The sequence below is a fragment of the Phyllostomus hastatus genome, unplaced genomic scaffold (assembly GCF_019186645.2).
Source record: "Phyllostomus hastatus isolate PE091 unplaced genomic scaffold, TTU_PhHast_1.1 phas_scaffold_78, whole genome shotgun sequence".
NCBI classification, from domain to species: domain Eukaryota; kingdom Metazoa; phylum Chordata; class Mammalia; order Chiroptera; family Phyllostomidae; genus Phyllostomus; species Phyllostomus hastatus.
Genome location: NW_025334041.1, coordinates 70,702,678 through 70,846,856, shown reverse-complemented (window position 1 = coordinate 70,846,856; position 144,179 = coordinate 70,702,678). Strand labels below are relative to the sequence as shown.

General features: G+C 39.8%; 2 protein-coding genes across 9 annotated transcripts; one reads left to right on the top strand and one right to left on the bottom strand.

Annotated features, from left to right (window-relative positions):
- Positions 1-51,677: 51,677 nt before the first annotated feature.
- On the bottom strand, positions 51,678-110,908 carry ZC3H6 (zinc finger CCCH-type containing 6). Of its 2 annotated transcripts, none has more exons than XM_045827199.1 (12): positions 110,772-110,908; positions 91,035-91,215; positions 82,347-82,469; positions 75,166-75,442; positions 67,782-67,915; positions 63,528-63,644; positions 62,836-62,947; positions 59,194-59,303; positions 58,560-58,813; positions 57,153-57,661; positions 56,604-56,837; positions 51,678-54,106 (listed from the first exon to the last, which is right to left on the bottom strand). In XM_045827199.1, exons 1-12 carry the CDS (start codon positions 110,801-110,803, stop codon positions 52,638-52,640), a joined length of 3,552 nt encoding a protein of 1,183 aa, XP_045683155.1. In that variant the 5' UTR covers positions 110,804-110,908; the 3' UTR covers positions 51,678-52,637. The 2 variants fall into 2 exon arrangements, with proteins under 2 accessions (XP_045683155.1, XP_045683156.1); XM_045827200.1 differs by having other exon boundaries at positions 75,367-75,442.
- A 19-nt stretch (positions 110,909-110,927) lies between these two features.
- Positions 110,928-140,456, top strand: ZC3H8 (zinc finger CCCH-type containing 8). 7 transcript variants are annotated; one of them, XM_045827206.1, is made up of 11 exons: positions 112,865-112,881; positions 117,814-117,910; positions 119,826-120,022; positions 124,604-124,674; positions 127,228-127,462; positions 128,587-128,720; positions 130,476-130,595; positions 130,979-131,090; positions 132,172-132,281; positions 133,146-133,193; positions 139,862-140,456. In XM_045827206.1, the coding sequence occupies exons 4-10, from the start codon at positions 124,639-124,641 to the stop codon at positions 133,170-133,172; spliced, it is 774 nt and encodes a 257-aa protein (XP_045683162.1). In that variant the 5' UTR covers positions 112,865-112,881; positions 117,814-117,910; positions 119,826-120,022; positions 124,604-124,638; the 3' UTR covers positions 133,173-133,193; positions 139,862-140,456. The 7 variants fall into 7 exon arrangements, with proteins under 7 accessions (XP_045683157.1, XP_045683159.1, XP_045683161.1 ...); XM_045827201.1 differs by lacking the exons at positions 117,814-117,910; positions 119,826-120,022 and adding an exon at positions 110,928-111,246 and having other exon boundaries at positions 112,768-112,881; XM_045827203.1 differs by lacking the exons at positions 119,826-120,022; positions 124,604-124,674 and adding an exon at positions 111,178-111,246 and having other exon boundaries at positions 112,768-112,881.
- The last annotated feature ends 3,723 nt before the right edge of the window (positions 140,457-144,179 follow it).

Below are 144,179 nucleotides of genomic sequence, written 5' to 3'. Positions count from 1 at the left end.
CATGCATACAATGGAATATTATTCAATCTTAAAAAGGAAGAAAATTCTGACCCATGCTACAACGTAGATGAGCCTTGAAGACCTAATGCTAACTGAATTAAGCCAGTCACAAAAAGAAAACCACATTGTATGATTCTATATGAGGTCCCTAAAGCAGTCAACTTCATAGAGACGGAGAGTACATGCTCCGGGTGCAGGGTGGGGAATACCAGGGGAGATGGGGAGTTGTTATTGTTTAATGAGACAGAGTTTCAGTTCAGGAAAATGAAAACTGTTCTGGAGGTGGATGGGTTGTGAATGTGCTTAATGCCACTGAACTGCACATTTAAAAAGGGTGAGATGGTAATGTTTGAGTCGTGTGTGCTTTAACACACACGTGAGAGATGTGGAGCTGGGGACTGTACATGGCATGGCCCGTTCATGTAACGTGAAAAAAAGGAAAGGAGAGAAACTTGCCAAAACATTGACTTAGGAGTTTGAGAATGTAGCGATTTTACACCAATTTCATACTCTTTTGTACATTCTAAGTTTTCTAACTCAAGGTATTTTGTAATCACAAAAAAAGATACACAGTAAATTTGAGAGAAGTTAAAAGTCCTTTTTGTCTGTTTTAATATAAATGCCTTTGCTATATTGTCTGTTCCAGGCATGTAAATTATTTATAAAGAGAATTACCTGTGCTCTTGACCATGGAAATGGTCCAGCCCATCCATCAGGGCAATACTGCAAATAATTCATGTTCTGGCCCCACCGGGTCTCCAGGCAGCTGCTGGGGCAGATCCCGGGAAGGGCCGACAGAGGCACTCAGCGCAGGGCATGCTAAGTGTTTGGCTGGCAGGTTCCAGTGCTTCTCTCTGCCGAGTAAGCTCTCAGCCAAAAAGAACTCACCAGGTCAGCAGACCAGTGTTGGTAGCAAGCCAGGCTTCAGGAAGACCCCACAAGAGAAGGCTAACACAAGTATATGCTTCTTTTTGCTCAAAAATGAAACTAATGATACATATTTAGAAAATGCAAATGAAATGAGGAAGAAAAGAATTACTCATAAGCCTATACCCCAGAGATAACCACAATGAACGTGGGGTGTATATTTGTTCCAGGTATTTCCCCTCTTTCTCTCTCCTTCCCACTCCCTTTTCCCATCCTTTTTTCTTCCCTATCCCTCCCTTAAAATTTTTTATAAAGAACTGTATGTGTGTATTCATATACACATATACCATATGTACACACGGGTATGTATATGTAAGTGGGTCTAATATATATACCCATACACACATGCATGGCCATGGCCATGGCCATATAAAGTTCGTCATACTGGCTGGTGAATAGGACAGGGCCCTTGGGTTGCCACTCCCAGGTGGCACCATCTGCTTCAGGTTCTGGGCAACTGAACAGGGCTTTGGGGTTGCTCTGCACAGTCAGCACGAGCATCACGGCGTCAGCCCTGGGAAAGACGGCGCTAGACACATCCTACCCACTCCACTTCACCGTCTGTCCCTCTGGGACCACCAGGTTAGGGCTTTCTAGCTACCTTTTTTCCTGACTTCTGGTGTAACTGCACTGTGTGATTTTTGAGGTGTGTTTTGTAGCCCAGCATTTAGTCTACATGGTTAAACGTGCCATGTGCTCCCTCATAGACAGGTATGCCGTTAGTGGGTGTAGTGTTCTGTGTATGTCATTTAGATCAAATCCATATGCCCAGATCTTCTGTCCCTATGGATTTTTTCCAGAGAAGTGTGATAAAAAGCTCTCACTGTACTCGCATTTAATTGTCTCTCAAGGTTTTCTAGGCTGTGCCTCATTCTTTCTTTGTCTTTCATGACGCTGGCACTATGATAAGTGCTGGTTGGTTATTTTGTAGAATGTCTGTCAATTTGGGTTTGGCATTGTTTTCATGATTAGGTTAAAGTTATGCATTTGTGGCAAGGATACCACAGAAGTGATGTTGTGTCTCTCATTTATGCATTCTATTGTGGTGTTTATATGATTTCACACTGGTGATTTCAAACTTCATCACTAGGTTAAGGTACTGTCTAATGGATATCTGCACTGTATTTTCCTTTGCAATTGGTATGTTGAAGTGCCTTCTGCAACTGTTATGTTTCCCTTCAAACTCTCATGCATCGGCTCTGTGTACCTTGCCTGCAAAATTGTTACTGTGATATTTGCCTACTGATAATTTATTTCCCTCATTCCCTCCACATTTGTTCCTTGGAATTCTTCTCTACAGAAAGGTTATTCTTCTTCTCCCTTTTACTCATTTATTCAGTTTTATTTTATTCAATTATTTATACATTACAGACTCATAGATATTTATTTCATTTAATGGGTTTTAATGCAATACTGTCAGCATTTATTTTATTCTTCACTTCTTTCCTGCTTTGGTCACAGGGGGGCTCCTTCCATTGGCTCCTGTGTCCTTCAGACACCTCTCCATGTTTTAAAGCACTTCCATGCTTTCCAGGTTCATCTTGTACTTTCCCAGACCAAGCTCTGGAATCAACCTCTCGCCCAGAGAGCCCTGGTTTCTTTATTGAAGAACAGCCTCTAGAAACCAAGAGGTGGGCTCCAGATATGCTCATGACTACAGGGTGCCATTGCCTCGGGCCTCTCAGCAGACAGAGCAAAGAAGACATGTACACATGCTGATCATGGACACACAGCCCTCGGTGCTCACTTCAATGCATCGGAGCACACATTCATGTGTAATGTTCATACACACGTCGTCATACTGGAATCATCCATTTCAGTGCGGCATCTCAGTTTCCTTCTCACCATCCCCTCTCCTTAGCTGTAGCTTCTTTCTCCAGCAGCGGGAATCCTCACTCCCATGATCCACAATAAATCACTTACTGGTTCAACCCCGGCATACACATGAAGTTGCAGACTGCACCTGTAACCACCTGAGGCAGAGGCGGACTAACTAGGGGGAAGTTTGTATGCAGCTCTTAATGTTTGCAGCTTGACCCTGTCCTGAAAAAGTGTTGTTCTCTAAAGTCACTTAGGTTAGTTCTTTTCTTTCCCAAAGTGCTTCCATGTTATTAACTTGTAACTATATGCATCTTCTGAATTCATCTTCTGAACTGTATTCATTGCTGCATCTGAATTACCATAAACTTAGCAGCTTAAAGCAACCCTATTTATTATCTCACATTGTCTGTGGTCAGGTGTAGGGGTAGCTGGGGTAGCTGGGCCTCTGGTTCCCTAGGCTGGGTGACCTGGGCGGCCCAAGTGTCCACTGGGCTGCCCTCTCACCTGAGGCTTGGGAGCCACATGAGCTCCCTGGCTGTGGGTAGAAGTCAACTCCTTGGGGTTGTAGAGCCAAGGCCCTGACATGTGGCTCTCTCTACAGTGTAGCAATTTGTTTCTTCGAGGTCAACAGCTGAGTGTCTCTTCAGGAAGGATCCACATCCTCTGTTAAGGGCTCGCCTGATTTGGTCAGGCCCACCCAAGATAATCTTTTGACTAACACAAGCCAACTGAAGAGGGACCTTAATTACATCTGAAAAAGTCCCTTTTGCCTGTGACATAACATGATCATACAGTGACATCATTCCAGACCGCAGGTCTGACCCACAGGCCAGGAGAGGCCGCTTTCATTTTTTTCACTTTTGTGTCCTGGAAATAACACATACTATCTGACAAATATACCCTTACTTTTTTATACAATATTCCATTGCCCATATTCCATTATGTGTATGAATGCACAACAACTTATTCAACCACTCTCTGGGCACTTAGGTTGTTTCCAGGATTTGAAATTATAAACAAGGCTACAACAAAAACCCTGTGCACATGTATTTTCCAGCTGATGGAGAAGGTGGATTCTTAGTTGAGGGATTTATGGGTTGAAATATACTATGTATTAAATATGTATTAAGTTATTTGTCTTTCGTAGAACATATTGGATTATATTATCCAACACACATGTATTAAGTGATAAAAGCAAAGTGTACAGTGTATAGTTACATTATCAGGTTTGCAAATATTGAAATATACATCACCCTGGCTGGTGTGGCTCAGTGTACAGTCTGGGGTTTGATTCCCAGTCAGGGCACATGTCTGGGTTGCGGGCCAGGCTCCCCAGTAGGGGGCGCACAGGAGACAACCACACATTGACGTTTCCCTCTCTTTCTCCTTCCCTTCCCTTCTGTCTCAAAATAAATAGATACAATCTTAAGAAAAAAGAGAAATATATCAGACGTTAAGGTTATCAGCCCTTTGTGTGTCATCTATATTCCAGATATCTTCTTCCAGTTTACCACCTGTCTTCTGACTTTCAAGTTTTTTTGCCACTTAAATTTTTCAAGTTTTTATGAAGTTAAATTTATCTACCTATTCTTCTATAGTCTTTGGCCTTTGACTCATAGTTACAAAGATCTCTCTACACCAAGATTAAAGAGAAATTCACTCATCTTTTCTTGTATGGTTTTGATTTTACATTTAAATTCCCTAATCCTTTTGGAGTCCATCTTGTGTACGAACTGAGATAGAGAACTCCCTTTATATTTTCCTGGATGGCTACTCAACTGTCCCAACATCATTTATTATAAAGTCTATCTTTACCCAAGTAATTCGAGATGCCACCTTTATCATTTTATGTGAGGTGATTTTAAAATACTGAATACAGTACATTCTGTATGCAAAATTGTAGTGCCTCTAGATAAAATTGTCTCCTTCTAGAGAGATTTTAGTTTTATTTTGGTGGGCAGTAAAACTAGGGAGAAGTCATTCTCCTCCAATCAAAGCCTTGAGATGATTCAAGACCAGTTTCAGTCTTTCTAAGGAAATGCCTCTTTCTAGTTTGTTCTTACTCCTAATGTGTAGCTTTTGGGGTCTCTACTGAAATCCTGGGGTGACCACCAGGTTCCCTCCATGTTGGCAAGACACAGACCCTGATTCTTGTTTTCTCAGCACCATGAGATGGCTAAGGTCATGGTGGGTGTAGCAGCCACTTTTCACCAAGTGGCTCTTGTTTTTACACCTCTTTTCACACCTCTTGGCTATGTTACTGAGGATTAAGTCCTGCTGCCTTGTTGTTCTTTAGAACCATAAAATATCTGGAATTTCTGTAGTATTTTATCTATCCTTTATGTGTTGTTGACAGAAAGCTTGGTCTGATACCTTCACAGCTTGAAGCAGAAATTTGAAAATGCTTACTACTATGACTCAAATTAGTAATTTCAAAGATCAAGCCAACAGTATCATTCAAGCCATAGGTTAAAAAGCAGAAAGATATAGAAATCATATATGAAAAAATAGTAGACATGGAAGACAGATTTAATTTGCAAATAATGGGAATTCTAGAAGGAGAAAAATGAAGACATTGAGGAGAGGCAATAATTAAACAAATACTAGAAGAAAATTCCTCTGAGACAATTAATGACCAAATCTATATGTAAAAACTGTTTCCTGGGTTCTAGGTGAGACTGTGGAGGAAAGATATCTATCTATCTATCTATCTATCTATCTATCTACCTATCTATCTATAAAACATATGTTGGTAAATTCTTATTGCTTTCAAACACACAAACAAAAAAACTACTTATAAAGGAAGCTCAGTTAGCCTGGTATCAGATAGACTGGCCTCAGAGCTTGTACCTGTGACTCTGGGAGCCAGAAGATGCTGGAATCAAATCTGTGGGCTGTAAGAGGACAGGCCTGTCACGAAGAGTGTGCCATTCAGCTCTGGATGGCATGACTCAGTGGATTGAGTGCTGGCCTGCAAACCAGAAGGTCACTGGTTCGATTCCCAGTCAGGGCACATACCTGGATTGCAGGCCAGGTCCCCATTTGGGGGCCCATGAGAGGCAACTGATCCGTGTAGCTCTCATACATCAATATTCCTCTCCCTCTCTTCCCCCTCTTCCCCTCTCTCTAAAAATAAAATCTTAAAAAAAAAAGAACATGCCATCCAGTCAACTTATCGTTCAGCAGACCAAATGCAGATGTGCAAGGACTTAGTGACTATCTCCCTATGAACCCCAACTCAAGAAGCCAAGAAAAATATTGATAAACAACTCTAACCCACAAATGGAAACCAGAGACCTCAAGAGAAGGGAAGATGAAGAAGAAGAGAACTTTGGAAAAGACAATATGTATGCTTGAAAGAGAAGATGCTAGGCTGAGGGAAACTCTAATTGTTGTTTCAAATTAAAAACATTAAACCAACTTGGAGAAATCTCAAAGTAGCGATGGGAGTAAGGAAAGAAAGAAAGACCAAAAAACATCCCAAAACTCTCAAGGAAGAGAGAGTGGAGAGTGAGGAGTTCAGCCAGCTGTCAGAGGACTATCTCTCCGTGTGAAGAACCTTGTGCTCAGGGTCATGCTGGGACACGGCCTTACATTGCCTGCACACTAGATGATACAATTTCACTCACACAGCCCTGATGCTTGAAAGCTGTTTCTCTCCTCCTTTTTGTTTTTAAATCCTCACCTGAGGATACATTTATTGATTTGAGAGAGAGAGAGAGAGACAAGGATGTCAGAGAGAAACATCAGTTGGCTGCTTCCTGCACACACCCTGACCAGGGATCGAAACCACAACCTTTTGGTGTACGGGACAACACTCCAACCGGCTGAGCTACCGGCCAGGATTCTTTCGCCTCCTTTTAATGCTGAGAAGTGAGAAAACCCAAGAAGTGAGGCTGTGTGGGCAAGGGCCCTACTCTGCTAATGAACAGCCGTCAGGGTGAGGGGTGTTGTATTTATGGGCTGGGCAGACTGATTGCCAGCTGCTGCTGTTGAGCAAATGTCCCACAAGGGGGTCCAAGTGGAATAAGGGGAGGAGACAGCTGTCACACATTCTTCCCTCTCTGCCCTTGCCCCCTGGTGTGTGCAGCATTTTGCCATGCTGGGCTGTTTGGCTGGTGTGACCCTGTGCATGGGGAACTCAGGGAACATTTCACATGAGGGTATCTGGAATGTTTGGGGCAGGAATGGGGGGAGCCTTGAAATCGGCTGCCACTCCTAAGGGACCACAAGCTGAGAGGAGCTTCTCAGTGACCATTTCAAGTTGGCAGTTCTGTGTCCTCCCAGCCTACAGTTCCAAAGGCACAGCCCCTCAGCCTTATTCGTAAGGAATCCCATATAAGGCTGTGGCTGGGTGGCTCAGTTGGTTGGAGGGTTGTCGGGTGCACCAAAATATTGTGGGTTCCATCCTGGTCCAGGAGGCAACTGATTGATGTTTCACTCACATCAGTGTTCCTATGTCTGTCTGTTTCTCTCTCCCTTCCCCTCTCTCTAAAAGCAATAAACATATTCTCGGGTGAGGATTTAAAAAAAAAAAAAGAAGAAGAACCATTATAAGGACAAGGACAGAGGGAGTGAGATTTCTCCTGTTTTGTTTTGTGTGGTGAGGGATTATTTTGAAAGAGGAGTGTCTGCAATCGCATGAACAGAACAGTTGCTGTGGACATCTGTGTTCACGGATGGCCTTTTGTTACATAAACCCCTCCTTGATAACATGGATTAAAATGAGATTCTACATATTTTTTCCTTTCAGAAAGAGGCATACTGTGTTTTGTATTAATTATACGTGTTCAGTGCAAAGAGAATGAGGGCAATTCAAGACGGAATAAAGTATGTTTTAAAACAGTGAGCTAGAGCCCCAGTTTAATGTACTCGTCTAGCCAAACGGTTCTCTGTGTAGATCTGCACGTGGCTGAGAACTAGAGATCTTGCCATCCGTGCTAGTCTGTAATTTGGTATCATTTATTCAACACTACATCTTGGAGAGGCTTCTGTCACAATAAAATACACCCATGTCACCTTTTAAAATTAATTTATTTTTAATTATAGTTGACATGCAAATTATATTAGTTTCAAGTGTACAACATAGTGATTACACATTTACATACCTTGTGATGTGATCACCACGATAAGCTTTGTAACCATCTGTCACCGTACAAAGTTATTACAATAATATTGACTCTATTCCCTGTGCTCTACCTATATCCCCATGACTTATTTTAGGGTGAAGGGGATTAAGATCTATGTCACTATTTTAATGGCTTCATGGCGCTCTGTAACTTCTAGGTATCATAATTCCCTGATGGGTGTGTTTCTTTGCTGTAACATTGCATGTTGGTAAATGCTGAGTGACAGCATGTCTGCAGGCTGGCGGGAGACTCAGAGGAGGAGTGGCTCCAGGAGGAAATGGGGCCTGCTGCCGACTCTCTCATCACATCTGGGAAGAACATCATGCTGGTAGCTCAGAAGCTCCATCTTCAGCCAGAATGCCAGAACCACCGGGAGGAGCTAGTGACCACAGCTCAGCAGATCCTGCTGGACACCATGAAGGTGAGGCTGATGTCAGCTGGCTGGCTGGTTGGTCTGGGTAGACAGTGCATTGCTAGGAGGCCTGGACAGGGCACGGCATTCTCACAGTGCACACCCTCCCAAGAGAGAATCCTGTCCAAGTTTCTGCCAAGATCACAGGCACAGAGTTTATTGCCAATTTAATAAACTGGCTAGGAGTGGAAGTTGCTGCAGGGAGTTGGGTTGACACACTGAGCTAGGGTCTATGATCTTGAACTCATGTGAAGCCCCTCTACCCCCACACTTGTCCACCAACCCCTAATAAAAAGGCATCACTGAGGAGCAATGGGGAGATGCTACAGAAACCTCTGCAGCTCTCAGCCTGTTTGGCAAACCTGGCTCCAGAATGAAAGTTCTGTTCGTTGGCCTACAGCTGGGTGGAACTCGGGGCCAGGACAGCCTCCCAGCCTCCAAATGCCCCCCACTCTCCATTCTGATGACAGTCCACCATCTGTTCTTTGCACAACTCTTCTTTGTTGGGACATGCTCCCTGTTCGAATGCATATGCCATCAGTATTGTCAAATATTAGTGATGCCCATCATTAAAACTTTAGTAGTGTGGGCTACTGTGGGGTGTGTTTGTAATTTAACAGAACCTCATTAAAGTAAGATGGAAATGAGGAGATGAGAGAGGCTGAGCCAGAGGGCTTGGGCACCTACTGGCAGGAGGAGGAGAGGAGAGAGAGGAGGGAAGGCAGGCTCTCAGAATGGCAGGTACCAGCTCAGTGGAAATGGACAGATAGAGTGAGGCAGGAGCAGTCAGGCTAGGAAAGATTCTCAGGGGTGCTTCCTGGACAGCCCCCTCCGGACCCCAACATCATCATCTAAACACTAAGTCCCTCCTACACACTCTTTTCTTGGTTATGTGTTGGTTACCATGGTGACCATTGATGGCCTCCTCTAACCTGGAGATAGGTACTCAAACCCAGACTGCACCCCACATGAGGTGTAGCTCGAATTTAGAAGGCCTTGCATTTTCAGTTACATCAAATGTTTTCTTTAAACGTCACTCCTAATGACTTTTTTTTAAAAAAATGTCACTCTGAGGTGACTTGTTTTTGGAGGGCAGGGAGGGGATGAAATTCAGTTCTGTTTAGTTTGGGGATGTTTTGGACGTGTATTTGTAAAACGGTGTGGGGTGGGCGAGGCTCTCTGTCACTCCAGAAAGGTGCAAACCTTTTCAAGCTCGCTACCTCCCCCACTGTCCCAACAGGTGCTGCTCCTGGAGGAAGCAGCGGCCGCAAGGACCATGGCTCGGGCGGCCGGCCGGTGCCTGACCTGTCTGGACGCGCTGGAGGCGGCAGGCTCGGGCACGCCCCGAGGCCCCTGGATTGACCTGGCCCGCGCGCTTCTGAGCCTGGGCCATGTGGGCGCGTGCTGGCAGGGTGGTCGATTACTGCAAGGCCGAGTCCCCGCCCTGCTCGCTGCTGTCCGCGCCCACCCCCTGGGCCCACCAGCGGCCGCTACCCGGCGCCGTCTGTTCGCTCTGGCCCGAGAGATTCTGGGCGAGCTGCTGGAGCGGCTGGAGCCCGGCGTCCCGGCGACACCGGCCTGCGCACCTGGTGCTCTCCTCCGGAACTTGCGGCAGCTGCGCACCCTGCTGGCCGCGCCCGGGCCTGAGCGCCTGCAGGGCGGGCTGGACTCGCTTCTGGCCGCAGTGCTCTGGCCCTGCATGAGCCTGGCCGCCGGCGCCGAGGCGCCGGAGAGGCAGCGCCTGGTGACTCCCTGCCGCCTCCTGCTGCAGCTGCGGGGCATGGGGCCGGAGGAGGAGCGCGTGATGCTTTGGGCCGCCACCGAGGCTCTCTCTCAAGGGGTGCGTGCCGGGCTGCTGCGCCAGATTCTGAGCACGTTCACCGACACGCAGAGTCCTCTGCAAAGGCTGGTCCAAGTCGCCTTGGCGACAGCACCAGTTACAAGTAGCTCCTGGTGCGCCAGCGAGGACGTGTCCGAGAGCATCCAGCTTCTTTTTGCTGCTTTCCATAAGCAGGCCCAGCAGATGCTCCGGGTGGGCCACTTGGTCTTGGTTTGCTCTCCCCGACAACAAACTGGCAAAGACTTGCAGGCCACCATGGTAGGCCTCTCGGGACTTGTGGTCACAGTGCAGCAGATTTTCTCACAAGGCCCACAAGGGTCTGGCCTGAACCGGAGCCCCTTGGTCCTGCACGCCTTGCTCCAGGGCTGGGCCAGGGTCTCTGAACGCCTGCTGGCATGTTTTGATGATGTTCTCAGTATTCCTGAGTTCCTGAGTGTATCCATTCAGGAAATGACCAAGCACTTGGACTTCTACACCTGGGCTTTGAGGAGTGGAGATTCCCGAGAGTTTCCCAGACTTGTGGCATACTTACAAGGCCGGGCCTCACACATTGTGCAGGTGATGAACAGGTACGTGGACCAACATCGAGACCCCATCTTCCGGAACGGCCTGAGAGTCTTGATCCAGCAGGTGGAGCAATCCTCTCTGGTCCTGGGTGCAGCTGCTGAGCGCTGTTCAAAGGGGCACAACTCTCAGGACACAGATGCATTTCTAGCTGTGGCAAAACACCTCATCTGTGCAGCTCAAAGCCTCGAAGAGGGGCTGGATGGAACTAACCACCCTGATATCCTCAGCCCTCTTCGAGACCAAGTCCAAAGGTTTGCCATGGTGAAGAGACAGCCTTGTGTTCTCCCCAGCCTCCAGGACTCTCCAGCTCCAGAACTGACACATGAGCGGGGGCCTGGGTTGGGGAAAAATGACCCAGGCACCTCCTATCCACTCAGGGACCATCTTTCCGGTCCCTGGATTCCCGACACCTGCACACAGAGTGGGGGCCCTCCACTCCTCACCCTCAGCAAACCCAGCCCTGCTGGAGAGAGCCGTAGCCACCAGGTGGTGTCCTCAGCTAGTGTCAACCCTCAGGAGCCCGGTGTAGCTATGGATGAAGCTCGAGAGTTCCTGGCTGGGGAGGGACCACTGGGGTCAGAGAGAATGAATGGACTCCAAGAAATCCCAACACTGGTACCTTCTGTTGCCGACCTAGCAGGAAAGACAACACACTGCCCAGCTGCTGGAACCAACCGGCTCCTAAAATTGTCTCTCCAGCTGTCCCAGAGAGCCAGTGACAACAGGCAGGGGCTGGTAGCTATGGCTGGTGACTGGTACCATCTGTGTCAACAGCTATTTTGTCATAGCTCAGCCGCTGATCTTCCAGGGAGCACAGCAGTATTCATGGAGCTTCAGCAGAATTTAGTTTTGATGGCCCAACTAACAGCCGAAACTGGGCCCGTGGATTTGGGTAAGAAGGACCCTGACTCAGCTAGGCATCCAGAAGCACTTTTACACATGCAGGGCAGACTGGAAGAGGTGGAAAGCCATGCTAAACAGCTGTTGGACACAGTTTTGGCCTCTGATGGTCTCCAAGCCCCTATTTCATGGGAGGAGAGCTTTGAGGACAGATGCCTTCTGTGGTCAGTGGCTGTCCAGGACCTGCTCCAGTGCATGGAGAGGCTAAACAGAAGACAAGGATGGTTCCTGGTGCCCCTGCGACAGGCTGTGAAGAACCAGCGGGGGCTGCAGGAAGGCTTGGCCCAGGTGGCAGATGTTTCTCAGAGGCTACAGGAGGCTGCCCGGCTGTCTAGGCTACTGTGTGGGGATGAGCAGGTAAAGGGCGAGGTCTCCTTTCTGTGCAGGGAAGTTCATGTGCTCACGGACGCTCTGCTGGATGTGGTGCAGATCCTGGCCTCCTCCCCCAGACCATCTCCCAGCCTGTCTACACGCTTTGAACTTCTCTGCTTGGAGCTCACTCTTAGAGCCAAGGCCCTGACTGGCCACCTTAGCAGCATCAATGCAGGCTATGGACAGGCCCTCCAAGATGCTCTTTGCCCAAGGCTGTGCGTCTTCGAAGACCCCCAGACCCCAGACCACAGGCCCCGCAGGCCGGAAAGCTCCCTGGAAAGAATGGTGTCTGGTGTCCAAACTGTGCAGGAGATTGTGGCAAGAGACCAGGAGTCTGGGCCCTGTCGGGAAGACCTTCTTGTGGCTCTGGAAGACATTCTTGTCCTTACCAAGGAAGTGGCCCAGAGGGTCTCTGTGCTCCAAGAGCACCCAGAGGATGTGGGAGTGCACATCCTGGAATGGCTTCAGTGGGAGTGGGCGGCCAAGGCCCACCATGCCGTGTTCCAGCTCCAGGCCTGGAACGGTGGTCACTCAGAGGCCTGGAGACTCCTGGCAAGGTTCTTGAAACCCAGTGATGAACTAGACCCTGCCCAGTCCTGGCCCCACCATGGGGAGGTTGTCTCAGGAGCTGCTGCAGCCGGCAGTGTGGATTCTCAGGGTGCTGCCCCAAGCAACACCCCAGGGAGCTCAGCAGGGACCTGCACGGCTGGTCCAGCCATCGCCAAGACTATTGCGGAAGATCTGGACATGGTAGGATAGTCAGCACGTTTCTCCTCCCCTCTTCAGCCCACTTTCTAGTAACCAAAACCCACTGCCAGAAAAGGTTGTCCCGGTGCCCGCCTGTATAACTCACATCTGGCAGGCAGCACAGGCAGCCTTTGAGAGCCCAGGGTCGGGAAGCAGATTGCCTGGGCTGCAGCTGCCTCTGCCATTTCCCAGCTCTGAGACCACAGAGAAGCTTTTCAGGTATTTTGACTTCAAGACTGTAGTCTAGAAAGTGGAAGCATTGATACCTTCCTGGCAGAGGGTCCATGAAAGCATCCATGTAAAATATGTGCACTTGCCTGACACATAGTAAGTTTCTTGTGCCTAGTGGCCATAATTACTGACCTTCATGAAGTTTTCCCAGTTGTCCCAGGTGGAGTGAGTCCCCTTGCTGCGACTGATAGCTGTCCCGTGGCTCTGGCTCCTTAGGCCACCTTTACCACCTGCTCCTGTCAAGGTTCTTTTGTTTGCAAGTGGCAGGGATCCAGGCTGATTTGGTGTAGGCAAAAAGAAGGGCTTGTGGGGACAGTGCTGGCACAGTCCTTCCTTCCTAGGGCAACAGACAGGATAGCTGGGCATTGCACATCCCAGACACTGGGTTGCCTTACTCAGACTGCGATCAAAGGCAGTGGGAGACGAAGCGGGTGGGCGGTGCTCTGGAAGCCCCCTAGCAGACTGCTCAGCCAGCACTTTATGCACAACCTGCTCCATCCCCTCTGTGACCTTGTGTTTGGCTGCCCAGACCCTCCCGACCCAACCCTGGGTCCTCTCCGGAGATAAAGCTGACCAGATCATGTGCTTCTCCATTCCACTGCTCTTTACTTCCCTCTTCTCATTAAAACATCATTACCTGAGAGGAGACAGTGTTCTCAAAGTGGCTGGGAGGGGGGCAGGCAGTTACCTTTTCCCTGCGGCCGAGTCCCCTCTGCTCAGGCTCCAGCCGTCTTGTAGGCTCTCCTTGCTCCACAGCCCCTGGGCCCATCAGCTCAGCTGCCCTGTGGGCTCCTCCTTTTCTGTTTCTCCACAGGGTCTTTCTGACACATACTCAATGCCACTGACTTCATTGACTGACACATTCTGTGTCTATCAGTTCACCTAACACATTCCCCTTCTCACCAAAACGTGCAGACAAGCGCACATCCCACCATTGCCAACCGCCCAGCACAGCTGCACCAGGAAGGAGACCACAGCAAGCTCATTCAGCCCCACCCCCTCCCCTTCTGTGAAGGGCACCCTCTCTCCTGCTGCAGGCTGCAGTGCCTGGGTGGAGAACAGGCCCACACTTCAAGCTTTCTGTTCCCGCAGGCAGTCCTCGTCCTCCACACAGAGCTCCAGGCTGAAAACAGCAGGACAAGGGCTCTGCCTCAGGGCCTGTCTTGTGAGGGCACAAAGGGAAGGGAGAATCACCACACATGGGGTGTCTGCCCCACTCTCTCACTAACTGGGGCTCCTGGGGTGCAGAGACACTCCTCCGTACAGCCCCCAAAACTGTGAGCACTTGTCAGAACGTGCTGGGGGGCATGCGGTTTGGCAAGGGGTTTGTGTGCATCTTCTGGGCACTTGTAAGTCACAACCTGGACGTTGTGCATTTCCAGCAAATAGTCAAAGCGGTTACAGTGCTTCCAACACTGTCCTAGGCCTCTTCATCACAGAAGAGCCTGGAGACTTTTCTAACTTTGTAAGCATAAGGCCCCTGACAGTTCAGTGAGACAAAAGTTGAAAAGAATATTTCCTACTTTCCTAACCCTTAGCTCAAAGGCCATCAAATCATCAGTTTGTCACTTGCTCCCTGTGTTCAGTCTCTGTAGTTCAGTCGTAGTCCCAGATGAGCTTCGTCCCTTTTCTTGTTCTCACCTCCGCAGGCCCATTGGGGATCCTGCTGGCCCTGTGTCATTTTGTCCCTCTCCAGAAAGGCTTCCACCGCACCTCCTAGCATTCAGGGGGCATCTTACCTGTCTGGAACAAGGCCAGTGAACAGGCTTCAGATTTAATTGAAGAAACCAACTGAAAAAAAAAAAACCCTCCCCCAAAAAACAATAGCAAAGCCAGGCGTGCACTGTGTACTGTGTTCTCATGTGCACTGACTTAGAAAGACTGCACTGTCAGCGGTGACATTCAGGGACGCCGTTGTACCTGTCTTTAGATCCTTCATGCCAAGCACAGTGTCTGGGCATTGCTGATGCACAGTAAGTGATTCTGAATGCTTGCTAGGAAGTGAAAGACAGCCAGGAAGTGCAGAAGAGATTCAGGTTTGGGGCGCAGTGATCGTGGAAGGCGTGGAGCAGGTGTTCAGGTGGAGGAACTCAGACCGCAGCTGTGCCACCCCTGTGGACATCCTGCCCCACCTCCACTCGCCTACCTGCTGGTTGCTCTTCTGACTCCTGGACAACTCCTGACCTGTCAGGATTCTTCCCACACGCCTGCTTGTTCCTGGGCCGGCTTGAGGACAAACACCCTCAATGTGAAGCCCACCCCCAGGGCAGGTCATCTAGACTGCAGCCTCTGCGGTCTCCTGGCCCCTGACTCATATATATCTCCTCACCTGCTACGTGGCAACTGCTCACTTAAACACCCACCTGAGCTCTGCAGCTATAGGGTATGGATCATCCCACCACTCCTCGGGCGGCTGGTCTTCTGATCGCACAGTAGCTGCAGCACCTTCCCACGAGATGGGAGCATGACAAACACTGGACGCAGCCCACCACCGGTGGCAGGGGCGGAAGGACACAGGCCACACGCAGGTGTGCCCACAGCCCTGGAGTGGCTACCCTGTGACTTCCATTCGTTTCTGGGATCAAGTAGAATCATGAACTTAAAACTCCTAATTTAGATGGAATTTACTATCAAGTTTGCGACCTCATGCCTTTCCAACAGCCGAGTCATATCCCTTCTGAGGCGTCAGTATGCTGTCACAGGGCTGGGGGAGACAACGGGCAGGCTCTCGGGTTGCTCCCCTCCTGCCCTCCTGCCCACTGAACCAGTGACAGGCCCTGCCCTGAGGAGCATGAGATCTGGCAGAGCCACTCCTGATCTTTGTCACTAAATTTGCCATTAAATGCAGAACAGCTGTGTGGATGTGGGTCTGGAAGAGATTCCAGGGAGGCCCCCCTCAGGGCCAGCTGGGAGTGTCCCTCCTGCTCTGCTGCTCTGAGTGTCAGGGGCTGCCCTGTTCCTCACTAGGAAATAGTGGGGGTGGGGGGGGGGTGGCGCATTACTCATAGCAGAGCTCTGAAGTTCTTCCATGTAACAAATGATGTGCAAATATTTGGGTTCCCAAAGTTGGAGTGTTCAGGGATTCCTGAATTTCTCCAAGAAGCCATAGATTCTAAACCTTTCTCCCAGGTAAGGCCCGGAAGTTCACTGAGGGAAAGAGCCTGTGATGCTTTAACTATACTGGGCTCTGAATACACAGTTTATGCAAATTATGGATGCATGGCCCTGAGTGACAGGGACTCCCTATTTCCTTTTCTAACTGTTTTTGGAGAAGGTGCTAAGGGCAGCTGGCACGTGGGGAATCGGGAAGCTCTCTTGGTTGCCTCTCTTCTTTAAAACATGACAAAGGTGCCATTAACTCCCCACTGGTAGTTGGGGTTCCAAACGTCAGGCATCTCACTGGCACTGTCTTCTCCCTACAGCGGCCGCCCTGCAGCACCCCTGGCGGCCTGGCCTGGCCGTGTGCTCAGCAGGGCCAGCCTCTCCAGGAGGACTGTGGCACAGACGGTGGGAACAGAATCACCCAGATGGCCCAGGACATGGCCAAGGAGGTGCTTCTGATGGCGCAGAGTTTGAGGAGGAGAGGACACCTCTTGGTACTTGGCCCCCTGGGGCTGTGGTGGTGGGTGGAGGACGGGGCACCGTGGGTGAAATCGGGGTCCAGCTGCCGCCTTCCAGACCCAGGCACCTCCTGGGACACACTTGGCTGCTCAGCCCCTGGCATTTTTACCTGCTCTTCTTTCTCTGGTGTATCATAAATGTCACTTCACTTCTCCCTCCCCCTACTCTTTTGGACTCAGTTACTACAGTGTTGTCTTATTCTACAAAGGAAGATCATTTGTCAGAAGCTGAACTTTAGTAAAATCTAGGATTCATTTTTATCCTGGAAGGATGAACTAAGAGGCCCTTTACATCCTTTAAAATCCCTCCAAGTAGAGGTAACAGGGCGACAGCCCTCTGCAGGACAGCCAGGTGGCCAGCACAGCTTGTGGGGGAGAGGCTGCTTTTCTCTGGTGGGGGTGGCAGCTTCCATCCTGCGTGACCCTTCCACATTCTCTCTGGCCCTTGTATTCATTCAATTTAGTGAAGGGTTATTTAGCATCAACACACCAACACTGAAAAAAATAAAAGTTCATGTACAGAGTAGGGGCAGAAGGAATAGCTAAAATGGCACCGAAACCATTTAGAAAACTTCCATGGAGGTCTGCCAGGTGCAGATGGCGCCACAGCCCATGGCCAGGCTGCCTGGGGCCCCGCTTCTCATTCTGGGTGGACAAGGGGTCCAAGTGAGAAGGCCGGCTGTCGGGGTGCCCCCCGACCGGTGACTGCCAAGCCAAACCCAGCAGCCCCAATACACCCACCACTCAGGCCACCACCAGCCAGTTTTTCACTGGAACAGTGACCCCAAGGTCATTAGGTCAGACCTGGCAGTGGTTCCCTCTTTTTGCTGACTCCCATTCTCTTTCCAAACACCCTTGATATCCTAATGCATCTAGGACTTGGGCGCTGGCCAAGGGGCCAGGAATACGCAAACCTTGCACCCTGTGGACTCCCCTGGGAAATGGCACCTAAAAAAAACAACAACAAAGGGTGATTTTAATAGTGAGGCTTGTGCCTGGTAAGATGAGTGACATGAAGAAATCTCCCCCAAACTTCAAATTCCCATCTGCCTACCAACCAGATTTTAAGCACCGAAGTGCCCGGCGCCCCTGAGTAAAACATGAGCATCTGAGATGGTGGTTAGGGAGCAGCAGGCTGCACGGGGGTGAGGAGCCCAGGAGTCCCGACCTGGGCTGGGAGATTCTGGGACACTCACCCGCAGTACCAGCCGTGTATGGCTCCTCAGCCCTGAGGCTGGGGTGCAGCTGGAGGAAGGCAGGAAGGTCAGGAGGGGTGTCCCTTGGAAAGGCTGAAAGTCAAGTGTCTCCTGTCTTGGCGGATCTACCCCAAACTACTTGCTCTCTTGTGGTCTGAGTTTTCTCTGGCACCTTTGAGAGTTGGGTTATGAATTCCAGAATATTACAGCTTGACCTCTTCAGTTGAACCCTTCTTCACACTGGAGCCTTCCCACAACATCATGATTTGTTTGTTCAACAAATATTGTTGAAGGTGAGACTACTTCATGATGCAAGGAGGAGAGGGAGCCCAAAGCGGTTCCTAATCAGAGCCAGGCATCATAGAAAGAAAGGGACCAGCAAAATTCAGTTCTGTCCAATAAGTTAGTGCCCATTCCTCACAGCATTTAGGGGGTCCCTCTACTGGGCAGGAGCAATAACAAGTCCAACTTCCTTTTAAATGTTTGCTGATCGCTTCCAACTCCACCTATTCCTACCTCTTCCCATGTCACCCCACATCTGGACAAGCCACTCAGAAAGCCCAGGACTGCCTCCTTGGTTGACTTGGGAAGTTCTGGGCACATGGACCCTGGCTGACATGTGGAAACCCTTCTTCAGGCTTCTCCCCAACCACAGTGAAAGCCAGGCCATTCATTCTTCTTTTCTGCTGCCCACACCTGATTGGGAGCCTGCTCTGCTGTTCCCCAGGAAACCTCATTCTGTGAGTAATTAACCTGTTCATACCACCTTGGTCCATGGGTGGCATCATCTGTGTGGACACCTGAAACAACTTTTAGACACTGTCCTGTCTTTGCTAGAGGGCGGTGACAGTGCACTTGTGGCCTTTCCTGAGTCTCCTCTTCCAAGCCATGTCCACATTCCTGTGAGCTACTGAAAGGTCACTTACCTGTTCACCCCAGACAAGCAGATGAGAGTAGTGCATCTTCTCTCAATACTCACCATTATAGTTAAGGTTTTATTTGGATAAAAGATTCTGTGGCTTAAAAAGGGAAAGATATGAATGGAAAACTCCTGATCTGGTCCAAGTCTCTTTAAATGAAGAAAAATATGCCCTACAAAGATTAAAATTTCAAATCAGCTACTTACTAGGTGGCTTCTGCCACCAGCCCGTTAACAACTATCAGCCCCCTTCTGGGAAGCTCCACAGGTGACTGTCCTCATATGCACCTTTGCTCCAGCCAAGACCCCCTTCAACCAGCCGTTTAATATGCCTGGTCCTTCTTAGGGCCTCATTTCTGCCCTGGGCCTGCTGAAAACTAACCCTGAGCCCAGTGCATGCCCCAGCTCCTTCCATAAAAGGCTATCATGACCAGGGGGCTGACTGCCTTGCCCTCAGCATCCCCCACAGACAGATGGGCCCCAACCACCTGCTGGTTTTCAGGACAATAAGCTTCTCACTAACCCAGGAGTGGCCTCTCTTGATGCTTCTGGAGAAGGTTCAGGACCAAGTTAAACTGTGTTCATTCTGGTGCCGAAGTAAGTTGTGCCGGGCACATTTTGGATGCTTTAGAATTCACCGCTGATTTCTTAGGGAAAACTGACGGCATTGCTTACCTACTTCTTGTTCTGTTATTTCTTTTGATACAGAGCAAAGAGCAGCTCATTGCCTCTGCTAGGAAAGTTGCGACTTCTGGACACAACTTCACCAGGCTTATCCGCATCATCGCTAAGAACTGCATAGACCACAGGTGTTCCCAGGAGCTTCTGTGTGTCATGGAACAGATCCAAACCATGAGCAACCAGCTCCGCATCATCTCCAGGTAGAAACGCCGTGGCGGGGATGGCTGCGGGGCACGGCTATGCTTGCGGTCTCTGGGCCCAGAGGGAGCGCTGGGAGCGCTGGGAGCGCAGTGGGGAGGAAATTCCTGTTTTGTACACTCCTTTTAATGTTTTATCCTCCAAGAGCTTACATTAATTTTGGAATTTCAAATGTTGAAAATATACAGAATTAATACAGAGGACCAAAAATACACTTAAGCCACTGTCACCTCTCATTTTATCACAAATATATTGGATAATATACATAGGAAAGACAAAAAAGACCTAACATGGAAAATTTGCTCTTGAGTAGGTACAAACAAAAGTGACTATAAAGAATTTTTAGAAATTAAATACGCCAGCACTGACATTTCCCACCTCCCTTTGCGACATCACACATGTATGCCAGTGTTCACACGCCATCACAAACAAAAGTGACCGATCTCTGCATTATAATCATACTTAAATTTTTTAAAAATATATTTTATTGATTATGCTATTGCAGTTGTCCCAATTTTTCCCCCTTTGTCCCCCCTCCACTCGGTACCCCATTCCCTCCAGCAATCCCCCCTTAGTTCCTCCCCATGTGATGTGCATGTAAATTCTGTGGCTGGTCAATATCCTATACTGTTCTAAACATCCCCATCTATTTTATACCTGCCAATTTGTAGTTCTTAATCCCTTCACCTTTTCCCCCATTCGCCCCCTTCCTCCTCCCAGCTGATAACCCTCTCTCCATTTCTGTGATTCTGTTCCTGTTCTGCTTGTTTACTTAGTTTGTTTTTTAGATTCGGTTGTTGATAGTTGTGCATTTGTTGCCATTTCAGTGTTCATAGTTTTGATCTTCTTTTTCTTATGTAGTTCCCTTTAACATTTCATATAATAATGGTATGGTAAGGATGAATTCCTTTAGCTTTACCTTATCTGGGAAGCACTTTATCTGCCCTTCAATTCCAAGTGATAGCTTTGCTAGATAGAGTAATCTAGGTTGTAGGTCCTTGTTTTTCATCACTTTGAATACTGTTTGCCAATCCCTTCTTGCCTGCAAGGTTTCTTTTGAGAAATCAGCTGCCAGTCTTAAGGGAACTCCTTTGTAGGTAACTCTCTGTTTTTCTCTTGCTGCTTTTAGGATTCTCTTTTTATTTTTAACCTCTGGCATTTTAATTATGATGTGCCTTGGTGTGGTCCTCTTTGGGTCCAACTTGTTTGGGACTCTGTACTTCTTGGACCTGTATGTCTATTTCCTTCACCAAAATAGAGAAGTTTTCTTTAATTATTTTTTCAAATAAGTTTTTAATTTCTGCCCTTCCCCTCTTCCTGCTGGAGTCCCTATGATTTGGATGTTGGTACATTTGGAGCTGTCCCAGAGGCTCCATATTCTTTTCTGTTTGTTTGTTTGTTTTTAATTCTTTTTTTCTTCTTGCTGTTCTGACTGAATATTTTTTTCTTTCTTATGTTTCAAATGATTGATTTGAATCTTGGCTTCATTCACACCACTGTTGGTTCCTTGTGGATTTTTCTTGATTTTACTTAATGCAACCTTCACTTCTGCCTGGGTCTTTTTTATGCTGTTACTATACCCAGTGATTTCTTTTTTTTAAATCTGAACTATCTTAGCATTTCTTTCTTTTTTTAATTGTTGTTCTATTATAATTATCCCAATTTTCCGTCATTGCTGTCCCCTACCCAACCTACCCCGAGCTCCCACAGTCAATCCCTACCTGGTTGTCCATGTTCATGGATCATTTATACCTGTTCGTTGATTAGACCCTTCCCCTTTTTTTCCCCCTCTTTATCCTCCTCCCCTCTGGTCACTGTCCATCCATTCCTTGTTTCCATGCCTCTGGTTCTATTTTGTTCATTTGTTTATTTCATTCATTAGGTTCCCCTTATAGGTGAGATCATATGATATTTGTATTTCACCACCTGACTTATTTCACTTAGCATAACACTCCCCAGTTCCATCCATGCTTTTGCAAAGAGTAGGAGCTCCCTCTTTCTTTCTGCTGCATAGTATTCCATTGTGTAAATGTACCACAGTTTTTTGATTGACTCATTTACTGATGGGCACTTAGGCTGTTTCCAGCACTTGGTTATTGTAAATAATGCTGCTATGAACATAGGGATGCATAGGTTCTTTTGAATTGTCATTTCAGAATTCTTAGGTTGTGATCCCAGTGGTAGGATTGCTGGTTCAAAAGGCAGTTGCCTTTTTAGTTTTTTGAAGAAATTTCATACTGTTTTCCATAGTGGCTGCAGCAGTCTGCATTCCCACTAACAGTGCACTACGGTTCCCTTTTCTCCACATCTGTGCCAGCATTTGTTGTTTGTTGATTTGTTAATGATGGCCATTCTGACTGGTGTGAGGAGGTGTCTCATTGTGATTTTAATTTGCATCCCTCTGATGACTAGTGTTGCTAAGCATCCTTTCATATGCCTGAGCCCTCTGTATATCCTCCTTGGAGAATGTCTGTACAGGTTCTTTGCCCATTTTTTCATTGGATTGTTTGTCTTTTGGTGTTGAGTTGTATGAGTTCTTTATATATTTTGGAGATCAAACCTTTGTGTGAGGTATCATTGGCAAATATGTTTTCCCATATGGTTGGTGCCCTTTTCATTTTGATGACATTTTCTTTAGCCATGCAGAAGATTTTTTAATTTGATGTAGTCCCATTTGTTTAGTCTTTCCTTTATTTCCCTTGCCCTAGAGGATATATCAGCAAAAATGTTGTTGCATGAGATATCTGAAATTTTACTCCTGTGTTTTCCTCTAGGACTTTTACCATGTCATGACTTATGTTTAAGTCTTTCATCCATTTTGAGTTTATTCTGGTATATGGTGTAAGTTGGTGGTCTAGTTTCATTTCTTTGCATGTACTATTCTAGTTCTCCCAACACCATTTATTGAAGAGGCTATTTTTACTCCATTTTATGCTCCTGTCCCCTTTGTCAAATATTAATTCACCATAGAGACATGGGTTTATTTCTGGTCTCTCTATTCTGTTCCACTGATCTATGTGTCTGTTCTTATGCCTGCATCAGATTGTCTTGATTACAGTGCCCTTGTAATACAGTTTGATGTCAGGTATTGCTATCAGGCCTCCTACTTTGCTCTTCTGTCTCAAGATTGCTGAGGCAATTTGGGGTCATTTTTGGTTCCATATACATTTTTGGAATATTTGTTCTAAATCTGTGAGGTATGTCATTGGTATTTTAATAGGGATTGTATTGAATCTATAGATTGCTTTGACATTTTAATAATGTTAGTTCTTCCAATCTATGAACACCATATATGCTTCCATTTATTCATATCTTCCTTAATTTCTTTCTTCAGTGTTCTGTAGTTTTCTGAGTACAGATGTTTTACCTCCTTGGTTAAATTTATTCCTAGATAGTTTATTTTTCTTGTTGCTATAGTAAATGGGATTTTTTTCCCTAGTTTCTGTTTCTGATATTTCATTGTTGGTGTACAAAAATGCCTTCAATTTCTGAATATTGACTTTGTACCCTGCTATTGAGCCAAATTCACTTGAGAAGTTTTTTGGTGGAACCTATAGGATTCTCTATGTACACTATCATGTCATCTGCAAGTAATTATGGTTTAATTTCCTCTTTTCCAATTTAGATGCCTTTTATTTCTTTTTCTTGTCTGATCACTGTGGCTAGGACTTCCCATAGTATGTTGAATAAAAGTGGTGAACATGGACACACTTGTCTTGTTCCAATCTTAGGGGGAAAATTTTTAGTTTTTGCCTGTTGGGTATGATGTTGGCTGTAGGTTTCTTGTATATGTATATGGCCTTTATTATATTGAGGTATGCTCCCTTTATCCCCACTTTGCTGAGGGTTTTTATCATAAATGGGTGCTATACTTTATCAAATGCTTTTTCAGTATTATTTATATAATCATATGGTTTTTGTCTTTCATTTTATTTATGTGGTATATTACATTTATTGATTTGTGACTATTATACTATACCTGCATCCCTTGGATGAATCCCATTTGATCATGGTGTATGATCTTTTTAATGTATTGTTGGATGTGGTTTGCCAATATTTTGTTAAGGATTTTAGCATCTGTGTTCATCAGAATATTAGCCTGTAGTTTTCTTTCTTTGTGTGTCTTTACCTGTTTTTAGAATTAGGGTAATACTTGCCTCATAAAATGAGTGTTGGAGTCTTCCCTGTTCTTGAATTTTTTTGAATAGTTTGAAAAGGATAGGATTAAGCTCTTCTCTAAGTATTTGGTAAAATTCACCTGTGAAGCTGTCCAGTCCAGGGCTTTTGCGTGCCTGGAGTTTTTTGATTACTGCTTCAATTTCACTGATTGTTATTGGCCGTTTCAGGCTTTCTGCTTCTTCTTGATTCAGTTTTGGAAGATTATACGTTTCTAGAAATTTGTCCATTTCACTCAGGTTGTCAAATTTCTTGGCATATAGTTGTTCATAGTGATTTCTTCTTTTTCTTTTTGTTTGTTTTTTTAAAAATATATTTTATTGATTATGCTATTACAGTTGTCCCATTTCCCTCCTCACTCCTCTCCACCTTGCACCCCCACACACATATTTCCCCCCTTTAGTTCATGTCCATGGGTCATACTTATAAGTTCTTTGGCTTCTACATTTCCCTTACTATTCTTACCCTCCCCCTGTCTATTTTCTCCCTACCATCTATGCTACTTATTCTCTGTACCTTTCTCCCTCTCTCCCCCTCCCACTCCCCTGTTGCTAACCCTCCATGTGATCTCCATTTCTGTGGTTCTGTTCCTGTTCTAGATGTTTGCTTAGTTTGTTTTTGTTTTTGTTTTAAGTGTGGTTGTTAATAATTGTGTGTTTGCTGTCATTTTACTGTACATGTTTTTTGTCTTCTTTTTCTTAGATAAGTCCCATTAGCATTTCATATAATAAGGGCCTGGTGATGATGAACTCCTTTAACCTGACTTTATCTGGGAAGTACTTTATCTGCCCTTCCATTCTAAATGAAAGCTTTGTTGGATAGAGCAATCTTAGATGTAGGTCCTTGTCTTTCATGACTTGGAATACTTCTTTCCAGCCCCTTCTTGCCTGCAAGGTCTCTTTTGAAAAATCAGCTGATAGTCTTATGGGAACTCCTTTGTAGGTAACTGTCTTCTTTTCTCTTGCTGCTTCTAAGATTCTCTCCTTATTTTTAATCTTGGGTAATGTAATTATGATGTGCCTTGATCTGTTCCTCCTTGGGTTCAACTTCTTTGGGACTCTCTGAGCTTCCTGGAAGTCTATTTCCTTTGCCAGATTGGGGAAGTTTTCCTTTATTATTTGTTCAAATAAGTTTTCAATTTCTTGCTCTTCCTCTTTTCCTTCTGGTACCCCTATAATTTGGATGTTGGCATGTTTAAAGATGTCCTGGAGGTTCCTAACCCTCTCCTCATTGTTTTGAATTCTTGTTACTTCATTCTTTTCTGGTTGGATGTTTCTTTTTTCCTTCTGACCCACTCCATTGATTTGAGTCCCAGTTTCCTTCCCATCACTATTGGTTCCCTCTACATTTTCCTTTATTTCACTTAGTGTGGCCTTCATTTTTTCATCTAATTTGCAACCAAATTCAACGAATTCTGTGAGTATCCTGATTACCAGTGTTTTGAACTGTGCATCTGATAGGTTGGCTATCTCTTCATCATTTAGTTGTATTTTTTCTGGAGCTTTGATCTGTTCTTTTGTTTGGGCCATTTTTTTTTGTCTTGACGCACCTGTTATGTAGGAGGGGTGGAGCCTTAGGTGTTCACGTGTGCGGGGCAACCCACGTGGCTGGGTTGTGATGCTGTACGTGGGACAGGTGTCACAGAGGGAACAGTGGCACTTGCTTGGCTCTCTGCCAGATTTCAGTCACTTTTCCTCCTTCTCCCAAGCAAATTGGGCCCTTCTGGTGCTGATTCCCATGTGGGTTCATTTGTGTATGTTCTAGGACCCTGTGGGTCTCTCTGACAAACTCTCCTATGAGGCTGGGAGTTTCTCCAGCTGCCTCAAGCCCCACAGGTGTTTTCAATTTGTGTTTTGAGGCTATATTTCCCTGTGCTGGGATCCTGAGTTGCGTGGTCTGTCTCACTCCCCAGTTTCACCTGGTTTATCTACACTCAAATGTGGGATCTCCTTCTGCCTTGTGCACCGTGCTGTGCTCCACAATCCGTCGCCTTGCTAGGTCTGCCAGCTGTCACCCATTGCACCTGGGGTCTGCCAGCCACTGCTTTGCTGAAAGTCCTCTCCACCCTGGTTGCCCGATTCTGCCCCCCCTACCAGTCTGGATGAATGTGTCTTCTTTAACTCCTTGGTTGTTGGACTTCCATACAGTTCAGTTTTTCATCGGTACTGGCTGTTTTTGTTTTTAAATTGTTGTTGTCCTTCTTTTGGTTGTGTGAGGAGGCACAGTGTGTCTACCTATGCCTCCATCTTGGCCGGAAGTCCTCATGGTAATTTCTTATAATCTTTTGTATTTTTGTGGTATTAGTTGTAATTTCTGATTTCTGATCTCTTTCATTTCTGAGTTTGTTTAGTTTGGTCATCTCTCTTTTTTTCTTGATGAGTCTTGTTAAAGGCTTGTCTGTTTTGTTTATCTTTTCAAAGAGCCAGCTCCTGGATTTATTGATCCTTTGAATTGTTCTTTTACTCTCTAGGTCATTTAATTCTGCTCTGATTTTGATTATTTCCTTCCTTCTATTCACCCTGGCCTTTGTTTGTTGTTGTTCCTCTAGTTCTTATAGATGTTGGGTTAGGTTGTTTGTTTGAAATGTTTCCACTTTTTTAAGGTAGGCCTGTATAGCTATGAACTTCCCTCTCAGGACTGCCTTCACTGTGTCCCATAGGTTTGGGGCTGTTGTGTGTTCATTTTCATTTGTTTCCAGAAACTTTTTGATTTCTTCCTTGATTTCATTGTTAACCCATTCATTAGTTAATAGCATGTTATTCAGTCTCCATGAATTTGAATGTTTTTGAATTTTTTTTCTTGAAGTTGGTTTCTAGTTTCAAGCCTCTATATTTGGAGAAGATGCTTGATATGATTTCAATTTTCTTGAATTTGTCAAGGCTTGGTTTGTGTCCTACCATGTGGTCTATGTTTGAAAATGTTCCATGTGCATTTGAAAAGAATGTATATTTTGTTTCTTTGGGGTGAAAGAAAGTCCATTTGATCTAGAGTATTGTTCAATGCCACAATCTCCTTGTTGAATCATTGCTTAGAAAATCTATCCATTGTTGACAATAGGGAGTTAAAATCTCCTACTATGAGTGTGTCACTGTTGATATCTTTCTTTCAGTCCTCCAAGATTTTCCTTATATATTTGGGTGCGTATATGTTTGCAAGGGTTATACCTTCTTGATGAATTATTCCCTTAAGTAGTATGAAGTGTCCTTCATTGTCTCTTTTTATGGCCTTTGCCTTGAAATCTATTTTGTCTGATGTAAGTATTGCTACCCCAGCTTTTTTTTTCATGTTTATTTGCTTGGAATATTTTTGTCCATCCCTTCACTTTCAGTCTGTGTACATCTTTTGTTCTGAGGTGGATCTTTTGTAGGCAGCATATATGCAGGTTCTGTTTTCTTATCCATTCAGCTACCTTATGTCTTTTGATTGGAGCATTTGATCCATTTACATTTAAGGTTATTTTTAATAGGTACTTATTCATTGCTATTTTTTCCCTTTGCACCTGTTTTCCTCTGTCTCTCACTCTTTTTCTTCATCTTCTTAAAGCAGTCTCATTAGAATGTCTTGTGATGCTGGTTTGGTGGAGGTGTATTCTTTTAGCTTTCTTTTGTATGAGAAACTCCTTATTTCATCTTCCATTTTAATTGAGAGCCTTGCTGGGTATAGTACTCTTGGTTGCAGGCCTTTGCTTTTCATTACTTGGAATATTTCTTGCACATTCTCTTCTGGCTTATCTTTCTGTTGAATAATCAGCTGTAGCCTTATCAGAGTTCCCTTGTATGTTACTAGCTGTTTTTCTCTTGCTGCCTTTAAGATGGTCTCTTTGTCTTTAAAGTTAGCCATTTTAACTATGATGTGTCTTGGAGTGAGCCTCTTTGGTTCATCTTGATTGGGACCCCTTTGTGCTTCCTGGAGTTGCATGACTTTTTCTCTCATCAAGTTAGGGAAGTTTTCTGGCATAACTTTTTCCAACAGGTTTTGTATTCCTTTCTCCTCTTCTTCTCCTTCTGGTATCCCTATGATACAGATATTATTATGCTCCATGTTTTTCTGCTGCTCCCCTAAACCCTCTTCATTCTTTGAGTCTTTTTTTGTTTTGTTGCCCTGTTGAGAATTTTCTTTCTACCTTGTCCTCAAGCTCACTAATTCGATCATCCACTTCATCTAGCCTGAATTTAATTATTTCTACTGTGTTCTTCATTTTAGATGTGGTATTCTTAATTTACTCCTGGCTCTTATTGATAGTTTCTATGTCCTTTATCATGCTAGTGTAGTTTGCAGTAAGTTCCTTGTAGCTTCCCTGGAGTTCATTATAGTTCTCACTGAGCTCAGTGAGCATCCTTGTAACCATTTTTTTTTATAAAGCAAGCTTTTTAAAAAAAGACTTTGTTTGTTTGTTTGTGTTTTAGAGAAAGGGAGGAGAAAGAGAGGGAGAGAAACATCAGTGTGTGGTTGCCTCTCATGCACCCCAAAATGGGGACCTAGCCTGCAACCAGGCATGTGCCATGACTGGGAATCAAACCAGTGACCCTTTGGCTCACAGGCTGGTGCTCAATCCACTGAGCCACACAGCCAGGGCTAGCCATTATTTTGAACTCAATGTCTGTTAGAATTTGTTTGACTCAATTTCATTTAGCACTCTTTCTGAGGATTCCTCCTTTCCTGTCAATTGAGGGTTTTTTTTTCCTTTGTCTCCCCATTTTAGGTGACTCTTCTTGTTTGTTTCTGCTTCTTAAATTAATGTGCTTTGACTCCCTGTCTTTATGGTATGACCTTCTGTGGTAGGAGATCTGTGGGACTCAGTGGTGCAGTTTCCTTGATCTCCTGAACTTGATGCTCTTGGTATGCCTTTTATGCCATTTATGTGTGCTCTCTGGTTGGAATTAGGTTTTGGTTGTTTTGGGTTGTTCTTTTGTGGGTTCTTCCCTCTGGATGGCTGACTGAGAGTCATCCCACTTACCACATCTTGTATGATATTGTACAGGTGCTTCTAGAACAAAACCAAACAGCCCTGGAAACAAAACCACACCCGCAAAATTAACCCCCACCCATAATCACACTATCAACAGCAAATGAGGCAGTATTAATAAAAGTATAAAGAGATTAAGACTATTATAAGAAAGAAAAAATGAATTTGAGATGATTAACTGAAATAAAAATGATTTTGAGATGGTAGAGGGAGGAGCAATAATAAAATTAGGGAATAGAGACAGGCAAAAAGAGAAATAAAAATTTACATCATAAAAAAGGGAAGGAAGTAGGCAGAATGGAGTAAGAGAAGGAAAGCATATAGTATTAGGTTAAACAGATTAAAATAAAAAGTAGTGAGAGAGAGAGAAAGGAACCAGATTGGAGGAAAAGATCCACCACAGCACTAACAACAATAATGAGCAAAGATTAATAAAAATGTGAGGTGAATAAGAGGGAAATAAGAAAGAAAGAGAAGCTTGAGATGTCTAGAGGAAAGAGAAGTGATTTTTGAGGTGATAAAGGGAGAAGGAATACTAAGAATGAGGGATGAAAACCAGGCTAAGATGAAAAAAAATAAAATTTAAAATGAAAAAAAGAAAGGGCAGGAGGAAGGCAAAATGGAGGAGGAGAGGGGAATGGTAAAATTTGAGATTTGAAATAAAGAAATAGTGAAGATCTAGGAATAAGATTGGCAAAATGCAACAACAACCATCATATTCACCAACAAGCAAAGACTGATAAATGTGCAGGGAGAATGAGGCTATTTTAAGAATGGCAGAAAGAATGTGAGATGACTAATGACAAGAAAAATGGTTTTGTGAGGCTGGATGGGGGAGAAAGAGTGAGTGTGTGGAATGGAAACAGTGATAGCAAGAGAGAAAATAAAATTTAAAAAGTAAGAGGAAAAAAGAAGGTAAAATGGAGTAAGAAGGGAGAAGCAAAATATGAGATTTGAAATAAACTATAATATAAAAACTAGTGACTTAATGTGCACAAATTTGAAGGACAAGGAATGAATGTTAAAGAGCTATGCAGAAGAGAAAATAACGCAAATCATGAAGAAGACCACAGTGGAATTTGTCTCAGTGTTTTCTCTTTCTGGATCTACCCTAGGTAGTGTCAGATGGTATCCCAGTCTGCCCCTAGGCAGCCTGTTCGAGATTACCAGGGATCTACAGTTAATGGCTAACTCCTTCCATTGTTAATCTACTCACTCTGTAATCAGCAGTCAAGATTAAGCACCAGGGGTGGGGCAGAGTAATTCTGCAAGTGGGGCTGTTGCTTCCCCTCAGGCTGATGCCCCATGGAGAAGAGTACTCTGCCTGAGCAAGAAGTCTCCTGCAGTATGGGAATGACTCAGCACAGGGATCCTGACAGCTGCTCCCTCACTTCTCTCCCCAAAGCCTCCATTCCCAGACTCTCTTCCAGCATCTCTAGTCCACTCTGCCCCCCACCCTTTGCCAGAGCCCAGGTAAGTGGCTGCAAATGCAATTGTGTGTGTTGGCCCTTTAAAAGGCTCTCTGTTGACTCTGTCTCTCTCTGTTAGACAGAAACCCTGTTGCTTTTTGCAGATGGATGTTATCTGGGTTCCTTTCCTGGCTTTGGTGCTGTAGGCTGGGGAGCCCAGTTTGTGGTTTAGACCCCACACTTCTCAGGGGGAACACCCTGGCTGCTGAACTTCAGCTGCCTCCCGTGGGAGCCCAGCCAGCCCCCTTGCATCTTCACACTCCATACTGGTCACATTGTGGTGAAGTGGTTTCTTTTGTCTGGCCATACTTATAAGGCTTCTCTCCAGCTATTGTTCAGTTGGTTATTCTGGATGATTTCTCTGCAATTTAGCTGTAATTCCAGATTGGTCCTGGGAGGAGGTTAGTGTAGGTAGCTTCTACTTACTCCTCTGACATTTTGGATCACACGGCCCCAAAGGTTTCTTTCAGCATCCTTATAACCAGTGTTTTGAACTCTGCATCTCATAGGTTGTTTATCACCATTTCATTTTGTTCTTTTCCTGGAGTTTTGTTCTGTTCTTTCCTTTGGGCCATATTTGTTAGTCTCCTCAATTTAGCAGCTTCTTTGTGTTTGTTTCTATGTATTAGGTAAAGCTGCTTTGACTCCCAGTCTTAGTACTGTGGCCTATTGCAGGAAAGGCACCTACAAATTGTATAGGGTGGAGCCTTAAGTAATCACCAGGGTGGAGCAACCCATCTCACCACTTTATGGCTCTCTGTGGGTGAGGAATCCAAGAGGGGACAAGGCTGCTGCCTGGCCTCTAGAGATTGACTGACAGGGAGCTGTCTCTTTGGAACTTACCCTCTTGCCAGTCACTTCACTTTCTCCTCTTCTCCCCATATGCCACTTTTGCCCTGGTGCTGAATCCCACAGGGGGAGAGTCTACATGCAGCCTAAGTCTGTTGCAGGCCTTTTAAGAGAAGTCTGTTGAGAATCCCACAGTTTCTTCCACCACCCCAACCCCCAGTGGTGTTTGCAACCAGAAGCTATAGGGACTTATCTCTCTGGTGCTGGTACCCTGGGCTGGGTGGTCTGGTCTGGGGCTGGGATCGCTCACTCCTGAGGTACCCTTCCTGATTTTTATCCAGCACACGTGGGTATGGGACCAGCCATTCCACTGCCTCTCTGCGCCTCCACATACCTGTGTGCCCCACCGTGTCTCTGCCCCTCCTACCCACCTGTGATGAATGTGGCTTCTTTAAATCCTTGGCTGTCAGACTGCCATATGGATACATTTTTTGACAAATCTGGGTGAAATTTGTTTTGTAGTCTAGTCGTAATTTTTGCTGTAGTTGTGCATGGAGGCAAAATGTGTTTACCTACACCTCCATCTTGGCCAGAAGTCTCTATAATCATGTTTAAATTTTGACCATTAGTTTTCTATTTATTTTTATACTAACCATATCTAACAAAAAAAGCCAGTTACCTCTAAAAATACATATATAAAACAAACAAGTGAGCAAAAGAGAACCAGAGACATGGAAATAAAGAACAAATGGATAGTAACCAGAGGGGAGGGGGAGGGGGATAACGGAAAAGAAGGGGAAGAGTCAAGTTAAGGAACATGTATGAAGGGCTCATGGACAAAGACAGCAGGGGGTGGGGACTAGGGTAGACTGTGGGACATGGTGGGTGGGTAGGGCAAGGGAGAGTAATGGGGAAAAATGGGGACAACTGTAATTGAAAAACAATAAAAATGTTGGCCCTGGCTGGTGTGGCTCAGTGGATTGAGTGCCAGCCTGAGAATCAAAGGGTCGCTGGTTCCATTTCCAGTCAGGCCACACACCTGGGTTGCAGGCTGGGTCCCCAGTAGGGGGTGCACAGGGGGCAACCACACATTGTTGTTTCTCTCCCTCTCTACCTCCCTTCCACTCTGGAAAAATAAATTAATAAAATCTTTTTAAAAAAGAAAAGAAAAAGAAAAACAATTTAAAAAATTATAATTAAAGCACACAAAAAAATAAATACAAATACATTAATTGAAAAAAGGAAGCATTTTCTGTGTCACCTGCCCAAGAAAAACTATGGCAGCACAGAGCTTATGTTCAGATGAATTCATTTAATGTGCCCAGACTGTGGAGTTGAGCAGTTTTTGCTGTCTCCTTCCCTCATCTCAGCTTTCATGTTGATGATATAAAACATTGTAATATAAATATGGACCGGTTTCATTTCAACCTGAGTGTGTTAATACCAGCAGTGTGCATTTATCACTAACAAACTTCTGTTAGTAATATTCTGATATTGCGGAAAAGCTGATAGATAAAACTGTTATCAATTATCATAAGGCATAAAAATAACATCACCAAGATCAGGTACATAAATTCTTTTTAAACCCAAAATAAAACCTGGTTATTGTTATCTAGGACAGTGATTTTCAACTGGTGTGCCACAGGAACTTTTCAAACATTCAGTCAGGGGCACTGGCCTCTTCTCCCTGAGATGGTCAAATAAACAAATGCCAACAGCCAACATAACAATAGGCATCCAGTGTGAATGAATAAAAATTATACCTATTTTTTGTCAGATAGGCAAAAAATAATACATTTTTGGTATGCTGCAGAATTTTAGTAATTAGTTTATGTGTGCCATGAGAGGAAAAAGGTTGAAAATCACTGATCTAGGAAATATTTCAGGCATGTGACCATCTCAAGATTAGCTACTCAAATTTCTCCACTTCAACTATAGGAACTGCAATTAATTTTAGCATTTCAAATACAGGTATTGTTGTAAGGGCACACAGGGTTTGTTTAAATCCCATATGGTAAAACACACAAAATGTGGAACTGACTCTATAAAGGAGGACGACCCTTCACAGGTCACTAGAAAGAGGATGCTGCCAGGGCCAGGCAGAGCCACACAGGGTCAGTTAAAAGCAGGAGTGAGCGGAAACAGGCAAGAGGCTTACTGTGGTTTTCGTGGGAAGGAATAGGCAAGGCAGGATGAGCAGGCCAAATGGGTTTAGGATTGGCAAATTTGAGTAATTTCAGTGGCTCTGCAAAACAGAGGCTGTCCCTCACTGTCTGGTATCTGGCCTAGTGTGGTGAGGGCAGGTAACAGTGGCCCGGAGTGAAAGAGCTCCACAGGGAGGTGGTGGGGTGTGGGGTTTGAGTCGGTTACTCTGCATATGGAAGGTGCACTTGTAGCTGAATCATTTACTCCAGGATTTGGCTACCCTTGGGAGGGGCAGTCTTTCCAAGGTCAGCAAAGTCCTAGGGTGTCAGTACATCAGACACAGAAGATAAAAGGGCGTGATTCATACAGATGTATTTGTCAAGCTCTCAAAAGATCTGAAAGCCCTGAGATTTTACCTGAGTTCATTACTTAGGTTTCACAGCATCTTCATTTTCATTGGTAAAAAACAACTTGTCTCACTGAATCTAGTTACATTGAGTTTTTTAAAAAATATCACTGAGGTATGTAATTCAATCAGGAAGTACCAGCCTGATCTTTGATTAGAACTTTTAAGTCCTGAACGCAATTCTATACAAAATGTCTTGTTCCCTTTCCTCATATATGGATGTTGGTATTTCTTCTGTACTGCTCTTCAGTTATTTTCATTAAAAACACTTCTTGTTAGTTTACAGATACAATATGAACTGGACCCTTTTAGTATCCAAACGCACGTTTTTATTTTAAAATGTCAAATTACACCATTAGAACAGTCTTTCTTTGAGTAGTCCCCACAAAGGCACATGTTGTAAACACTCTGGTATCTGGTTATTTGAGATTGCACCTCTTATCCAGTGTAATGTCAGCAGTTTTCCTCCTGCAAACCCCAGTGTAAAGGCCTCCCTGGCAAGAAGCAAGTCCTCCGAGGAGCTCCTGCTGGGAAATGCACAGCAGCTCCTGCATGCCGTCTCCAAGACCGTGAGGGCCGCGGAGGCTGCCAGTCTTAGGGTAAGTGCTGATCCCAAGCACAGGCGCTGGGCAGAGAGCTCACATGTGCGGTGCTGTGACTCGCCACCGCCTGACAAAAACATGATAAGCTTCACACATTCATGAGGAAACTATACCTGCCTCTTAGTTGTTAAATTCAACCTGATTCCGTCCCCAAACCTGCCGCCTGGCTCCGTGTGTTTCAGTTTGGCTGATTCCCATCCACCTACCTTCAGCTTCACTGATTCTTCCTGCAGTTGCTGATGAGCCTGTAAAAGCGTTCATCTTTTACCATGTTTTTTCTTATTTTTAGCATTTTCATTCAACTATTTCTAATAGTCTTTGTCTACTAAAAATTCCCCATCTGTTCATGCATTTTGTCTATGTTTCCCACTAAAGCCATTGATATATTAACCATGGTCATTTTTAACTTCCTATCTGATAGTTTCAACAAGTAGCTCATATCTGAATCTGGGTTGTTTGATTCCTTATCTCTTGACAGTGAATAGTTTTTCCTTTTTTTCTTTTTTGCGGGTCTTATAACTTTCCATTGAAAACGACTTTATGTGTAGACTGGTAGCGATGAACTGAATAGGATGTATGCCTGAAAATGGGCACCTGTCCTATGCCTTTGTGCGGGGGTGAGTCAGCACAGTCAGGGTATGAGCTGAGTGTGGCCTTTATTGTTATACTCATCCTTGATGCACCACCAGCTCCAAACTTTCTAGCATTACTTTTGTGTGTAGTTGGGGTTTGGGTTTTTACAAACATTCCCACTCCACTCTTAGACTGAGGCTGGCCTTGTGCGTGTGCACCTCAGAGCTGCTCTTCTCCAGGTTGTGCCTCTCCCATAGTTCATCACTGGTGACTCAATGGCTGGAGAGAAGGTGGTGGTGTTCATTGTCCACATTCAGCCTCAACTGTAGGCAGGCCCAGGGTCCCAGGTCCAGGGGTTGGGACTTTCTCAGTGATCCTTCTCCTTCCCCAGAAATAGGAGACTTTTACTGGTATGAACTCAGAATGGTTTTCTGCTCCTTCCCCAGGGGTACAGGCCTGTGTTCTATCCCCTTCTCCAGTCACAGTGGTCTTGACCTATGCCCTAGGAGTGACAGAACTGGCTACCCTTCCTTCAGTGACTTTGGGCTTTTGTTCCATAAGCAATGTGAGCGGAGCTTCATGCCTCTGTCACAGTGGTGGCTGCCCTCCTCCCCACTGCAAGGGCATTCCCAACTTCCTGCTCTGTCCAGACCATTCTCATGATGCCAGGGGAGGTCCTGGAGGAAGCCCGAGATCAGGTGTGGATTGTCCTTGGGTTGTGGCTCTAAGGAGTCCTATACTCACACTAGTGTCCACTTGGCCACTAGCAATTTGTTAAGAATTTTAGCTGAAGTCATCCTATCAGATTTTCTGGTAGTCTATCTTTTCCCTATACTCTGTCCTAAAGAAACCAGCGCTGCATCCCTGTCTGTACTTGGAAGTGGCTATCTTCTCTTAGATTTCAGGATAGTTAAATGCTTTTCAACCTCAGCTCTCTAATGCATTCAAGAAAAGTTATGATTTGGTGAGTCATTTGACTTCCCTGTTGTTAGGGTGAGAGTGGTACTCTTTCCAGCTTTCTACATCCTAAGTAGAAGCTGGAAATGGAAACTATTGGAATGCCTAAAAGAACACCTGTCCAGGGCCTCACCACACGCTTACACGCATATTATTCTACCTGCGAGACGGATCCCTGCCCCTTTGGGCTCCTTCGACCCTTTAGGCCCAAACTTAAATTTCACCTCCTTAGAAGGATGAAATACCCTCTCTATATCTAAACTAAATCACATCCAGTTCTCGCTGTTTTAGTGCCTTGTACAATTGTGTTAAGTGCCTTTTAGGACTTACCATAATTTATAGGTACATATTCATCTGGTTTTCACCTTGCATTTATATATTTGTCTGGCTCTTTTATTAGGATGTAAACTCTATGCAGTCAGACCTGCACTAGTGGGCTAGGCCATGGAGGTGCTAAGTACATAGAGGGAGAATCTTCATTTCAAGACTCATCCAGTGAAAAGTACTTGAAAAATGTGCATATTTTAGCTACAAGTTCCAGAGTTTCTTGACAATAAAGAAGGTTGACAGAAAAAGCTCAGACAGAGCTGGCCACGACAGAACAGGGTCACTCCCTCCAGCATGGCCTCCACTCCCAGCCTCCTGCTGACCCTGCAGTGCCAGCTGAGGCTGGGCCAGTCTCCACATCCCAATCTCTAGGCCACCTGTGTGCAGGTGAGCCTGGCAGTGAAGCCAAGTGTACACTTGTGTCCTGGCTCTGCTCAGGCTGCTGGCCAGATCCATGGGAAATTTGCCTAAAGCAAAATGAATAAGGCATAATCCAAAAGGAGGCAGAATTTGGGGTAAAGAGTTTTTAAATACTAGCTCATTTTCAGGACATTCTGTTGTGATGAATGTAAGATCCTTTGTGCTGTTATGCTTCTCCTTTAAAAATGAGTGGGTGCCAAAACACTCCAAACACTATTCCTTCACCTCTGCTAAATTAGGGCTGGAACATCAAAGAACCAGCCCCAACCTCTCTCACTAAGAGCTCCAATCAGTGGACACTGGGAAAGTGTGCACAGTGTTTCCCAGGATTTAACTATCTTTCTCCTTTCTCTCCTTCAGGGTTTGAGACAACTGTCCTCAGATCCAGAGGAACTGGAAGTTGCCGCCTTGTGCATGCAGTGGAGAAGGAAACTGGTACATCACAGACTTCGGGAAACCTCAAACCTGGACTGTGACGAGCTTGGCCTGCGGAAAACAGGCACAAAAACGCCCCCGCCCCTCGCAGCCCTGGTTCAAGAAGCATTATGAAAGCTGAGAAACATTCCCCAAGTCCAACTCTGTGTTTATGTGGGCACTGGCCTTGAGAGTCTGGTCACCAAACCAGCCTGTGGGGACACAAGGTGACACAGTGGAGTGCTGTGTCACCTTAGAAAATTAATTTTCTGTCTATCTTGCACCATGTTAGCTCAGCTTCATTCATATCATTCTCTTCCTTTCTATGTATCAAAGGCCTTTTGAGCCATGTATTGCCAAGTTTTTGGTGTCTGCCTTCCTGGAAATGGATGGCCAACACTGCCTCCTGGAATGTCTAACAAGGTATCTTCTCAATAAACTCTGGGCTCTGTGTGAGAATGGCACACCCTTTGGGACATCTGGAGGACTGTCTCTGAGCCAGTGTTCCAATGAAATATTAGCTGAGGCCTCAGAGTAAACACTACTTAGTCTGCTATAGTGAGCTCTGGGTACCATACACCCCAGATGCTGGATGGAAAGCAGGCTGCTCTTCAGCAAGAGTCTACAGGGCTGCAGAGTTTAGCCCACACACCTCGGATGTGGAAAGGAGTGGTTTGTATACCTTTATGGCATTGGGGTAGGGGTAGGGAATCCTGTAGCTATGTGTTGATCCTGGGGTTGATATCCATTATTCTCATCATTGACCACTGTACCTGCAGGCCTCTCATGTTGTGTCTATATCTGGCATCACTGTGACCCCTGTTTTTTTATTAGATGGAAAGTGTTTCCATGGAGCATCAACCAACCTCCCTCACTGACTTTGCTTCTCAGTTAATGGCTCAAGATAGTTGGGCAGGGTTGGGGGTGCTTCCCTGACTTCTGCTGTGTGGTCACCTCATTTTGTCAGAGAGCACCCATGCCACACAGGAACTGAGAGTGCCCAGGAGCATCAGGACACTGAGAAAATATACTCATTAAGCTTGGCTGCCACAGGACAGCGGTGAGGCTCCGTACTAGCCTCCTGGCTCTCATTACCCACGGCCCCCAAGGAAACAATCTGGACACACATCTGATCACACCACTCTCCTCCTTTTATTCAGGGTGCTCAGGGATGAGAAAAAGTCTTCTTTCCTTGACTCCATCCTTCACCCTAGTCCTCTTCTGCTTGGCCCCCTTTTAAGTAAAACTCTGGTCATTAGGTTTAAACTCTGGTCAAACTCTGATACATTGGAGGGAGAATAAAGAAAGTTAGACAATCATTTCAAACGAGGTTATGGTACTGCTGCAAAGACCCATTTTTGAACATCAAAGTTGAATATTACCTTCATTCTCTCTGTGTCCCTTGTAACAAACTGTAATAGTCTCCTTCTCTCCTCTGCACTGTCCCAGTTGGATGGATGTTGCAACCCATGCAATATTTTGCAAGCTCAGAAAGACAAAAGACAAATTTCATTCATAATCCTGAACATACCATACCTTTTAATGACTATTTCTGATACTACTTCACGGACAGAGATAAATCTCAGGGAGTAGAGAGGCTTCACTCATGTTTGGGAAAAGTGCTTCTAAGGATAATTAAGGATGCATAGGGACCCTCGGGAGACCTGGGCTGTGGCGTGCCCATACGTTCAGAGGAAACGCTGGTCAGCTTCAGTTATGGCTGATTCATCCTGTACTGGAATTTTGCTTTGCTTTATAGGCACACTTTGGTCTTTTCACTTTCTTGGGTGCTGTCCAAATGACAGTGGTGCCCATATTTCACTGTTCCAATGCCAACTGCAGCAGCGGACTGACTCATTGTTTTGAAGAGCCCAGAGAAAGAGCAATCAGTATTTTTTCTTACTCAGTAGGTGTTCAGTGTATTCACTGTCAGGAAAAGGTAAGTGTAAGTGTGTGAGCCTTTCCAAAGCTTTTCTAAGTTGAAACTAATTTATTCAGGCAATAAATATTTAACTGAACATTTTATTGATAGTGAAAAAAAGTAGCCTGCATAGATATATCACTGTGAGTATTTAATAATATATACCATTGGGCTATATTTATTTAATTCTGGCCAGTCCCCTACTTAAGCTTAAAGTAAAATTGTAACCCTTATTTGACCTTGATTACCAGACAAAGAGGGGGACTTAAGATCACCTTCTTTTAAGTCCCTTTCAAGGTTTTTTTTAAAAAACATGATTTTAATTCTTCTCCAGATAAAATTTAAAAAAATGTTTTTGTGCCTGGAAATATCAAGTCTTGAGTGGAGAGGAAGTTTGCTGTATGTGACGATCTTTGGAAAGCCGATGTGAACCTGTGAAGTCACCCAAAATGGATCCTAATAAGCCTCATAAGGGAAGGTGTTGTATCCCATTCTCAAGTAGTGCTCTGGCCAAGGATTTATTTACCACCCACTTCAACAAAACACAGAATGAGATTTTCTTTTTTTGTTTTTTTTAAATATATTTTATTGATTATGCTATTACAGTTGTCCCATCTCCCCCCACCCTGCACACCACCTCCCACCCACATTCCTCCCTGCCTTCTTAGTTCATGTTCATGGTCATATATGTAAGTTCTTTGGCTTCTACACTTCCTATACCTCCCCCTGTCTATTTTGTTCCTACCACTTATGCTTCTTATTCCCTGTACCTTTTCCCCCATTCTTCCCCCATCCTGTCCCTCCTGATAACCCTCTACGTGATCTCCATTTCTGTGATTCTGTTCCTGTTCTAGTTGTTTGCTTAGTCTGTTTTTCTTTTTAGGTTTGGTTGTTGGTAGTTGTGAGTTTGTTATTTTACTGTTCATATTTTTGATCTTCTTTTTCTTAGATAAGTCCCTTTAACATTTCATATAATAAGGGCTTGGTGATGAGGAACTCCTTTAACTTGACCTTATCTGGGAAGCACTTTATCTGCCCTTCCATTCTAAATGATAGCTTTGCTGGATAGAGTAATCTTGGGTGTAGGTCCTTGCCTTTCATGACTTGGAATACTTCTTTCCAGCTCCTTCTTGCCCATAAAATTTCTTTTGAGAAATCAGCTGATAGTCTTATGGTAACTCCTTTGTAGGTAACTGTCTCCTTTTCTTTTGCTGCTTTTAAGATTCTCTCCTTATCTTTAACCTTGGGTAATGTAATTATAATGTGCCTTGATGTGTGCTTCTTTGGGTCCAACTTCTTTGGGGCTCTCTGATTTTCCTGGGCTTCCTGGAAGTCTATTTTTGCCAGATTGGGGAAGTTCTCCTTTGTTATTTTTTCAATTAAGTTTTCCATTTCTTGCTCTTCCTCTTCTCCTTCTGGCACACCTATGATTCAGATGTTGGAATGTTTCAAGGTGTCTTGGAGGATCCTAAGCCTCTCCTCATTTTTTTGAATTCTCATTTCTTCATTCTGTTCTGGTTGAATGTTTCTTTCTTCCTTCTGCTCCAAATTGTTGATCTGAGTCTTGGTTTCCTTCCTGTCACTGTTGATTCCCTGTACATTTTCCTTTATTTCATTTTTCATAGCCTTCACTTATTCCTCTATTTTACGACCATATTGAATCAATTTTGTGACCATCCTGATTACCAGTGTTTTGAACTGTGCATCTGATAGGTTGGCTATCTCTTCATTGCTTAGTTGTATTTTTTCTGGAGCTTTGATCTGTTCATTTGGGACATTTTTTTTTTTGTCTTGGCGCACCTATTACATAGTAAGGGCCAGAACCTTAGGTATTCACCAGGGCAGGGCAACCCATGTTGCTGTGTTGTCATGCTGTGCAGGGGGTGGGGGAGGGTTCTAAGAAGGAACAATGCCAGTTGTTTAGCTTTCCAATGGTTTTCAGTCACTTCTGCTGCTACCCAAGAACAAATTGGGCCCTTCTGGTGCTGATTTCAGGGTGGGTGGTTTTTTGAATGTTCTAGGACCCTGTGAGTCTCTCCAATGAACCTCCTGTGAGGCTGGGGTTTTTTCCTGCCACCTCAACCCCCACAGATTTTTTCAGCCAAAAGTTTTGAGGCTTTATTTCCCCATGCTGGAAACCTGGGTTGTGTGGTCTGTCTCGCTCCCCAGTTTTTCCTCCCAGTTTATCCACACACAAATGTGGGACTGCCCATTCTGCCAGCCCTTGCCTTGCCCTGAGTCCTCTCTGCTCGGTTGCCCATCTCCACCCCTTCTATCAGTCTGGATGAATGTTTCTTCTCACACTCTTTGGTTGTCAGACTTCCATATAGCTCAATTTTCTGGCAGTTCTGGTTGTTTTTTGTTTTCAAATTTTTTGTTGTCTTTCTTTTGGTTGTGCAAGGAGGCACAGTATATGTACCCATGCCTCCATCTTGGTCAGAAGTCACAGAATGAGATTCTAAAGCTCCAGAAGACAGTGGAGAGACTACCAAAAATGATCTTTCATTCCCAGCTCTCATTTTGTGAAACCTGAGAAAACTATTCCTTGGGAAGTTAGATCAGCAAAATGAAACCAAGTTTGAACTAAGTAACTATAAATATAAACACCTGTAAAAGGTACTTGCGGACAATGGAATGAGTTCTTAAGAATTGAGAGTTGGGCATCAGTAATCTAAGTGGCTGAGCCCTTCTTGATCTGGGTACTGGAAAGCAGTATGTTTCAGACCAGGCAGGTGTATTTAAATACTGGCACTGCCAGCTATGTGACCTTAAACAAGCAATCCTCTCTACACTGTTTGCTCATCTTTGAAAAGGGAATGAGGGCCTGCCTCCCTGGACCATAATGTGTGCCCTGAGTGTACTTGCTATGGGGTTGTGAGATGATATGTGTAAATCCCCAGCACACTGCCATCAATTTAGATATATGGAGGTTTTACTGTAATTATTGTAAATGTTGTTCAGAAGACATGCCATTGCAGAGGATGAAGTCAGGGACAAAACCATCTCCAGTGTGAGGGTATTGGAGAGGGGCACGGTTAGCTTTGAATGATTAAGAAACATTATGTCCACCATACTTTTCTTTTGTTCCTTATAGTTTCTAATATGTGTCCTGTGATCATGTGATATTCACAACAAAGGAATGTAACTTCAGTTGCTTTGCAGTAAGTTATTGAAAAAGCAGTCCATCTTATCCATCTCTGTAACTCAGTACCCAATAGCACATGCTAAGTGCTCAAACACCATTTCTGAAGTAAGTGATGAGTCCTTGTTTTGTCAATGAGGAAGCGATGCTCAGTGACATTCTGACTGGTCCACTGCTACATCATACAGATGAGACTGCTAGCTCCCAGGGAAGAAGTATCCACAATCAGAGCTGTTTAACAGTTAAATCCATTGACTTCCAGTCAAGATGGTGGCTTAGGTAAACACAGCTTACCTCCTCGTACAACCACATCAAAATTACAACTAAAATATAAGATAACCATCACTCATAACCATCACAAATCAAGTTGAATGGAAGTCTGACAACTATGGAATTAAAGAAACCACATCCATCCAGACTGGGGATGGGGTGGGCACAAAACAGGCTGGTCCCACATCCACATGTGGTGGATAAAAATCTGGCAGGGATATCTCAGGAGCAAGGAGTCCCTGTCCCACACCAGGCCCTCCAGCCCAGGGTTTCAGTGCCAGGAAGATAAGTCTCCATAACTTCTGGCTACAAAAACCAGCAAGGATTGAGTCAGTAGAAGAAAATTCTGGAGCCCCAAGCAGTTCCTCTTAACAAACCCACACACGAACTTATTCAGACTCACTCCCTCTAACCTCTAGCACCAGTAGCATTGAAATGCACCAGTGGCATTCAGGAGAAACTAAAGTAGCACCAAGGTGAAAAGTGGGGAACATAAAGGCAGGCAGAGACCATTGTCCCTTTTCTGAACCCTCCTCACACAGAGCCACAGAGCCAACAGGCTGGCGCCATATCTAAGACTCCATCAGCCTGGCTAACACTGTTTACCTCACTCTGGATATCCCCAGAGGCTCCATCCCACCCAACTTGTCTTACAGGTCCACCCAAGCCTCTTTTCCATATGAATGACTCAGCTTATGCTTCACAACTTCCTAAATCCACTCAAATAAGCAACTGCCAGCCTCAGTGAGGCCCCAGCCCCTGTACCTCTTGCTAAGTGGCCCCAGGCCTGGCACTAGCAGTAACCAGCCTAGACTCACAGCTTGGCTTCACCTGGGAATCTCCAAGCCCAACATAAGTAGCAGACATCTCAGATTGCTTCATAGGTCAGGCAGAGTGGCCCTGGGAAAACACAGGAGGTTGGGGGGTGCTGACCTTGGCCTGCACCAGCCAGGAAACTCCAGAGCCTGTGAACCCAGTGAACAGCTATGGACCACATTGGAGTACCACCACCCTACCCTTGCACAGTTGATTCTCCATGGAGGGCAGAGTTTGGTGGTTAGTGGTCACAGCCAGTCCTTGCAGGTGACTGGCCTCAGTAAATCCCTCCCCTTGACCTGCCAATAGCAATCAAGTGTCAACTATAAGAGGAGGGTACACTCAGCCCACAAAAAGGGCACAACTTGAGCACCCAGCTTCGGTGATAGGAGAGGTTGTGCCACTAGACCCTACAGAACACTTACTAGATTAAGCCATGCTACCAAGATAGGCAGTCATAGCAGCTCTACCTAATACATAGAAACAAACACAGGGAGGCTATCAAAATGAGCAAAGAAATATGATCTGAATGAAAGAACAGATCAAAACTCCAGAAAAAGAACTAAACAAAAGAAGGTAAGTAATCTATCACATGCACAATTCAAAACACTGGATATAAGGATGCTCAAGGAACTTAGGAACTTGACAGCATAAAAACAAACATAGTCAGAAATGAAGGATACACTAATTGAAATAAAGAACAATTTACAAGGAAACAACAGTAGAGTTAATGAAGCTGAGAATCAAATCAATGATTTGGAACATAAGGAAGCAGAAAACAACCACACAGAACAAGAAGAAGAAAAGAGAAGCCCCCCAAAATGAAGATAGTGTAAGCAGCCTCTGGGACAACTTCAAGAGGTCCAACATTCTCATCACATGGGTGCCAGAAGGAGAAGAGAAAGAGCAAGAAATTGGAAATCTATTTGAAAAAAAATGAAATAAAACTTCCCTAATTTGGTGAAGGAAATAGACATGCAAGTCCAGGAAGCACAGAGAGTCCCATACAAGATAAATACAAAGAGGCCCACTCTGAGACACATCATAATGAAAATGCCAAAGATTAAAGATAAAGAGATATTCTTGAAAGCAGAAAGAGATAAAGCAGTTAGTTACTTACAGGGGAATTCCCATAAAGTCATGAAAAGCAGGGACCTACAGCCAAGATTGCTCTATTCAGCAAAGCTGTCATTTAGAATCAAAAGGCAGATAAGGAATTTCTCAGACAAGGTAGAGCTAAAGGAATTCATCATCACCAAGCCATAATTATAAGAAATGTTAAAGGGACTTGCAAAGAAGATCAAAATTATGAACAATAAAATGGAAAAAAAATACAAATCTATCAACGATTGAATCTAAAAAACAAACTAAGCAAACAAGAACATATACAGTATCATGGATATGGAGAGTGTTTTGATGGTTGCTAGATGGGATGGGGGTGTTGGGGAATGAGTGAAGTGGTGAGAGGATTAAAGAGTACAAATAAGTAGTTACAGAGTAGCCATTGGGATGTAAGGTACAGTATAGAAAATGGAGTGGCCAGAGAACTTATATGCATGACCCATGGACATAAACAATGGTGTAGGGATTGCCTGAGGGAGTAGGGCATGCTGGGTGGAGAAGGGTAAAGGGGGAAAAATTTGGACAACTGCAATAGTATAATCAATAAAATATAATTCAAAAAAGACAATTAAATCCAGTTCTCAACTTGGCTACCTGATTCAAGACTGAACATACAAGAAGGGAGGCCAGAAAGTTTTTTAATGAGGTTTCTTGACCTTTGAGGCAAGCATGAGAGTCACCTCATCATTGCTCCTGATCCTCGGAGGGAAGAATGACCAGGCTTTCTGAAAGCCTTTCCTGCTGTGAGATCCCACTTTGATCCTGGAGTTCCTACTCTGATCTAACCAGCACATTTGCTAGCAACCTCAGTTTCAGATCCTCTAAAAGAAAATTAATTTACACTAATGTGAGAGATTCTTCCCAGAACAAAGGCACTATTGGGAAGTAGGGCCTTAAATGCTGTTAGTCTGTGTGGTACATGTAGCACAACCTCTGTGGACTAAGGATATATTGAAGGACAAGCTCACCACTACCGTCTTCTTTCAGGAAGGCTAGCGGTGGGTTCCACTTATAAGCTCTTATACAAGTACACGGCTCCCCTTTATTGTGTCTTTAAATAATGAATATATATTACCACAAAGCAATGCACTGCCAGACAGATATTACTAGAAACATTTTTATTTAAAGTCAGACAATAGAAAGGTGTCACAGAAAAAAACTTACAAAAACTTGCAACAACAGAATGTATCCTTGGAAAAGTTATTTGTAAATGAGAATAATAGATATTCCTGATTTTACCAAGTGATTTGTTCATCCTTAAGCAGAATATATTTTGAAAAGAAGATTTAAAATTTAGTTAATCTACAATTGGTACTCACTAAAACCTTCCAGAGTGAAATAATCAAGGCAGCATTTCCCCAACATTTGATATATAACTTGGGGAATTAATAAGGCTAGACAGTTAAAAAAATCCCACTTCATACTGAATAGGTTTCATTTGGATTTCAGCCCATAGATGGTGATTAGATGGTGATTGTGGATCTGACAGAAAATAGGCCATAATAAGTCTGGACACAACTTCCCCTCCACACACACACACTGCATCTTAGGACACAAGTGCCACCAGTACCCTTGTCACATACAGGCACAGAGGCCCTAGAGTAAAAACAAGGTGACCTGGCACCTGGGATCTATGCTGAGCTCTTTCTAATCACAGGTGGGAGAACAGTGGATTTAAGACAAGGAATGAAGGTTTTTAAAACTGACAAGTATACAAACAACTATTTCTTGATTGTCATTTTTATAAGGAAATTCTACCCTTGGAAAGATATTCTCTTATTTGACTTCTCTCTCAAACATTTGGAGGGAAAATTCCTGTAATACACAGGTGGACTAAAACCTCTTAAATGTAATAATGGTTAGGTTGTTATTTATCACCTTCTCTACTTAAAAAGCATATAAAATGTATAGTTTATCACTGACAACTAACCCCAAGCTGTTGCCTGTAATGGAGGTTTGAGAATAACACTATGGATGAGTGTGACAGATCTCAGAGGGTGGAGAGTGGGGATTGCAAGAGATTAGCCAAAGAACATTCAGGTTCTGTCCCGATGGTATCCAGTCATATAATATGAAAAAGAGACATGTATTGAAAAAGATATGAGAAACATTGTGCATAGGACAATGACGCCTCAGTCCCCTTCAAAGTAGGCACTTTGGGACCTCACACAGTTCTCCCAATCACCATCAGCTACCCTGTCATATTTTTCTGAATCTCATCAACGGTCTGAAATCTTTCCTTTCAAAGGTAATTTTAGTTTTGGGAAAAGTCAGAAGTAGAAAGGGTGCCAAATCTGAGCTGTGGGTGGGTGGGTGGGTAGGGAAGGCTGAGTCACTTGGGTGACTTGACGTTTCGCCAAAAAACTGTGCACAGGATGTGATGCATGAGAGGGTGCATTGTTGTGACGAAGCTGCCAATCACCAGTTGCTCATAGCTGTGGCCTCCTGATTTATCTAAATAGTTTCCGCTGAGGAATGTTCAAGCTTAACACAAAATTTGATGCAGATTTGTTGCTCTACTTGCTCAGTCATTTTGAATGTGATGGCCACACAGTACACATGCTCACTCAGCTGTGTCTACCTCCTCAACTGACTATTACAGTGAAGTCTTCATTGTTCACATATGCTCATTCCAGTCCACTCTCCTTGTCTGCCAGGTTACATTGATGTCACACAAACTGTTCTCATTAACAGTGGCTGGACTTTTTCTGGACAGACCTCATATGCATAGCCCATGGACACAGACAACAAAGTGGTGAAAGCTGGGGGCGGGGGCTTGGTGGAGGTGGGCCAAGGGGGAGAATGGGGAATATCTGTAATAGTGTCAACAATAAAAAGAAGTTAGGCCTTTATATATTTAATTTCTTTACAATAAACTATATATTAGACCCCTGACAAAATATTAGCTGATGCAATCAGTCATCAATTCAAATGATTACAGCCAAGAAATCAACAGAAGGCTGCAACTAGAAAGGGCAGCAATGGAGAATTAGGAAAAGTCTCCAAGAGCAAAAATGTGTCATTAGAGACCTAGGCTAAGATCGTCCACACTCTGGTATTCCCGATTACTACGTACGGATGTACAAGGTGGACAAGAAGGCTGACAAGAAAACAATGGATTCATCTGAAACATGGTGGTTGGTGGATTGCTTTACAGATACTCCAGCCCACTAGAAAGATGAATAAGTAGGTCATAGAACAAATTAAGCCTGAAACATTTGCTTGAGGCAAAAATGACAAAATTGAAACTGTCCTACTTCAGGCACACTGTAAGAAGGGAGGGTTCTTGGGAACAGACAGTAATGCTGGGAAAAACAGGATAGCAGGAAGAGAGGAACACCAATGTGAGACAGGTTGGCTCCGTAAGAAAGCAACAGGTCTCAGTCCACAGGAGCTGAGTAGGGTACTGAGCACAGGACACTGTGGACATCAGTCATTTATGAGGTTGCCAGGAGTCAGGGACACTCAATGGTATGTAATACACACAGAGTAATGAGCCAAGAAGTATGGGGCCTAATAATTCACAGAGCTGATATTTTTTCTGAAATGCTATAGTTAGCTATGTATCAACTTTTCAAAGAATAAATTCTGTTTTAAAAAACAAGAGATTCAAGGATGAACAAAACTATAAAATATTATTCCAAGAACTCACAATCTCGTTTAAAGAGATAAAATTCCATTGTGCCCACAATGATTTTCTCAACTGTAGCACGTGGTCGTTCTGTTCCAAGAACAGAAGGTTCTGTTCTTTGTAATGTGGATGTTTAAGGGCCAGACACGAGACTCACATTAGAATGCAATTCATGACTTGACAGGGTAATTTACTGGCCATGGTGTTCAGAGAAAAAAGTGCTTTAATACTACTGGAAATTCACTACATTGGGCATATCTTCATAATTCTGATTGATACTATGAGGATTGAATGGGGGAAATTAGAGAAAGATATTTAAAATAAAAACATAAAACTCTGGTTATACAATTCCTTCCAGTTACACAATTCCTTTGGGTTACAGAAAGAATCCTTCATAAATCTGCAGGAATAAATTATTGATCTATTCAAACCTCTGCCATTAAGCAGTACAGTTACCTTGTAAGTCTGGAAGACTCTTAAAAGAGTTATGGATTATTGTAGAAACACTTAACTTCTCAGTAAAGCTGCCACAGCCCTACCTTTACATTGTTCAGTTGACCGCGTGAGGGGTGAGAGTAAGAATGAGAAGGTATGTGCCCTGTGTGTACTGAAAGAAGTGTAAATTATGAACTGTATTCCTTCTGATGCAATCATGGAATGGCTTTGCCACATTTGCTCTAATAGCTGACAGCATCTGTAAATTCTAAACCTAGATGGATATTGGGAAGCAATCATGAAGCAGTTAATAAAGCACTCACTGTGTGCCTAGAACTAGGCTTGTTACAATGGGGAAACAGAAAAGTAAGGAGACACATATGGGTCTTAACTTCAAAAGCATAAGATCCAATTTAAAATGTGCTGTAGAGATTCTAAATATTATGTTTATGTTAATCTAATGTCCTTTCTTACGCCCATATCCTTTCCAAAATAGGCAGGTTGATTTGAGCTTTGCTATTTTAATGAGTGTAACGATAATGTTTGTGAAAGTTATAAAGTAATTTTATATTTATACTTTAAAATAATAATTCATTTACCCCTTAAATCTATGCACAGTCAAAATTATCCCCATTTCATAGAGAAGGAACTAGACATGAGAGAAAACACTTGTAAGTCATATCAGAACAAGAATATGAATTTGTGGGCTTTAAACCTCCAGCCCTCGTAAGTTCTCATTTCCTCCCTACCTCCTAATTCAGGAGTATCAAACTCATTTTCACCGGGGGCCACATCAGCCTTGTGGTTGCCTTCAAAAGGCTGAATGTAATTTTAGGACTGTATAAATGTAACTTCTCCTTAACTAGGGGCAAGGAGCTTGGCACTGCCACCAGGTAGAAACAAGGTGCTGGGCCAGATAAAACAAGATGGAGGGCTGCATTTGGTTCACAGGCCTTGTGTTTGCCACCTGTGTTCTAATTTATAAAATGGCTTATGTGAATGCATATACAGAACTTACTTACTAATCAACTGTTCTTCCAGTGTTAAAATAATTAGGACTAGAAAGAAAAACTACCATTTAAAGTCCTATACAAGTCAACAGACACAGAAACCTAACCCAGTACTATTTCAAATTTCGGCTGCTTAGGTTGCAGCCTAACTGGGATTTGGTGCATACGTCTGGGTCACAGGGTAGTCGTCAGGAAACAGACCAAACCGCTGAGGCAGAGTTTGAAATCACTCTAACATGTGGTTCATTTTCGAGGTTCAGAATGAAGTCCTAACTGGGAAAGCTCTAGAGACAGGAGTTTGGAGCAAAAACTAAACAAGATATAGGAAAACACTTGCTTGATCTAAATAATGATCATCTGGGTATTGGAAATCAATATCCTGATACATCCTATCCTGTTCAACATCAGTGAACAAGCATAAAATTTGTTACAAACCAGTATGAATGCTTAAGTCACATCTCAATCAGTGAATCAAATCCATCCTTTAAGACACAAGTTACTTCTATTATCTGTAGATGTTTGGCTTCTAAAAATAGGGGCATAACTTGTTAGTGTACTACAGTGTAAATCAAATTACATGGATTCTAAAAACACCAATTCACCTTGAGGAGGAGCTTATTCATTGGAGAAAATGTCCACTTACTAAATTTTGGTGAGAAAACAGGAAAAAAAAAAGGACTGCAAAATAATCCAGGTTGACAGAATATACAGAATATCCCCTCAGCTAATGTTATCGCAATAAAAAAGCATCACAAATAGAAATCATTATTTTAAATATAAATAAAACATTTTCATATAAAATGTATTGTTGAATTTGAAAGTAAGTCTAAACTTTCTTGTAATATAGTCTCCAGGACATCAGCTGTTGCAATAGGGACTCGAGGATACCAAGTAAATGAATATTATAATTTGCATTAATGGTTTTTAAACCTTACTTTTTAATTGACCTTTTAACATCTGTCTTAGTAAGATATCTTCTGTTGCTCTGACTGGTGTCACTTCGTTGGGCATCATTCCACAAAGAGAAAGGTTGCCAGTTTGATTCCTGGTCAGGGCACATGCCTTGGTTGTGGGCCTGGTGTTTGGTTGGGGCACGTGCGGGAGGCAACTGATCAATGTTTCTCTCCCTTCCTCCCTCCCCTCCTCTCTAAGAATAAATAAATTAAATCTTTAAAAAAAATATTCTGTTAAGGATTTGGATTATATTTGGTCTTTAACAAAAATATAGATAATTTATATATCATAACAAAGATATATAGTTGTATATTATATATCATATATGTATATATAAGTATATATGATTATATATAATCTTTTTTGTCAGTTTTATCCATTTCAAGGATACTGAGTAAATGAACATTATAATTTGCATTAATGATTTTTAAACCTTACTTTTTAATTAATCTTTTAACATGTATTAGTAGTAAAAAATATCTTCTGTTAAGAATTTGGATTATATTTGGTTTTTAGCAAAGATAAATATATAATCTATATATAAAATAACAAAGATATATAACCATGTAACATTATAATTATATACAATATATACTTATATATAAGTTTATCTAAGTATACTTATAAATAAGATATTAAATATACAATTTTTGTCAGCTTTATCTATTTCAAGGAGTTTTCAATGAACAATAAAGTTTGTTTTAGACAACAAATCAGAAAATACTTTCTATGGTGGCTTCCAACTGCATTTTTAACCCCAAAATGGTATCCAGAGCCATTTTAGGCAACATCATAACCAAAATATAAATAGCAGGAATTCACGTTCCTTTAAACACAGTGAGCTTCTTAGGCTAGCAGGGTCCTGTTCACTTAACCCCATGGAAGCACAGAATCAGAGCAATAAAGGTCAAGGGTTAGGAAGTGAACATAAAGGACAGGCATTAACATAAACCATATACTATCTGAATGTTTTGTTTCACAGAAATAGTTTCCTACATATTTTTTTAAAGATTTTATTTATTTTTAGACAGAGGGGAAGGGAAGGAGAAAGAGAGGGAGAGATACATCAATGTGTGGTTGCCTGTCACATGCTCCCTTCTGGGGACCTGGCCTTGCGACCCAGGCATGTGCCCTGACTGGGAATTGAATGGGCGATCTTTTGGTTCGCAGGCTGGCGCTCGATCCACTGAGTTACATTAGCCAGGGCTCCTGTGTATTTTCAATATCACTTTTCAGGAGTAGCTGTTGTCACCCAAGGACTGATTTCCTGCATTGTCATCATCTTTTACACCAAAATGCTCCTTTTCAAGTTCCTTACTGTAATTGTTACTAGCAAATACTGTCATAATCCTCTAGTTCAAGACATGAATATCTGTGTAGTACTTAGTTTCCATTATAAATAATAAAGGTATAAAACAAATAAGGTTGCCATTCTTTTTTATACTGCAATAAATATACAAGAATGAGTATAAATTATTTTTTATAAAAATGCAATTTCTAACCAGTTTAGAACACTTCCAAACTATCAGGACATGGAGTATGTATTTACTCTGTTATAGAATGCCAGTCACATGAGATCTGAAAAATTCTTTATTGGTAGCCACACAGTTGACTATAACATCTCTGTGTTTTCTTGCTATTCAAGAGAAAATATGCAATAACTACAGACTCTCACTGGATCTTTTAAAATTTTATAAAAATTGCCAAAGTCATGATGAATACAATTATTGTGGATATATCATTTGAAAAAGTAATACAAATTATGCTGCTAAAGACAAAAAACATTAAAACACATAAACATCACAATGTGACAGCAGTAACTTATAACTATTTAATATGAAAAATTAAATTTAAAAAATTGTATCAGAGAACTTGGGAATTTTTCACTTTAGCAAAACAATCTATATATATCTAATTCCTATGGTACAATAAAAATACTTTTAAAAGATATGACATTCAAATGCTTTATTTACACAAATAATATTGTCCACACTAATAAAAGTGATGCCCTAAAACATGAACTGCTCTGCTAATTGTAATTAAAAAAATGTTTTCTTTACTTCATTTTACATTTTTGTTAGCAGTTAGCATTACATATCAATCCGTTATGTGTTGACAAATACAGAGGATCCTAGTCAAAATACTGTTTCCCAAAAGTAATGTACATCATATTGCTTGAAACAAACAAATCATATAAAAGTGGTAATCATTTATCCAAACATTGATTATGAAAGACAACTGGCATATATTCAGGCAGAGTGTTGAGTTCATATTGGTTTATTTACAATAAAACTATTTTTACCGACACTAACATGATAAATAAGTTTCTATGTCAATTGCTACAGTCTCTTAAATTTATAAAAATATTATATAAAATACCACAGCCTTTAGAGGATATAAATTCATGTGGTTCTGATACTAGCAGCTGAAAAGTGTTTATAATTTAAAAATAAATAAACTATAGAGGTAAACCAGTTACAAAACAGCAGAGGACTGCAATGGTCACGACTGAAAAGAATTGCCTAATTATAGCTAGCAAAATGGTGAAGCAGTTGGATCAAAAGTTTTAAAAACCTCTTTCAGAGATTTGTCATCTGTTTCTCCACTGGGGTCATCATCTGGGGTGGGGCTCTGCTGTCCCATCTGCCTTGACTGCCTTGGATCACTGTACTGGGGTCTAATTAAGCCTGTTAATGCCTGAATGGGAAGACTATGCACTGCGGGGACCTGAACTGCACAGGAGCTCCGGAGAACATTCGCCTGTGGGTCAGCTGGCCCATCAACAGTGACTTCCACATTTGGGATGGTTTTCTGTGGCAGGATTTCTTCTCCAGGAGAAAGCTCATTTTTGTCACCGCTTTTTAAACCACTACCTTTTTTCTGGTTCTCTGCATTTTCTGTTGCTCGCTCTGGTGTGGATGAAGAACCATGTTCCCTAGGGTCATACAAACTAATACCACTGAGAACTGAACTTGGAGTCCCCAGTGGAACGCTGGCTGAAGATGAGAGTTTAGGGGCATATGGAGGCAAAGTCCCAGGCCCAGAGTTGCTGGTTACTGCCACGGAGGGCTGTGACACACCAGGGCTTGGCTTGGCTAAGTGAGGGGCACCCTTTGATGCATGTGAATCCTTCGTAACTGCTTGCTGAGAAGCTGCACTGTGCAGTCTGTGAAGTCTAGGATCACATTTTTTTTGCAGCCTGGGGTCTCCTAATTTACTTGCTGAACTGTGCAAGTCCCCAAATTGTTCCAGGTAGCCTTCTCTGTTTGTTGTATTAATTTTGGCTTTGGCTGCTACTTTTGAATCGATGGGCACTGTGCTTTGATGGAGATCACTTTTTGCATTCCATAATCTACTGAGCCTCTGGTCAGCTATAAGCGGGGGCAGAGGTAAAGTAATTGAAGATACAGGGTCAGGTTTTGGTAAAGGGACTGGAAGTAAGTCTTCTGGAGCCCAAACAATGTGTTTTGCGAAGCTGGGCTTGGTGAGTGTAATATCCATTTTAATGTGACTGAACTGTCTCAGCTGCGACCTTGGATCCTGGAGCACTGCACCAGGGGGAGAGTCCAGAGGTATTAAGGAAGCTTTTTCTCTCAGTTCTCTTTCTGTGTCCTCTTCCTCATCATCTCCTCTCTTGTGTTTGACATTAGTGCCAGCATGTGCATGATGTAAATCACACTTGACTGCTCCAGCTGAGGAGCCTAGGTGCCCACTTCCATTCCCTCTTAGTTTCCTGGGATCCCACACAAGTCTGAGACCCTGTGTGGTAGACTCGGATTTTCTAATGTCTTGCCTTGGGATGGTCCTAAGTCGAGGATCAACAACCTGGTTTTCTTTACTCTTCTCTTTAGCAAGTCTTGGATCAGTAGGAGTGCCAGGTTCCAAGGAAGACTGTTGCTGATTCCTTAAAGTTTCTGTTTGTTTCTGTAATGTTTTCAGTATTGCTTTGACACTGCTCCCTTCATCCTCTTCGCTACTGGAATACCAGTTAACAGTATCATCTAAATGCAGACAAAGACTTATTATAAAGAATGAAGCCTTTGGATTTGGCCTTAATTAAGATAAAAAAGCACACGCTATTTCTGAAATAAATGTAGGGTTTCAACACTGGAATAAGATAGGATGTGGTATGACAATGATCAATTCCATTATTATAATCTATAAAGAAAGAGCTGTAATATTAGAACACATGCAGTGTCGTTCCAGCCAGAGACAGTTGGGGCCTCATTCTAATTGGCCAAAGAGAAGTTAGCATGGATGTGGTATAATAGGGTTCAGGTAGAAGGGAAAATACTCTGGGAAAGGAATATTAAAAAGCTTTGGATCTCTTTAATTCAAGCATCCCTTAGGCTCTGGATTTATCAAGATAGCAATGGGAAGACATAAAAATATATTTGGAAAGAAAACAAAACACTAATAAGGAAGCAATGGGAACTGAGCAAATGAGAGGTGAGGTAGAGATTGTTTATTTATAGTTTACTATATTTTGAGATGTAGTAAATTTTTTAAATGTGGCTACATTAGCTATTCAAGCATTAAATTAAACATAACAAATAAAACTAACATGCTTAAGTTTATATACTTGAGCTTTATGAGAACACTTTGGGCCTTACTCCTAAAGTGTGTTTATCCCTCATGTGTTAGACACAATGTTAAGAAGCTGAACTATCTATCGGAGGCCTGCTCTCTAGTCAAGTAAAAGGTATGATAGGATGAGTCTCCTCTTCTCCCTTCACAGACACAGACTGACTGAGTTGGAGACACACACACACACACACACACACACACACACACACACACACACCTATTTTAGACTATCCTGGATCAACAGACCATTGTAGATATTCCAATTTTACCTCCTTGCACTGCTTACTAATATTTTCTACCACATGAAACTCTAGTGTTACATACTTAAGTTTGAACCGAGCAGTGCTCACAAAACGAGAACTTTTTAGAGCAGGAATGTGGTTAGATGTAGAATACATTATGTCACAATGGCAAAAGGTTTGACTGGTATCTCAGGGTCTGGGAAAATGACTTCTAGACACTAGGTCTCTTTCCTTCTTTTCTTTGACCCCAAAGTCTAGAGCTGGGCTTGTGAATCACTTTAAATATTTCTGAAGAGTAACTTCACTCCTCACAGAATTTGTTACCTCATCCAAATAGGTAAGATGCTATCTTATTCTCACTTTCATGTCAATATATTTTATAAGCAGTAAAATCCCTTTTGGAATGACAATGAATATAGAACAGAAGGAAAGTGGGACAGCAGAGGTCAACAGAAAGCAGATACTAGATAGAAAATTATGGTTAACAGTTTTCTATCAAAGAACAGCTAATTTATAAGGGCATTAAAATCGATAAATGCAAACACAAAGAAGCCCTAGCTTGTCACAACTTTTTCTGTGTACAGAGAAAACAACACTTATAAAACATCACCAAAAATTGTATAATATTATAGTATAAAATCTATCATTCAGAAAAGTTTTGATTTTTTTTAAATTAAAAAAATCCTCCCATGAGAATATGTTTACTGATTTGAAAGAAATATTGATGTGAGACAGAGACATTGGTTAGTTGCCTCTTGAACGTACCCCAACTAGGGATCAAACTTGCAGCCTTTTGGTGTACAGGACAATGCTCCAACCAACTGAGCCACCCAGCCAAGAATGATTTTCTTGTTTATGAAAGCATGAAGCTCTGTAAGACTTTATAGAAAGCCTACCATTAAATAGTTGTTTCTAGAATTAAGTTTTCGCATTTAAAGGAATAAACATAAATTGTACAGGAAATGAAGTTATTAGGAATCCCTCATTTCCCTGTGATGTTAAATAAATGAAGAGTTATAGAACAAATAATGTTTACATAATAGCTTTTAACTACCTAATTTTGTTTATATACATATACATAGTTTTACATAGTTCTTCATAAATTCTATGTTTAAAAATGGCCAACTATATCAATTTTGTAATTTATAATAATTGGATGTTTTAAACATCTCTTTTAACTAAATCAACTGCTGTACACTTATCAATATCAAAAATACTAAGGTAAATTTATTGTCTGCATATAATCTTTTATATTAAATATAATATTCCTTAATCATATAGCAGAATCTGAAGTATACAGACTATGCCCATAAAAATTTCTCTAATAACTGAATCATTTTGAAGTTAGTCTAGAAGTCAAAATTCCTGAACCGTAAGGTATCCTGTTCCTTTTCTGTTTCTTTTCTTCCAAAACAAAAAGTCTGTTCACTTAGACCTTACACTCTAATTTCAGATCTAATCACTGGTTCAACTCAAACGCTCTGAAATTAACTGCTAAAATGTTGACAGTGCTAGAAACTACAATCTCCAAAAGAAAGGAGCTACCAGGTAAACCGAAAATAGGATAGATAGTTCAGAGGAACTCATTTTTAAACATTAACCTATTCAAAGGCATTTCAGGAAATGAATGACCCAAACAGGCAAGATGCTGCCATAACATCTGACATACCTTCTTCCTTGCTGGGTGCCCTCTGAGGTTGGGTGCTGCTTGGTTCTTCACCTTCTTGGTATTTCTGAGTAAGTCTAACAAAAAGAGCTCTCTGCACTGCAGGGAGGAGACATGGTGCAGGCAGGGGATCATGGCCTGTCATGTTACTGCTGCCATCACACCCACTCCCATGGTGAGAGGAGTCTTGAAGAATGGGAGGCTGATGCTGAGCAAACTCACCATGCCACAGCCCATCTACACACATAACATGGAAAAAGACAGACATTAATTCATCACAAAACTCCACTAGGGAATACCACTGTAAATTATAAGAAATTGAAGCTCTAATGATAATCACATTTGGTTAGCAAATTAGTGATTATAAATACTTTTTAAAGTTATCTCAAGTTCTACTGTTACAAATATTTGTTTAAATTTTAAACATTTTAAGGTCTAAATTTCATCACACTTTACACTTAGATTTAAAACATATTTTCTTATAATTTTAATGAAAAATAGGACTCCAAATATTTAAAATTAGAAGTGAGTTATTCTGAAAGGTAAACTTACCGCTAGAGTTATTAGGTGGCTGAAAATTAGGTACAGCATGATGTGAATAGTAATTATCATAAAACTCAGCTGGGTTTTGTAGGGACTCATAACTGGTGTTGAGCTGCATTTCAGAACCATGCAGGTGTGATGAGCCTGGAGCACAGTGATTTTCTCTGGGTACTTTTATCATGTGTTCTGTAAAGCCTGGACAATGGTATGCACCACTCATACCTGGTGCTGACAAGGATGCATCTGGCTGAACGAGTACTCCAGCTTGGCTGTGGGAACCTACCACTCCATGTGGACCAGGCGGCAAAGGTGGGCTCAGTGGCACTGGTAGACCAGGAGGTCCTGCACATGGATGATGTCCAGGGGAGCCTGGGTGCATCACAGGACTATTATGTCCCTGAGACATATTAGGTCCAGGACCTGGACTTGACCCAGAACTATAAATATGCTGAGGATGTGGGCTGCTTTCCTGAAATTGTGGTCCTGGTGGCGAGGCACTGCTATAAAATGCTGGTGGCCTGTAGACAGAAAGAATAATATTTCTTAGTTCAAAGAAAAAAGGGAAACAAGAAGGTCACATTTCTAAATGAATGTTAGTTACATGTGTTTTTCTCTATCAGAATAGAATACTTTTTCTAAGAAGCCATTTATTCCAAATTATCTGTAACTGGAAGTGCCCACATGTGGATCTTGACTTCACCTTAGCTCAGTTTCTTAATTGCTGTTTATTATCAGTTGTTCTAAAACTTACTCATTATTGGTATTTTGAAAAATACAGGAAGTACAAAGATAAATAAATCACCCCTAATCCCACCACCCAGAGATAAATGTTTTTGACTGATTCTCTTCTAGTTCTCATTGCAGTGTAGAGAGACTTGGAAGCTGGGTTAAGGATTCTATAGATTAAGATAATGGGAGGCAGCAGAGGATAGGGACACAGAGGACGTTGGGAGCAGCAATTGAGGTGTGTGCCACAACAGCTGCTATTTCTACTTGAGCTTACTCACATGATTAACAGGGATACAAGTTAGTTTCTTAATAAGAATGTCTAGGGGACAAAGACATGATGTTGGAGATGTTTGGCTCTTCTGGGAAGCTGTTATAAGGTTCAAGTGTCAAGTCCCAATGTTCTGGCTGCCCAGCTGTGCAACCTCAGCAGATTTTCTGCTAGACTATTCTGTGGTATAGCTGAGTTTTTCTCCTGGCTCCCTTTATTCTGGACTGCAAATAATACAAACTGGTCTCTGTGGTTTTGCCAGAAATTCTGTATGGTACTTACTGCTCTCTAATAAACCTCATCCTGCTTAAAAATAAATAAATAAATAATACTGGGTAATTTCTTTAAAAAAAAAAAAAGACAAAAAACAATAAATTTCTAGGGGGAAATTGCCACCATTTTTGAAATTTTTAACTTACTTCTTTCCAATCTTATGTGCTAAATCCACAGTAGGTTTTACAACTATTTCAAAAAGAGATGGAATTTTCTTGAAATCATCAGAGAGATCTGTCTGAAAATCATCTTCAGGATCAGAAAAGGGAAAGTGCTCTGCTGGAGTTGGCAGGAGCCCCACTCCCGGAGGGGGTTTGGGAAGAGGGGTTATGCCATGCTTCCTAAGTTCTTCTAACTCTCTTTCGTCCTCATTTGTGGGCTCCTCTTCAGTGTTCAATACCTGAAAGTGAGTAGCAAAGATTACATTAAAACAAGATTTCTTTTACATTTAAAACGATGACTTTAGTAAACTAGTTCTTTTAATAGAAAAACATATTAAGCTGCAATGGGTCATAGATAGTTAACTCATTTTTGATAAAGAGAATGAGGTTCAAACAGGTAAAGGATATTTCTCAAAATAAATTAACTTTTTAATGGCAGAACAAGAATGAGAATAAAAGACTTAATTCGTAGCCCAAAATTGCTGCTTTCCTAAAACACCGTATTAATGAGACATGGAAAAAGTCTTTGGCTTCTTAGCGGTTTTATAAAACATGATGCAAGTCAAACGAGTCTGTAGAGAGATGTAACAAATAATCAAGATAGAAAACTATTACTCACTTTGTCCAAAAGTTTCTTCGTTTCTTTAGTCAAATCATCATGTGAAAATTTACACTTGTCTCCTTGGTAACATTTTGCTCCACTATGATAGAACTTGCATGGAAATTCATGTAAATAAAAATATTAAGGAATAGACCAAATATAATCAAACTAATATTTTTAAACCAAAAACATAACTGTGCTGAATGAATGGGACTTTATGATTATATATTTTACTGAATTTTCTATAATCATATCAGATAATTTATTCTAAGATTAAATACTTTAGTTATGCATCAAACCATTCAAAAAATTAAAATTTCTTTTACTCTACCAGAACTAGGAAACATTTTTTAAAGACAAATATTTGTAATTGTTATGCACACCTTATTATTTTCCATAATAATAAAATGTTATGCAGAACAAATGAGTTTTGTAGCAAGACCTTACATCCATGAAGAATAAGGAGCTTGATATGTCCTGTTAAAGTCAACCCAACAATGTGAGCTATAGGCTGGTCTGACTTAAAGGTCTCACTCTAGGCAGTAGAGACAAACTTCTAAAGAAGACATTACACCTATAAGTATGGTGGAAAATACACCATTTTTCAGATGCTGTATGTTTAAAAAGAATTTCTGGATCGTTTTAGGAATTTATTACTGCAATCATTACATTGTTAAGGTCAAAAGAGCAAAATTACACGATCATCTTAGCAAGTACGAACAGTGACTAATAAAATTCAAAATCCTCTTTGATTTAAAAAACTCTTAGTAAAATAAGAATATACTTAACTTGATTTTTAAAAAAAATCTATTTTAAAACTATAGCCACAAGTTAAAGCAAAAGGAAATAATCATTAAAATGTGTACTGTCTGCCACAATCATCATTATTTAACATTATTCTAGACATGTAGCCAACACATTTAAAATAGGAGGTATAAATTATTATTTACAGATGGCATGACTGTGAGAAAAAAACATAAGGATATACTGAAAGCTTTCAGAGTTTAAAAGGTGTCTGATTTCTGAAGAAATATGTCAAATCTAGAAAAAATGTTATTTCTTTTTCTTGAGTAAGACAAATTTACTACAATATTTTGATCAAGAAAGGAGGACCGTTTGCTACACACTTACAGAGGGAATGGTCAAACAGCACCAAGTGTAACAGTAGGGCAGAAGCTGAACTGTGCACACAGGGAAATTTGGGATCTGGTAAAGGTGCCATTTTAAATCGCTTGAAGATGAGAGAATGAGTTAATCATTTGGAAAAAAATTAGGTTCTTACTGCACATTATATATTAAAATAGAATCCATATGAAGTAAAGATGTAAATGCTAAATAAAAATACAACCTTCACAATCATAGCTTAATCACATTTTTATAAAAATTAGGTGTAAATGTTATCTCCACTCACAAACTTTAGCATAGAAAAAAATCTGAAAGACTTTATGCCATACTGTTAGCATAATTATTCCTGAAGAGTGACATTACTTTGCGTTATTTTTAAGTTAGCTTTAAAATTATCAAACATATACCAAAATAGAGAGAATAATATAATCAGCTCCCTCATGCTGGCCACATCAGTTTAACAATTTCACCATCTGTCCCTTTTGTGAGATCTATGCCCCCTATACTCTCCTCACAACTCTCCCTCAAAAACACATGAGTATTCAAAAGCATATTCCAAATACATTTAATATGTGAGCACCTCCATGTTTATTTCATATAGACAAGGAATATTTTTCTTAACAATCACAACCTTATCAATATGAAACATTAATGCATCTGTTTTACCTCTTTATCTACTACTACCCTGTCAACATACAAATTTTTCAAACTGTTTCAAAAAGTCTTTTTATAATTGCTTTGTTCAGATCAGGATTGAGATGAGATCCACACACTGGATCTAGTCAACATATATCTCAAGTTCCTTTATTGATCCCCATAAATTCCCACACCTTTTATTTTTTTATCATTTATTTGTTAATTTTAAACTTGTCATAGGTGTTTATTAAAATAAATACTCCCTATTGCATCATATCAAGAGGCATTTGATGTCTAATTGTTTCTTTTTAGTACTAAGATTGATCAGTTGGTACAGGTAGGTATTGTCAGCCCATTTCATCAATTACAGTTTCTCATCAACTTTCTACTTAATGATTTTAACAGCCATCAATAATCACTGCCCAAATCCATTAATTCACCAGAACTTGCAAAATGGTAGGCTGTTACGTCAGAGGGTGAACTCATGTGTAATTCTGCCAACACTTCCCAGCTCTCCTCCACAAGGATGCCCCATTTCACATTCCCAGCAACAAAGTCTCAGCATATCTATTTTTTCACAACTGTGCTAACAAAATGTGCTGTCACATTGTGGGGAAGGGGGGATTTTTACAAATCTGATGGCTACAAATGGTATCTTGGGCATAAAGTGCATTTCTCTTATTATAAACAGGATCGAGCATCTTTTCCTGTGTTTTGGGTCATTTGCATTTCTCTCTGTGAATTATCTATACCTCTTACTCCATTTTTCTTCCCAATATTTAGAAATTCAGATATCAGGCCATTACCTCTTTGTAAGTGACATAAGTTGCAAACAACTTTTCCCATTTTATTATTTATCTTTTACTTTTCTTATGCCATATTTTTGTTATGCAAATTTAAAAATTTTTATGCAGTCAAATTTTCAATCTTTTCCCTTATTCCTTCTGGATTTTAAGTCATACTTCTGTTTGAATAATAAAAAATTACATCCATATACACCTCTCATATTTGTATAGTTTTATCTTTATATTTAGGTCTATGATAATAGGGATATTTTTACTTTCCTTTTTTATATTATTTTTTGAACTAGACAAGACTACTTTAAATTCTATCTGGAAAAATAAATGTGAGACTCTACCAAATATCAAGTATGCTGGTGAGGTGGAAATAATCACAGCAAAGCAGCAAAGGTATGAGAACAAACCAATAATGGAGCCAAGCTGAAACTCTAGAACAAAAACATGGATATAAAACACTTCATCATGATAAAGATGAGTTTCAGATTGGGGGAGAAAGACTCCATTAGTCATTAATTGTAGTGAAAAAGCAGCTAGATATTTTGGAGGTGGGAGAGTTAACACAGACAGATATACTATATATTTTTTTAAAGGACTACTATAAACATACAGTGATATACCAGTTTAGGTGGGGACAGGCGTACAATTTAGATATATAGATTTCTAAAGGAAGAAGCAGGGAAGAATATACAGTGATAACTGGTGGTAAGATTTGATGAGACTTTGATTTTATAGTATACAACAATGATAATTTATTACTTATGAACCTAAGTAAAAATAATTAAGTCATAAAATAAATATTTTGCCACCTACTCCTTCAGGAACCACATGCTATTGAAATAGTTATGAGTACATTAAATACACAGTATCTTTATTTCACAGATTTTTTTCCAAAGGGAAGTTATTTATTTCATTTCCCTAAAGAATAAAACTTAGTCTGCCTTTTTGAAGTAAAATGGTTGACTAGATTTAGTTTATGTAATGTGTTGTTTTAAATTTAAAACCAAACTAGGCTTTCTAGGTTGTACATATGATTTTTAAACCCCTCAATTATGTTTTCAAACCTCAGTATTTTGGTTAACATATTTTTAGTAAAGGATATTATGCATGTAAATGCAGTTCTCCCCTTTAGTACAATATCCTTGTAAATAAAATTTGCAGATCTCTTTCTTCTTCTCCAACTCTGCATCATGATCAAATTTACATTGATCTCCCTGTTCACAAAAAGAAAAGAGAGGACGAAAAAAGGCACAATTGAATTGGATATTCTCCATGGCATTTCATAACTGAACTACGGTTATATCTTCAGTCTTTAAATAATGAGCTAATAATAATTCAAACAATTCCTTTGAGTTTTTGCCCAAGATGTTGGGTGTGGCTATGTGCAGAGCACACAGTGCCATGGCCCCAGGGGCCTCTGCCCACTCACCATGTCCAGCTGAGCTTCTGTGGGGCCTCTGGTGTGGCCATGTTTACAATGGGTCAGTAACAGTAACTACTTCCTAGGGTTGTTGTACAGATTAAATCATTTAATATTAGCAAACCACTTTGAACAGTAGTTGCCACATAGTCAGCACTGTTTATTTAAAAAATGTAATTTCAACAAATTACATTATTGTTCTAAAATATAATGAAATAAATTCTGATGTATATAGTATTTCCATCGAGATACATTTTGAAGAACTAGTTCTATTACAACTAAATGAGAAATGAAAAACCTAACCCCCATCAAAGGCTTAAATTTTAAAGAGTATTTTGGAAGTAAAATGATTTATGATACTGCTATAAATTTACCTTAATACATCTCCCTTCCAGAAAGTATTTACAGATTTGTTTTCCTTTGTGTTCCACTGTGTGCTGATTAATAAATTCCTGAGTCATTACCTTCCATTTTTTCCCTGGTTTATTATACTGTAAGAAAAAAATTTATTTTAATGCAACATATACAAATAGGTATAAAATGTACAGTCAAATGGATCTGGAAAGCAGTACAAACTATTAAAAGTGGTCACTATGAGACATTGGAGAGATAAGCTTCTTCAATGATTTTCAAGCTGCTTACTGCTACTAGTGGTTGCAAACCCTGTTGCTACTTTAATGAAGACACATAATTACATTAAAAAATAAAATTATAAAAAGCTTGAAAATTAACCATAATATTCAGTTTTGGCAAAGGAACAATAAAACATGCACTCTCACATAGTATTGATAGGTATGCTATAAAAGATTTCAAATATCTATATTGTTTGACATTTAGGATTATTCTAAAGCACAGGTGGCAAACACAAGGCCCATGGGCCAAATTTGACCCTCCATCTTGTTTTATCCAGCCCAGCACCTTGTTTCTACCTGGCAGCAGTACCGAGCTGTCATTTAACTGTTAAGAAGTAGTAACATTCACACAGTCCTAAAATTACATTCAGCCCTTTGAAGGCAACCACAAGGCTGGTGTGGCCCCCAGTGAAAATGAGATTGACACCCTGTTCTAAAGGAATTATCAGGGAGGCCCACAGAGGTTTATTCATAAAAATAACTACTGCAGAACTACTTCTGTAGTGGAAAAAAAAACCTAGAAACATTCTACACATCTAAAATATATCCCAATTTTATAATGAAGATAAAAAACTAAAAGAATATGTCTCCGTATTTAACAGTATATGTCTCCAGATGAATCTCTAAAATATTAGAGATTTTTTTGCATGTGTGGTTATTTTGTATTTTTTTTTAGGGAAAAAACTCAGGGAGGATGTATTACCTTTAATTTATAAATTTAAAAATATTAAGGGAAAAACGTGTATGCTGGAAAATTTCACAGCTCTAGTTGTTTTCCTTGGCTCTCCTCAGTCCCCAACTTGACTTCTGTTGAGTGTAAGAAGACTGAGTCAGGACAGGGGATGGTGTCTGGCCATGCTAAGGACTGCTATTCATGACGTTATGGAACAGCGCTGTTCTTCAAGCCCCCGGCATGCATGTGGTGGTGCGCTGTAGGAGTGCAGTGAGTATTTTTCCTTCTGATTTTATTCCAGTTTTCTCCTTTCCTTCAATTTACTAGAAGACTGAGAACAATGTTGTACAACCTACTGAAAATAAGAAGGTGCCTCATGGCAAACACTTGGCCGCAACATGCGGCTAGACTTAAATCTGATCTTCAGTGCTCATAGCTGAAATATACGTTATAATATAAGAATTCTTTTAAAAAACACAAGAAGGTCCTAGCAGGGTAGCTCAGTTGCTTAGGGTGCCATCCCAATACGCCAAGGTTGTGGGTATGATCCCTGGTAAGGGCACATACAAGAACCAACCAATGAATGCATAAATAAGTGAACACCAAGTCAATGTTTCTCTCTCTCTCTCTCTAAAAAAAAAAAATCAATACAATTTTTTTTAATTTAAAAAGCAAAAAATACCAAGAAAACAGATAATCCTAGAGGTTCTATTTAAAAATATAAGTACACCTAAATTGACCTAGGAAAGCACAATAAAATTACTTATAGTATACTCTAATAGGATCATTTACAATGTCTTAAATCTATGTATATTTGACTTTAAAACATTTTCTATTTACAGGCTCACTTAAAACAAGTAGATATAAATGACCAGCTCACATATGCTGTCTGTACAAAGAATCATGGCTCTAGTAAAATAGACAGCCAAAGAGAAGTTCATCATGCAAAGTCAGTAAGTCAAGTTGAGGAATAGAACTCTCAAACAGTAAAAATATTTGGTGATTATTACCAAATCCCCTGAAAAATGCACCAAGTAGTACCTATGTTTTATTAATAACTTAGTCTTTCTGTCAGTCTATGTTACTTTCTAATGATATGCCTCAGTGTCTCAATAGAGGATTTGGGTTTTTTGTTTTGTTTTTTCAGTTTAGTTCTGCTCAAATGAGTAGAAAGTATCTCATAACTATGAGAAACCTACCTGTAATCCAAGTATTCTAGAAAATCAAAGCAATTTTAACAAATAAAATTTTAGGACAAAATAAAGTACCTATAAGATCTGATCTTTTAAGATTGAGCCTACAGAAGAACCACAAAAGTCCTCTTATTAAGTAATTCCTAGAAGAATCACAGAAGTAATTTGGTTCATCACCCTCCCTGGACAAATATGAAAAATGCAATTAGAGAAGTTAGTGACTTACCAAAAGTCCCATGGCATATTTGCAGAGTCACTTAAGAAAACACAACTCAACAAAAAGGGAGGGAAAGGAAAACTGGAGGGAGAGAGGGAAACCCAAACCACCTACTGGGTCATTTTAATTTATTTACTCTAGAGGATGTATTATATTAGTACAAGGAACAAGAGCATTAAAGATGTTTTAAAAATACACTAGGAAGGGTATATAGAATGATCTACCAGGAAAAGAACATGTATTTACAGAAAATGTATTAGTTACTATAAAGACTAAAAAAATTTAAGAATCTTATGACCAGTAGAATGAATGTCTTTAAAATCCATTGAAAGTTGGCTTGTTCTGTGACAACGCTTGGGTTTTCAAGAAAACTAGTGCAGATGTGCAGGCATCCCTGAATTTATATGGCCTCTGGGGCTCTTACACTCCATGAAAAGGCTAGGATGGAAGTTGATCTACACTGGCCACTCAGCCATGCCCACTTGATCACAGAAGGGCCTGAATGTGAGCACTGTCCCGCTTATTTCTAAGATCACAAGACAATATCTATCATGACAACCCATAAACTGACATAGTCAGTGACATATTTTAAACTTAATAAATAAAAGAAAAATAGTCTAAATCTGATGAATGCAAAAGAAAGAATTTATTCTCACTTTCTATTATAGGATAAAGATTTTTTTACTTGCAGCCCAGATATGTAAATATCTAAAATGTTAGTGAAGGGACCCTTGGAGTTAATTTAATACTACTCTAGGTACTCTCATTTTACTGATTAAACAAACTGAAACTCAGAGACAGATAGCCACTTGCTTGAATAGCCATGCTTTCCTGGAAGTTTTTTTTTTTTTTCCTTTCACGTATAGGGTGTAGGTAATGCATGTAAAAGAAGGCTTACTTAGAAAGTATTCACACTAATTTAGTCTAGGGAAAGCAGCACATTCTAGAGGTCTACTAGTGTAGCAAGATGCACAGGCAGGTTAGAACCACCCAGAAATCCTAGGCTTGTTTCAAAGCTATTCAAAGGAATGTCAAACAGACTTCTCTATGCCTAATCTGCCCAAAGCCTTTATATGTTACCGCTGACTGAGAATCCCTAAGAGAAGTGTGGCATATTCAGGGTTCCCCAAATTTGTCTGGGCCTGAACTTCCTTTTTAGCCCATACCTATCAACACCTCCCTAAGTAGTATATTAAGGAGTACAATTGAAGAAATTTTTACCCATTATCTTTAAGCCCAGAGATAAGAAAGCCAAGCATTAACAAGTACAATATAGTGCTATCCCCTTATCTCAATCACGGTTGTAACTGTATAACCCACCCTTGCTCTGTAAATTCAGTCACACGTCACTGGAACCATGGCAGAATACAGAAAATACAAAGTTGCTACAGTTGAAATGTACATGTTTGAGTTCATTTCATCACATATTTATTCAATATCTAACATACATATGGTTCATCAGTTCATCTTTCCAACTGTTTATATCCCCTTTTATTCTCTTCCAATGTTCAACTCTAGTAAGTTAATTTACCATTATCTCCCTTCTTGGCACTACTACATATTATTACCATTTTATTGCTATTTGCATCTGGGGAAAATGACTCTAGCAAAGGAAGGCCTAACAGAGAACTACCAAACACACATTTTTGCTGTCAAACATATCACTTTTATTTTGAGGTGCTTTCAAATGTTACGATTTTGTTTGGAAATCACCTAAGTTTGCATCTCTATATTAGAATTGTGACTAATTAAAAAATAATTATTTTTTGGAATTTATTTATACTCATTTGATCTGAACTGGGAATTTGTCATTTAGTAGGAAAATAGCATTAAAATCACAATGTTTTCTTTGCAGCCAAATAGGTTAAAAGATGGAGAAGCTACTCTCCTCATTATGTATAAACTCTCAGTACCTCTTGAAAGTCATCCATTCCTGAAAACATATGGGGCCCTTTACTGGCTCTTCCCCCACGGTCTTTGCGCTTCATTTTCTTCAGCATACCTCGTCCACGACCAACATGAAAAGTTTTAACCCTCTGTTCAATACCTAAAAAAGTTAAGATGTACTTCAGATATTATAGAAAAACAGCACACCTGTCAATATATTAGTTTGTAGGAAACAGTTTATTTTTAATAGTCTATAATGTACAGTGCATTTTTCCCCTCTAGATTCAATGAAAAATATTAATTCAATCTTTACATTTTATTTCCTGAGTACTGTGCTTCTTATTCTTTTGCTTGAGAGATGTTAACAACATAAGGAAGACAAGGAACAAGGATGTACATGGCTGGAGAAGTCAAATTCAGTTTCATTTTTTTCAATTTTCTTTAGAATAAATAATACCAAGGCTTCTTGTTTTTTAGAGAATTAAATATTATATTCATCTTTATGGAAAACACTGTAGGTATTAGTGGTTAATTTATAGCAAATTGAGTTTTTATTGATAACTTTGGGTAGATAACACATACATCTCCATGTAAAATTTATACTTGTCTTTTACTTTTGATAAGTTGTTATTTAAAAGTATCTAAAAAGATACCCAAATGGCAATAGTTATGTATTAGGGTAGGAAGTTAAAATACAAAATGATTTTACCCAATCTTATTTTACCAAAGTCATAGTGAACTAATAAATTTTCAAATGATCTTAAACCTACAAAACAGCCAGTGAATATATGAAAAACATGTTTCACCCCATTAAAAAATTAAAATTTAAAAAATAACACACCAATTTTCACCTCAAATTATAGCATGGGTAGGGACTTGGAGAGTTTGGTATTTTCACACACTAGCAACATGTTATAAACTGCTACCTCACCTTTTTGATTTATTAACTTGGTATGTGAATCAAAAATCTTCAAATATGTGGCTATGTCTTTTTAATCAATTCTACATTTCAGAATTTATTCTTAAGAAAAATGTTTGCCAAGATGTTTTCTGAGATATGTATAAATATGCAAGATTAATCACAGAATTTTAAAAAACTGAGAGCAACTTAAATCTCAAATAATTACTGTATTTTGCCATGTATAATGTGCACTTTTTGCCCAAATTTTTGTGGGAAAAATAAGGATGGACATTATACATGGGTAGTACTAATTTCTATCTATATAAATGATTTTAATTCTTTTAGTTATGCTTATGCATTAAAAGCATAACTCTAGAAAGCAATAACAATATCTGTATGCAAAATAATACCCTGGAACACAATAATTGGTTTTGGTGAACTCGTGACCAATTTGCAATGAAAGCAGTTGCGGCCAATGACTCAAAGAAATGAAACAAAGAGAAATGTATTGTTATCCAGAGTAAGACAGACAATGCCAATTGTCACCCACTTGATGAGACAGGTGATGGCGACATTATTACCATAGGGTGAACAGTGCAGCTTTTCTCTTCATGCACTTTAGGTGGGAGAAATTATTGGAAAATCCCTTGGAAAATGTCAAAACAGTTTTCATACACGGTAAGCCTTAGGCTAAAAGGTATTAGTATGCTAAAAAGCATGGCAGCAGGGCTGCCGAGAGACACGCCGGACCTCCTCCCACAGGGAGTGTCATCAGACTGTGAGGCAATAGGAAGAAAAGCTCCTTCAGATGCCAGGACAGAAGAAGACAACAAGAGGGAAGCCTCTGAAGTGGCCGGAGGTGGGGCAGAAGGCAAAGACCAGGATTCGGGAGCAGCATCAAACTGGGATCTCTGTTTTAACCAACATGATACAAGGTAAAAGGATTGCATGAGAAAAAATACTGATGATCTCTCAGGGACACCTACATGGTGCTTTAACTTTGTAGAGGAGGTTTGAGCATGAGGACATGAATGAAACTTTCCCCCAAACTTCCGGCAGCCTATGAGACCCAAGTTTCAGAATTTCATTCTTATGTGACCAACTTCAAAAGACTCACAACTTTGAGCTGCCCCAAATCACCTACATGTCCTGCAAGCCAGCAGAACTGTGGACATCAAAGGAGCAAACACTATGGCTATTCAAATGAGTGGTCAGGAGAAAAAACATTTCACTGTTGTTCTAGCCTGTCGTGCAGATGGGACAAAGTTATCAACTATGATATCTTTAAAAGAAAAACATTTCCGAAAGATTCCAAGTGGAGTTATTGTCCATGTGCATGAAAAAGGATGCATGAATGAAGAAAGTGTGAAAATCTGGTTTAACAAAGCCTGGTCATGAAGGCCTGGAGGATTATTTGAAAAGCCAGCTTTGCTTATTTTTGATCACTTCAAAGCCATGTTACAGAAAGTGCAAAAGCAATCTCAGCAGACTTGAAAACCTAACTTGCAGTGATACCTGGTGGGTTAACCAGCCAACTACAACCTCTTGATGCTCTAGGGCTCTTTCAGGCCCTAATAAAGAGAGTGGACATCGTGAATGCAGTCAGCTGATAATGATTTCGTGCCTACAGGCAGGATCAAGAAAGCATCTGTTGCCTAGGTTTGTGATTGGATCCTAAGATCCTGGAATGGTGTCAAGGAGGAAGTGGTTGTGAACTTGTTTAAAAAATGTGGCATCAGCAATGCTATGGGTGGAACTGAGGACAGTGAAATTTACCAAGATGAGGAAAGTGACTCTTCAGAAGACATCGGAAATGCAGAAATTGAAGTAGACGATACTTCTGATATTGACAGTGATGAAGAGTTCTTGGCCTTCTGTGATGTATAAATATTGTGAATTTGTTACCAGTACATAACATTTCTTGTACCTTGTATCTGGTTCTTGTATTTTGTAATTATTTGTTACATAAAATTTCCTGTACCATATTATGTTAAAAAATAAATGCTAAGATTCCTTTATAATACAAAAAACAAGTATCTAAATTTCAATAAATACATAAATTGAATTAAAAAATTAGAAGAGAGAAAACAAACTTCTGGCCAAGATGGAGGCCTAGGTAGACACACTGTGCCTCCTCGCACAACCAAAAGAAGGACAACAACATTTAAAAACAAAAAACAACCAGAATTTACAGAAAATCAAACTGTATAGAAGTCCGACACCAAGGAGTTAAAGAAGAAACATTTACCCAGACCGGTAGGAAGGGCAGAGAGGGCTCATGGCAAGGCAGTGGCTGGCTGACCCAGCGAGGTGGTGGACTGTGGACCAGGTGGCCCCACATTCGCACGCAGGTAAACCAGGCAAAACTGGGAAGTGGGACAGGTTGCACAACCTAGGGTCTCAGGGCAGGGAAATAAAGCCTCAAACCACTGACTGAAACACCTGTGGGGGTTAAGGTGCCAGGAGAGACTCCCAGCCTCACAGGAGAGTTTGTTGGAGAGACCCACAGGGTCCTACAACCTACACAAACTCACCCACCTGGGAATCAGCACCAGAAGGGCCCAATTTGCTTGTGAGAAGTCGTGGAAGGGACTGAAATTCAGCAGAGAGCCAAGCAAGCGCCATTGTTCCCTCTCAGACCCTGCTCCAACATATAGTGTCACAACCCAGCCACGTGGGTTCCTCCGCCCCTCACTATGTAACAGACGCATCAAGACAAAAAAAAAAAAAAATGGCCCAAATGAAAGAACAGATTGAAGCCCCAGAGCAGATACAACTGTAACAGGGTGAAGCCAAGAGGGGAGCCCCAAATAGGGATTTGGAATGGGGCCCAGAACTCAGGGTGTCCAGGAAATATTAGGATGTCCTCACCTGCCGCCCCCACAGTTGTGGGTTGGGGGAAGGGACAAATGGAGCAGGGCCATTGGAAGCTGTTTTGTATAGCAATAGCTTTGCAGCTAATCTCTGGCATGGTCATTGAACATATCTATAACCTTTAACTGGTTACATAGATAGGTTAAATTGCTGTGGCCATACTCTGAGCCAGGGGAATGGAAGTAACTCCCCCCCCCCCATAAATGTAACTGTGGGGCTGGTCCCCTGAGTTACAGTGCCTGCGTGAGAGCTTGGAGATGACTGGCTCCATGACATGGGACCACACCTGCCCAGACTCACGATGGCAACCCAGTAAAGCTGGAAGGATATGAGAGTGCTGGCAAGTGTAGCCAACTGTGGGAGGAGTCCGAAATGGGGTTGCAGAGGACCACACGGCTCAGGCAGTGCAGAGAGAACCACAAGGCTTTGCCAGAGTGGGGACTCCCACAGCCATTGTGAAGAGAGGACCACTCGGCTGTGGCAACAGAAAGGAGAGCCACGCAGCTGTGGACATATAAGAGAGAACTACTCGGCTTTGCCAGAGTGGGGACCCCTGCAGCTTTAGAAGGGGGAACCACCACCCACCTTTAGCAGAGATCCCGGCAACACAGCTGATGGTGCTGGGAACTGAGGAAGGCCTACCAGCCAAGCACGGATTACTGGGAAGAACTGGGGGCTGCCTGAGCCACAGACTTCTATTTCTGTTCCTGAGATATGGTATCCCAGACTGGGCAAAGAGGGAAGGAAGGACTGTGTGTGTTTGTGGGTGTTTTAAGGGACTTTGGGATTTTGATGAAGGCATTAGGTCACTACTTTAAGTCTGTATAGCATTAAATAAACATTTCCTTTCCTTTTCACGAATCTCTGGCATTGACAAACATCTTTCCTCTGGTGGCAGACATAATGATTACGAACCTGGGGGGGTTCCTTTTGGTAACAGTATATCGTCCCAAGGCCCGCCTTGTTGTTCTGTAACACAACTGAGTAATGAAGAGATAGCCAACCTATCAGATGCACAGTTCAAAGCACAGTTCAAAGCACTGGTAATCAGGATGTTCACAGAATTAGTTGAATTTGGTCACAAATTAGATGAAAAAATGAAGGCTACACTAAGTGAAATTAAGGAAAATGCACAGGGAACCAATGGTGATGGGAAGGAAACTGGGACTCAAATCAATGGAGTGGGTCAGAAGGAAAAAAGAAACATCCAACCAGAAAAGAATGAAGTAACAAGAATGCAAAAAAATGAAGAGAGGCTTAGAAACCTCCAGGACATCTTTAAACATGCCAACATTCAAATTATAGGGGTGCCAGAAGGGGAAGAGGAAGAGCAAGAAATTGAAAATTTATTTGAACAAATAACAAAGGAGAACTTCCCCAATCTGGCAAAGGAATAGACTTTCAGGAATCTAGGGTGTTCACAGAGTCCCAAAGAAGTTGGACCCAAGGAGGAACACACCAAGGTACATTATAATTACATTACTCAAGATTAAAATGAAGGAGAGAATCCTAGAAGCAGTAAGAGATAAGGAGACAGTTACCTACAAAGGCGTTCCCATCAGACTGTCAGCTGATTGCTCAAAAGAGACCTTCCAGGCAAGAAGGGGCTGGAAAGAAGTATTCCAAGTCATGAAAGACAAGAACCTACATCCAAGATTGCTCTATCCAGCAAAGCTTTGATTTAGAATGGAAGGGCAGATAAAGTGCTTCTCAGATAAGGTCAAGTTAAAGGAGTTCATCACCACCAAGCCTTTATTATATGAAATGTTAAAGGGACTTATCTAAGAAAAAGAAGACAAAAACATGTACAGTAAAATGACAGCAACCTCACAATTATTAACAACCACACCTAAAACAAAAAGAAACTAAGCAAACAACTAGAACAGGAACAGAACCACAGAAATGGAGGTCACATGGAGGGTTAGCAACAGGGGAGTAGGAGGAGGAGAGAGGGGGAAAAGGTACAGAGAATAAGTAGTGTAGATGGTAGGGAGAAAATAGGGAGAGCGTAAGAATAGTATAGGAAATGTAGAAGCCAAAGAACTATATGTACATCCTGTGGACATGAACTAAAGGGGGGGAATGTGGGTGGGAGGGGGTGTGCAGGGCAGAGGAGAGTGAAGGGGAGAAATGGGACAACTGTAATAGCATAATCAATAAAATATATTAAAAAATGAGCAAAAAAATATTAAAAGATTTTCTTCCTGAAAGTTTGGGCTAAACACATGGGTGTGTACACAGCAATATGCAGTACTATCAAACAAACCCAATCAATTGTTAGAGAAATTATGATATATCTACTTAACTGAACAGAATGCAGGCATTAAAAGCTACTTGTTAACATAAGAATGACTGAGATACAGTTCAAAGTTAAAAGAGAAAAACAAATTACCACAGTATGAGTAATTTTTTATTTAAAATAACTGCCAGAAAAATTGTGAAAGAATGTATACCAAAAACGTTAAAGTTATTGTCTCTTGATGTAGGGATTCAAATTTTTTTTATCTTTGATCTTTGCTGGGTTATCTTTTCTACACAGACAAGAAGTTTTTTGCATTTGACCATATATTACTTTCATAATCTTGGGGAAATGAATGTCAAAAATAAAATTCAGCACTCAGTTCTTTAAGAGCAAAAATAGGAAGAGCCTGAAGGAAAAATCCCAATGAGAAAGGATGAAGAGGCTTCCACATTCCCGCTATTCCCATGTGGAGTTATCTTCACACCACTGTTTGACTCCAGCAATAGAATTATAACTACAGTAGTAGATGCACAGACAAATTCATTTCTCTTTAATTCAGAAAAGCCTAGCTTTCTATTTTTCGAAGGATTTTCTAGGAAATAAAAAGCCATAGAAATAAGCAAATTTACTTAAAATGGACTCCTTTTTTCAACGATAATTAAACAATGGGTACACAGGATTTTGCTGCCCACTATTAAACCTCAGCCTCATCTTGCTTCAGTTTTCTTGAGCCAGACACACTGACTGGACATTTCTTAAGCTTGATATGACCCTTATGTGACCCACAGTTTCTATGGCAACTTGCCCTGATTTTTCAGGGACCATATGTTCTCAATATAGCAGATAAATAGGTGATGACTAGAGAAATTTATTTATATTAGTTCTTATTTCCAATCTTGAAGGACATCCATAGTCCTAAGTACACTTGCATTGAAAAGGTGACCACCATATCGTAAAGCCTAACAAAAGAATAGCTTCCCAGAACTCTGTCCTTACAGGTCTAAAATAGATAAAATAATACACAGAGCAACAGAGACAATGGGAAAAGGTAGGTTATTTTTTATCAATATACTGTATTATACAGAAGGGAAGGGAAAAACAAGAAAATTGTTTCACACTTTTATATACTTTTAATATGTTAGAATATATTTCTAATTCAAATATGAAGATATATGGATCAAAATATTTGCAGATTTTTGTTCTCAGGGTCTACAAAATAAATAAAAATAAAAATAAAAATAAAAATAAATAAAAATTTAGGAACCACAAGAATAAATTGATCTTGAGAAAGGGCTAAGGAGTTAGCCCTTAAAGGGCTTAAGTTTTCATTCCACAGCTGCCTGTTTTAATAAGGTTCTCATATTCCAAAACAGATGGACAATTTCAAACTTACCTTGCTGAATTCCTTTCATTCTTTGTTTTTTCCCTGGTTCTTTAGAAAACGATGATCCTAACGCAATACTGGAGGGTTCTTTAGCTTGTCTGTATTGTTTCAGCTGACTGGCAAAATCTTCCTCCATTTCCTGACTGTAATTACCGAAGTTGTCATCACTGTAGTTACCGAAGTTGTCATCACTGTAGGTACTGTACTCACCATATTCTTTACTTTTATATTTCTTGTTATGTTGACTCTTCCTTGATGTCATGTAGCTTCCGGATATATATCCATGCTAAATGAAAATGGACAATTACTATTAGGATTTTTCAGTTACATATAGGAATTGATTAACATAGGACATCTTCCCCACCCCCCATAAAATTGGGAGAAAGAAGGAGACAGTTATTAGTTCTGCCTCTTGGTTAGTACTGATCTAGGACACTATTTAAAACTAAGTTAAAAAAGTAAATGCTATTCTAATATGATCAAATTTCATAATGTTCAAAGATCCTTGCTGGTATGTTTTATTCACTTTTTGCTTTCCATGTCCCATGTCTCAACATTTGTACATACAGGATACTTAAAAATCCACACCATCATATGTGAATTCCTTCCCCCCCAAACAGAAGAGGTCTTTCTGAAAGTAAGAAAAGTTTAGTAAAGAAGCTTGGGGGAGGGGTAGAAAATATATATAGTCTCCTAACATTAAAAAGTTCCCATTTACACATTGGAGTATATTATATTTAATAAAAAACTATATGTTTCAAAATTTTATAAAAAGAAAATGTTTTTTTCTGAGGTCTAATATTAAAAATAGATATTCACTAGAAATGAAAGACATGTAGTAAATAAACTGCTCAATAGGAACTGTTTATTATAGTATACCTTATTAACTTTACGACTTATTTCCTAAAGCATATGAAAACAGAAAACATACTTCAGTCCTAGAAGTTTATTTAATGACAGTATTCAAGCCTATATCTATTCACTAAAACACTTTTATTAGTTCTGTCATACCTTCTGTCAATTTTTATGAAAGAAAAAAACTGCATATAATTATAACTTGAGAACCCAGAAAAACCCAGAGGATGATTCATCTTTAGCTTAGTACATTTTAAATGTGATATAAAAATACTGCCATGGCAGAATACCAACAAAAGACTATGTGTTTTTAATAAAATGCAGAGAAACATTAAGTTCTTTTCAGTAGAGAAAATATGTAACTAATGCAGTCAAGAAAATCAATTAGCTCATCAATTTAAAATTTTGAAGACACTGTATTAGATTTTTCACTTATTTTAAACACTATTTTTAAAGTTTATAAACTGTTCTCAGTCTACCACTTCAGAAATTCAGAGGAGGAATCAAAATTAGACAAAAGGCAGTGTCTGTGACATTTCTAAAGAGGTCAATAAAATAAAACAAAAAGTAATTACTTAAGTTAAAGCTTAATTAGTTGAATGGTACCTACATTTCCTTTTATAAAAATGTAGTTACATTGATGCTTCAATGATATATTTCAATGCTTTATGACTAAAAATTACTGTTAATGGGTATAAATTCTTCTCTAGAGATTACAGATGTTTGTCACAAAATGCTTTTTCTTAATATTAATTTAATTTGATTTTTTCATAGCCTTTATAAAAATAATCTTCATATTCCTCATTTTTAAAATAGAATTATCCCTAGCTTTCAGGTTATCTCCTCCTTAGTTTTCCCAACTGCAAATATTCCTAAGGGCCCTTGAATGATATAAACACCCCATGCCAGGGCTCCCCGCACAGTGGAAGACTTCTAATGTGGCTTCCTGAGGGTCGGAGAGCCACCCACACTGACTACAGAGCAGCCCCATTAGTGACCTAGCAGAATGTCCACTTATGCTGCACATGTTCACCATCTGAATGACCAAAACACACGCACAAGCGAGGACCTAGGAAATGTTTTTTTAAAGCCCTCATGAAAAAAGATAAAAGCAATGAAAAAGCCTGTTAAGTTCTACTATAGGATATAGTTTCTCCAACCACTGTATTGACTGATTATTAGGCCATCTATACTGCTAGAAGACCGTTTCTGCCAACCAGGATCCAGCCCCATGCAATCTCTGTGAATGTGAAATGAGGGACCAGGAGGCCCTGGACAAAGATGAGGAAAAGGGAAGCTATATTGAGTCCTCTAATATTAATACTATATTCTATTTTTGGCTTGTAATTTTGTAGAAGTTGTATGAGTAGATACCTATATTTTAAGAAAATGGGATTTTTAAGATGTACTTAGGGTATTTTCTAATCTTAGTGGGTCAACTCTAAAACACATGTGGAGGAAATAGTATGGAACTTTCTCTTCTTCTAATGGCAGAGTAGGTAATTAATTTAGAGCAGTCTTCTTCCTAAAAAATATAGAAAAGATAGACAAAAATTTTTTCTCAAGTCCACTGTAGCTATCAGAGAGCTAATAATTAGTGAGGGATTAATGGAATATTAACTATAGAGCAGATGAAAATCCCTAAGCGACCAGCATTTATAGCTGTTTTTGCTCTGAGAGCATTAGCCCATCATGAAAAATCAGTCATAAGGTCCAACAGCATTTCTGATCTATAGGAACAAAAGGGGAGTCAGAGTCTGGAAAAAAGAGAAGCCTTAGCACCCCCCACCTCCCAAATTTGGAAGAATCTCAAAATGTGACTCAAAGGCTGCAGTCCAACCTTAAGTCATTAGGTGACCCAGAAAACTCAAATCCCGACAGTGGAATAAAGTTTGTATGAGTCAGCAGGAATCTAGAAAAAGCAAGTGAAAATCCTCTGAAAAACATGACTATCATCTTAAGCCTCAAGTTATGTATATAAAATGCACTGTATACAATACAAAAACAAATAAACAAACAAAAACCCAGGCATATAAGACCCCATAAAAAAGAACCACAAAAGCAACAGGTAAAAGAAATACAGAGTCCAGATGGTGGAATTTATGTGACATAAATTTTAAAATATCTGCATTTGCTATTTACAACTAAAAGACATGAGAATTTCAGAAGGTAAATTGAAAATACAAAAATTACTTTGAAGATATAAAAAGGAATCAAATAAATCTCTAGATGTGAAAAATACAAATACTGAAATGAAGAACCTAACAGATAAGTTTAAAGGCAAATCAGATCCCCTAAGGAGAAGAGGGCAGGAGAAGACAGAGATAAAGGATAAAGCAAAGCACATGCAGTAAAAGGTTAATCACAGGAAATCTGGGTGAGAGACACACAGGGGTGCATTCTGGTCACTTTTTTCTAAATTTTTGTGACAAAATAAAAAAATTACTAAAAATGAGAGTGAAATAAACAATTTCCCAATAAATGAAAGCGAAAATTTATTGACAGCAAACCCACACCACAAGAGATGATTTAAACTCAGAAGAGCACTGGAAATGAAATGTGAGTATATACAAATGATCACCCTTTTTTTTAAATTTCTTTAACTGAGTTCTTGAAACAAAATTGCATTGAATTGCATTGAATTGCATTGAATTACATTGACCCTACATGTAGGGATATATAATAGTCAATACATGACAATAACTATACTGTTTAAGAAATATGTGTCATGCCCTGGCTGGCGTAGCTTAGTGGATTAAGCGCAGGCTGCGAACCAAAGCAACGCAGGTTCGATTCCCAGTCAGGGCACATGCCTGGGTTGCAGGCCACAGCCCCCAGCAACCGCACATTGATGTTTCTCTCTCTCTTTCTTTCTCCCTCCCTTCCCTCTCTAAAAATAAATAAATAAAATCTTTAAAAAAATCTTAAAAAAAAAAAAAGAAAATATGTGTCACTTAAAACAAATGCCCTATTGTTTGTATGCACTAACTGTCCTTCACAGTGGCCTTCAAAGAAGGCTATGTACTTATTACAGTACTTCTGCCACTGTCTTCAATATTCTGTATCTCCTCTTTTGGAATTACTTTCAGTGACAGTGTATGAATCAAGAGCTTATATATCTCATTACTTGATATTTTCTGAAATAGCAATGCCCACCCTGAGCATTCTTCATTCACTGGAAGAGTTCACAAATGAATTTTGACTAATTCTAAAAAATAAATCCAAGTGCAAATGGTGAAATTTAGGTATACCACACCATTGTTTGCTGAAATAGCAATAATTTAAAAATTTTGTCATTAGCAGTAAAATAATTCTAATGAATAGTTGTTCAAATGTTTTGAGAAGTGGCAGCATCATTCACTTCAAGACTGTAGGACACGCTGAATGTGTATGTATATATACACAAATATATATTCTTATATGTACCTAGCTATATAAAATTATTAACTAGACTATAATTCTTTCCAAAGTTTAAAAAAGACATTTTATTAAAACTTATTTATCCAACGGTCACTGAGCAACTTCCACTCTAAAGATGGGAGTAGAGAAACAGAGGCAATAGGAAGAACTAGAACACACATAATAATGTGGTTTCTAAGCTTACAAGAGACTGGAAAACCAAATTACATGAAAGAATACATACAGCATTTGCAGACGAGCATATTAACAGATTGGCAGAAACCAGACCTCAGAAAGTCTGGGGTTTTTCAGATAGAAGCACAATGACCTGAACATTCTCCAGTGCTCCTGGGAATCTTTCTAGCACAAGTGATTTTTATACTGAAGACTTTGTTCATATAGTACAACATATTTAAGACAGATATAAAATTTATCATGTTTTAAAATGTTTTGTGTTTAAAACACTTCAAATAATTTTTCAATTTAAAGAGGTAGATGTCACAAAATTTAAATGTTGAAGCCTTAACCTCCAGTACCTCACAATGTATTTAGAGATCAGGACTTTAAAGTGGTATGATTAAGCAACAAAACAAACAAGCAAACAAAATAGAACCAGAGACATTGAAATTAAGAACAAACTGACAGTAACCAGAGGGGAGGCGGGAAGGGGTAATGAGGGGGAAAGGAGGAAGAGTTTTCAGGAACATCTATAGAGGACACATGGATAAAACTGAAAGTGGGGTAGGATCAAGCAATGGTAGGAAGTGGGGACGGCTGGGGTGGGGGAGAAATGGAGACAGCAATACTTGAACAACAGTAAAAAAAAGTTTAAGAAAAAGAAGACTCTCATTGGTATTTTGATAGGGATTGCATTGAGTATGTATATTTCTTTAGGTAGTAAAGATATTTTGACTATACTAATCCTTCCAATCCATGAACACAGTATATATCCTTCCATTTATTTGTGTCCTCTTCCATTTCTTTCTTCAATGTGCTTAATTTTTAAAGTGCTTAATGAAATACTTAATTTTTAAAATGCCAAACTTGTGCTAAAGTGCTAAAGTGTTAAATTTCTAAATACACAAACTTGATTTTAAAAACAACTTGTTAACGGGGAGTTGTCAATGAGTACAGAGTTTGTTTTGCAAGATAAAGTTCTGGAGATTGGCTGTGCAGCAATGTGAAACTACTTAACACTACTGAACTCTACACTTAAAAATGGTTAAGATGGTAAATTTATGTTAAGTGTATTTTTACCATGATTAAAAGAAATCTACAAGCAAAATAAATTAATAAGTAAAGTGGTGATTAAGACTGTCAGGGTGGGCCCTGATCCAATATGATTAGTGTCCTTATAAGAAGAAATGTGAACATGCAGAGACACACCAGGGGTACATGCTGCATAGAGGGATGATCACATGAGGACACAGTAGCAAGAAGGCGGCCATCTCTACAAGCCAAGAAGAAAGGCCCAAACAGTTCCTTCCCTTATCTTCAAGGAAACCACCCTGCTGTCACCTTGACCTTGGACTTCCAGTCTCCAGACTGTGAGAAAATAAATTTCTGTTGTTTAATCCACCTGGCCTGTAGTATTTTCTTATGGCAGACCAAGCACACTAATTAATACAAGATGTATTAATTACATTTAATACAAGATGTGTATTTAACTAAATTAAGATGTGTATTAATAAATTTAATACAAGATGTATTAAAGCATGTAACTTGTAAAATATTTTTTCAAAATATAAGAAAGCAAAGAATAGAACTGAAGTTTGATTTTTTTCCTTTTTTAAAAGCAGTACCTCAAAACCACAATGAATACAATTTCATACACATTAGGAAGGCTATTATTTTAAAAATCCCATAGAAAATATCATTTGACAAGGATGTGTAAAATCAGAAATCTTCATACATTGTTGGTGGGAATGTAAAACGATAAAGCCTTTGTGAGAAACAGTATGGTGGTTCCTCAGAAAGTTAAACGTAGAATTACCAAATAATCCAGAAATTCCATGGCTATGAACATACACCCATGTTGTGAGAATTACTCACAATGGCCAAAAGGTAGAAGCAACCCAAGTGTCCATCAACAGAGGAATGAACAAACAGAATGTTGTAGCGCTGACTGGTATGGCTCAGTGGGTTGGACGTCGACCAGCAAGGTGAAAGAGCACTAGTTTGATTCTTATCAGGGCACATGCCAGGGTTGTGGGTCAGGTCTCAGGTTGGGGGTATGTGAGAGGCAACCAAAAATGGATGTTTCTCTCCATCTTGTTCTCCCTCTCTTCCCCTCTCTCTAAAAGTAAATTCTATAAAAATCTTAAAACAAAACGTAATATATGGCCCTGGCTGGTGTGGCTCAGTGGTTGAGTGCTGGCCTGTGAAGCTAAGGGTCACACTGGTTCAATTCCCAGTCAGGGCACATACCTGGATTGTGGGCCAGGTCCCCAGTAGGGAGTGTGAGAGGCAACCACACATTGCTGTTTCTCTCCCTCTTTCTCCCTCCCTTCCCTTCGCTAAAAAATAAATAAAATCTTTTTTAAAAATGTGATATATGCATATAATGGAATATTATTCATCCTTAAAAGGAAAAAAATTGACACATGATACACTACAACATGGATGAACCTTGAAAAGATTATAAGCATAATAAGCCAGATACAAAAGGACAAATACCGTATGATTCCACCTATATGAGGGATCAGAGACACAAAGTATAACAGTAGTTATATGGGGATAGGGGAGGGGAAATGGGGTTTTATTGCTTAGTGGGAACACAGTTTCTGTTTGAGATGATGAAGAAGTTCTGGAAATGGATAGTGATGATGGTTGCACAACACTGTGAATCTACTTAATGCTACTGAACTATATTTAAGAATGGTTAAAATGGTAAATTTTATGTTATGTATACCTTATTATGATAAAAAAGGTAATACCTGAGAAAATGTGATGTCATAATCCCTGTAGAAACCAGTTCTTTTTTTGTGGGAACTTTCTGCATGTTCGACATCTGAATCAAGGCTGTAGTCTGAATTGTCATCACTAGATGGAGAATTATGCTAAAGAAGGAGAAAACAAATATGTTACCTTTGCAAAGAGAAGAATGTTGATTTTTTAAATTTTTTATTATATTATAGAATACCCATGGGGATGTGAAGTACAGCATAGGAAATGGAGCCGCTAAAGAACCTATGCATGACCCAGGGACATGAACAATAGTGTGGGGCTGGCCTGAGAGAGTGGGGATTAGAGGGGGCCAAAGGGGGAAAAATTGGGACAACTGTAGTAGAATAATCAATTATACATAATTAAAAAAATAAAACAAATAAGATGAGACTATTTCTAAACCTATCCAGTCTCCATGAGGTCTTTCATATACAAAACATTCCTGCAGCCTCTGTTCATGGTATTTCCCAACAGTGGAACATTTTCTCCCTTTCTTTTCTTTTCAAATTCCATTTTTTAAAAATATGAACTCTAATCCTTACTCCTGCCTACCTTTCTTCAGTGTCTTTTATGTTATTTGAACTGTAAAATTAGCACATTCCCAAATGTCTAACTTTGTACACTACATTTTATTACATAGTTTTCACTTGATAATTGTTTTTTTGTTTTTGTTTTTTTTTATATTTTATTTATTTATTTTTAGAGAGGGAAGGGAAGGAGATAGAGAGAGAAACATCAATGTGCGGTTGCTAGGAGTCATGGCCTGCAACCCAGGCATGTACCCTGACTGGGAATCAAACCTGTGACACTTTGGTTCACAGCCCATGCTCAATCCACTGAGCTACGCCAGCCAGGGTGATAATTGTTTTATGGCTATGATCAATGTACCTAATCTCACCAAATAAAATAAAAGCTCTCTGTAGAATTAATGTATTTTTCCTCTTTAATCAATGTATTTGCCATAACACTAGCCAATAAATTTGTATATACTATCTGCTTATTTCAGACTAGTTAAAGACTCTACAGACACATAAATTAACAAATCTTATAGGGAGAAAGTTTAATAAAACGAACCTTAGGGGAAAAGGGGTCTGGGACTAGTCACAGTATCCTAGGAGAAAGAGGTATTGAGCTGAGCCTTCCTACCTGAGATTGTATAACCTTCTAGCCTGGAGCAGAGGGCAGCCAGTAGGAGACAGGCCTGGGTTGCAAGCAAGAAATCAGCACATTGAACTGGTATGATGTTCTGTTATATTTCTAACAAAACTTAAAAAATTTTCTGACAGCAAAACAGATGCTAGAATGTTTCCTCTTCATTAGGCCATGTTATTTGTTTTCTGTGCAAGAATTGCTTTCTCACACAAAATCAAATGTGGTGTATACTTGGAACCAACTGGTAGAATTTGTGGGTTCAGTAGAAATGGAGCCTTCTCATACTCCAAGTAGGGAATTTGTGTTTTCTGTCTCTGAAACTTCAGTTCATCTTTACACACACGTTTGAGATGCCCCTCTATTATATACTAATTTTCCACAGGCATTCGGTCTATATCTAAGTTTATTTCCTGCTCTGTCGGTCTGTCTGTTTTCCATGTACCAGTATCACACTCCACTCCTTTAATAACTGAGGCTTTCCTATGTCATAGTATGTTAGGGTCACCCCATGTATTATTCCTATTTGGGTGTTCCTATATATTTCTGTATGGTAGTTTTAACGGTAAGTCCACAAATTTGTTATTCCCCTACCTTTAAGGCATGGGGATTCATTCCTCCCCCCTTGAGTGCAGGCTAGAACTAGAAACTCCCGTCCAGCAAATAGAATGTCAGAAGTGATGGCATGTGCCTCTGAGGTCAGGTTATAAAAAGACTGTAACTGTCATCATGGGGGCTCTGCTGGTTGCTCTCATTGTCAGTTCACTTGCTTGGGAGGAAGCCAGCTAAGACCATGAGGACATTGAGGCATCCTGCAGAGGGTCTACATGGTAAGGAGCCAAGAGAGTGAACTCGGAAGAGTATCCCGCTGCAGTTGAGCCTGGAGATTATTACAGCCTCAGGAGAAATGCTGAGCTACAGCTACCTAGTTCAGCTTCATGTACATTTCTGATCCACAGAGACAGGGAGATAAATTTTTGTTGGTTTAAATTTCTAAATAAGTTGTTGCAGCAGCATTTACTAACATGATTGTGATGTCCCAGAAGGCTGTGCCGCCATAACAAGTATCTACTGTAAAAGGTAGCAGTGGTTTGAGAACCAGGAAGCGGATATAGACTGGAAGGACTTAAAGAAGCATTAATTGGTGAAAATCTGAATTGTCTTGAATGATTGTTAGCAAAATTAGAGTGTGTGGCAACTTAAAGGAAAGTAAGAGCCCTGGCTGGTGTAGCTCAGTGGATTGAGTGCCAACCTGTGAACCAAAAGGTCTCTGGTTTGATTTCCAGTCAGGACACATGCCTGGGTTGTAGGCCAGGTCCCCAGTGGGGGCCACATGAAAGGCAACCACACATTGATGTTCTCTCTTTCTCCCTCCCTTCCCCTCTCTCTAAAAATTAATAAAATCTTAAAAAAGAGGAAAGTAACAAATATCTTACCAAAATTGGAAGAAGGGAGACCCTTGTTACCAAGTTTACTAAAATTGGAAGAAGGGAGATCCTTGTTATGTAGTGGTAGAAAAATCAGCAACAATGTTTGTTACGTTCAGGAATGTGAAAAACAGAAAATGTGTCTAATGAGCTAGGTGATCTGGTTAAAATTTTGAAAATATCCATCTATGAGGAAAGATAAATTAAAAGTTTCAAAAGTTTTTACCCTTAAAATATCTAATTTTATTTTTGTTTTTCCTATTTTCTTTATTAGTTTGGCCAATGGTTCAAAAAAGTTGTTGATTTTTTTAAACAACTTGTTTTTCATCTAATTTTCAAGTTCTGCTTGTAACATTACTATGTCCCTCCTATTTCTTTTTTTTTCTACTTAAAATATTTTATTTTATATTCAAAACTGGTTTATACAAATAAATACATATACATGTATTTAACAAGTGTTCAAAGTAGGTCTTCAAACTAATCTAGGCTATAAAAATAAGATTTTTGTTTTTCCAAAAACACTTTTGCCTCCTACTTTTACAGAAAGTTGGTGAGTCCTATGCTACTCTCCATGGGAAGAGAAAACCCATGGTTAGAGGAAAAGGTCCTACTTAAGATTAACAACAGATGACACAAAGGCCAGGATTCAAAACCAGTTCTTTGATTCCAGAGTCAGTTTTCTTTCATGATTGCAGGGAACAATATATTTTTTTTCTTTTTTTAAAATATATTTTATTGATTATGCTATAATCAACAGTTGTCCCCTTTTCCCCCTTCATTCCCCTCCACTCTGCACACCCTTTCCCACCCACATTCCCCCCCTTTAGTTCATTTCATGTCCATGTGTCATAAGTTCTTTAGCTTCTACATTTCCCTTACTATTCTTACCCTTCCCCTATTTCCTCCCTACCATCTACACTACTTATTCTCTGTACCTTTTCCCCCTCTCTCCTCCTCCTACTCCCCTGTTGCTAACCCTCCATGTGACCTCCATTTCTGTGGTTCTGTTCCTGTTCTAGTTGTTTGCTTAGTTTCTTTTTGTTTTAGGTGTGGTTGTTAATAATTGTGAGGTTGCTGTCATTTTACTGTACATGTTTTTTGTCTTCTTTTTCTTAGATAAGTCCCTTTAACATTTCATATAATAAAGGCTTGGTGGTGATGAACTCCTTTAACTTGACCTTATCTGAGAAGCACTTTATCTGCCCTTCCATTCTAAATCAAAGCTTTGCTGGATAGAGCAATCTTGGATGTAGGTTCTTGTCTTTCATGACTTGGAATACTTCTTTCCAGCCCCTTCTTGCCTGGAAGGTCTCTTTTGAGCAATCAGCTGACAGTCTGATGGGAACGCCTTTGTAGGTAACTGTCTCCTTATCTCTTACTGCTTCTAGGATTCTCTCCTTCATTTTAATCTTGGGTAATGTAATTGTGATGTGCCTTGGTGTGTTCTTCCTTGGGTCCAACTTCTTTGGGACTCTGTGAACTCCCTAGATTCCTAAAAGTCTATTTCCTTTGCCAGATTGGGGAAGTTCTCCTTTGTTATTTGTTCAAATAAATTTTCAATTTCTTGCTCTTCCTCTTCCCCTTCTGGCACCCCTATAATTTGGATGTTGGAACGTTTAAAGATGTCCTGGAGGTTTCTAAGCCTCTCTTCATTTTTTTGCATTCTTGTTTCTTCGTTCTTTTCTGGTTGGTTGGTTCTTTCTTCCTTCTAGTCCACTCCATTGATTTGAGTCCCAGTTTCCTTCCCATCACCATTGGTTCCCTGTGCATTTTCCTTAATTTCACTTAGTGTAGCCTTCATTTTTTCATCTAATTTGTGACCAAATTCAATCAATTCTGTGAGCATCCTGATTACCAGTGCTTTGAACTGTGCATCTGATAGTTTGGCTATCTCTTCATTGCTCAGTGGTATTTGCTCTGGGGCTTTGATCTGTTTTTTCATTGGGCCCTTTTTTTTTCTTTTTTTTTTGTCTGGTTGTGCCTGTTAAGTATGAGGGGCAGAGACTTAGATATTCCCCAGAGCAGGGCAACCCACATGGCTGGGTTGTGATGCTGTATGTGGGGCAGGGTCTGAGAGGGAACAATGGCATTTGCTCTATTCTCTGTTGGATTTCAGTCCCTTCTGCCACTTCCCCCAAACAAACTGGTCCTTTCTGATGCTGATTTACATGTGGGTGGGCTTGTGTACGTTCTAGGACCCTGTGGGTCTCTCCAACACACTCTCCTGTGAGGCTGAGAATCTCTCCCAGTACCTCAACCCCCACAGGTGTTTTCAATCAATGTTTTGAGGTTTTATTTCCCCAAGCTGGGACCCTGGGTTGTGTGGTCTGACTTGCTCCCCAGTTTCGCCTGGTTTATTTGCGTGCAAATGTGGGACTGCCTGGTCAGCCAGCCGCCTTGCGCACCATGCCCTGCTTCACAATTGCTGCCTTGCTGGGTCTGCCTGTTGCCACTCCGCACCCTGGGTCTTCCAGCTGCCGCCTGCATGCCCAGTGCCACCACTTCTTTTTGCTTCGACCTCTCTTTGCCAGGAAGCCCAACTCCACCCTTCCTACCAGTCTGGATGAATGTGTCTATTTTAACTCCTTGGTTGTCAGACTTCCATACAGTTCAATTTTCTGTCAGTTCTGGTTATTGTTTTGTTTCTAAATTGTTGTCCTTATTTTGGTTGTGTGAGGAGGCACAGTGTGTCTACCTATGCCTCCATCTTGGCCAGAAGTCCTCCCTCCTATTTCTTTAGTCTTACTTTGCGGTTTTCTAGTTTTTAGTACTATAGTTCTATAATTTTTCTTCTGGTAATCACTTTAGCTGTACTCCAATAACACTTAGATGTCAAGATTTTATCATCATTTTCATGAAATTCTGTAGTTTTAATGTGTACTCAGTTTTGTATACAAAAAGTATAGCAAGTATTCAAATTAAAAAACAAAGGCATTTTTGTTTCTTGACTTTGTTACTAATGTCTAGTTTTATTGCATTGTGGTTTATTGCATTGGAGTTTTCTTTGTGGCCTACAATATGGTTTGTTTGGATGTACTTGGCAAGGAAATACATTCTCAGGATATACAGCTTACTATATATTTATTATATTTCTTTAATATCCTTACCACCTTTTCATCTACCTGGTTAATTGTTTTGGGTTAAGGGAGGTATACTGGTATATCTCCTGTTATTAGTGTGTTCCTTCCTATTTCTTCTCATAGCTCCTATAGTTCCTGCTATATGAAGGTTTGTGTTTTGGATGATATGAAATATTAGTATCTTCACTGTAAGTTGTAACTACTAACATAAAATGCGCTTGTTTCTTTCAATGCCTTTTTGACCTAAACTTGACTTTTTCACATATCAATGTTGTGACTTCTACCTTCTCTTTCCATTTGCCTGTATAGCTTTACCCATTTTTAAAATCTTTCCTTTGTTCATAGCTCAGAGTTGGACTTTGCATTGTTTGGTATATCTTTTGGTATTTAGGAAGATGTGTGTTTAAGAGACTTATTATGCATGAATAAAGAGAGTGAAGCAAGGTAAGGATTTGGGTTAATAGATCCCCTCCACACATACCTATGTTTGGGTAGTCACCTCTTTGAGAGGCGGAGGTGGCACCACCTTTACCTGTCAATCAATATGTAACTCCCTCAACCCCATCCCACCAACTGTATAAGTCCTCAGAATAAAGGAAGAGTCCTCTTTTTTTGGCCACCTGGGTGTTTACACCCATCCACTGGTGACCCTGCTTTTGTCACCCTTGCTTTTGCTTTCCCATTAGAACTTAGCACTGATAAACTTTGCTTACATGATAGCAGGCTTGCTGATCTTTAATTCTCTACTGCATCAGTAAGAATGGAGTTTCTGAGAGTTTCTCCCGTGACATGTAAATTGTGCAGTGACTTAGATTTCACTCTTTTGTCTCCAGCCATTTGGACGCTATGAGTACAGTTTCTCACCTTTGGGGTAAAGGAAATGCTGTGCTGTGAGGGTGGGGCATTCAAAGGTGCTACTCCTGTATTTGGAGGGAGAAACAATGAAATCTGAAATAAGTGTCCAGTTCTGCCCTGGCTCCAAAGACAAAAGAGGCAATTCTTCCCTCCCACCCAAATCCTTGGCTGTCCCTGTGTGAGTGGAAGCCTCACAGAGGTGTCTGAGGTCCATCCCTAAGGAGTGCAGAGGCCTCACAGGGAACTCCCATCACCCACCACCTGTATTCCTTAGCCTTTTCTGATTCTAAATCTGGCCAGAAGAAAAGTCATTTAGATCGTGGGCCTGTTATAAACTTGCAGCATCTCTCCCCCAGGTGGCTTTTAGCTTCTCTCTCTCCTAGGTGGTTTCTCATAGCACCTTTCTTTTCTCTAGCACTTCAATTTACATTCAAATACCCCTGGCAGGACCTGCAAGGAGGGACAATGTTACATTTGCTAGGTGAAGGTCTTGCTCTCTCCCTCTCAAGAAACTGCTGCACCCTCGGGCAGGGGTCAAGCACTTAAAAGCCACTAGGGTGCTTGCTTCAACAAAGACATCCATGAGAGGATAAGCTGGGATGTGGATGGGCACAGAATGCTAGGTTTCCCACCAGCTGCAAGCAGAAGTCCACGTCAGAAGAGGCACACTGTAAAGCAATCACCTTTTAATCCTTGCAACATATTCCCCACTTAGGTTTAGTTCTCTGGAGAAGGCAAGATTTTAGCCCTTAGTGGAAACTGCTGGCTTTTCTAGGTTCTTTTCTCCTAATTATGCTTTGTCTTCACACATATTTGCTTCATTCTTAAGTTTCCCCCTCTTCATTTCATAATATACTCCTTAGGTGAAATGTCTGGTAACCTAATCACGTTTAAGTTTTAAGAGAATTATTATGCATAAACTATTTCCCTTATACTGCCATTTTCCATTAACCTGAATCAGTGTCTTCTTTACATACTGTTTGTTTACAAATAGAACCAATAATGAAATTAAACAGTAACTCCTTCTTCTGCTTTCTCTTTTTCATTCCTAGGATAATAATTTGAAGTATATCCTTTTATTCTCAGCTAATGTCTATAAGGTAATCAATAAGCTTATCCTGCTTACCTGTACTCTTCTGTTTTTCCTGACATTTTGACAGTTGCAATGTTCTGATAATAGTATTCTGCCCCTTTGTGTCCATTTAGTCCTTGTTTTATAAGTAAAATATGTGTGTGTGTAGATCATTTTCATTTTCTCACCCAGTCATTCATTCCAGTACCATTCAATTTTACATGGTCCTCTTACATTCTCAAGTGAAATAGAACGACAAAAGCCCCTCTCAGCTTCTGTTGCTGTTCCCAGTTTGACCCTCAGGCTTCTTCCATGTTCACTGGGGACCCGCCATTTGAGCGGAACACCTGTTGGCAATTTGTTTTCTGGAAGTTCCTTTACCTTCTCTCTGCTTCATTATGCAATTGTTGTTTGTGGTTTAGTCTTACACATTCGTATTTCTGACATTTGTGGGGATAACTTGTTAGTTCATTTTTTTGTAGATATTGCCAGTAAGTTTTTGATTTTGCTATCCTAATTGCTTTGTTTTTATGGGAGAAATTCAGGGGATTTCAAAAACTACATCACTCCCCTAAGTTCGTTGTCAGCTTTCCCTTCTCTACTCCAATTCACATCTATTCAGCATTCTGTTTTCTTGATAGCATTTGTTTTTTCATTGGTTCACTGCCTTTCTCCATCCCTTCTTCATCTCTAAAAGAAGAGAGACCTCTTCACTTATTACTGTAACCCCAAGCACACAGCACAGAAACTTCCACAGCAAGCATGTGATACATGTGAATAAACCAATAAATGGATGGACAATGCCAGTGTTGTTAATCTGTATCTGCAGAGAATGAAACTTTCTTTTCTTAAGCTTCAGCATCCCACAAACTTCCATCAATTAAAAAGATGTATTTTAATTTGCATTAAAAGCTACTTTATTTTTTAAATCTTTAAAGTAATTCATATAATATTCATGTTCAAAAATGTATTAATCACATAAAGATGTAATCCATGTTTTATTAGAAAATAGGCAATGATTTATACTTCCTAATCTTCAGTATTATATATTTCATAAAAATTTACCAAAAGAATAAAAAGTAGATTCTAACTAACCTTATGTTTCTCACGTTTTCTCCTTTTGGATTTTTTCTTCTCTCTTTCTTTCTTGTGTTTTTTCCTTGATTTTCTGTAGGCTTTCTCATTTTTCTGCTTCTCATCCTCTTTTGTTTCCTGTTCTTGTGTTTCTTCAAATCCTGCATCATCTATTTCACCATCTTCTAATTCACCATCTTCTCTGTAGAAGATAATGAAAATTTTAATTTTTAAATGTTAAATCTAAAACAAATTATTACAAAAACATTTCCAAAAGAAAAGAAGCATGTGATAAGCATTTAAGTTATAATAACTTAGATCAGGGTTGGCAAACTTTTTCTGTGAATGACCAGAGTGTAAGTAAATATTTTAAATTTGCTGGCCACATACAGTTTCTGTGACAAATTCTTCCCTTTTTTTCAAAATAACCTTCAAAAAATGTATGAACCAGTCTCAGCAGCCAAAGTGTGCCAACCTCTGACTCAGATTAAGATTACTGACTCTGACAAAATAAATGCATAAATGCAATACCATTCCAAAGTATTGCAATAGTTACCATCCACTAAAATACTTTATAAAAACGTGAAGCTAAAACACTTGAGGAAGAAAACAGAGACTCTAACTACAGAAGGGATTTTTAACTTAAGGACCTTTGACAACTATAAATAGTTTTAAGATAAAAGCAATCTATATTAATTTTCATCATCAGAGTAAACTTCAACAAGCAAATTTCAACAGGTAAATAACAAAACTTTAACCAAACAAAGCCAAGGCAGAATAGTAAATTCCTCAACTTGAATCTGGAAAAAATATTCATAGTAAAACCATAAATCTAATTCTACTTCCCAAATACCAGTATCTTTGCTATTATGGAGGCTGAATCCTAGAAACAAACCTTTATGTTGATTATGGCATGTTCACAATTATAGAAGCCAAAGTGTTCATTAATAGTATTTTTAAATGCAAATTCACCAATTGATCTACATGTGAAGATAAATACATAAAATAATTCTAACATTTAATCCTGCTTCCATACAGTTTGAAAAATGCAAACTACTACAAATAGTAGATGGTAGTACAGAAAGACAGATGTCTGTGTGTGACTGGAAGCAAATGAGAAGCACCAGAACTATCGTATGTGCATTTTACTTAAAATTACCACAAATGTGTGATTTCTAAAATGCAAAACTGATCACGTCACACTCCTGCTAAAAATCTTCAGTGATGATGCAATAGCTCACATTTGCATCAAAACAATTCACTGCGATGGAGGAGGTGGTCTCAACAAGATTGGCTATGAGCTGGAATTGCTGGACAGTGAGATATGTATATAAGAGGGTTAATTCTACAATTCTCACTTTATGGGTAAAGTTTTCTATGATAAAAAGGCAGTATCACTGACTGAGGAGGATGTCAAAACCCCTTGATATTGCCAAAAGGCCCTTTATCACAGAGTCCCTGCTTACCCAGCTATAGTACTTTCAATTTCCTTACTTTCCAAGCCTGAAATACTGACTTAGAGAACCTCATTGCCTGGCTTCTCTCAACACTCACCCCTCACTCCTTCACTTGGCTAATTCCAATTCAATCTTTAGGACTCAGTTTAGATGTCACTTTCTCCAAAAAGCCTCCACTAACTACCCACATTTAGGTGAAATGATCCATCCTAAGTACTCCCCTAATAATTCTCATCTCTTTATCACTGCACTCTAGACATTACATTTGAATAAGTTGTTCATTGGTTGGTGGAAGCAGGGTATATGAGTGTCTTTCATAGCTTATCTCTAACTCCTAACATGATACACTGCTGCTTACTGAATGACCAAATGTATAACATCCATAACCCTTGCCATTATAGAACAGCCCATGATATCATCCCAAACAGACAGTGAAATCAATGTTATTTTCTTGTAGTTTCTATTACAGAATCAAAGAGGTATATATCCATTCAGGTGAACTCGAAAATTTCTTGTAAGGCTAGGCATTCTAGCTGTTTTAAGAAAAAGGCTCTGAACTTTTATAATATAATAATGCTTTATGACCCAAGAAAAACGAGTGCATATATTCACCAAAAGACAAGTATGAGGATGTTCTTAGCAGCTTTAGGCATAATAGTGAAAATATTACAAACCACCTAAATCTCTATGAACAGGAGTGGATACATAAATTGATACCTTACTTATACAATACTATCAAGCAAATAAACTTAACTGCTATATACAGTATGAAGGAATCTCATGATATAATCATAAGAAGCCGGACATGAGAGATTCATTTGATGCCATTCACGTGCACCACAAATCCACGTTTACATTAAGTGAGAATAGTGATGACCTCTTGAAAGGTTGTAACTAACAAACACCAGGTACTAAGGAGCCTTCTGGGAGTTCAGGTATTCTGGATATTATCTGTGTACACTATATACACATATACTATGTGCAAAACTTCGTAAGTTGTACATTTAAGAATTGTTTTTTACTGTCTAATTTTACACTGTAAAATTTAAAATACAAACAGCAACAAAAAGCCCCATGGGTGCTCAGTATCTCTTCCAACTTGAGCTCCTTACAGCATTTTAAAAAAGATTTTATTTATTTATTTTTAGAGAGAGAAGGGAAGGAGAGAGGGAGCAAAACATCCATGTGTGGTTGCCTCTCGCACACCCCCTACTGGGGACCTGGCCCGCAACCCAACCAGTGATCCTTTGGTTCACAGGGCTGAGCTCAATCCACTGAGACACACCAGCCAGGGCGAGCTCCTTAAAGCATTTTTATCTTTTTTTTTTAATCTTTATTCAAGGACATTTTGCAATGTTTTTGTTTTGTTTTGAGAGAGACAGAGAAAAAAAACATCAATCAGTTGCCACCTGACATGTCTGGACTGGGGCTTGAACCTGTAAGCTGGTGCCATGACCAGCAATCGAACCCTCAATCCTCAGGTTATAAGATAACGCTCAACCAACTAGGCCACACTGGACAGGGCAGCATTTTTTTTAATCTTAAAACCACTAATTCATATTCAGCATTTTGACTACAGCTCCTTAAATACATAGAGCACTCAAGCTGAAAGTGCTGCATAGAATTAGAGTCCTTCTTCTTTACATAAATTCTTTCACTGTGAAAATACAGAAAGTTTTGCCCTGACTGGTGTGGCTCAGTGGGTTGGGTGTCATCCCACAAATTAAAAGGTTGACAATTTGATTCTCAGTCAGGGCACATGCCAGGACTCAACCTTGAGTTGGGGGCTTCCAAGAGACAACCCCCATTGATGTTTCTTTCTCTCTTTCTCCCTCCCTTCCCCTCACCCTAAAAATAAATCTTTATTCTTATTTTTTAAATAGTTTGTTGATTACACTACTAGTTGTCACATTTTTTTCTCCCCTTTACCCCTCTGCCCTGTGCTCTCTCTAGCATCTCCCCCCACCACCCCTTAGTTCGTGTCCATGGGTTGTAAATATCAGTTCTTTGGCTTCTCCATTTCCTGTACTATTCTTAACCTCCCCCCATCTATTTTGTACCTACTAATTATGCTTCTTATTCCTTTGTTCTTTTCCCCCATTCTCTCCATACCCCATCCCTCCTGTGATCTCCATCTCTGTGATTCTGTTCCTGTTCTAGCTGTTTGCTTATTCTGTTTCTCAGTGGGGTTTTTTTTTTTTTTGGTTCAGTTGTTGATAGTTGTGTTTGTTGTCATTTTATTGTTCATATTTTTTCTTCTTAGGTAAGTCCCTTAAACATTTCATATAATAAGGCTTGGTGATGATGAACTCCTTTAACTTGACCTTATCTGGGAAGCACCTTATCTGCCCTTCTATTCTAAATGATAGCTTTGCTGGATAAAGTAATCTTGGATGGAGGTCCTTGCCTTTCATGACTTGGAATACTTTCCAGCTCCTTCTTGTCTGCAAAGCTTCTTTTGAGAAGTCAGCTGATAATCTTATGGGAACTCCTTTGTAGGTAACTGTCTCCTCTTCTCTTGCTGCATTTAAGATTTTCTCCTTGCCTTTAATCTTGGGTAATGTAATTATGATGTCCTAGATGTGTTCCTCTTTGGATCCAACTTCTTTTGGATTCTCTGAGCTTCCTGGACTTGTATGTCTATTTCCTTTGCCATATTGGGTAAGTTTTCTTTCATTATTTTTTTTTTCAAAGAAGTTTTCAATTTCTTGTTCTTCCTCTTCTAGCACTCCAATGATTTGGATGTTGGAATGTTTAGAGTTGTCCCTGAGGCTCCTAAGCCTCTCCTTATTTTTGTGAATTGTTGTTTCTTCATTCTGTTCAGGTTGAATGTTTATTTCTTCCTTTTGTTTCAAATCATTGATATGAGTCCTGGTTTCCTTCCCTTCACTGTTGGTTCTCTGTACATTTTCCTTTATTTCACTTTGCATAGCTTTCCTTTCTTCCTTCATTTTGAGGCCATACTTAATATTTCTGTGAGCCTCCTGATTACCAGTGTTTTGAACTCTGCATCTGATAGGTTGGCTATCTCCTTGTTGCTTAGTTCTTTTTCCAGAATTTCGATCTGTTCTTTCATTTGGGCCATATATCTCTGCCTCAAGCACCTGTTACATTGTAAGGACCAGAGCCTTAGGTATTTACCAGGGCCAGGCAACCCACTTGGATGCATGGTGGTGCTGTATTTGGGAAGGGGCAGAGAGGGAACAATGCCACTTTCTCGGCTCTTGCCCGGATTTCAGTCACTTCCCCCATTATCCACAAGCAAAATTGCACCCTTCTAGTGCTGGCTGCAGGGTGGGTGGGCTTGTGTTTGTTCTAGGATCCTCCAATGGACTCTCCTGTGATACCGGCAGTTTCTCCTGCCACCACAACCCACACAGATTTTTATAGCCAGAGGTTTTAAAGCTTTCTTTCCCAGCGCTGGAAACAAGGGCTGTGCTGTCTGTCTCACTCCCCAGTTGCTCCTCCCTGTTTATCTACATGCTAATGTGGGACTGCCTGGTCTGCCAGCCACAGTCTTGATACACATCCTCTCTACCCTAGCTGCTCATCTCCACCCTTCCTACCAGTGTAGATGAATGTTTCTTCTTTAACTCCTTGGTTGTTGGACTTCCATACAGTTCAATTTTCTGGCAGTTCTGGTTGTATTTTGTTTTTAAATTGGTTGTTGTCCTTCTTTTTGTTGTCCACAAAAAGAAGTATACCTACCTATACCTCCATCTTGGCTGGAAGTCCATTTAGCAAATATTTATTCATTAGCTTCTCAGTGGGGATACAATGGCAAATAAGAAAGAGACATGGTTTTCTGTGATGAAGTTTTCAATCTAGTGGTGGCAGAGACAGACATCAAAGAATCACAAAAATAAAATAACAACCATACAAGTATATGAAGAAGGTAAACAGTGCTATGAACACACACAGCAGGGAAAGTCTGGAAGGCTCTGAGGAAGTCATGAATGAAGTGAGATGAGGAGTTAGCCAGAGAGATGAAGGGTGGGGGAGTGACCACTGGCAAACAGGAAATAGGATGAGCAAAATTTCTGTGTAGGACTGAGACAAAGCCAATGTCACTGGATCATAAAGAAAAGGAGGGAGACTGGTTCAAAATTATCCTGGAGTCATAGGTGACAGTAGGATCATGCAGAGCTTTGAGCATTCTGAGAGAAATAAGAAAGCTCTGAAGTGTTTCCAGGAAAGAAAGTGATATAATAAGGCTTCTTTTCTTACTGAATGAAAAGGAGACCTACAGCGACAGAACAGGTGCAGGGAAGCAGCTGGGACTGCTACACTACAATAATCCAGTGGGAACCTAAAAGAATGGCAGGTACATGGAGATTCTGACACTAGCCACACCCACTGTCACTGATGGGAAAGCTTTTTCCTCGACAATGTTGAGGAAGAAAAAATTCGTTAAAAACAACAAATATTGAGAAGTAAATAGGCTATTATCCTCCAGGAAATCCTCCTTGAATATTACAAACATTCCCATGATTTATACCCTTATATCATTATTATCATTATTACTGCTGAGACCACTTCTTTTCATAGCGTCAAGACTTTCTTTAAAAATAGTAAGGATATGGCCCTGGCTAGTGTGGCTCAGTGAACTGAGTGCTGGCCTATGAACCTAAGGGTCATAGTTCTATTCCCAGTCAGGGCACACACCTGTGTTGTGGGCCAGGTCCCCAGTAGGGTGCATGTGAGAGTCAACCACACACTGATGTTTTTCTCCTTCTCTTTCTCCCTCTTTTCCCCCCTCTCTCTAAAAATAAATAAATAAAATCTGTTAAAAAATATTAAGAATATGAATGAATAATGAGTTAATTTTCTATGTCATACTAGCATATAATTCCAATCATTCCAGCCTCAAAATTTTCAAAGTATACATAGGTACATACATATGTATACATCCATATGCATATATGTGTACATATATACATGCACATATATATCAGCTGGTGTAGGTAATGCATATATTAGTAACATATTAATGAAACATCTAAATGTAAGCAATATGTTTTCCTGATGAACTTCCCAGTATAAATTTGGTGCAGAGTACACCATGAAGTTGTAAGTTAAAAGACCTTCTGAAGAAACAAAAAGAGTCCTTACAGGGAGACATATGCTTTTATTTAAACACATTTTCAGATAATAAGAAAGATTAAAAACAAATTAGCCACACATACATTCAACTAAAGACCTTGAAAATGGGAAAACCCAAAAGAAAAAGAAGAATGAAAATAATAAATATAAAGACAGAAATCAATAAAATAACAAAAGCAATAGAGAATGTAAATAAAACTTCAGGCTATTTTTTAGAGGCATAACCATCCACCACTCACTATCATACCAGTTGGTCTCAGTATCCTACTGTCATGCTAATATAGATATGAACAACAGAAAATGTAAACAATTATATTTCAGCTGTGCCTTTAAAAGAGGACAAGTTGCCCTCACCAGTGTGGCTCAGTTCATTGGGCACTGTCCTACAAAGTGGAAGGTCTCCCATTCAATTCCAGGTCAGAGCACTGGCCCCACTATGGGTTCAGTCCTGGGATGGGGCGTGTATGAGAGGCAACCAGTCAATGTTTCTCTTCCACATAGATGTTTCTCTTTCTCTCTCCCTTCCCCTCTCTCTAAAAAATAAACAAAATCTTTTAAGAAAAAATAAAAGAGAACAAGTTAAGCTTGCAAGACCAAATACTACCTGGAACAGAACTTTTAAAAACCTTGGAGCCATGAGAGGGTTATGGATACATGACTTTTAACAAATAATTTTAAAACAATGCTCAATAATTTTAGTCTACATTTTTGATGATCTAATTCTTTCACTATCTGTCTATCTTTGATTCCAGCTAATGTGTTCATAATTAAATAATTCTGAAGCAAAATAACATCTTGATTTAACTTTGCAGTAAAAAATAAACTAGTGTGATGATAATTAACAATTATTGAACACTTACTATGCTGCCAGACATGTTGAATCAGTTTATTTCATCACCATGTGAATTCTATGAAGTACTATTATTATCCTCACTAACCAGGTGAAGAAAGGAGACAAAGCTTAACTAGCTGCTAATAGATGGCATAGCTAGAACCCAAACCCTCAGCACTCTGATTCTCAGGCCCATAATCTTAACCACAAGGGTTTGTTCTTAGTAAGAACTTGCAAATAGCTAAACCACTTCATAGTAGCTGATGTAAAGAAGATTATTTAAGTCCTGGCTGGGTAGCTCAGTTGGTTAGTGTTGTCCCAATATAACAAGGTTGCAGGCTTGACCCCTGGTCAGGGCACGTACAAGAAACAACCAATGAATGTATAAGTGGAACAGTCAATCTATGGTTTTCTCCCTCTCCGCTCCCCTAAACATCAATTTAAAAAACAGATTATTTAAGAACATCACCATTTGGTAGACAGCATATGAGAGTATTTACTGTAAAATTCCACACTTTTATGTTTAAAATTTTTCATAATAAAATACTGGGAAAAGGAGATTTAATCAATGCACCATTTAGGTGGTATTTTAAGAGATGATACAAAGACTGTTAAGGTTTGGAAGCTGAATTTTCTAATATGCAAAAGTACATATAAATTACTTCCATTCCACAGGAGTTATTTTAATGATTGTCAGGAAATGGCAGCCACCAGATTGGTTGGATTGATAATGCAGAACCTGGAGGTTATATACAGGGTATTCTTTTTTTTTTCTTATTGAACAGCACTTTTAAGTGCTCAAAGAAAATCAGCCAAAAAGTTTTAGTCAAAATTTTTATGTATAGGTTTTTTTAAGAGGTGAAAAAGACTTAAATCACACAGGGATTAAAAAAAAAGGATCTTCCTATTTCATTTCAGGATCTTACACAAGCTAATAAAGAGTGGTTCAGAGTAGGGGACAGCCTATTAGGTGAAAGCCTCCACATCAAAGTCAGAAGGAAAGAAAAGAGGGGAATGCTGAAAGAAATGAAAATTGCTGTTATCACTAAGATTTGCCATTTAATTAAAACAAAAAGGGGCTAAGCACCAATATCCAGACAAGAGAACAGAATACTAACAAAGCTGCCAGAGCAGCAATTTTCACCTAAAGTTAAAGAAGACTCAAACCAAAAACAAAACAAAATAAGCAAACAAAACCCCCTCTTATTTAATGAGGACTCAGTGTTCTGACCCAGTGAAGTCACCTGAAACTGGAAATTAAAGTAGGAGTGTTAAACAAAACAATAACCAACAATAGAGTTCTTAAAAAGACTAATTCATGCTTTAAATTCATGGCATGTTAAAACTGAATACTGTACTTAAGAAGACATCATTCATAGTAGGATAGAATAGAAGCTCTAGAGCTGGAAAACTCTGGGTCCAAGTCCTACTTCTCAGTCTTAAAGTACCTATATGAACCTGAACAAATTATCTCATATCCAATGTTCAGTTTGTTCATCTACAAATGGGAATAACCATTTCACCACTGCAGTTAAGAACTAAGTGAGATCAGTTAGGTAATCACTTAACACTGTACCTAGCAGACAGCTCTCAACTAAAGTCCTTTTCTCTTATGATTTCCTTGAAATAGATACATTTGAATAAAATGGGTATGCTACACTACAGGTACTTTCATTGAAATTGGGGAAGGTTATAAATCCAAGAGACATGGATTCTAAAAGGAAATTTCCCATATTTTCCTTCAGAGAATAAATAACAATGAAAAACTATCCAAAACAAGGAAAAGCAGAAAGGAAGCTAGAGTGCACAACTCTGAAGTCTATTCATGAGGGCATTTCTATTTATCCTATCATTAAGCAACACAACAACAACGTGTGTGAAAGCTCCCCTATTTCCAGTCTCTTGAATGCAACAACAAAACACAAGACAGGATGTAATACCCAGTGTTCAGAGTGACTATAGTAACAACAAATATTCATGATGACACAAAGTAACTTAAAAAAGAAAAAAAAATCAGTAACTATCTATTTAGTAAGATAGGAAGGCACACCATGCATTTTATTTACAAAGAGTTCCTTATTAAGAGTTTAAAAATATATCCTTAAATTTGTATATTTGACATCATGAATGTAAAGCATTCCATTCCTCAAATATCCTTTATGCCATAAGCTGGGACAGACAAAACTGTGAACTCATTTGCCACACTTTTTTTTGAGATTACATTTACAAAATTTTACATTTCATTCACTCATCTCACTAAGCTAAAATTCGCTTACTTTCATTCCCTTTCAATTCATCCTCTTGAATTAGGCTCTTCAGAGAACAAGAAATTCAACAGAAACAAATCCCAGCAAACAAAATACCCTCAGAATCTGAAAGCCAGAAAGGAATCTTCCAGGTGTCATTATGTCAAACAAAAGCTTAGAAAGTTTTGATGGATGAATATACAACAACTGCATGAAATTGCTTCTGACTCATTATCTAAAAAGGACACTTGTTCTGTAAGTGTCCCACTTCTGAAATTAACAGATATAAGATTAACTATAACATGAGCTACTGGGGCTTCAGGATTTGAGAGTGATAGAAGTTTGTTTGTTTTTTAAAGCAAAATTAGGCTTTGGCTTAAGTGTTGAGCTAAAGCAAGGGTGTCAAACTCCTTTTCACTGGGGGCCATATCAGCCTCATGGTTGCCTTAAAAGGGCCGAATATAATTTTAGGACTGTATAAATGTAACTTAACTACTCCTTAAAGTTAAGCGAGAGCTCAGCTCTGCTGCTGGGTAGAAACAAGGTGCTGGGCCAGATAAAACAAGGTGGGGGGCTGGATGCGGCCCACAGGCCTTGTGTTTGCTACATGTGAACTAAAGCATGTTTCTCCATTGCGCCTCAGTTGGCTTCAAGTCACTTCTGGTGTCTCTTAATGTGACATGATCAGGGATTGCATGACCATTAGGTCAGTATTATCCAATCAATGTAACAAAGTCATATATAAAAAAGCCATGTCATCTGAATTTACTGTTAGTATACATACTCATTTTCTAAGTTAAGAGGGTGTTTCAGGTACCACTTAGAATGAGAATCTCCTTATCAGATGAAGTATAAATGTACATAAATGCAAGAGAAAAATGCAATTAATGATTATAGGAGCTACTTTATAAAGAATATAAATTAACAATTTTCACATAATCAAACAAAAATGGAGTAATAATATGAGTGATTATTACTAGAGTAATAGAGTCATAGTTAGCTGATGACTTCAGGAAAAATACATCCTTTTTGAACTGATAAATGAATAAAATTTAAGTTAAATATATGAAGCTGAATTATACAAATTTTTGTCATAACTCTAACTTTGTTCAATTATTTGGCATACTAGTATTCACAACATTCAACAAAATAACTTCTGAAGATAATGTATAATTTTTAATTATTTACTTCTATGAATCTTTTGAGAAAAAATCCTATTTGGGAATTTGTATCTTTCGTGTGAACTAAAAACAGAATGTTAATTTTGTTACCTCAAAATTTCATAAGAAAAAACTTCGAAGTTATATGCCACATATTCAATCATCTTTGCTCCAGATATTTAAAAAATATGTAAAAAAGAAAAGGTTAGTGGAAAAAAAGTTCCCCCTACTATCTTGTATTCCACTAATCTTAGTTAAAAGTGGCCCTCCAGTCAGTACCCGTCATGTGCACTATAGCAATCACAGGAGCAACCTAGCAACAGGCAGTGCTGAAAATTGTTTCTGTACTGTTACGTCCTATTTTTTAGATCAGATCACTAAAATTTCTAATAATAAATTATAATAATTTGAAGAATATTTAAGATTTATCCATATATGCCAGAAGATTAATATATGATAATGATACTGGCTTCAGCCCCAGCTTTGGTTAAATACTGATTTTTCACACTTGGACATTTGGCATTCAAAAAAATGTGTATTTGGTGCAATGTATTTATATACCCAAAAGATGTAGGTTACTTTGCCCTTTCATTTGCTTACCCAAACTGTAATTTTAAGCAGACTCCTATGTTCTCCAGGGGTATAGAAATCAACCCACAACTCCCTTTATAGGCTTAAGAGTAGAGGTTGTAAAGAACTCAACCCTACACACATACCAGTGATCTAGCACCTTTTATTGTCAACTGCTAGTAAGCAAGGAAAATACAAATGAAAGAGGTATCACTTCTCATGATCTCTATGCATTTTCAATGACTCCCCTTAACGGATTGAAACTTTTGTTTTTTTTGTAGCTAAAAATTTGCAGATCTAAGTCTGTTAAATTTATTTCATATTCTCTTTAAATAGGTGAAAATTATTATTCTTTATAAATTCAATGTTTTAGATCCAGAAAAACTGTCATATAAAATTTATAATGAACTAGGATGAATTTGCCTATGATCAAGTAATAGCTCAAAAAGAAAAAACACAAACCCAAGTGTCCAGATCCCAACCCAGCATCTGATACCAGATTTACTATCATGATTTACAATCACAAGACAGACTGATTCTCATTCAGATGTTTACTCACCTTGGACAAGTTATTTACCCTCTGAATCTGTTTCCTAAACTATTAATATCTGTTTGTCATATACACCAAATGAATTAAAGTATGTGAATTATAAACAGCAATATATGTAAAACATCGAGTATCATGAGTTCTAAACCTAGGTTCTTTATTTTTCTACCGCTTTTATAATATATTGTTGTTGATTTTCATAATGACTTTATGTATAATTTTAATGACAATAACTTAGGACTCCTTTTAAAAACTCCTTGGAATTTGTTTTGGTCATTTATTTGCCCCTCAAGAATGTGGCAAATGAAAGTGGCTTATGAATGTGGCAAGAATGTGGTTTATGAAAGTTTAAGTATTAAAACAGTTCATTTAAAGTGTTAAGTCATATACTCACAATATAAACAAAGCCAAGCTAATATATATAATTTTACAATAGAGAAAGATTGCTCTTTACCAAGAGTAATAATTGTTGAAACTGCTTTTGCTAAGGTCATCCAGTGACTACTATCTGGGTCATATATGACATCAGCAGTCAACTAATACCTTCCAGGACCCAAACATCTCAAAAAAGATACTGGAAATAAGAACGCCCTCAGAAAGTTCAACCATAAATCCAAAACAAGATGAACCAGAACAGAGATTAGGAAGTCAGACACATGCAACAAAATAAAAGATGACTGACTAAATGTAAGATATTAACTTGCAATGAAAAGAAATTTATCTATCAGAGAGGAGGGCTGGTTAGCAACAGAAGTCATGAAAAAGAAAACATGGAGACAAATGTGGCCAGTGCCCACAGGAGCATGCCCAGGAGAGAGGACACCCTATAAGGCAGATAGATACAAAAATCTGCTTGGTGAATGTATTCTGGAGATGGAAATATCACTTTATCTGAGTCTGGTGCCATTTAAAATTATAGTCACTTATAATCAACTGCCTTGTTCTAATCCTATGTCTTGTTTGTTAGGCAACTTTTAGTAATTGGTTTTCCAGGTATTATTCTATATAAGAAAGAACATACTCCCTAATGCCAACATCTAATCCTCATTTTACATGACCAAATTGGCATTCTGATATGTACACATACACAATCTCTTGTGATGGTGATGTTTTTCCCTCAATAAAAGTTTCACCTCTAGCAGATTGAGTTCCCACTGATTTACTGTGACCTTGGAAAAATTTATCAGTCTCTTAGTGTCTGCTTCCTTGTTTGTAAAGATGGGGAATACTTCCCATAGTTGTTGTGAAAATTAAATAATTCGAAAATACTTAGAACCTGTCATATAGTAAGCACCAAACAAATGTTAGCCATTGGTATTTATTTTTGAGCATGAATTAACATACTGAGGTCTGACTAGCTCTGATCAGTTTCTGAACCTGAAAAAGTAAAGCAGGGCCACTGTGTTGTACAACTCCAGGGACATCTAAAAACGAAAGAATATGCTGACAGCAAGGAGAGGCTTGACCTGGTGAATTCAAACCATCTCTGTGAGGTTTTTTGGTAGTCAAATTGCTTGTCTGTCCAGGTGAAAACATAACTTCGTTGTGTAACAAGGGGTCACCAACTCAAATTCCTAAGTGGCTAGGCAGGTCGCCTAATGAGTGAAGATGACTTTGCTTGAGGGCTGAGTTTGCAGACTAAGTATGAGTGATAGGACTGTGAAGGTTGGAGACACAAATCAAGCCTGATGGCATTCAATCACAAGTATTTTTAGGCATTCTGTTCAGCAAACCACAATGTGGGCAGATATTACAGGCCTGAAGACCACAAGTTTGCATATCCTGTAGCACTCTTTCATTCAAACTTTTAAATGTCCTAATTTAGTATACTCTTACTTTCCTTTACCTACTCTGTGACCATCCCTTGTCCTTGGTTTCTAGAAAACTCCTATCTTCTTTCTGGTCTCCTCCACAAACCTGGGTGATGTCATCATTTCAACTAATATGTCTGCTGAAAACTCTCTGATCTTTATCTCTATTTCTATTAACTTTAAGAAATATTTCATGAATTTTGCCTCTTAATCTGCTTTCTCATTGCCAATGCTGTTGACCAGGAGCTCATCACCCAACTTCTAGACTTTTATGGTAGTTCTGACTCACTCCTTTCTTTCATGCTCTACATTCATCCAGCAGGAAATCCTATTGGTTCTACCTCAAACCATATCTGAAATCCAACAATTTTCACCACCCTGGCCTAAACCATCATAACCTGTCATTAAGGTTACTGCAGCAGCTTTCTCATTACCACTCTTACTAAAGAGTAACACCTCCTCTGTTCAAATCCTCCAGTGGCTTCCACCCCACTGAGTGAAATCCAAGTTCCTTACAATGGCTTACAAGGCCCGCACAATCACCCCGTTGTCCCATCTAACTTCATCTCTTACAGCTCTCCCCCTTCTTTGTTCTTTTCTGTAGCTACACTGCACCCTTGTTTTCCCCTAAATGACATTAGGTTCCTTCCCAGCTCTGGGCTTTTTCCACTTTCTGTTCCCCTTATCTGGAATGCTCCTCCCCTACATGTACTGGCCAGAATTGTTTCCTTTTCAGGGTTTTGCTCAAATGTTACTTTTCCAGTAAGTGCTTCCTTCAACACCCTATTTAAAATAGAAATACCCTTCCCACACCCATAGGATGCTCCATCTCCATTTATGCTTTATCATCTAACATGTTTTTTATGTTTATTGCCTCTTTCTCCAAAGAAAATGTAAGCTCCATTAGGTAAAGAATTTTATTATTTTCCCTAAGCCCAGAACAATATATATTTAAATATTAGGTGCTTAATACATAATGAAAGTGATTGAAAGCTCCCTAACTTGTCATATTCTACTGATTGCTCTTTCAGTAGTCAACTTTCTCCTAGTCTCAAGGTACCATATCCCAAAATACATCTGATCATTCTCCTGCTTAAAAAACTTTGTCAGTATCTATACATCCTTCAGGGTCTGACTCTTAATTCATTTAAGCCTTTTCCTCATTGCCTAAAATGTATTGTACATGCTCCACATGCTAACACTTTTACCATCCCTGAGTCTACCATTTCATTTCTCCATGCTTTTCACATATTTCTGCCTTTGCTTGGCCAAAACTTGTTCACACTCCAGACCTAGCTATCCCACAATGCCTCCCTGATGCTCCCACCTATGCCACCACTGCATTCAGTTTGCGCTTCCATTATACATGGTGCTATCATTAGGTATTCACCAATCTGTTTTTTCTACTAAATCATAAGATTCTGGAGAGCAAGTTCAGTGATGTTGTATTCAGATTTGTTTCCCCAGTGCTTAACACTATACTTGGCACAGAAATGTCTGTTGAATGAAAATTTAACAAATGAAATTTAAAGGTGAACGAAATAATTTTTCTCTAAGAGGCTAGGAAAAGAAAAATGTCTTCCTAAGAGTCAAAGTACTTTCCAACATCAAACCTGAACATGATGTCTGAGGGGTTTTTTTTTGTTTTTTGATAAAGAAAAACTCAACCTGATGTTTTAATAACAGTTAAATTAGCAGATTCAGGAATCAAAAATATATTGATAGTTTCAGTTTTGCAAGATGAAAAGAGTTCTGGAGATTGGCTGTACAACAATATGAATGTACTTAAGACCACTTAACTGCACACTTAAAAATGGTTAAGATGGTAAATTTTATGTTACGTGTATTTTACCACAATTAAAAATACAATTAATTAATTAATTGCCTAGTGAGGGAAGACATTTACTTCAGTAAACATACTAATTTACAAACCAGATATAGTGTAGAGCATCAAGTAAACTCTAATGTAAGAAGGTGCATCTGCAATTTAATTAAAATTACTGACATATTAAAGTGAGAAGGGAAATTGGAAGTAATGTAATTCAACTATCTGATTTCACAAACAAGAAAAATAATCACAGAAAAGAGAAGAGCATTAACCAAGTTAGAGGAAAAACTAGGATCAGAATCCAGGCTTTATTCAGAATGCAAGACTCTCCTAAAACACAAGCACATTATAATCCCAAGCAATTCCAAAAGTGAAGGCTAGCACTTACTGCATTACTTGCCTATGAAAATTTAATGAAAAGTGAAAATAATACTGCAGAGAGTAGTTGGCATAGCTGGGTTTTTATCTAGGTTCTATCTGTTGGATCTCAAACAAATACAGCACACTGTAATGCTACCCCATCTCATGGGATTAATGTGAGAATCAAATGAAAGCCCTATTCCAAATGAAAAGTATAATTATCTCCTCCATCCTCATTCCTCCAGATTCTCCAAGTCTCTCGGCAAGCCTCCCATCATTCTGCTGTGGGGGGTGACGGAAAGGAGATGGGGTGTAACCCCTACCGTTTTGACTAGGTGGGGTTCTCTTGTTCTTATTTTACGTAAGAAAGCCAAGTGGGAGAGGAGGGGAAAAAGGTAGGAAGGTTGCTCTTAATGAGCAAAGAATAACCTCTTACTGAAAGAAACAATTATCCATACCTCCTATCAATTAAAGACTCTGAGAATCATATGCTCTTTATACTGTTCATGTCAAAATTATCTTCTTCCCCAGTGAAGTCCTTGTAAAACTTTATAACTTTAGTACATTTCAGAAAATTGTACAATAGTTATTTGGATATACATTTATCTTTCCTACTCCACTGCAGATGTGTCAAAGCAAGGGCTCAGTATTTAGCCTTTAGGAGTTGTTTGTGAATTGTCTTACTTGGATCAACATTCAGCTGCAATACAAAGCCAGGTGGCTGGAGTTGTGCCTATAAGAACTGGATGAAAACGAAGACTGAATGAAAAAGGAAACAAGCATTTTATCCTCCTTTGACTTCCCCCAACCTCTATTATTTATTTCTAAAGGCCTAGTCAGAAGTCCTCCACGAACATTCTACATTGCCACATATTTGTATTTTTATATGAATAATACTTTATAAACAGTGTTTTCACTCTAGACATGAAAATATTTAAAGGAAAGTACACCAAATGGGTAATTTTTTAAAAAGCTAACTTATTTGGTAAACAAATCTTGTGCAAAATATTCACCATATAAAACATGTGCACAAAAACACTTTTTTAAAAAACATGTGCATTATGTGACTATCCATTCACATTCAGAATCTCATTCAAATGAAAACTATATTTTAATTTGTAGACTCAAAGCCGTTATAAATAAAAATCATAGGTATAACTTTTTTCCTGCACTCACAATATACATTAGTTTTCAAGAACATCAAAAAAAGAATATCCTGGAGACAAAGCCTATCTCCAAATACCAGAATTCATATACCTTCACCACCTAATTCACAGAAACTTTTAGTGCAGTATAAAATAACTATAATATAGATGCAAGAATATTTAAGGATTCCACGGATTGGTGCATTTTTTCCCAAATTTCTTCAGAATCACCAGGGAAGCTTATTAAAAATACAGATTACCAATATTCTCCCCTAGAGATTCTGATTCAGTTCCTCTGGGCAAGACAAAAATCTTTATTCCTCCAAGCAATTCAATTATTAAGTTTGGAAAGTAGTGATCTAGTATAGTTCTCAAATTAGCAGTTATTAGAATAATTTGAGCTTTTAAAAACCTTAAAACTTAGCCAGAGGCTCAGACATGGCAATGACATCACCACTTTTTAGAAGTTCCCCAGAGACATTTGAGAACCAGATCTTGCAGAATTGGAAAAATTCTTGTATAACTCTCTTACTAGTTAAGAAAGTAGGCTTGCTCAACTTCACAAAACTAAGTGGAGCTAGAACCATTTTTCCTGACTCCCGGTTCACTGTATTTTGATGTAGTTGTTTTGTTTTTCATGTTAAGTTGACCAAACCAAAAAAAGACAAAAGTGTGAAAAAATAAACTATCTCTTTTTGCCTCATAATACCACTTAACAACTGAATAAATTAAGATGGAGCAAATGTCGTTGCTTCAGAAATCACTAGGAAATATTTTCTTAGTCCTAATATAAAACAAAAAAGACTAAATATCACTACTACATTTTAAATTCTTACCAAGCTGTTAACATATCTTACAAAGAATTCTTTAAAAATTTCTTTTTAACTTCTAATTGTTTCAAAACTTCCAATTATTTTTAAAGTCTGGCATCACAGTTCCTTACTAGTAAAGTTATTTTGACACCTGAATTTGGTGACATGGTTTTCTCAGTACACAGACTGCGTAATTCTATATATTGAAGTGCCCTGTGAACTAACAGAAAACAGATTTTCTTCTTCCACACACACAAAAATGAATTGTAGCCTCCATTGGCAAAACCTCATCACCGGTTTGTCCAGATATTCAGAGTGGAAAACTTCTCAAGACATTAGTTAACCTATTCCAACCATTTTCTCATTTTAGTAACAAGATATGTAAAAACAACATGAAAAACATGTCAAGTGCAAGCTTACATACTCATAATTTTAAGTTGTTTTTTTTTTTGCTAAAAACTACTACATGTTTAATGCTTTCTGGTGATCTACTCCTATTAGTTCAGTATCAAAGTTGTCAAAGTATCATTTTTATCCCTCAAGGTTGCCAGATATTTAGGTATTTCAAATTTCCAAGTGTTTGTGATTTCTGCTTCTGGGCTTTTTTTTTTTAAGTGTTTGGAATGCTTTACAAAAAGCAGACCACATTACTCCACAGGTACAATATCTATACAGCCTATAGTACAACGTGTACTTTTGATTACTTAATTCCCAAAGGAGTAATTGCCAGGTTCTAGATTTCTAAATATTCTACATAAGAGTCAGATGCAATGGGTTTTGCAATCACATTTAATGGATTCTAGCAATATCAAGGAAAGCTCTCTTTTTCTTAACCATTAAAATATCAATGTTCAGGCATGTACTGCTTAACAAAGGGAATGTATTCTCAGAAATGCGTAGTTACGTGATTTCATCACTGTGTGAACATCAGGGTACACTTACAGAAACCTAGATGGTGCAGTCTGCTACTGTAACTGTATGTGCTGCATTTCTACAGGACTGGCAGTGCTGTGGGTCTGTTTACACCAGCATCACCACAAACAAGTGAATAGTGCCTTGTGCTAAAATGTTAGAACAGCGACAGGTCACTGGCCAATAGGAATTTTTCAGATCCATTACTGTGTAATCCTATAGGACCTCCGTGGTATATTTGATCCATTCTTGACCCAAACGTCATCCCCCGCCACCCCCCATCCCCCGCATAACACTGTAAGCTAAAAATCTAATCAAAACTTTAATATGCTGTTCAAGCTATTTAAAATCTGTAAATACCCCAAACCATTAAATGGAACCAAGAGTATGCCTATATGAAGGCATAGCAAAATCTAAAGAATCAGAATCTCAGTTAAATGTTCGAGTGATACACGTATTTACAAATTTGGGCTAGATGGGGAAATCCACGGACCTTCCACTAAGTGCTACAGTAAGGTTGGCAGAGCCTAAGTATTTGTGTTAACATTTTAAACTTGTATTTGCCATTTCAAGTACATGGCATTTCGGGTTGCTTAAATATTTCCTAAAAACAAAACAAAAACAAAAAACAAAAACAAAAAAACCCAAACATGTTTATTTTTCGGTAGGTGCTAGGGTACCAGTCAAAGACAACACCAGTTATTACCAGTTCGTGCCTGGTCCTGTCTGGCCCTGGCCCGCAGCCCCAGCCCGGGGCGGGGGTCGCACGTGCGGCGGGCGGGGCGGGAGGCCGGAAGGACCCGCGCGGTGGGCAGGGACGGGACAGGACGGGAGGGGGCCAGCCTCCCCACGGCCGCCAGCCCGGCCTTCCAGGGCGCCGTCCAGCGCGGCGGCCCGGAGACACCTCGGTCATGCAGGGCCCGCCCGCCCCCGCCCAGCCCTCTCCTCCGACACACAGACAGACAAGGTTCCGACCTGCCGCGCCCTGCGTGTTCACAGTCTGTCATGTTTGGTCAGGAGCGGGGCGGGGCTGCGGGCCGGTCTGCGGGGCACAGGACCCCGGCCGCCCGCCGTGACGAGGCGGTAAAAACTCACGGTTACTAGTGAGCGACACAGACACAGACTTTCCAGTCTGTTAACAACCACGCCAGAGAGATGGGCTCTCTGCAAACACGGGGCGCGGCCGCAGCCGACGCCGCCGCGCTAGTCTCTACTCGCCGCCGGCGGCCGAGGCTCGGAAGCGGGCGGGCGGAAGCGCCGCGACGCGGGGGTTTGGACAATGGCCGCAGTGGTGACTGCTCCTCACCGACATGGCGGCCCCGGGACGGCGCTCGACAAGATGGCGTCGCACACCAGCCCGGGGCTAGAGGCGCAATATCCCTCCGCGCGCCCCGCCCACATACCGCAGCACGTTGGCCATTGGATGAGGCGGCCGTCGGTAACTTCAGGGGTGGGTTCCCAGCCTTCGTGAATCCGCGGAGGCGGCTCGGTTCGGGTTGCGACGTCCGTCTAGAGGCGACCTCCGCCCGTGGGTTGGTGTGGCTTTCGTCTCAGGGCAATCAGGGACGCTGCCTACCAAAGTTTGCGGAGGCCCCTAACAAACGGCTTCTGAAGCCGTTCGCCGGTGTGGGTTACTTGGGGTAATAAAGATCGCGCACTGTTTACTGTTTTTTAAAATAAAATCTGTTGCTTAAATGATGGAGAAATGTACTTTCTCCTTAAAAGTTATAGTGAGCCTCTCTTTTTCTAATGTTTAGTGTTCCGGATCGCGTTTTGGGGAAAACAGCTTGGCTTAGTTCTGGAGGAAGATACCTTGATTTAGATGGTGGACTTCATGGTTGATCCTCCCAAATACCTGATTTCCTTTGTCTCTGCTTAGTGTGAATGAAAAGGGGCTACAGTAGGCCAGATGAGCTCAGGGGAGCCGCCTGGCAGGCTGGTGACCGAAAGTAGCTATCCAGGAGGGTCTGATCACAAATTGCTAACTGGGCAGGTCATGGCAGGTCGTCACGTTACAAGCCTGCAGCTTTCTTAGCAACTTCATTCTTTGCCTTAAGTGAGCCCTGTTCATTGTTCTTATGCATCTAGGATAACACGCTTTTAAAGGGTCAGGGTAATTTTCTTTTCCAACACCCCCACTGGCACCAAAGCAGACCATGAAACTCCTTGTTGTTACCTTGCCCATTTACTGACTGTAAATGTTCAATGTTAATTACCCCATACCCAACCGTGTAAAAAAGTTATGTATCTACATTTTGCTTTTTATCCAATTCTAATGATTTCAGTGCTTATCTTTCTCCCGCCTCCCTAATTTACCAACAGTGGATTTTGTGTACCTTATAATTTTCTCCTTTGCTTCTATTGCATAAAAGGGACGGGGAAACTGCCATTCTCCAGACTCCTTTTATACTAGTCGTAGCTTCCTCTTCCTGTGAAAATTACATCAGTACTGAGCTCAAATATTCCCCTTTCAAGATGACTTCCCAACCACACAGGCTGTCTTTTGAATCTTATTAGTTCTTGGTACTTCTTAATGAGCTTTTTGCCTAAAAGTGGGGTTTAACCCCATTGTATGACAAAACAAGTCACCTAAGCCGTCCGCACCTGTTTCCTCATCTAGAAAATGTTGAATACCACCTGTAGTACGAGGCCTGCCATTCTGTGAGCAATAGGTGGGTTGAATATGAAATAGGCCTGGTGCAGAGCAAGCGCCCAAGTCAATGGTAGCTACTGGGGTTTCGATTCAAAGGAGAATCCTAAAGACCAAGCCTAAAAACTATAGCAAATATTTTTTAAAAACGGGTCGTAAGGCACAAGAATATGCACAGACTTAGGGCGGTACTAGCGCGGGACCCTGGGGGATGGTAGAGCGCATGCGTAGTGGGGCTAGACTCGGTGGCCCAGAATGGGCGGGTAGCGCATGCGCCGGAAGCATTCGCGACTCTCATCACTTCTCTTTCCGCTCCCCCAGCTGCGGGACCCTGGACAGGAGGATGGATTTTGAGAATCTTTTCTCCAAACCTCCGAACCCGGCCTTGGGCAGTAAACTGCCCACGGGCTCCGATGCCATGGACTCCGACAACAGGTGATGCCCGATGTTTTCGGTCTGAACGCCGGGGCCCTAGCGGGTTCCGCCCCCTCGCGCTTTCGGTGGGCTCGGGACTGTGCAGGGCCTGGGGATATACGGGGCTCGGGGGCCTCTCGGACGTGGGGCGATGGTGCCGGGCGGGTGCGCGGGTAGAAACCGGAGGTGCGGCTCCCTACCTGAACGAGAGGGCGTCGGAATGCTCCCCTCCTGTTCCTCGGGACCTGTGACCCTATAGCACGTGTGAGCTGCTGGAAGACAGAGATCACCTGTCATTTTTCACGGACACGTGCTAGGCACTTTTTTTTTGTAGAAAATGCCAAACCGTCAATTCACCAAGCGGTGAAGAATAAGGAATGAATAGTATGCTTTTAGTCCACTGATCAGCATCAAAAGACCCTTAAAACCATCGTAAATCAGCAAACACCATTTAGATATATTTACTAAACAGGAACTGAGGCCGCTAGCCAAATGGCGCTAATTTATTGATCTCGTTCTTGGGGACGAGAATAGTTACACTTAAATATTCATTCACTCTTTTCCCTGTGATTTTGAAATGCTAAAAACCCACCTTATCTTCTAAACCTACATGTTTGCCACAATTTCCCTAGGCCAAAACCATAACACTGCCTTTATTCCTTTATTCCTCACATCTGCAATAAATCTCTTAATCTGGTTGATTTATCTCCGTAACACTCCAATCTTTTCGTTTCTCTCTGTCTCACAAACCTTAACTGGAACTATTGCTTTAATTCAGGCTCCCATTTAGAGCTTTACCTTGGTACTTTACAGAGAATGTCGTTTAATCTTAACCTTCAAGAGAAGATATTTTCACTTTTGTAGATGAGAAAGTTGAGACACAGAGATGATAAATAACTTGCCAAGATTACACAATGTAACTAGCAAAAGTAGGATTAAGTTACTTAGTCTTACTCAAGGACCCGTGATTTCATCTCTGTGCTTCTAGGGCACAATGGCTTAAATAAGACCTATAAATATTAAAAAGAGACAAAGACATTTACAGATGATAGGGTCATCTACAAAGGAAAAGCAGAGGAATCAATAAACTATCAAAATACATAAGAGAAATCAGCAAGGTGAATCACAAAAAAGACAGCGACATATAAAAAAACCAGTAGCAGCCATCAGTTTGAAAATTTTACTAAACTACTTTTATGACATTCTTATGACAATTTTGGATATTTCCCAAAATGTCAGCTGAAGAATGATATTGCATTATGGTTTTGGTGAGCACCCGTGAACTGTTACTCATTCATATCCTTTGCCTATCTTTCTCTTTAAAATTTTAGGATTTCTAGTCTGCAGATATGTACCCCCAATTTGTTATTTATCTTTTGGCTTTGCCTATGGCATTATTTTCAATGCATAAAGGTTTTTGTTTTAAATGGGTTTTTTCCTGGTAATTTTATTATGGAACTACTCATTTATTGAACACCTGCTAAGTACAGGACATTATTTAGGCCCTGGGAATATAGCAATAAACAAAAGAGATTAAAAAGGTTTGTACTCATGAGATTTATATTCTTGGGACACAGACAAATATATAAATGTATAACAGGTGCTCAAGTAATGTAATTCTGTTCAATGTCTTTTAGTTCTAATGTTGATAAGATGCCTTAGGAACCTAACTTTTGTGTATATTATTAGTTAGCCTATGGTAAAATTGGTTTAATTACTGCATGGGAGTTTAGGTGATCAGTGCCATAGAGCAAATGAAAGAAGGGTAGTTGGATAAGAAGGGAGGATAAGGATGGGCCCTGGCTGATGTGGCTCAGTGGCTTGAGTGCCAGCCTATGAAGGGGGGGCGCTGGTTCAATACCAGTTGGGGCACATGCCTGAGTTTTGGGCCATGTCTCTGGTGGGAGGCATGCGGGAGGCAGCCACACATTGGTGTTTCTCTCCCTCTCTTTCTCCCTTGCTTCCTGCCTCTAAAAATAAACAAATAAATAAATGAATTTTTAAAGAAAAGGATGGGACGGTGGGAAGGATGTAGGTATTTCAAAGAAGGTAGTTAAGGAAAGCCTCACTAACAACATCAATAAGTAATATTTGAGTAGGGACCCGAAGGAGGTGAGGGAGGTTGATGTTTAGTAGGAGAGTGTTCCATATACAGGGCCTGAGGTGCAGTGAGCTTGGTGTGATTGGGTGGTGGGAGCAAAGTGGCCAGAATGATGAGTGGAGTAAGAGTAGTCAGACTTGAGTGGTATTGGGTGGGTTAGGGGAAGCTGATCCTGCAGGGACTTGTAGGTTCCATTATAAGGATGTTGGCTTCTACCCTGAATGAGCTGAGAGGCCATTGGAGGGCTTTCAGCAGAAAAAGACAGTTTAGCCAGGTCATTCTGTATGTGTTGAGAGTAGAATGTAGATGAGCAAGAGTAGCTTGCATCATAGTATTAGTGGCAAGAAGTGGTCAAATATCGATATATTTTAAAAATAAAACGATGTCCTCATGGATTGGATGAGGGATATGAGAGAAGTCAAGGTCAACTTCAGGGCTTTTGGTCAGTATCATTAGAAGTTTGGAGTTGGAGTTTAAGATAGCAGAAAAATTAGATAAAAGTTCAGTTTTGCATGTATTAAGATTATGTCTAATAGACACCAGGTGGATATGTGAGTAGGGAGTTGGCTCTGCCTGCCTGGGTTTCAGTCTTAGCTCCACCATTTACTAGGTCTGTGATTTGTTACATAAGCTTTACATAATTCAGTTTTCTCATCTGTAAAACAGGCTTTTAAATAGTAGTATGTATGCCATAAGGTTCTTGTGATATGTGTAATGTCTATGAGACAGTGCCTGGCACAGAGTAATCAATCATAATGCAAGTATTAGCTGCTGTTGTCATTATTGTGCTGCCAAAGGATAGGTTATTTTTTGCTCCCTGTGATTCATTACTGAAAACCAGAGCAATGGAAGTCCACAGTGTTTGGCTTATTGACTCTTGCAATGGTAGCTTGTGTAGAAGGCTCAAAAAACTTCATAGCTGATCTGGTGGGTGTAATTCCAAAGCTCTGACTGCAGACAGATCAGTGGTAAACTGTTGGATTGGGTGGAGCTGTGAAGCCTGAGCCCCTCCTGGAACTTGGAAAGAAGCACAAAACCACCCTTCACATTCTTGTAGCGTGTTGTTTTGAGTATGTGTACATTGTCTAGTCCTCGCCTTTATCTGGCATGTAACACATGTCTTAAGCTTTATTTAGTAGCCACTACTTTCTGAGACAAAATTGTGTTTGGTGCCCCTATATTTGTAGCATCAACCGTTATTTAGGTTTCCTTATAAATTTTATTGGCTTCTTTGATCACTAGTTTTGTATTTCCCATCTTTATCTTTCTTGGGTTCACTTTTAGTTTTGACGGAATATCAAGTGATTGTTTCAGACGATGTATATACATGTTCAACTTCTCAGCCCTTGTGAGTATGAAAACCACTTCTCTTTCTCCTCTTCCCACTTAGAATGTAAGTTTGGGGCTCTCCAGGCCTGGGAAGGCACCCTGCATTCTCCCTGAAGTACTGGTCTTCCTTGCACTCTTCTTTGTGTGCTAACTCTTGCATGTCTCTGAGGTTCAGAAAGCCTCTGGCCCCCAAATCTAGGTCAGCTCCACCATTCTATGTGTTCTTCCTACATATACACCTGTTATTTATCACACTGTATTGAAATTGCTTTCCTTCTTTCTCCCAAGCAGATAGAAAGTTCTCAGAAGGCAGGGACAAGATCTGTTTTGTTGATTGTTGTGTCCTAGGATTTAAGGCCGGGGTCCTGGTATATGGTAGATACTCAGTATTTTTTGAATGAATGGAATGATAAGTGAATGGATAAATTTAAAAGCTGCTAATACTTGAACATTAAGGTTATGTGATGAGATCTAAAATTCCAGCTTTAGTTTTTACTCATATTTTACTCATAAACATGTTGCTATTTACTGCTCATTATAGTTTTGTTTAATATTATTTTTCTGGAGTATTTGGAGTAGAATTTGTATGTGGAATTTCTTTGAGAGCAAGTTGAAGGTTGTGGGGGGCTCTGCCCCACCCTGCCCCCAGACACCACGGATGAGAGTAAGTCTACCAAGACATGATCTGCTTGGGGAGGAAAGGTGGCCAATCTCTCACAGGAAAAGGACTAAGAGCCTTTTCCTCAATGGCTTTTATTGGGTTCGTTTACACAGGAATTCAGGTAAAGCTCATTACTCATTACTCATTACTCAGGAAGTAAGGATCAAATAACAAGGAACTCTGAGGGCCTATTTTGAGTCAGGGTCAGATAGCTAAAGAGCTGTAAAAAACTTTAAGGAACAAACTTACTCCTTCCTTGGACCCATATCATTCAATTGAGAGCATTCTAAACAAAGCAGGTTTCACAGGATTTTACATATTCTTTCTTAGGCCTGATCACCTGGGGAACCCGCCCTTTCCAGCACAAGGCTGCACCACCCTGTCATTGTTTCAGGCTTAAGTCAAGCAGGGAAAGTAAGGCAGCCAAGAGATTGGGAGATTTTCTCACAGACAATGAGGACTCAGGCTATGTCAAGGGTGAGGGTCCATCACCCCCTTTTGCTGTAGCCCCCAAAGTTCTTCCTTGGGGGCCTCCCATGTGATCGTACCTGTCTTAGGTCATTCCCCCCCTGGGGAGTCTTACCCGTCATTGGCTAACTGACCAAGCATTGGGGGCCAGGCAGGGTGAAGTAAAAGGAGCAGAAGCGGTGCTCCTGCCAGGGAGATAAGCTTTTGTCTCCTTGCTGGCTTATGGTAGAAAGTCTTTCCCTCAGCCTTAGCTTTGGCAGGGGTTACAGCTTCTGATACCAGGCAGGGCGGTTCCCAACAGAAGATAAGCCAAAGCTATGGATTTTGATGTTGTGATATGAACTCTTTTCAGGTTGAAAAAATCCTCTTGTGTTATTTGATATTTTTGCTACAGAATCGGTGATGAAATAGATGATACAGAAGTCGAAGAAACACAAGAAGAGAGAATAAAATGGAAAGTAAAACTGGAGTGTGCACATATTCCCAAAAAAGTAAGATAAGTTGGCATATTGGAAAAACAGATAGGGATGGGTGTGAGAGATTTTTAGGGATCTTGTTTATCTTGTTTTAGTTAGAATTTGAGACCCAGTTACACATATCAATCCTGGTTACAGTTTTTGAAAAATTTATCATTTAAGGATTTTGTCATTTACTGTGAACTGTTTCCAGTGCATTGCTTTTATGTTTGTTTTCCCTATTTCTGAAATGGGTTGTGAAGTGTTTCAAAAACGTCTTTTTAAATTACATCAAAATTTTAAGGATATTCATTGCTAACTTAATTAATCTTAGTGATTTAAGGCTTAAAGTTTGTATTAGTTTGCTAGGACTTCCGTAACAAAATACTACAAACTAGGAACTTAAAATGTAGACATTTATTGTCTCATGGTTCAAGAAGCTAGAAGTCCGAGCTCAGGGTGTTGGCAAGGTGGGTTTCTTCTTAGAGCCGTGAAGAGGAATCTGTCCCAGGCCTTTCCCAAACCTTCTGGTGGTTTGCTGCCGTCTTTCATGTTCCTTGGCTTGGCTTCCATAAGTATCGCCTTGATCTTTACCTACATGTTTGAATGGTGTCCTCCCTGTGTGCATGTCTGTGTCTGAATCTCCCCTTTGCATAAGGACACTGGTCATACAGGGTTAGAGCCCACCCTGGTACCTCATTTTAATTTTACATACAATGGCCCTATTTCCAAACAAAGTCATATTTTAAAGTACCGAGGTTTAGGACATAAGACTATGGGGGGGTGGGGCACACTCAACCCGTAACAAAGCCAATATCTGCTCCTTCTCTCTTGCCTCTTTTTTCTTTTGAACTTTTTTTAAATATGAATTTTAACACATTACAAAAGAATGGGTTTTAATTGACAATGAGACTCACAGACACAAATAGGCTTTCTTATGATACTCTTATACTCAGCTTTGTAAAAGGATATAAGACAAAATATAGCAGGTACAGCATCTTCAGCTCCTCAGGAAGCCTCTCAGCTACCCAAGTATATCACTTCTTTTGCCCTTTGGGGCATGTCTGGCTGCTGTGGACGAGAGCCAAGATTGATAGGAGAAAGTGCAGCTTGGATTTCCCACTAATTTTTTCTACTATTTTAGTAACTTGGCTCCAAAGTCCTCTAATCCACGTGTAATACGACCCCATCCAGGAGACAGGCTGGCACAGCGTTCTAGGATTGCCTTAGTAGTTCCCAAGAAACAGCACTGTGAGGAGAATGGACACCTAGATTATTCCTAAGGAGGCTTGCTGTAGCCAAAGCTCTTTACTCACAAGTGTGTAGAAGTTGAATGCATCTCAGTTAATTAAAAAGAAAGCACCCAGGTCAGCACATTGGAAGGCAAGGAAGATCATTACCATCAAAGCCTCTGGGCCTCCCTTCTCAGCCATACCCCTTGTTTCTTCCTAGAGATAAGTACAGTCCTAACTTGTGTATAAGTCACTGCCTTGCTCTTCTTTCCAGTTTTATTAAAGCTGTCACCCAGAAGAATACTGTTGTTTCTTTCCTGTTTTTGCACTTTATAGAAATAGAATAGTGCCCTATATGCTCTTTTTCTCAACATTGTATTTGTGAGATTTATATGGTGTATACATGTTTCTTTCTTTTCTCAGCTGCAGGGTATTCCGTTAGCTGAATGCAATAGGCTCCACTATTGGTAGACTTTGGTCTGATTCCCGTTTTTGGAGTTACGGACAACGCTGCTCCGTTTACACTTGAATCCTGCTGCGTGTGTGCAGTGGTTCCCCTTACAGTTTTGCTTTCCTTGGTTTCGGTTACCCACAGTCAGCCACGGTGTGAAAATATTAAATGGAGCAGTCCAAAAAGAAACAATTTTTAAGTTTTAAATTGCACAGTGTTCTGAGTAGTGTGGTGAAATCTCATACCGTCCCTCTCCATTCCGTTCCAGCCAATCGCTCTGTAGACGCTTCCAGCCCGTTGACCGCTTGGTGGCCATTTTGGTTATCAGATCAGTTGTGCTATCACAGTGCTTGTGTTCAAGTGACCCTGGTTTTTCTTAATAGTGGCCCCACAGCCAAAGAGTAGTGGTGCTGGCAATTTGGATATATCAAGAGGAGATGTAAGGTGCTTCCTTTCTGTGAAAAGGTATGAGTACTGCACAGTAAGACACTTTGAGAGAGAAAGAGACCACAGCCATATAATTTTTATTATAACAAATATGTTGTTACAATTGCTCAGTTTTATTAGTCATTGTTCATCTTCTACTGCGTCTAATTTATAAATTAAAATTCGTCATAGGTATGCATATTAGGACAAAACAGCATATAGAGAGTCTGATACCACCTGCAGTTTTAGGCATCCCCTGGGGGTCTTGGAATGGTCAGGTGGGGACAACCACATTTACACAGGAACGAACTACTGACTTTTTAAGCACCTTTGCCTTTACTGTAATGGCAACCTGTATTCCAGAGTGGTTCTGATTTTCCTTTTCCTCCAGAGGCAGCAATATGTATGAGGGACTGTATTTCTAGGATTCCACTCTTGACACTGTTATCTTTCTAATTTTTTGCCTTCTGGTGAGTATCACATTGTAACCCAGTGTGTATTTTCTTGATTACTATTGTGATGGACCATCTTTCCATATGTTTGTACATTTGGATTGACCCTCTTTTTTTTGTGCTTCTTAAGTCTTTTTGTCCTTTTTTTTTTTATTTTAAATCCTCACCCAAGAATATGTTTACTGATGGAGTGAGAGAGAGAAAACTGGCGGGAGAGGGGAGAAATACTGATGCGAGAAAGAAACATTGGTTGGTTGCCTTCCATTCATGCCCCAACTGGGGATTGAACCCACAACCCAGGCATGTGCCCTGACCAGGAATCGAATCCACGGCCTTCTGGTGCACAGGAAAATGCTCCAACCAACTGAGCAGCCCAGCCAGGACTGTCCTTTATTTAAACTGGTTTGTCTCTGATTGTTTTTATCTTCATTTATAGTTCTTTATTCTGGATATAAAGGGGTTTTTCCCTTCATTGTGGATTATGTGTTGCAAATATCTTCTTATTCTTCTGTGGCTTTCTTTCTACTCAGTGGTGTTTTGTGATGAAAAGTTTATAATTTTAATATATATACATTTGTTAAACTTCCCACTGCAGTTACTGCTTTCTATGTTTTATTCAAATATCCTGAGATAGAAATACTTTCCTACAGTGTCTTTATTGTTTTGCCTTTCACATTTAAGTTTATAATCACCCAGATTGATTTTTGTGTACACTATGAAGCAGAGGAACACAAATTCTGTTTTACTTTTCTTTTTCATCATCATACCCAATTGTTCTGGAGCCATTAATTGGGGAGAAAGGACTGTGTTTGCCCCAGTAGGTCTGCAGTGTCACCATTGTCAAAAATCAAGAGTTCATGTGCCAGTGGGTCTGTTTCTGGACCATTCTCCTCCACCAGTTTATTTGTCTGTTCTGTCCCTCACGACCTGTGTGAATTACTACAGTTTTATAATGAGTTTGGATATCAGGTAAGCAAGTCCTCACATCTTGGTTTTCTTCTTTATGTCTTGGCTATTCTTAGCCCTTTGCATTTTCATATAAATTTTAGGAGTTTGTCAAATTCCACAGAATATCCCAGTGGGAATTTTATTGGGAATGCATTGAATCTGTAGACCATTTAGGGGAGAATTGACATCTTCAGAACAAGGAGTTTTCTTTAGGTCCTTTTTCATCTCTGTCAACAGTGTTTATAATTTTCTTGGTAGATGTCTTACATCTTACACCCATTTTGTTAGACTTATTGCTTGGTGTTTGGTGAGGTTATTGTCAGTTACATCTTTTTTTATGTTGGTTTCTCATTTGGTTGGCATGTATAGTAATGCATGGGGTTAAACTTTTCAGTTCTTGTTAACCTTTCTGGAAATATCTTGAATTTGCCCTCATAGTTGATAGGTAGTTTCACTGAAATAGCATCAAGTTTGAGGTTATTGCTCCATTTTCTTCCATGCAGCCAGTGTTGCTAATGCAAAGTGTTGCCAGTCTGATTCAATTCCATTGTACGTATCCAGTTTTCCCTGGAAGCCTTTAGGTTCTTCTCTTTATTTTTTGGTGTTCATAAAGACTGTGAATCTTTTTTCATTTAGTGTGCTTAGTGTTTGGTGAGAATGTTCCCTCATACTCCACACATACCTTTCATATGTGAGGCATGTCTTCTTTTTTTATGTTTGTTCTCTTTGTCCTTTATATATATTTTAAAGATTTTACTTATTTACTTTTAGAGAGGGGAAGGGAGGGAGAGAGAAAGAGAAACATCAATGTGTGGTTGCCTCTCATGTGCCCCCACACTGGGTGCCTGGCTTGCAACCCAGGCATGTGCCCTGATTGGGAATCGAACCAGGAACCCTTTGGTTTGCAGGTCATTGCTCAGTCCATTGGACCACACCAGCCAAGTCCTTTATAATTTTAAAAAAATACTTATTTTTTTGTACAGAGGAGAAGGGAAGGAGAAAGAGGGATAAAAACACTAGTGTGAGAGAGAAACATGGACTGGTTGCCTCGTGTGAGCACCACTGGCGGGGATGGAATCTGCAGCCCAGGTGTGTGTCTGACCTGGGGATCAAACTGGTGACCTTTAGCTTTGCAGGCTGCTGCCCAACCAACTGAGTCACAGCAGTCAGGGCGTCTTTTATATTCTAAGACATTTCCTCTTTATCTTTATTTCATAAATCATAATTTAACCTTTCAAGAGTTATTTCTTGTTCTTTGTTTTGTTGCTGCGTTCTAGCATTATTTTGGGGGTATACTACTATTTAAATATTTTTGTGTATTTACTTTTAATTCTTAAGTTATTTTTTCCCCTTGGATCATATTTGCTTCTTCTGGATCAGTTTTTCCCATTTCCTGCCTTTTTGTTTTATACTCTAGATCGGGAGTCAGTAAACATTTTCTGTAAAGGACAAAACAGCAGAAAAAAGTTTTTGTAATACAGGTTTACTAATGAGAAGAATGGGATTCTTTTTGGGATAATAAATTGTTTAATTGGAGTTTGGAGTTAGTACTCCTATCAAAATTGATGGCAAAAAAAAATGAAAAACATTGATGGCAAAGATTTTTCTATTAGTATCAATCTGTAATTAGATTCTGTACACTTCCATCTTTGAAGACGTCTTTTACTGCAGACAGGTACTGCCTGCCAGTCCACAGCATGATTTTTATTGTGCATATTTATCTCTTAGAAGGCATTTGTAGAACTTTATTAGACTCTTCTCTTGAAGTTTGCCTTTTAGCATGTCATTACATTGCAGAGTAATCACTTCTGTTTTGAAGGTTAGGTGATAATTTCTCACAGAGTTAAATGGATCTTGAAGTGACATTTTTCTTTGCATTTGTATTAAAGTCACTGCTGTTTGAGCCTGGAAACCATACCAGCTGCAAATTTGGGTGGGAATGGATATCTCACTCTTTGTTTTATCTTTGGACAGCCCGGTGGTACTGAGCAGTATCAGTAACATCTCTCAGCTCTTTGAGAGCCAAGGAAAAGCACTTGATAGCATTTGTCTTTTTTTAATTGTCAAAATTTCTCCCAATTTCCTCATGTCCTTGAGCAACTGTTATTGCCAAAAGGCCAGTTGTCTTAAGTAACTTTATTTTCTCTGGCCACTTTTTCAATTGCTGCAATCAAACAAGATTTCATTAACTTGCCTTTAGCTGTCTTTGGTGGCCAGCAAGCAGCCCATTCAGAACCTTGCTTTGATTTCAGTCTCATTTTCATTTTTTATTTTTGTGAAGAAATAATTCTGTGATTATTTTGTTTTACTTTTTTGAATTTTTCTAACTATTGAGTTGGGACCATTGTGATGAATGCTTAGTATTGCAACATTGAACTATATTATGTTCTTTAAGCACTAAAGAATTATTACATAATCACCATAATGTTTTGTCATCTAATTGGACAACAAAGTAATCCATACTTCACTGCACCTTAAATATTGGGTTGGCTAAAAATTTTTTTTTCCATACGATGGCTCTTAGTAGTGCTTACTTGTTTTTAACTTCATTTGAAATAGTTTTGTTACATTATATTTTAACAGCTGTCATATTGGGCATATATTTAAAAAAAACAAAACAAAACACCTCATTAAAGCCCTGGCAGATGTAGCTCATTGGATGGAGTGTGGGCCTGCAAACCAAAGGGTCACTGGTTCAATTCCCAGTCAGGGAACATGCCTGGGTTGTGGGCCAGGTCTCCAGTAGGAGGTGTGCAAGAGGCAACCACACATTGATGTTTCTTTCCTTCTCTTTCTCCTTCCCTTCCCCTCTCTCTAAAAATAAATAAATAAAATCTTTAAAAAATAAAAAACTCATTAAAATTGATGAATAGTTGTACAGCCATTTTAATATTGAAGGAAGAAAATACACATTTTCAGCACATTATGTATGCTTTATTATTTTAAGAAGGGTAAAAACTCAACTGAAACACAAAGTATATGAAGAAGGTACTGTGACTGATCAAACGTATCAAAAATGGTTTGCAAAATTTCTTGGTATTATTGACATTTTGGCCAAATAATTCTTTGCTGTGGGGCTGTCTTATACATTGGAAGATGTTTAGCACCGCCCCAGCCTCTACTCACTACAAGCTAATAGCGGGAGATAGTCAACATACTCAAAATACCCAAATCAATAAAATTACTGATGAAAATGAAAAATGTGTCTTTTATTTTACAGAAAAAACTAAATGGACTTTTTGGCCAACCCAATACATGGCATTCGAAGTTCACTTTTCATGTTTTGACATGGTGGGTATGCACTGGAAATGAAAAAAATGTCAGGGCTTGGCAAAATGCTGTCACATTCTAACCGTCACTGAAATTTATAGTGCACTGAAGTGCTCCCAAATGCCAGAACGTGGAGAACTTGCTCCGAGGTCTTACTACCCACATAAGGAGACTTGGCTTTTCTCAAGCATTTTATTCAATTTCTGTAGAGGACAGTCTTCTCTTTCTGCCTATGGTAAACACCCCACTCCCCCTCTCTCTAAGGGTAAACTTCTCTTTGATTATGTTCTGGTGAGGGCTGGGCAGAGAGAACTTGTTATAATAGCTTTGTCTGTTTTAATGTAGAGTTTTAATTCGTCCTCAGTTATAGCCTCATTTCTCACATTCAACCTAAGCCCAGCCTCCACCTTAGAGCTTGCTTTTGTTTATCAAAAATCTGCCAAGAACTTGTTGAATTCCTCTCAGTTACTGGTGAGTGTACTTTATGTCCTCTCCACCCCCCCACCCTACCATGGAACTATGAATTTTTACATTTCTGTACTTTATTTTTGTGGAATGTCAGGAAGCTATACTGGTTCAATAAATTGTCCTGAATGAAAAGCATGAAAGTCTTTTACTTAAAACTACTTTATTTAAACTTCTTTACAAAAGGAGGAAAAGTTATAGTATGTTTGTATGCTGTCTAAGTTATATAGAAAACAGCAGATGTCAAAGTAGTGAGTTTATACTAGTTGGCATGAAGAAAAATATTTAAGCAGCATTTGTACTTGGTGTATTTTGGTGCCCTCTGAAGAGAATCATATCAGCTGGTAATACTCATCTCTAACATGTAGTAAAACAACATAGCTGATGATTGTCCTGGTTTTATTTATGGTGCTAAGTCATTTCATCTCTTTCTTTAATGCAAATAGATCAGACATATTATTACTTGTAATTAAAGAGGTCTGCTTCAGTAGCTTAGGCTGGCGTGTTTTATGCAAGGGGGACCCTTTGTCACTCACTTGGATTGTTGTAATATTTTGATTCAGATACTCAATGTAATCTTGTCTCTGTGTGCTTGACTAAGCTGAGCTTCATGGGAACTTTGGCTATTGAATGATTTTTTTTGGTTCTTTTGTGCCCACTAAATAAAATTAGCATAAAATCAAGGTAAACACAACAGTCATCACAGGAGTCAACCAGCTCTTTCATACAGGAGCAGATAGTGCATCTTTCCAACTTCATGAGCCACGTTGTCTCTGCCACAACTAAGCAGCCATAGATATAGGTGGGGAGTGACTGGGTGTGACTGTGTCCTGGCAAAACCTCATTTGCAAAAGCAGGAGGCCAGGCCAGTGTTTGCCAGCTCCTGACCAGAAGTTTTGTTTATAAGTTTTTTTATGGTATTAGTTGGCGGGGAAAAAGTGCTCTTTCTTGAGGATGTAGAGATGAAGAACTTGGTGGCCAGAAAACTGCTGGATTGATTGGTAGTCTAGGAAACTTTCTCAGTTTGTTTGCATTCTTCAAGCAGGAGCACATTCACTTTTCGAGGCCTACAGTCAGTAAACCTTTAAATCGGACCACCCAATATGGATTAGAATAGTGATTCTTCTGTTGTTTCTTGTTTGAGTTCTTTGCCTCTGTCAGTTATGAGAAGGTGGGTAAGAGACCAGGCCTGGAAGTGTTCTCTGGAGCAGGGTCATCGGCCAGTTCAACAATACAGGTGTCATCTCTACCTGACATCAGAATAGGGTACCCTAAAAAAAGAAGAATAAAAGGAGCCCTTTACACTTGGGTTTTTTAAATAAACTTTAATTGAAATATATTATACATATTGATTATAATTATTGAGCTGTTCACACCTGTGCAACCACTACTTGGCAATTTTTATACTCAAAGTGGCTCAAGCTGTCGGCTGTGATCACCCCAGGCCCTCCAGGGTCAGCTGCCAGCCCAGGGCTTCTGCTACAGTCGGTACCTCTGTTTGCAGCTGTCATCTCGGAACAGCTCCGTCAGCAGTCAGAAAAGGGTTTCTGAGAGTAAAGTTAACCTGTGTAGAGAATCGGGCAGCTCTTTCTTCCTTGTTGTTATGGCTGCCATCTCTTCTGCAAACAGTGCTATGAACTGTGGGGGAAAGAATAGGCTTTGGTAGCTATGATATATCTTTGTGTAGTGGGTTTTTAATTGTACCATTACCATTTACTTTTATGGAATCATGAGTTACTGAATTAAACCATTTAAAAGGAGAGTCAATGCAAATGGAGAAATGTGAACTATAATACTGTAATTTCTTTATACCAAATAATTAAGATTTGGGGGTTTACTCTTAATTCAGCAGAGTACATAGAGTGTACAAATTCAGAATCTTCCCTCAGATTATCTTTAAGGATGACTGTCGTGCCAGATATTTTTTTTTTTTTTTAATTCTGGGAAATTTCAAATGCAAAGGGTGGAAAGAGTAATGTACAAACCTTCTATACCTGTCACCCAACTTCAGCAGCGATTAGTGTATGGCCAGCCTTTGTTTCTTCTTTATAACCACATTATTTTGAGTCATGCTAGGTTTTTTAAATTGAAATTTTAATTTTTACTTAGTTTCGGCACTTTGGAAACCCTATAACATCACCGAAGAATTTGCAACGTAGAAAATCAAGAAGCAAGGACTATGATGTATACAGTGATAATGATATCTGCAATCAGGAATCAGAAGATAATTTTGCCAAAGAGCTTCAACAGTATATAAAAGCCAAAGAAATGGCAAATGCTGCTCAATCCTTACCATCTCCTGAAGAATCTGTGAAGAAAGAGGAAGCCAAGGGTACACAGAAAGGTAAAGGTCAAACTATTTTATCATTTAAGTAGCTATCCCCAACCCTGATGACACCAGGGACAGGTTACCTGGAAGACAGTTTTTCAAGGCGGACAGGGCATTGGTGGGCAACCTACGACTTCAAGTCTTATCTAGAGGAGCAGTCACAGTTGTCCATGAATTGGGCATTTTCTCAGATCATAGCTTTTATGGATCTTTCCACCAAATGTGAGCTTACGTGGCCGGAGACCACCCCCCACTAAGACCTGGCCACACAGTGTACGTTGCTCAGTTTGCAGGAGGAGCTGAGTTCAGGAGGAGGGTTATCAAAGGCCATGAGTACCTTGAAAGGGAGAACGCTAAACCCCGGATCCTGCATGTGTAAAGGGTGAACACGCCTGTTTATACTGCTGTCATCTGAAGACGAATTGACTTAATGTCAGGAATCGTAGTGGTCAGACTAAACTCAGACATACATTCTTTTAGATTACTAAACTGTAATTTAGCCATAGACAATGAGGATAAATGAGAATTATAAATGAAATTCTTTTTCTAAGGCTTGTATTTGTGTTTTTTCTAATTTTTTAAAATTTTTTCATTTACAGTTGGCATATAGTACTATCTTAGTTTCAGCGACTAGACACCATACATAGTTACCACAATATCATTGTATAAATGAAATTCTTAATTCTCATTTTACCGATTCCCCCCTTTAAATGTTTTTTCTGTGTAAGATGGTTCATAGATAAATTTAGTCTATTATGAAGTGTTTTCAGTGAAAAATGCATTAGTAATACATGCAGTTTTACTGTTAAGAGTGCTGTGGAGTTCCTAATTAGATCCAAAATACTCGGAATACACTTCAGAAGGATCTGGCTGGTGGCTAGTAAGACTGATTTCAGTCATTATCTTGTTTTTTTTTTCCAGACAATACTGTATATATTTTCACAGAGAATGCATTACGATACAGAATATATTGATTCTCTCTTTGATCTTTTAATCCCTCAGTTTCTAGGAAGACAGAGCAGCATGATGCCCATTTCATTCATTGAGCAGAACTTCTGGATTATTATAGAGTGTACTTTTAAAGAATAAACTGCTACTGTACTTTTATGTCATCATTAAAATTAACTTTTTGTTTTTAGCTGTTAAACAAAAAAAGAAAAACCTTAAAGCTGCCCACAAGAATGGTAAACAGAAGAAAATGAAGCGGAAATGGCCTGGCACTGCAGACAAGGGGTCCAGTGCATCACTGAGCAACAGTGGCTCGCAGGAACAGGTACAGGGACCATTCTGTCTTATCTTCAGTGGCAAGCCACAAAGTGAGGGTTATCAGTAGTGAAACCTCCAACCCGAGTGGCTTCCACGTTCTCCCTCATGCAGGAGCCATCAGCACCCACGTACAGCCTTTGTGTTGCACCAGATGTCCCGAATACATGCACACGAGCCCCTTGATCTTTGAGTGTAGTGCTGTCAGTGTCCATGGGAAAACAGATGGAGTAGCAGGGAGGAGATACAATAATCATAGGCTCATGTGAAAGGCCACAGAGCGTTACAAAGATTCTCCTGTTGTAATCCATGGTCTATTGGTTCTTGACTCCCTCTGGAAATTAAAAATGAATGTATCTGAACATTGGCCTTACCAACCACCCCCTACCATCCTTGTAGTTTGATTTTGCTTGTAGAAGTTCCTCTTCCTTGGTCTGTGTATGTAATCAGTGTGGGACAGTAAGTGATTCCTCTGCCTTTCTAAGGGCTTCTAAAATGTGTGGCAACTGTTTGTATTACGTTTGGCTGTAGGGACAAGTGGTAAAATACTAGAAATACCAAATATTATAGATTGAAACATATCGATGTAAAATCTTGTTCTGCCCCCTGTATTTTACAGATGAGAAATCTGAGGCCCCAGGGTTCAAGTGACTACCTGTGGTCACACAGGGCCTGGCCAGTGATGGGACTTTGTGTCTTCACCCCCATCAGTATTTCCTTTCATTTGGTTTACATTGATTTAAAAGGTTATTTGGGCAAAGCTGATAGCTCTTCTACATGAGGAACAAATTATAAACATACATGTCACAATTTAATAACATAACCAAATGAAACTAACTCTAAACATATTTATAAGACATATTTGGTAGTGCTAAGTGGAAATTTGACATTATTGCAAAGCTGACATATAAATGTACAGCCAGCATCCTTTGCACACACTATATTTCTCAAACTATTAAAAAGTTTGGTGTGCAGAAGCTAGAAGTTGTATGACAAATCAACACGCTAACGGTGGTTTATGCTTCTGAAGAGCTAAAAGGTACTCTGAAAACCCCCTTTGTTTTTTATATCTTTGTCACCATCTTGGAGGGTATAGTTGTAGTTATGTTTATTCGATCTGATTAGTATACTCAGCTCACACACAGAGAGCATCTCATTGAAATGAAACGTTCCACTGCTTTCAGTTCACCTTAACGATTTCCAGGTTGGTCTCAATTGATCTAAAGAGCCTTGGTCTTGCGCTTCACTTTTTATCACAAGTAGTAACACTTATATTTTTTAAGTATTTTTGATTCATTTAAAAAGTAAGAGCATGCCCTGGCTGGTGTGGCTCAGTGGACTGAGTGCCAAACTGTGATTCAAAGGGTCACCAGTTCGATTCCCAGTTGAGGTGCATGCCTGGGTTGTGGGCCAGGTCCCCAATATGCGGCGTGCAGGTGGCAACCGCACATTGATGTTTCTCTCCCTCTCTGTCTCCCTCCCTTCCCTTCTCCAAAAATAAATAAATAACATCTTTTTTAAAAAAGTAAGGGCAAAGTACAATAAAATATTCAGATTGTATAAATACTAATGTCCAATGATGGAATGCTGTTAAAACTTACAAAGCATTAATTGTTCAACTGGTATACAGAAGCCTAAATCTGTGCATCAAGGTAAATTTAGAAGAGTCGCCTCTTAATGTTTTATAGGTGGTTTAAAATAATTTTGTGCAGTGGAATAAAGTTTTCTGTTTCTCACATTTGTTTTTTTGTTTTTGTTTCCAAAGGATGTTAAACCTAAAGAGAAGCAGCACGTGCGAATGAGTCAGGGGTTTATCAACCAGCACACAGTGGAACGCAAGGGGAAACAAGTCTGTAAATACTTCCTTGAAAGGAAATGTATTAAGGTATAAAAATGTGTAAGCAAAAATATACTAAAATGTAAGATGTAGCAAAAATGTACTAAAACCAACTCCTGTTTCTATTAAACACTCTAAAAGCATACCTGTTTCCTTCTGGAAAAGGTTCATGTGGAAAATTTTACTATCCTTTTATGTTTAAGAAAGATATTTTCATTAAATGTTTTATATTACATATTATTTAGGAGTTAAGATTTTAAGTAGATAAATGTGACATGGTCATAAGATAACTCATTAAGAATTAGACTGTATAGATTCTAAGACTTTGGTTTTTTTCCTGGAGTTATTTGTTTATCTGAAGTTTAGTAGGAACTATAATTGACTTAACTGTGAGAAATAATGGCTTTGCCTTGTTCCTTCTCTTGGCTCAGGGAGATGAGTGTAAATTTGATCATGATGCAGAAATAGAGAAGAAAAAGGAAATGTGTAAATTTTATGTACAAGGATATTGTACCAGAGGTGAAAACTGTCTGTATTTGCATAATATCCTTTATCACAAGATATAACTTTACTCTTCCTAAATACTTACATTGCCATTTTAAATATGTATGATTTTGAGTGAAACCAGTGTTTTAGCTATGGCAAAAGTATGTCATCTAAGCCCAAATCAGTAAGTATTGAAATGATTAAATTGTACACAGATTTTTTTCCCCCTATAAGAAAAGAGGGATTCCTTAGAAATTCTGTCAGAAACATAGCAGGTTTCATGAGACCTGTTCAGGTCCCAGAAAGACTTTGTCAGGGTTTTTGCACTGACGTTCACTCATTAAATCTATATTCTTGTAAGCTCCTCCATGAGAAGAGGCAGGAACTGCATAATTCGCTTGAATGCTTGCTTTCTGTGTTCTGTACTTGCAGGGGTGTCTGAACTTCTGGTAAGTAAATTTACAGTTTTATCTTGGGCCACATTCATAGCCATCCTAGGCCTCATGTAGCCCATGGGCCGCAGGTTGGACACCCCTGCAGGGGTTAGCTGTCCCTTCATTTGAAGAATAACTCTCACTGCAGCGCTCATTGTGCAGACACATTATAAAAGCATGGAACATGAACATTGTAGGATAATAGCAGCTTTAGTCACTTTTCATTCATTTAGTACAAGAAATCTCAAATTACAACTTGAGAATCTTTTCCTAGGAAACAATGTTACCATTGTATAAATTGATCCTATTACATAAGGATCCAGATTTGTTAAGACATATCATTGTCATTGATTTTAATTCCTCTACTCCAAAAGAATGTTTTAAAAATAATCACACTTCTCAAGGTATTTATATATATACATCTCTTTCTTATATCAGTGGAGCCTGTCTGTAGTCTATTACATGAATAGAGATGAAGCAGAAAGTGTCCTGTGATATCCAGTAAGTTGATTTATTTAATCATCCTGAAATTAGATTTTTCATTTAACCCCATTAGTAATTTATTGTCTTAAATGGGGAATTTTAAATGAGCAGTTCAATGTTTCTACTAGTCAGAAGGGCCTTTAGGAAGAATAAAGTCCTTAAATGAATAACAAGTTATTTTAGTTGAATTAAGATTGTTCTCTTCCTTAACATTGGGATACATGAATATCCTTGTAAGTTTTACCATACAGGAACAAAATGTTACCAGGGAGAGCACTGCAAGTTTTCACACGCGCCTCTGACTGCCGAAACGCAGGAACTTTTGGCTAAAGTAAGTACAATTTTAGTCTTTTTAAAGGAATCTGAACTAAAGGTGAGAATTTGAAAAGCTACTGTTCTTGAACTACTGTTCTTGAAGGAAAGTGCCTCATAGCTTAGCATGTGACATATAGGAAGACTAATAATGTAAGAATTTACTTCTGTTTAGAATGCTATTATTCATTTATACATTTTTCCTTGTAGCTTAAAGGAAAAGTTACATTCATTGCTGGTGTAAATTGGAATGTTCTTAAAACTTTCAGTGAAGTTACAAGTGTTACTAGCTCAGCTAAAAAAGGAAATAGCAAATATGAGAAAGGTATTGCTGTTACACTCTTGGAAGGAAAGCTAAGGATCATTGGTTAATAAACATTTTAGTGTTACATCACAGAATACTCCAGTTACTTCAAAATGTTATCTTCAGATATTCTTTTAGTCTATGAGAAAGGATATTTGAAAAATAATAGCCATTTATATTCCCTCATTTTCCATGTGTTATTTGGAGTAATTATCTCTAAAATTAACTTGAAATACAAGTGAAAATAAAAGATTCTTTTAAAGCTAAACCATATGAACTTATGGCAGTTTTTTTGAGCATATGCAAATGTTAGCAAGTCAGAGGTGCTTATTTCTGATATTTTTAGGTTGTAAAATCTGAAGGGATACTCTGGAATTAGAATTTGTACCAAATATGTCATTTGAAATATATGTAGTGTGAAATATATATGGAAAAATGACATAAAATTTGTTTTTCAGTTTCTCAGGCAGTGTGAGATGATTACTAGGATGAATGTTATTGGGATCATGAGAAAATTACAGGCAGAGGATGACATACATGATAATGAATAAAAATAATTGTGATTTTTTTTTATACTAGGTTTTGGATACTGAAAAGAAGTCATGAAAATAAAAAACATTTAAAAAGGTAAAATTAGGATTTAGCACATTTCTTTTTTTCTTAAACATCTCTGGAAGTTGAAATGGAAACAAGGCTTTTACTTTTTCTCCAAAAAAAAAAAAAAAAATCATTTTCTCTCTCCTCCCCTACTAAAAAAGTTTTAAAATATTTGGTACATAGGTGCAGATATACAGGGTCTGGCAGAATTAACACCTACTTGAGTGTGATTGGTAGGGTAGTAATATGGGCGTAATAATTTATAATTTCAGTTTGAACAATTGACATAAAATATATGTTGTGCTTGATTGTGATATTGTTATGTTACAGAATTACATGCTTATGATTTTGTAATGAAAAATTTTGTAATAAAACAGGGCCATTATTTGTGCTGGACCCTGGATATTGTGGGTCTCCATGGACCAGCTTCCTCCTTTGGGTTTGTCATTATATTTTATTTTCCTCCTCTGTTTCTTTGTAAATTTACTGAAGGTACATGATTGACTAAATAGTATATTTGGTTGTGCTTGCATTTGGATTTTTTTAAATAGTATCATACTCTATATTAATTGGTGATCTGCTGTTTTCACTGAACATTACCCAAGATTTTTTAAAAAAATTTCATTTATATATTTTTAGAGAGAGGGAAGAAGGGAGAAAGAGAGGGAGAGAAACATCAATGTGTGGTTGCCTCTCACGCGCCCACTACTGGGGACCTGGCCTGCAACCCAGGCATGTGCCCTGACTGGGAGTTGAACCTGTGACCCTTTGGTTCACAGGCCAACACTCAGTCCACCGAGCCACACCAGCCAGGGCTTATCCTTCTAAGATTTATGTAGATGCATGCAGCTGTTACTCATTCATTTTTACTCCTACATCTCATTTCAGTCATTGAATGTTATAGTTTATTTAGTTTTTCTACTATTGATGGACACTGAGGTTTTCTTCAGTTTTTTAAATACTACAAATAATCGTGTTCCTGTCTCCTGGTATAAATGTGTGTGAGTTATCATGGGTGCATACCAAGGAGTAGAATTGTTGTATTATCTTAATATTTAAGAATTTAAGAATACATATAATATTCTTAAATAAACATTTAAGAATATTTAGAATTGTTGTATCATCTTAATATTTAAGATGATACCAATCTTCTATAAAATAGTTGTACCCCAGCCAACTGTGTAAAAGAACTGTGGATCCACTTGCTGATCTTTGTTTTCTTCAGACTTTTTTTTTAAACCAGTTTAGTAGGTGTAAAAATGGTGTCTTGTGGCTTTATTTTCAGTAAGTTCAATTTCTTTCTTATTAGCTTCTGAGTTTCACCTGTGGTGAAGTGCCTGTTACTGTCTTTTGCTTATGTTTCTGTTGGCCTGATTGCCCTCTATGAATCGGTTTCCTCTGTTGCTGATACAATCCTTTGTGAGGTACACGTGGCAGGTATTCCACTTGGTGGGCTCTCTTTTCACTTTTTTTGAGGTGTCTCAATGAGCAGAGTTACTTACCTTGACAGTCTTTTTCTCAGTTTTACTTTTTTATGTTTATATTTTAATCCCTTGGAAATTATCAGTTAAAATTTGCCACAATAATGGTTTTTAACAAATAGCCACAAACACTCTGTACCATGTAAAAAAAAAATTTCTTCTTCATGCATCTGCGGATTGGCTGGGTTGGCTCTACACACAGCAGGTTGACTGGATGGTTCTGCCCCACATTGTCTTCCTCGGATCCGTGGGCTAGCTGGGCGTGTTCACTTCATAGCAGCTCGAGAGCCCCATTTTTCATAACATTTACTCACAACCCATTGGCCAAAGTCCAGGAGTAGGAATTACACTCTGTGTACTTTCTCTGTGAGGAACTGCTAGATTACATGAAAAAGGATGTGGCTATGGATAAAAGGAGAATGGAAGAATCAAAACTAATAATTTCTTTTATTTAATGGTAAAGCTGAATAATATTTTATTGTATGTATATGCCATGTATAATGTGCACTTTTTGCCCACATTTTTGAGGGAAAAATAAGGATGCACATTATACACGGGTAGTTCTAATTCTCTGTGTAAGTGTATTTAATTTTATTTATGCTTATGCATTAAAAGATAAACTCTAGAAAGTAATAACGATATCTGTATGTTCAAAAATAAATGCTAAAATTCCTTTATAATACCAAAAAAAGTATCTAAATGTAAATAAAGAAAAAATTGATTTAAAAAATTAAAAGAATTTTTCCTGAAAGTTTGGGTCAAAAACATGGGTACACATTACACATGACAGAAAACAGTATTACATTTTACTCATTCATTTACCTGTTGATGGTCACTTGAGTTGCTTTCATTTTTTAACTGTTGTGAATAATGCTCTTATAGACATGGGTATATAAATATCTTTTTGAAACCCTACTTTCAATTCTAAATACATACCCAGAAGTAGAATTGAAAGATCATACGGTAATTTTTTTTTTTTTTTTAGATTTTATTTATTTATATTTAGAGAGGGGAAAGGAGGAGTAAAGAGGAAGAGAAACATCCATGTGTGGTTGCCACCTGAGCGCCCCCTACTGGGAACCAGGTCTGCAACCCAGGCATGTGCCCTGACTGGGAATCGAACTAGAGACCCTTTGGTTCACAGTCGGCTGCTCAATCCACTAAGCTACACCAGCCAGAGCCATTCTTTATTTCTGACTGGTCCTTTTTTTATGGTTTCTATATCTTTTTTCATGCTGTTGAGTAGCCTTATAATCATTACATTGAACTCTGTACCTGATAAATTGTTTGCCTCCATTTCATCTGGTTCTTCTGGAGAATTGTCTTCTATCATTTGGGGGTCTGTTTCTTTGTCTTCCCATTTTGGCTGCTACTTTGTATTTTCTACTTTAGTTGTTAAACTAATCCTGCTAAACTGATCAGTTGTTAAACTAATCAATCTGTAATCAGCCCACAGGCTTAAGCTCTCCTGGATGGGGCAGAGTAATTCCTGCAGGTCTATTGCTTCCTCTCAAGCAGATACCACTTGGAGGGGAGTGCTCTGCCTGAGAAAGATGGCTCCTGCAGTATGGGGATGACTCAGCAGACAGATACTGGTGGCTGTTCCTTCAGTTTTCTCCCCAGAGCCACCAACCCCACACTCCTCATGTGTCTCTAGTTCACTTTGCCCTCCTTTGCTAGAGCCCAGGGTAAGTGGCTGCAAACAGAATTTTGTGCATTGGCCCTTTAAGAGTCTCTCTGTGTCTCCAGCCATCTGTCCCTGATGGATAGAAACCCTTCTGCTTTTCACAGATGGCTGTTCTCTGGGGTCCTTTGTGGCTCTGGTGTAGAGACTGGGGAGCTCAGCTTGGGATTTAGACCCTACACTTCTCAAGGGGACCAACCCCCTGGCCACTGAAATATCCCTTTGGAACTTCAACTGCCACCTGTGGGAGCCCAGCCAGCCCTCTCACACCTTTTCCACACTCCCTACCAGTCTCGTTGTGGTGAAGTGGTTTCTTCTGTCTGCCCGTGGTTATAAGGCTTCTCTCCAGCTAGTGTTCAGTTGGTTATTCAGGATGATTTCTCTACAATTCAGTTGTAATTCCAGAAAGGTCTCGGTAGGAGGTTAGTGTAGCTTCCACTTACTCCTCTGCTATCTTGAATCTCCCCTCTATTTTCAATTTTTTAAGGAATCACCATACTGTTTTCTGCAGCATCTATACCAGCTTACCTTCCCATCAACAGTGCAGTGTTATAATTTCTCCACAGCCTCACCAGCACTGTGTGTGTGTGAGGGTATCTCATAGTTTTGATTTGCATTTCCCTAATGATTAGTGATGTTGAGCATCTTTTCATGTGTTTATTGACTGTTTGCACATCTTGTTTGAAGAATTGTCTGTTAAAGTCCTTTTCCCATTTTTGAATGGGGTGTTTTTTGTTGTTAAGTTTTAGGAGTTCTCTATATATTCTGGATATTAATCACTTAGAATATATGTGATTTGCAAGTATTTTCTCCAATTCTGTGGGTTGCCTTTTTACTCTATTGATAGCATCCTTTCTTGCACAAGATTTTAAAATTTTTATGAAGTCCAATTTGTTTATTTTTATTTTCTGTACCTTTGGGGTCATATTTAAGAAATTACTGCCAAATCCAATGTTGTGAAGCTTTTATCCTATGTTTTTTTGTTTGTTTGTTTTGTTTCTGAAAATTTTTTTCCACTACCATTCACTGTTTTTCCATTACTCCCTCCTCCCTGAAATCACTACACTGTTGTCCACATCTGAGTCCTTTTTCCTTTTTGCTCAATCCCTCCACCCCCTAACCTCCCCACCTCCACTTAGTCTATGTTTTCTTATAAGGGTCATAGAGCTCTAGCTGTAATGTTTAGATCTTTGATTCATTTTGTGTTAATTTTGTACGTGTTGTGAGGTAGGGGTCCAGCTTCATTCCTTTGCATGGATATCCAGTTTTCCCACCACCATCTGTGGAAAGGTGTCCTTTCCCCATTAAAGTGCCTTGGCTCCTTGTTGAAAATCATTTGACCAAATATGTGAGTGTTTATTTCTGGGTTCTGTATTCCATTCCATTGGTCTTTGTTCTTTTCCAAATGTGTTCTGGCTAATCGGGGCCACTTGAGATTTTGTATGAATTTTGGGATGGAGTTCTCCCCTCTGGATTTTGATAGGGATTACATTGAAACTGTAGGTCACTTTCTGTAGTGTTGACATCGTAACAGAATTAAGTCTTCTGATTCATGAACAAGGGCTCGTCTTTCATTTATTTATGTCTTTAAATTCCTGTAGCATTGTTTTGTAGTTTTCATGGTACAGTCTTTCTCCCTCTTGGCTAAGTTAATTCCTAAGTATTTGAATTCTTTTGTGATATAGTAAATAGAATTATTTTCTTAGCTTCCCTTTCAGATTATTTATTGTTAGTGTATAGAAATGTAACAGATTTTTGTTTGTTGACTGTGTATCCCATTACTTTGCTAAATTTGTTTATTGGTTTTATCAGTTTTTTTGTGGAATCTTTAAGTTTTCTACATGTGAGATCATTGGATGGCTGTTTTCTTAACATGATATGTTATACTTAGAAAGTCAGCAGCATACTTAATCAGCAAACAGTACAGGCATTTCCACTAGAAGAGTCCAATAGGACTGTCTAGTTTCTAAAAGTTGAAGAGAGTTCTCCTTTGAAAACATCTACATTGGGTACCAATTGCATTTAAGAATACCCTTAATGAAGCAGTAACAAGTATGCATGCTATTAAACCTCAATTCTTGAATGCCCATCTTTCAGTATTATGTCTAGCAGAATAGGAAGATGTACCAAATATTTTTACACACTAAGTGGTATTCTAAATACAAACACTTGTGCTATCATCTGAGTTCAAGCTGAATTAGCTGCATTTTTCTTTTTATGAATACTCTTTACTTAAAAGAACAACTGTGGGGCCAACTGGTTTCTTCAGATGTGCAGATTTGGCAGGCACCTTTCCACAAGTGAATGGAGTGACTTTGTCACTTCAAGGAAAACAACTGAAAATATTTGTTTTCAATTATAAAACTCTGGCATTTGAGCATAGGACAATTTTGGAATATTTTATGTGCATCTGTGAGCTTGAAAGCTTTCCTGTACGTAAAGATTTTTTTTGATGCGGTTGGTTGATGATGTTAAAGAATGTGGTTTTTAAAATACTGTATAATAGAACATTTGAAAAATCTGCACAGAGTATTAAGCTAACATTTTCCAAATAAACAATGTCTGACACTACTACAGAATTATGCATGGGTGAAACAGCTGCCCAGTGTGCAATACGGGATAATGGGTTTTCACGCAACAACGAAGAAAGTTTCCTGATGTGGTTTCAGATTTTGCATTACAACTGGAAATTTGTTTGCATTTACTTTTTTTTAACATAAAACTTCATTTAAAAAGCTTTTTCTAGTACTTTATTATTTTTAATTAAATTTATTGGGGTGACAGTGGTTAATAAATTATATAGGTTTCAGGTGTACAATTCTTAATACCTACCTGATCTATATATCACATTGTGTGTTTACCACCCAAAGTCAGATCTCCTTCTATCACCATTTGATCTCTGCATTTGCTTGTAATGTTCATTTGCCCATTACTTTATTTTTAGCTTTTCTGATTTTTAGGCTTATTTCTTATATGGAGCATACAGCTGGGTTCTGCTTGTGAGCCAAACCAAAAATTCTTTTCTTCTTTTGATAAGTGAATTAACCCATTCACATTTATTTAAATGACTGAACATTTGTGTTAGTTTCTGTCATTTTATATTATAGTCAATGTGTGTTTTATATATGCATGTTTTCCTTCTCCATGTTTTTTCTTTCTTTAATAAATACTACTTCCTTCAACTAATTTTTATTCTTCTTTTCCACTGTAGTCCAATAACCCTTACTAAGTTTCCATTCAAATCTTTCTTATAACACAGCCTTTATTTTTCATATGATTGTTTTCTTTATATTATTTCTGAGGCCAGTCCACTCTTGTTTCATTACTTCTGATTTTTTGTTCAGTTATGCCCTTAGTTTTTGAATTTCAATTCATTGCTTTTTCAGATTCCCAAACAGGGATATTTAATTCAGTTTGGATTTTTGTGTTACAGTTTTCTTCTGCTGTATGTTTTTCAGGCGGAGGGAAGAGGGTGGCTATGTTGGTTAATTTTCACCAGCTGAGGTGTTTTTGTTTTCTGTTTTCTTCTGTAGGTTTGTATAGATGAAGAGTGCTCATGCATACATTTGGGACTGTTCAAGACTGGTGATTTGGAGTGGTTTACTGGATTTTTCATTTAAAGCACCTTCTCGTATCATTATGGTGACATGCTGCTTCTTTAATGGATGGCACCCTCGGAGGGACAGAATCCAGTGTATAAGTGAAGGGGTTGTCTTCACCCAGCCGTTCAGCCGTTGGAGCGGGAGAGGAGACAGATGGCATGGCTGCTCGCTGCTGGGTAAATGTTGTGGTAGGAAAGTGCAGGAGTCTATTTGATTCATCTAGTTTTCTCAATAAAATAGGAAGCAGCATCAGGCTGAGTGAGGATGGATGAAGAGGTGCGAGACTGAAGAGAGAAAACTTGGGTTTCTCTTGGATAGAACACGGATGTACAGTTAGAAGTTTTCGTGTCATTGAATACGTGTACGGTATTTTTTAATGGTTGCTCACAGTTCTGTTTTATGACTTAAATTGTGGTTCTGTGATTTTTTAAAACCAGTTTTCTGTTGTTAGACATTTAAGTTGTTTCCAGTTTCTTATTACTCAAAATAAAAATGGTACAAAGACTCTTATTATATCCTTCCAAAACTTGGAGTTCTTAACTTTTTTGTTAAGATATAAGAATGGTTATCATTTTCATTGGTTCAGAAATTGTGGTCAGATTATACACTTATATAAAATGTAAGTTTTGGTATTGTGATGACACCTGTGACATGGTACTGAAATACAGAATTGTCCAAACACAAATAATGAGATTCTAAACATGCACTTTTATATAGTGGTATGGTGATTATTAGAAAAATACTGTGAAACAAACTGTCACTATTATATTGTTTTATTGCTGGGAAAAATAGTAACATCACTAAATTGCTGAATAGAGTACACCAAAAAATAAGAGTCCAAGTTACTTGGTTGCAACCTAATCCACTAAAGCAAGAGAAGAAATGAAGAGGCAAATGTGTCAGTAAAATCTCTTAAATTGCGTTCAGTCAAGTTAAAAGAGACACACTCTCGTAAATAATGTCCCGTGCACCTAAAGCAGCCATTAGGCTGTGTCCCTTGATTGTTATAGCAGCTTCCAATGGATGTGCCTCCATTTTCCACCTCATCTTCCCTAGTCCACTTTCCTTTCCTTAGTCAGAGCAGATTTTCCGGTGTGCTGCTTCAGCCATGCCCCTACTGTGTGATAATACCCTGAATCAGGATCTGTTTGTCTGCCTGGTGTTAAGTTTTTCTCTGGTCTCACCTTCTCAGCCTGCTGGGATTTAGTGCCTGCTGCCTTTGGCTCCTCTCTGCCCACCATGGTTTCCTCCTGTGATCTAAATCCCACTGACCCCTGCAGCTCCAAGCAGGTGTGCGTGTAATGGAACCACAGTTGGTTCAAGAACCTGGGGCAGAGGAAATATCAGTAAGAAAGTTGTAAAGAAAACTGTAATGGATATACACGTATGTGACCAGCGTGGTTATCATGGTTGTATTAAATTTGTCTGATTCTCTTTGGAGCCAAAACAAAAAGGATGAAGAGGTAATCTGTTTGCCTCTTACTATCAGAAAGGTACGATGCAAAACCTCTCCTAATAATAATTTCATAAAACAGTTCTTATGTAGGTCTTCATTATGTAAATCACTGAATAGAATGGACAGAGTTCTCACTTCTAAGATTCTGCACGACAGATTTCATGTAAGTTTTTTTGTGGTCAGTTACTAAAAGCCACGTGACAGCAAACTCAAATTCTGTCAGTTTGTAAGATAAGTATGTATAGCTTTTTGGTGTTTTGACTTGATCCAGGTGAACTTACGGAATCCAGACCCAGGGCTGTTAAGTGACGTGTCCCCTCTCTTCAGGGATTTCCTGACTTCCCGCACAGTTGTCTCAGTTCACTGGCTAGTTTCTGATAATCATGACCTTTGGGGCCAGGGAGGGGAGGGTTACAGTTACTGATGTCTTCCAAGATCACTTGTACAGGTCAAAATACTGTGATTTGGTGATCTGGCTTAAATAACAGGGCTTGTATTTCCGGTTAGAAGCACCAACCCCATATTGGGGGTTAGTGAGGTGAGGGTCTCTCAGCGGAAGCACTTGTGGAACAAATGCTAGGATCGTATACATAAAATCCTTCTGAATACTTACCACAGTTCTATCACTGGGGTTATGGTAGCAAAATCAGTTGTTACTGTTGACCAGTAAGGAAACCATGTGTATAAGAAGGTCGTCTCCTCACGTCCCTAGTTGTGTACCAACGTGTATCTGTGCTCCCCTTCTAACAACCCCATTCATGCTGAGATGTCCTTCCCTCTATGGCATTGTCAGTGCTTTGTGGATGGTGAGCCTTGGCCCCAACCCTTAGTGGTGTGTCAGCAAGGGTCTAAAGTTGTGGTTCTCAACTTTGGCTTCACATTGGGGTCACCTAGGCAGCCTTGTAAAAGATACTGCTGTCTGGGGCCCACTCCCAGAAATTCTGACTTGGGGGCGGGGCTGGGGTGTGGACATGAAGTTTTCAGTAGCTTCCGGGTGATTCCAAAGCACTGCCAAAGTTGAAAACCACTGGTCTCAACAAATATTGGAAGTGCCACTCTTTTTGCAGCAGTTGGTTTAGGCTTGAGATAGGAATGCATGTCCTCTAGTACACTTCTGGAAAAGTGATCATCACTTAAGATACACAGGAAGAGGCTAGACATTGCTGTGTCTGAATGTGACGCCCAGAACGGATGCAGCTGCCTAATGACTTCAAGGGGAGCTAGCAGACCAGCTGAAGATGACAGAGAGGAAAGTTAAGAAGAAGCTGGGTCCTTGATACCTGAGCCATGGAATATACCAGCCTTAGGAGACAGCCAACCTTCAGCATGCATGTTACACCACATGAAATTTTATATACATATAAAATATATATATTTTTTACTGTTCAAGCCTTTTTGACTTGGGTCCTCTTGCAGCCAAAGGCAAGATAATAAATGTGAGCCAGGAATCAAACCTACGTTCATCTATCCAAGTCCACGTTTCTGCCCCTCACCCCTCTGCACCAAAGGCTTTGTTCAGTCTTGACTCCTGTTGGCAGCACGCAGTGAGAAGCTGGTGTAAGAAAGGAGGGAACACGACAGCGGCAAGGGGTAGGCCTGTGAGAGGGTTAGGACGAAAGGGGAGAACGTACTTGCTTAGTAGGGAGGGATGAGCCACCCAGCTCACCTCAGGATGCTGTTGGTTGATTCCTGTGAGATTTGCAACGCTACATTATTTAAAAATGTGGAAAAGTAAACTTGGCTGTGTCATTAATTCTGGGGTACACATTGTTACAGCTAACATCACTGTGATTGGATTGTCTTTTACAGTTGATAGAATGTCACATTTTAATTGGCAGTTTACTTGTATTGGCACATAAAAACGGTGGGTCTTATTTAGTGACACATGATTTGAATATAATTTTAAACTGAAGTTTATATGCATATAGTCAAAAGTTTACTGTGAAAGGAAATGTACAAAATTTATTTTGGATTAATAAAATTTAAAAACAAAAAGGTTTGTTATGAAAAAGAATGGTTTGTGTTTCTTCCCCATCCCCTCTCTACTCTGTGGGAGGCAGAGTAGTAAGATGGCTCCCAGGACCCTGCACCCTGGTGTGCTCAAACCCTCCCTCTGAATCGGCATCACTGCGAGTGCTGGGTTTCTTAGGATTGATTTACGATACACATTGAAGATGAAGCAGTTTTACTTTTGCATAATTAAGGTCTCAAGTCACTTGGTTTTGAGTTCATCGAAAGGGAGATGTTCCTGGGTGGGTCTCAACTAATCACATGAACCCTTAAAAGACACTGGGCTCTTCCTAAGGTCAGAAGTGAGACGCAGCAGGGGGGTTTTCCTGCCAGCCTTGAAGAGGTTGCCCTGCTGTGAGAGGGCCATGGGAGCTCCAGTCTTAGAGCCACAGGTTGCTGAGTTCTGCCAATGAACCCTGAATGAACTTGGAAGAGGTGCTCCAGGCTCATTTTGTATGTTCCCACCTCAGTCCTCAAATCAGCCCTTTCTCAAAGGAGCCCCAAATTTTTTTCATTGCTCCTGAGTCTGGTCAGATGATGGCTTGAGAATATAGCTTCTCAGTGAGCTGTTACATAGATCAAAAGCGATGGTTCGGGGGCCTCTTGAGCTCCGGGTCTTTCTACTCGCTGGTGACCCCCGGGTGCTAGTTGTTACAGTTACTGTAGCTGTAGGCTGGGGAGGGGAGAGAGGTCCAGGCAGGTCTTTGCACCAGCCATTTACCAAGGTTCAGCTGTTTGTCCTCAGTAAATTCTCTTTGAATCCATCTCTTTGAACTTAATTTC

What these genes read in the sequence shown, in the direction of transcription:
- ZC3H6 (XM_045827199.1), bottom strand. Translation starts at nt 110,803, where the DNA reads ATGACAGACTGTGAACACGCAGGGCGCGGCAG. An exon ending in GAACACGCAGGGCGCGGCAG is followed by an intron (nt 91,216 to 110,771) that starts GTCGGAACCTTG and finishes TATCTTCTACAG; the next exon opens with AGAAGATGGTGAATTAGAAG. An exon ending in TGGAAGGGAGATGTATTAAG is followed by an intron (nt 62,948 to 63,527) that starts GTAAATTTATAG and finishes TTTTGTGAACAG; the next exon opens with GGAGATCAATGTAAATTTGA.
- ZC3H8 (XM_045827201.1), top strand. Translation starts at nt 110,952, where the DNA reads ATGGGCTCTCTGCAAACACGGGGCGCGGCCGCAGCCGACGCCGCCGCG. An exon ending in ACTTTTCATGTTTTGACATG is followed by an intron (nt 124,675 to 127,227) that starts GTGGGTATGCAC and finishes ATTTTTACTTAG; the next exon opens with TTTCGGCACTTTGGAAACCC. An exon ending in AAACTGTCTGTATTTGCATA is followed by an intron (nt 131,091 to 132,171) that starts ATATCCTTTATC and finishes ACATTGGGATAC; the next exon opens with ATGAATATCCTTGTAAGTTT.